This window comes from Hippopotamus amphibius, chromosome 3 (genome assembly GCF_030028045.1).
Source record: "Hippopotamus amphibius kiboko isolate mHipAmp2 chromosome 3, mHipAmp2.hap2, whole genome shotgun sequence".
Lineage (NCBI taxonomy): Eukaryota > Metazoa > Chordata > Mammalia > Artiodactyla > Hippopotamidae > Hippopotamus > Hippopotamus amphibius.
In genome coordinates this window covers 124,288,753-124,403,701 of record NC_080188.1, presented here as the reverse complement: position 1 = coordinate 124,403,701, position 114,949 = coordinate 124,288,753, and the positions used below count along the sequence as shown (strand labels likewise).

At 44.1% G+C, this 114,949-nt stretch overlaps 3 protein-coding genes across 4 annotated transcripts; 1 reads left to right on the top strand and 2 right to left on the bottom strand.

Moving 5' to 3' along the window:
- Positions 1-24,822: 24,822 nt before the first annotated feature.
- Positions 24,823-46,134, bottom strand: LOC130849603 (phospholipase A and acyltransferase 3-like). Its single transcript, XM_057728600.1, has 4 exons — positions 46,114-46,134; positions 41,893-41,995; positions 37,514-37,782; positions 24,823-25,048 (listed from the first exon to the last, which is right to left on the bottom strand). Exons 1-4 carry the CDS (start codon positions 46,120-46,122, stop codon positions 24,947-24,949), a joined length of 483 nt encoding a protein of 160 aa, XP_057584583.1. The 5' UTR covers positions 46,123-46,134; the 3' UTR covers positions 24,823-24,946.
- A 24,088-nt stretch (positions 46,135-70,222) lies between these two features.
- LGALS12 (galectin 12) lies at positions 70,223-78,905 on the bottom strand. The gene is made up of 9 exons (XM_057729101.1): positions 78,765-78,905; positions 76,992-77,080; positions 76,683-76,896; positions 75,026-75,145; positions 74,432-74,470; positions 73,826-73,852; positions 73,151-73,239; positions 70,964-71,114; positions 70,223-70,473 (listed from the first exon to the last, which is right to left on the bottom strand). The coding sequence occupies exons 1-9, from the start codon at positions 78,831-78,833 to the stop codon at positions 70,327-70,329; spliced, it is 945 nt and encodes a 314-aa protein (XP_057585084.1). The 5' UTR covers positions 78,834-78,905; the 3' UTR covers positions 70,223-70,326.
- A 9,588-nt stretch (positions 78,906-88,493) lies between these two features.
- PLAAT5 (phospholipase A and acyltransferase 5) lies at positions 88,494-106,104 on the top strand. Of its 2 annotated transcripts, none has more exons than XM_057729055.1 (6): positions 88,494-88,808; positions 89,362-89,455; positions 90,760-90,859; positions 101,028-101,136; positions 103,598-103,860; positions 105,449-106,104. In XM_057729055.1, the coding sequence occupies exons 1-6, from the start codon at positions 88,553-88,555 to the stop codon at positions 105,539-105,541; spliced, it is 915 nt and encodes a 304-aa protein (XP_057585038.1). In that variant the 5' UTR covers positions 88,494-88,552; the 3' UTR covers positions 105,542-106,104. The 2 variants fall into 2 exon arrangements, with proteins under 2 accessions (XP_057585038.1, XP_057585039.1); XM_057729056.1 differs by having other exon boundaries at positions 88,553-88,703; positions 105,449-105,541.
- The last annotated feature ends 8,845 nt before the right edge of the window (positions 106,105-114,949 follow it).

Below are 114,949 nucleotides of genomic sequence, written 5' to 3'. Positions count from 1 at the left end.
AGTGCCTGCAGATGAACAATAAAGGAAGCCCTCTCCAGGGCTGGCAGCCATGCACCAGTCAACGAGTAATAGAAAATGCCTCAGCTGAGTGCCAATAAGTGACTGGCCAGGGCTGTCCATCACTAAGGCCATTTCTCTTACACCTGTGGCCACAGGCTTCCATGCACATTTGGTGTCACTCCAGGGCTCCCAATATCCAAGCAAGGTGCTTATGCTGACTCAGATGCAGGGGGAGGTGTCACTATTGTACCCTATCTCTCCCCACACATTGGCATCTCAGACAAACAATAAAGGAAGCCCTCACTGAGGCTGACCCAGGAGCTCCAAGGCAGCCTCAGGACTAGACTCTTATGGGTGGACCACATGCAGAAGTGGGGATAAAACCAAAGTTGAACACCAGGGACAGATGGAATAAGGAAGAAGAATGGAAATCTTTCCATCAACTGTGCAAGCTGAAGAATAAATCCCTGTGACCAGCGAAGTAGACCCTGTATCTTTGGAATATCTGAGTAGACAATGAATGTTCCCACAAATAGAAAAGGTCTAGCTCTGGCAGCTGTGGACTTTGGGAGCAAGCACATGCAGGAATTGGGCCAGATCAGAGCCTAAGTGGACCCCACAGGACCCATAACATGTCCAGAGTCCAACCTAGAGGCAGAGGAGGCCTCTTGGGGAGGCAGAGGTGGCCTGTGTCTCAAGGTGTGTACAAGGACACTTACAGCTGATATCCCAAGCAAATAGATTATTATTATTTTTTGAGGTAAGTAATACAACTGTATTCAAAAACCTGGCAGACAAGGGTCTCCAAAAAACCATCTTATCTGGGTCTGGATGCTAGTTTCTTCTTTTATAGCATCAGAGAGGGAGAGGTGGGGAAATAAAGTAAAAAGGGTTGTCAGTCTTGCAAAACATTTCCTGGAATGACTAGCCTTGGGGAAAGGATATATTAATTTCACAGATGGGTAGGGTTCCCTGAGGCAGGCCATTGTGTATGATTACAGCAATGAAAAGCAAAAGTTAAAGACAAAGAAATAGATCCAACATGCAATGTGATTTAGCTCTTCCGTGTTACAATTCCGCACTGTCAATGTCCATTCCACAAGCTTGTGGAAAAGGAGGTGATAACATTCTAACTGTCCCGTCAGTCAGTGTCACCATCAGTGTCAGTGTTCCAAATGTTGAAATTTGTCTTTTGTTCCACTTTGGAATTGTCTACTTTCCACCTGCAGATTTAAAAATATTCACAACCTAAAAGTTGAGAATTACCAGAAATTTGAGGGCTTCAAGCCCAGGAGGCTGCATCTCAAGTTAAGGAATTTAGCATTTTTCTATGTATGGGAAGATGCAAGGGTCTGGGCTCACTGAAATCTTTTTTTTTTCTTTTTGATATGTACCATAGCTATCTGGGGCCTGTATCCTGTATTTTTACGTTCTGAGTTTCTTCAGGATTCTCTGGCTCACATTGGAGGGCTGCAATTGCTGATGACTGATCCTCTCCTCTTGGTCAGGAATTTGATCAATATTTGGAAGACATTTTCATGATCAAATTTTGTTCCATAGTGCTGGGAGGCTCATCCCACTTCAGATGAATATCCTTGGTGTGCCACTACAAGTGTTAATTTCTGGATTACGCCCTATTGATAATTAAAGATTCTCTGGATCCTCTGTGCAATTATGATTCAGGAGACAATTTCCCTTGCTGCTTCTTCCCATACCTAGAATCACTTCACTACAATTATTTCAGTCTATTTCCTAAAGATGTTTAGCCATAGAAGCTTTGTTGGAGGCCTGCTTACATACTGTGTGCTGTACAGACAAGAATCCTGTAAAATAGACAGGATATAAGTAATGCAGCTAGTAACATTGACAACGGCATAGTGCAGCAGGGAGACATAAAGCACTAACAATTTGGAAACAAAGAACAAATGAAAACAATGATTAGCATAATGTCAAGTCCACAGGAGAGCCAGCTGGAAACACCAAATTCTGGCATGATCAGGTAGAGAGAAAAAGATAAATGTTTCATCTCTGTTTACAAAGGCATACATTCTCAACTTGTAGGTCATAGCATAAGAGGAAAGGTTTTTTCTCAAAGACAATGATTAAAGCCAATATATGTCCCAAAGTCATAAAATTATAAATCATATTTACCAGTTTAGTTAGTCCCATTAATCCCTGTTGATCTGGATGAAATAATCAGGTTTTCTATTAGTTCTGTCATTTGTCACACAGTCCAGTGATACTACCTTAAGGCTATCAGAAACACATATTTGTTAAAAAGTATCTTTTTGTCATTCTTCTTCAAAATATTTTGTAAAAGCTTCAGGACAAAACTTAAAATAGCATGGTTAAAGATCTGAGTACAATGCAGTTAGGAGGAAACTTGGGTCAAAATTTTAGAATAACTGGTATTATGATTGATACAAATTATTGTTAATTCTATTGTTTTGATTCATTCTGTTGTTGGTTCTGGCTTTTTTGTTTTTTTTTATTTGTTTGTTTCATGGGATTTTCATGTTTTATAAGATAGTTTTTATCTTTTTTATTTTCATTTTTAACATATTTCTATTTCTAGTTGGCTTTTCTGTTGTGCTGTGTTCTTTTCCCTTATTTTTTTCTTCTTTTTCTTTAATTTTTTTATTTTTCTTTTACTTCTTGTATTTCCATTTATACTTTGCTTTTCTCTTTTTCTGTGTTTTATCCTATTTTATTTTATATTATTTTATTTTATTTTATCTTATATTTTTTTAACATTATTATCAGTCCGTTCTGCTCCCTTGCTTTAATCTTCAGCTGACACACTGCTTTGTTTTATTTATTTATTTAATTTATTTATTTGGCTGCCCTGGGTCTTTGTTGCTGTGCATGGGGCTTTCTCTAGTTGTGGTGAGTGGGGGTTAGTATTTTTTATGGTGTACGGTCTTCTCATTTTGGTGGCTTCTGTTGTTGCAGAGCATGGGCTCTTGGTGCGTAGGCTTCAGTAGTTGTGGTGCATGGGCTTAGTTGCTCCACAGCCTGTGGGATCTTCCTGGATCAGATATTGAACCTATGAACCTTGCATTGGCAGGCAGATTCTTAACCACTGCACCACCAGGGAAGTCCTGACTGCCTTGGTTTTTCTTTTTAGGTCTTGTCTTTTTCTCAATTCTAATTCTAATGGTTTGATATCATTTTGGGGTTCTTTAGTTTATCTGGTTATTCTCTTGCTCTTTGTTATTTTGGGTCCTTGTTTCTATTTTTGTTTGTTTCATTTTGTTTTCACCATTTCTCTGAGGTTTTGTTTGTCATTTTTTTCTTTACTTTTCTTTCTTCTCCTTTCTCTTTTCCATTTAAAAAATTATTTTATTTATTTATTTACTTTATTGGCTGTGTTGGGTCTTCATTGCTGCACACAGGCTTTATTTAGTTGCGGTGAGCAGGGGCTACTCTTCATTGTGGTGCGCGGGCTTCTCATTGTGGTGGCCTCTCACTGCAGAGCATGGGCTCTAGGCACTTGGGCTTCAGTAGTTGTGGCACATGGGCTCAGTAGTTGTGGCTCCCGGGTTCTAGAGCGCAGGCTCAATTGTTGTGGCACATGGGTTTAGTTCCTCGGTGGCAGGTGGTATCTTCCTGGCGCAGGGATTGAACCCATGTCCCCTGCATTGGCAGGTGGATTCTTATACACTGTGCCACCTAGGAAGTCCTCCCTTTTCCATTTTTAATATTTTAAATATTTCCATTCTTACATTGCTCTCGTTATTTTGTCTTCTTTCCTCTTTTTCTTTTTTTATTATTTATTGCTTAAAAATTTATTATTACAATTTTATCATTCTTGTCAGTATGTTTTGTTTCTTTGTATCAATCTCTAGTTGGAAATCTGGTTTGGTTTATTATTTATTTATTTATTTATTTATTTTTTAATTTATTTTGGTTTTTTGTTTTGAGTTTTTGTTGGTTTTCTTTTATTTGACTGATTTTGTTAGGAGTTCTTTTGTCTGGTTGTACTAGTGCTTTATGTTTTATTTGGTTCTGTTTTTGTTTCTCCTATGTCTACACATGTTTCCTTGTTTCAGTATTTGTTTGATTTAGCTTTTTTCCTTTAGTGTGGTGCTTGGTTAGTCTTTTTTATTCTTCTTTTGCCAGGATAAGGGACACGCATGATCTTGATTCCTCAACCAGAAGTTGGGCCTGAGGCTCTGGGGTGGGAGAATCATGTCCAACATGCTGAAACACTAGAGAATCCCTAGCCACAGAGGAACTTAATTGCTGAGAGCTCTCATGGAGGCCTCTATCAGAGTCCAAGTGCTGGTTCTGCCTGATTGCCTGCAGCTCCCAGTTCTGGATGCCTGAGACCAAACAACAAATAATACAGGAACACAAACCCACCCATTAGCACATAGACCACCTAAAGTCATAATAAGCTCACAGACACCCCAAAACACACCACTGACACAGCCCTGCTCATCAGAGGGAAAAGACTCAGCTCCACCTACCAGAATGCAGGCATGAGTTCCTCCCATCGGGAAGCCTGCTCAAGACAGTGAACCACCACACACAGGGGGCAGAGAACAGAAGCAAGAGGAACTGCAACTTGGCAGTCTAGGGAAAGGAGACCTCAAATATTGTAAGTTAGACAAAGTGAGAATACAGGGAAACATTCCTGCAGGAAAGGGAGCAAGATAAAAATGTACAAGACCAAATAAATAAAGAATAGGCAAATTGCCTGAAAAAAAAATTGAGAGTAATGATTGTAAAGACGAACAAAAGTCTCAGAAACAAAATAGAGAAAATACAAGAAACATTTAACAAGGTCTTAGAAGAACTAAATAGGAAACAAACAGTAATGAACAACACAATAACTGAAATTAAAAATATTCTGGATGCAATCAATAGCAGAATAACTGAGGGAGAAGAATGAATAAGTGAGCTAGAACATAGAATGGTGGAAATAACTGCCACAGAGCAGAACAAAGAAAAAAGAATGAAAGGATAGAAGACAGTCTCAGAGACCTCAGGAACAACATTAAGTGCATCAACGTTCAAATTATAGGCATCCAAGAAGAAGGAGAAAAAAAGAAAGAGTCTGAGAAAATATTTCAAGAGATTATAGTTGAAAACGTCCCCAAAGTGGAAAAGGAAATAGTTAATCAAGTCCAAGAAGTGCAGAGAGTCCCATACAGAATAAACCCAAGGAGAAACACACCAAGACACATAGTAATCAAACTAACAAAAATTAAACACAAGAAAAAATATTAAAAACAGCAAGAGAAAAGCAGCAAATAACATACAAGGGAAACCCCATAAAGTTATCAGCTGATCTTTCTGCAGAAACTCTGCAGGCCAGAAGGCAGTTGCAGGATATATTTAAAGTGTTGAAAAGGAAAAACCTACAGCCAAGAATACTCTACCCAGCAAGAATCACACTGAAATTCAATGGAGAAATAAAATGCTTTACAGAGAAGCAAAATTTAAGAGCATTCAGCAGCACCAAACCAGCTTTACAACAATTGGTCAAGGAACTTCTCTAGGCAGGAAACACAAGAGAAGGAAAAGACTGACAAAACAAACCCAAAACAATTAAAAAAATGGTAATAGGAACATACATATCAATAATTACCTTAAATGGAAATGGATTAAATTTTCCAATCAAAAGATGCAGACTTGCTGAATGGATACAAAAACAAGACCTATATGTATCCTGTCTACAAGAGACCCACTTTAGACCTAGGGACTCATACACAGTGAAAGTGAGGGAGTAGAAAAAGATATTCCAGGCAAATGGAAGTCAAAAGAATGCTGGAGTACCAACACTCATATCAGACAAATTAGACTTTAAAGTAAATCCTATTACAGGAGACAAGAAAGGACACTAGCTAATGATTAAGGGATCAATCCAAGAAGAGATATAACAATTGTAAATATCTGTGCACCCAACAAAGGAGCACCTCAATATATAAGGCAAATGTTAACAAGCATAAAAGGGGAAATCAACAGTAATACAATAATAGTAGAGGAGTTTAACACTCCACTCACATCAATGGACAGATCACCCAAACAGAAATTAAATAAGGAAACACAAGCTTTAAAAGACACATAAGGCAGATGGACTTAATTGGTATTTATAGGACATTCCATCCAAAAACTACAGAATAAAGAAAAATAAAAAATAAAGAAAAAACAAAACAAAAAAACCCCCAAAACTACACAGTACACTTTCTTCTCAAGTGCACATGGAACATTCTCTAGGGTAAATGTAAGAAAACTGAACTCTTATCCAGCATCTTTTCCAACCACAACACCATGAGAGTAGATATCAATTACAGGGAAAAAGTAAAAAATACAAACACATGGAAACTAACCAATACACTATTAAACAACTAAGAGATCTATCAAACAATTAGAGAAAGAAGTACAAAAAACCCCCAAAGTTGGCAGAAGGAAAGAATCCATAAAGATAAGATCAGAAATAAATGAAAAAGAAATGAAAGAAACAACAGCAAAGATCAATAAACCTAAAAGTTGGTTCTCTGAGAAGATAAACAAAATTGATGAAACTTTAGCCAGATATATCAGGAAGAAAAGGGAGAAGGTGTCTTCATTTCTTTTTATTCTTTTTTCTTCATTCTGTTCCACAGCCGTGATTTCCACCATTCTGTCTTCCAGGTCACTTATCCGTTTTTCTGCCTCAGTTATTCTGCTATTCATTCCTTCTAGTGCATTTTTTATTTCAGTTACTGTATTGCTTATCTGTTTGTTTGCTCTTTAATTCTTCTAAGTCTCTGTTAAACACTTCTTACATCTTTTCCATCTTTGCATCCAGTCTTTTTCCGAGGTCCTGGATCATCTTCACTATCATTATTCTGAATTATATTTGAGGGGGGAGGTTGCCTATTTCCACTTCATTTAGTTGTTTTTCTGGGGGTTTGTCTTGTTAATTCATCCCATACAAATCCTCTGCTCTTTCATTTTGTCTTCTGTGGCTGTGGTTTTCATTCCTCAGGCTGCACAATTATAGTTCTTCTTGCTACTGCTGTCTGCCCTCTGGTGGATGAGGTTATCTAAGAGGCTCGTGCATGCTTCCTGATGGGAGGGACTGGTGGGGGGTAGATCTGGGTGTTGCTCTGGTGGACAGAGCTCAGTAAACCTTTAGTCCACTTTGCTGATGGGTGGACCTGAGTTCCCTCCCTGTCGGTTGTTTGGCCTGAGGCGACCCAGCACTGGAAACTACAGGCTCTTTGGTGGGGCTAATGGTGGACTCCAGGAGGGCTCATGCCAATGAGTACTTCCCAGAACTTCTGCTACAAGTGTCCTTGTCCCCAGAGTGAGCCACAGCCGCTCCCTACCTCTGCAGGCGACCCTCCAAAGGGTCTAGCAGGTAGGTGTGGTTCAGTCTCCTATGGGGTCGCTGCTCCTTCCTTTGGGTCCTGGTGTACACACTACTTTGTGTGTGCCCTCCAAGAGTGGGGTCTTTCTTTCCCCCAGTCCTGTGAAAGTCCCGCAATCAAATCCTGCTGGCCTTCAAAGTCTGATTCTCTGCGGATTCCTCCTCCCGTTGCTGGACCCCCAGGTTGGGAAGTCCGAGGTGGGGCTCAGAACCATCACTGCAGTGGGTGGACTGCCATGGTGTAATTGTTCTCCAGTTTGGGAGCTGCCCACCCACCAGTTATGGGATTTGGTTTTAATGTGATTGTGCCCCTCCTACCCTCTCATTGCAGCTTCTCCTTTGTCTTTGGATGTGAGATATCTTTTTTGGTGAGTTCCAGTGTCTACCTGTCTATGATTGTTCAGCAGTGAGTTGTGATTCTGGTGCTCTTGCAAGAGGGAGTGAGCACATGTTCTCTTCTCTGCCATCTGGAACCAATGAAGGCTGGTGTTTAAATAGAAAAATGAAGAAGCCACATGGACCAGTGACCACCCTCCCATGATGATGGCCATGGTAATAACTGCAATCGAATCCTTCGAAACTGTCTTCCATAAACAAATCAGGTCAGGGGAGGGAGTGTAGGCCAAGCTACAACTTCCCCAACCAGGTTGGGGTCTTCCTGGGGTGAATCCAGCCATGGCGAGCTCCCGTCACAGAAGGCAGACACCAGACTTGCTGTCACTTGTGGGGCCGCTGCCCATTCTAGGAGTGCCAGGGACTGGAGCCCAGGGAAGTGCCCCAGGAAGTGCGCAGGGTTTGTCCAGGTGTGTGCGCATGTGAGGTGTGAAGATACTGAATGTGTAGTCAGTTGATTGTGTGTGTGTGCAGGTGGTTTTCTGATTCTGTTCGTGTGGACACATGTGCCTCGTGGGCACATTCAGGGTGTCAGAGCACCAGGTGTAACCCAGGAGAACTGGGAGTTCGCTGTTTCACCCTTTCCCTCTTTTCAGAATGACCCTGGGGACCCCAGTGTGTCCCTCATGCCCATCAGGTTCATGGCCACATGACACAGGATTCCTTTCCTCAGCTTCCTCCATATTCTCAAGACACTCATTGCTAATGCTGTGCTCTTACCACCATTCCCAGGAGGAGCCTCTCTTCCTCTACCCATAGGTAACTGCAAATCCCAGAATACATTTGGCAGGAGAAGAAGGTGTACAGATTGGTTGGGATCCTGTATCCCCTGAGGAAATTCTTGTTGGAGGGATGTCACCCTGTATTAGAGAAAAATGTTCAATGTCCCCATCAGAATATTTTTGGCTCCAATATACAAAACTAAATGTTCTGCAAAGGATCCAATTTTGTGTTCTGCATACAAGTGTCCATGAAAAGGAACCAGCCTCCTTGAAGAAACAACTGATTCCAGGGTAGGGACAGGGAAAACACAAATACGAACCTGGATTGTATTGTTATGTCGGAAAGTAATTGTTACAGGTTGCATTGTGTTCCCCCAAATTGCTATGTTGAGTCCAAACCCCTAGTACCTTACAATATAGGTATTTGGAGACAGGGTCTTTAAAGAAAGTAATTAAGTTAAAATGAGGTTACATGGATGGGTCCTGATCCAACTAATGTTCTTAAAGAAGAAGAGATTAGGACACAGACACACACAGAGGAAGACTATATAAAGACACAGGGAGTAGGTGGCCATCTACAAGCCAAGGAAGAAAGGCCTCAGAAGACACCAACCATGCTGACACCTTGATACTGGACTTCTGCCCCCCAGAATCATGAGAAAATGAAAATCTCTTCTTTAAGACACTCTGTTGCCTGCAATACTGCAAACCGCTCTTGCGGCTTCCACCCTGGACTCAGCAGGGCTACTCTCAGCACAGGAACCAGATGTAGTCTGTGAAGACCAGTGGAGTCAATCACATCACTGCTGTGCTCTCACCCTCCAGGTGTTCCCATCTAAGTCACATGAAAATTAATAGCCTGGGACTTCCCTGGTGACACAGTGGTTAAGAATGTGCCTGCCAATGCAGGGCACATGGGTTCGATCCCTGGTCTGTGAAGATCGCACATGGTGTGGAGCAACTAAGCACGTGCACCACAACTACTGAGCCTGTGGTCCTCAATTACTGAAGCCTGTGTGCCTAGAGCCCATGCTCTGCAACAAGAGAAACCACCACACTGAGAGGCCCGTGCACGGCAATGAAGAGTAGCCCCCGTGGGCCACAACTAGAAAGCAAAGCTTTCATGCAGCAATGAAGACCCAACACAGCCCTAAAATAAATAAATAAATAAATAAATAAAATAAAATAATAAAATATTTCAAAACAACAACAACAATAGTGCTTCCTGAGAGAACAACCGCTCCCTGGCTCTAGAGACCCTGACAGACATGTGCAGCCCCAGGGCCTTTGCACTGTCTGCTTCCCTGCCTAAGACACTTTATCTACACATATGTGAAGGGCTCCCTCCCTGGCTCCTTGAGTTCATTACTCAGAAGTCACCCGCTCAGGGAGGCTGTCCCCAATCACAGCTGAACATACCCTGCTCAGGGTGTATCCATGCCAGAAACTGCTCAAGTGCTGATCAAACCTGACAGCAGGGCCCCCATGGAGGACAGAGGGCAGGAGGGATGTGGCAAGAGTCATTCTCCAGATTCAGACACACACGGGGAGCAGCTGAGGGGAGGGGCACAGACTTTGGATGTAGGACCACCTGACAGCTTTAACCTGAAGATGGGCCTTAGAAACTAAAGTCCAGTGACAGGGGTTATTCCAGCAGAGCCAGCAATGACCAGAGCACCCACCCCTTAAAGAGAATGTAACTGAGATGAAGAGAGGGAGGAAATTGCCCAAAGTGACACTACCTGAAAGAGACAAGTCCTTGCAGCTTTCTTTTCCTTTATCCTTTTTCCTTTGTGAATGTGGCCACAATGCAGGAGGGAAAACAGTCAGTGGCTCACACTGGTTTTACAAGTAAAGCTCACTTGGGAACAGAGTGGACTGCCAGGCCTGGGGCCAAGGTCAGAGGAGCCAGCACACAGTGGACCCATGTATCTGGAGCTCTGCCTGGTCAAGGGAATCTGGGCCCATGGGTGATATTGAGAGAGGCCAACCCCCTCCTGAGTCCCCCAGGCGTAAGCTCTTCTGATGGTGCCTCTACCCACATCCACAAGCCTGCTGCATCCTTTTCCCATCTCCAGTGAGTCAATCTCCCCCATTTTCCCTGCCAGATCTTACAGGGAACCAGTCTGATTGTTGGAAAATGGGTTCCAGTCTCTTTGTATTCTTGGAATAAGCTGTTTGTCACCATGGATGGGAAGTAGGTGAGTGCATCCCATGTGCTGGTTGTCTGGTCAATAGCTGTGATGCACACACGCCACTGTCACTCACCTTCTCCCCGGCTCACAGCCCTGCTGTTCACTGGGCAGCAGGAGCCCCTCCAAATCCGGTGGACACACCATGAGTCCTCTGAGCCTGCCAAGGAAGCCCCTTTCTCTTTGCCCAAGATGGGTTTGGAAGAAGTGTAACCCAGTTCTGGCCAGTGAAGAGGGGAAGCAGGACAGCCAGGGGATCCTGGGGAACACTGTACTCCGGGAAAAGAAAAAAAAAGACAAGAGATAAGAAGCACCTTCCTTTAGTGCTTTTGAACCTCGCTGGGTGAAAAAGTGCATCTTGAGGCTGCTGCAGCCCTGGTGACCACGCTGGGTCTCACTGCAGACACAGCACCAACCTGGTGCAAAATCCTGGGTCCTTGGTGGCTTGGGGAGCTGCTGAACTGAATCTGAGGCATCTGCCTCTGTCTTCTTGTGACGGAGACAGTGACAGTCCAGGCTCTAAGATCTGTTTCCTGCAGCCAAATGCATCCTACAGGGGCAAAGAACTCTTTGGCCGCACATGCTCCAAGGCACCCAGCTCCTGAAGGCTTCCTCGTGAAGTGCAGCACCCCGTCTGGCCTGCCCCATGGCTTCTCACCCAATATTTCCTGGAGCTGTTACTATGGCCTAGGAGGTGCACTGGGGGGTGGCACCTCTGTGCCTCTAAATGCCCCCCTTCCTGGAGTAGGGACAGTTGTCCAGGTTTTTCTTGGGAGAGATCTTGGGTTTCTTAAGCAGAGCAAATTAATAGGACTCCCTCCTACTCTGACTGCTCCCTGGTGACTTTAAGCCCCGGTGACTCCGTGTTTTGAGGTTCGTAGTTATTGACCTTCCCAGTAAAAGCAAATCTTTAGTGTCCCTTTAAAAACGTTTAGTGCTTAATGGGTGAAGGGGAAACTGAGAGGAAGTGAGAGAGTAGCACAGACATATATATACTACCAACTGTAAAATAGTCAGTGGGAAGTTGTTGTATAACAAAGGGAGTCCAACTCGAGGATGGAAGATGCCTTAGAGGGGGCAGGGAGGGTGGGGGGGACTTGAGGGGGGGGGAGTCAAGGAAGGGAGGGAATATGGGGATATGTGTATAAAAACAGATGATTGAACCTGGTGTACCCCCCCAAAAAATAAATAAATTAAAAAAAAACAAACAAAACGTTTAGTGCTTAATAGCTTTAAAATAGTGTCAGAAGGAAAGTGAAAGCGAAATTCTCAACTTTGACATACAAGATCACGTAAGAGCAGCAGAACGCAGACTCAGCCCTGGCTTCGCAACGGCTCCAGTGAGTCCCCTGAAACGTCCCATCATTGACTCTGTGATGGGAGGGCAGCTTCCATCTGAAGAAGGCCTCAGTCTGGCTGCCAGAGCCTGTCCTGAGAAGGTTTCATAGGAAAGTGTATTTGTTGTTTAAAAGTCCCTTTTCCTGCAGGACCACCAGGTCTTTGGTTGGAGTGAGCCTCCTCTCTGCATCCGGGGCTGTGAGGGCCAGGGACCTCCGTGGGGAGGTGGTGGGTGTTTTGGGGGTCAAGGGGAAGAAGCTGAGGCAGGGGCTGAGGCGGGGGGACCCTAGACATTGGCCATGAGTGCGTCCCACCTCCTCTGCCTCAGCCACTGGGGTTTGGTGCCTTCTCCACCCCCAGGGCATTTGTTTTGCCTTATAAAGTGCACTTGCATTTCAGTATTCTGAGTCTGAAATCTCCCCTCCCAAGTAGCCCACTGTTTCTGAATGAGAGAAGGTTCAGTGGGGGGCAGGCTCCTTAGCTGGTGTGCAGCTGGAAGGGAACAAGCCAGACTCCTGCCATTCCTGAAAATCAACCAGTTCTGGGAAGAGGTGTGTCAGATTTCACAGGAAGTGTGGGGAGGAGTCATCTAGCCTTGCTGTGTCTGCTCTGTGCCTGCATCCAGCCCCATTTCCTTCCCAAGCAGAGACACAGCAGACGTTTAGCCTTTCTACAGCAACTGTTGTCAATTCCTGGCCATGGTCTTGGACATCCGGGGACATTTAGGGATGGAGTGAATAGTCCCTACCTGTTCTCCAGATGGAGACCATCTCTGGCCCTGCCCTGGCTGAGGGGACGCCTTGGGATGAGAAAGCAGAGGAGCTGGGCAGGAGTCCTGGCCTCACGGAGCCTCCAGCCCTCTCCCTGTAAATTGCTTTGCTCCTGTTCCAAGGCAGGCCCCTCACTGGACGCTGGAGATGCGGGGAGGGAGGGACGAGCACACAGGATCCTGCCTGAGGTCTAGTCCTCGCCCCTCTGGCACTGCCAGATGGGATGACACTATCTCTCCTGCTCAAACTGCCATGGCTCAGCTGCCCCTGCCTTGAGTGCTGAGAACTACCCACCTCAACTGTGAGGTCAGTGAAACGACTCTGTATGACACGATAATGGCAGATACATGTCATCATATGTGTCCAAATCCGTAGAATGTACAACACCGAGAGTGAACCATAAGGTAAACTATGGAGTTTCCGTGTTCACAATGTGTCTGTGTAGCTTCATCAGGTGTCACAGAAATGTCCCGTCTTGGCCAGGCATGTTGATAGTGGGGAAGCCTGTGCATGTCGGGTGGCTGACAGGGGACGTACGGGAAATCTCTCTATCTTCTCCCCAGTTTTGCTGTGAATGTGAACAAAAAATAAAGGTTTTTTTTTTTTTTTTTTAAATTTTTATTCCCTGCCTCAGACTATGTGTCTGCTCTCTGCTTCTTCCCCGAGAGCGCTGAGTGTGGTCTCAGAAGGGCCCAGTCCCCACGTGCTCCTGCTTCCTCAGCGACCTCTGCCACCAGGGACCCTCCTGAATGGCCACTCCATCTGGCCACCCTCCATGGTGTCACCACAGCCACTACCACTTGGCTGAGGATTAGGGACATGCTGCTCCTCTGGGCTCTACCTTTGCAAGCCTGCAAATCCTCTCAGGTCCCTTGATCCCCTCAGTACAGTGGAGACCAGGCTGAAACAATTCCCAGGACTCCCCTGGAAAGTCAGGACTATGAGAAGGTTGAAGAACAAGGGGAGTCACTTACAGTGGCTGCTTACCAAAGGGGGCCTTGCTCCGATTCCCAGGCTCAAAGGTCAGCCTCCATTTGGGGGTTCCAGAAAGTCCATGCCTAACTTGCTTCAGGGCTCCCTTTGGTTTAATGGGCCCTGCTGCTCTGTGCAGAGTCCAGGCCCAATAACTGGATGACAGAGAGAGGAGGAGGCTTTCTTGCTTGTAGTCTCAGGCTCACCTCCCCAGACCTCATGTCCTGTCCAGGATCTACTGTTCCAGCGTCATGGGCAGGGTGTGTCTAGTCTGCAGGACCGGGTCACATCCCCGTTTAGAGTCTCAAGTGTCCATGTATCTGCCCTTCGTGGCGATTCTCACAGTTACCATTGAACACTGATCCATGTGGTTATTTTACTAATATCCCACTTGCCGCTACAGCTGTGGGTACCCCAAGAGCTGGGACTGTCCAAGCTTGTTATCATCAAACCCCAGCATCACTCATGATGCCTGGCTTACTGTAGGCGCTCAATAAATAGTTGTTTATTCGTTAATACATTTATTAACAAACAGATGAAAAACAATTATTCTCTGCGATTGTGAGGAAAATTTTGATATGAAAATTTAAAAAATTGAAGCCATCATTATAAAGATTACCATCCAGTAGATGTGCGTTGCTGTGAAGCTTAAATATCTGCTGGACTGGTTCCAGCGCCCTGCCCTCTGGAGTGACTTCCATGAACTGGATTCTGCTAAAATGTGAAAAATCTATATGTGTATATAAGTAATAAAAACATACTTTATTTTTTCATAATAAGCTCATGATCTCTGGACAATCCTGGTCTCAGCACAACTTGCTTTTAGGACTTGAGAGCGTGCATATATCCCAAACTATTCCTGATTTTTAGCTCAAGGAACGTTTAAGAACACTGTGATTGGTGCTGGAGAAACAGCAATCCTGGGGACTGCGTGGTATGACTCGGGTTGCCCTTTGGACGTCATTCTGTCACTTTTGCAAGACAGCATGTCCGGCCCCTCTCTGGGAACTGTGGGAGAGCTGGCAGGTCACAGGGAAGTCCTCAACGTTGTCCCTTCTGCCTCGTGGATGCCTGGGTGTTTCCCTCTGTGTGCATCCACCAGAATCACTAGAATGTGCTATTTTTTTTTCATAGAAAGACATTTGATTGTAAATATAGCAGTGTGTACATGTCAATCCCAAACTCCCAATCTATCCCTCCTCGCCAGCCTTCCCTGCTGGTAACCATAAGTTTGTTCTCTAAGTCTGAGAATAACCAGAATATTCTGAAGGGGGTTGAGACCTGAGACAACAGGGACATGGGAGGAGGAAGGGAACTCTCAGGGCTGCCAGCCGACGGGACGCACCCCGGAGCTATCCGCCAGGGTGAGACCCTGTGCTTCCTGGGGTCAGAGGACAGGCATTCAGGGGAGCCACTTGCCAGGGGGACAGCAATGCTGAGGGCACCTGGAGATCTCGTCTGTTGCAGGGAAAGGACCATTGTCTTCACATCCAGGGCACCTGGAGAGCCGCCAACGTCATCACTGGACACTCCTATCAGTCTCCCCGCAGGTTTGGGTGGAAGGCCCCCAACCCCAGTCTACTTCAATAGCCACCCTGGGGCCTGAAATTTGCCACATTGAATTCTGTTTTCAGCATTTTGTCCCATCTGAGGTGCTGTCCCAAACAACATTTGCATTCAGTCTCTTTTAAAGCCATTGGCATTTTTGTAGAAAGTAGTCCTACCATGGCTTTCAGCTCTCTGGGAGGGCATGGACGAAATGGAGCTTGGGATGGGTAAGTTGTGGTGTGAGTGTGTGTGTGTGAGAGGGCTTGTGCAGGTGGGATCCAGGGTTGTTGGGTGGTATTGGGAGTGGCTGTGGTGGCTAGGTTCTTTGAAATAAGTGGCCAGGGTGGGAATGGGGGAGGCAGTAGGAGGTCAGGAGTGGGATGCTGAAGTGGGAGGTGTGGGAGGTCAAGAGGGTCAGCTTCCCTGGGAGATTTGGGAAGGCATGGGAGGCAGAGGGCTCTGTGCCCGCCCTCAGGAAAGATGTTGGCACCATCAGACTTCTCTCTCCACACCATTCCTCTTGCCTTTGCTCTCTGGGAGACTCTAGCCAGCATCTTTCCTTGAGATTTTCCAGAAAAGAATCATGCTCTGTTCCTATGCACATTTTCTTGCTGCTTGAAAAACAAAAGGCATAGAGGTTAGCGTTTGCCAAGAACTCCCCAGGTTCTGTCAGCTTTCTAAGCAAGAAACCACACCCCGGGGCAGTAGGCTGGCAGCATGTCTGAAAGAGGTGGCTGCTCTTACCTATCTTCCACTCTAATCAAGAGATGTTTTTCAAATGCACACACTGAATGTAGGAAATGGTTTTTCCTTGGAAAACTTAAGGACTGAAGAATCAGCATAACAGGGACTAGAAAGGATCTCTCATTGGTGAACTGAGTGCCATTCATGAGATGTGAACTGGCTAAAATATGTTAGAGCCCCTCCCCACCCTGGCAGGCGCAGAGCCTGAGGGAGAAGCCTGGAGCCGTTTCTCCAGGGCTGGCACCTGGAGCTTGATCCCTAGTGTGCCTGTGCCCGGCTCTGGATGGGGTTTCGGGTTGCCCGATGCTGTCTGGGCACCAGAATCCTGCCTTGAGTGAGCGTTTCACGTTCCTCTCCCTGATCATACTGTTATGGCTACTCTTCTGAATTGTGCCTGTTAATGTCCTGCTTGTTAAAAATTTTTACACATAAAAAGGCATCCCTTGACGATATTTTTTTTACTTTGGTAAAATCAGAATCAAACAGCATACCTTCTGCAGCTTGATGGTGTTTGCTCACGATTGGGTTCCGTGTTGATGGCTGCAGCCGTTGTTCATTCGTGTTCATGGTCTCCCCTCTGTAGAAGGCAGTACAGTTCGCTCTCCTGTCTCGTGTCAGTGACATGGGGTGTGCTCCCAGGGTGTCACTGTTACTGACATAACAGCCAGGAGCGTCCTCACACAAGCATCCTGGAGCACCTGGAGGCTCTTCCCCTAGCGGAGGCTTTCCACCCTATTCGACCAAGACCCACAGAGAGAAAGACACTTTATAATGCATCAGGATATATATACACTTGAGGTGTATGAGTAAACGTCTTACCAAAACCTTTACCAAAAAACATGATGAGATTCACTCTGACAAAGCCTATTCTCTATCGTTCTGTTTCATTGAATGATTTTTAAAATACTGACTGTGACCCACTAAATAGAAGTTATCACTCACTAAAGGGTCACAAACCAAGATTGCTGGGTTGTAGGGTATGACCTCAGTTTTATCAGAAAAAGAATGGAAAATTAAGCTTCCCACTGGCAGAATACCAGACTTGCAATTGCTCAAGATTTAAATATTTGCCAGCATGGTAGACACAGCATAGGATCTTTTAGTTCACATCTCTAGAATTACTTATGAAGTGCCCCATTTTGTCATGTGTTTATTGGACATTCGTATGGACACTTCTGTGAAAGCCCATTCATATAGGTGTCCACTTTTCTGTTGAGTTGTCTTTTCCTTATTGATTTGTGTGAGTTCTTTATATATACTGAATACTAATCCTTTGTCAGTTTTTGTGTTACAAATGTTTCTCCAAGTGTTGCCTATTTTTTCATTTACTTTATTATTCTTATTTGATGGAATCAAAATTACCTTTTTGTGCTTAAATTTTTTCTTCATCATTTTGTGCTTCTGTGCTACAGAATGGTTATAAAGATGTTCTCTTGTATTTCCTTCTAAAAATTTTGTACTTTTGCATGTGATGGTTCAATTTGAGTCAACTTGACTGGGCCAAGTTATGCTCAGGTAGCTGATAAACCATTATCTCTGAGTGTGTTTGTAAGATTGAGTCCAGATGAGATTGAGCATTTGAGTTAGTAGACTGAGTAAAGATCTGCTCTCACCAATGTGGGCGGTGTGAAATGAGAAACTGGAATCACTTATGTCAAGGGGTTTTTAAATTGAACCAGGCAGCCATTAAGGAGGTGGACCTTACACATGTCCTCCCTGGGTGGAATCTGAACTTCTGTACTGGGTGAAATCACAAATATTTGAAGGACTCTGCAAAAACACCTGAAACCTGTCAGAGAAACAGACTTTTACCTGGCTGTAGTGATAGCCTTCGCAATCCTGTGCAGCCATGACCAGCTTCTGCATCCTGCTGCAATTAAAATTCTTTACAATGCAAACTTCCCTTCTTTGCCTTTAAAAACCCCTGACTTTTACTCCCTGATAGCACACTATTTAGGTTGCTATCCAAATATGTATGCCCTGTATGACAGTTCTTTGATCCCAGATTAATGCTTTCTGCCTGATTATCGCCTCTTAGGTTTATTTAGATTGACAATGAGCACCATCCCATGTGCTGAAGGCCTGAATAGAACAAAGAAGGTGGAGGAAGTACAGTCTGTCTCTCTCCTTGAACTGGGATGTCCATCTTTTCCTGCGCTTGGACATCAGAGCTCCTGGTTCTTTGACCTTTAGACTCCAGGACTTACACCAGCACCCCACCCTCCACATTCTCAGGCCTACAGCCAGAAACTGGGACATAGACCATTGGCTTGTTTGGTTCTCAGGCCTTTGCACTTGGACTGAATTACAAACTAGGTTTCTGTTCTCTGATTGCAGATGGCAGATGGTGGGATTTCTCAGTCTCCATAACCATATGAATCAATTCCTATAATAAATCTCCTCTTGCATCTATCATCTTCTATCTATCTATGTATCTATCATCTTCTATCTATCTATGTATCTATCTATCATCTATCTATCTATCATCTCTCTATCTATCATCTATCTATCTCTATCTATGTATCTATCTATCATCTATCTATATCTATCTATCTATCATCTATCTATATCTATCTATCATCTATCTATCTATCTATCTATCTATCTATCTATCTATCATCTATCATCTATCTATCTATGTATCTATCATCTATCATTTATCTATCATCTATCTATCTATGTATCTATCTATATCTATCTATCATCTATCATTTATCTATCATCTATCTATCTATGTATCTATCTATATATCTATCTACCTAATCTCTCCATCCATCAATCTATATCCTTTTAGTTCTGTTTGTCTGGAGAACTCTAACTGATACATTGCCTTTCACATTTAAGTCTGAAATCCTCCCCAAACTGACTTTTTCTGTACAGGGCAAAGTCCATATGATTATGCAGTTGCTTGAGTACCATTTATTGGTTGAGAATCAGCAAACTATAACCCACAGGCCAGATCCAGCCCTTACCCTGTTTTCATACAGCCCAGTAGCTAAGACTGGTTTTTGCATTTTAGATAGTTGAAAAACTCAAAAGTTAATATTTCATGATCCATGAGATGTACATGAAATTTAAATCTCAGTGTATATAGATAAAATTATATTTTTATTGTTTCTTTTAGAAATACACTTTTATTAGATACACACCATGTATTACACTATAGACATGAATTGTCTACGGTGGCTTTCCTGCTATAACAGCAGAGTTGAATAGTTGCATCGCTTTGTGGTTTGCAAATATTTACTCCCTGGCCCTTCACAAAAACTCTTTGCCAACCCTGAATAGTTCATCCTTCCCCACTGATCTGCAGTGCCACCTTTATTTTAAATTAAGGTTTCATATATTTGTGAGTCTGTTTTAGAGGTTCTACTCCATTCCATTAATCAGCTTAACGATCCCTGCACCAAAAATGCACTATTTTAATTACAATAATAATTTATAATAAATCTTGATATTTGATAGTGCAAGTCTCCCTGTGTGCTGTTTCTTCTTGGTAATGAAAAAGCAAACCTTGTCTCTTTACTTTTTCCAGATCCATTTTAGAATCTGGTTGCAAATTTCAGGAAAGATCCTATTGGAATTTGGTTTGGAATTGCACTGAATCTAAAGATGAATTTTGGGAAAAAAACTGACATATTTGTGATATTGAGGTTTCCCATCCATGAATATTGTGTCTCTGTCCAATTATTAGGTTTCCTTTAATGTCCTTCAATATTTTCTCCATAGAGATCTCATTCATGTATTGCTTGAATGTTTCATAAAACTCAACTGTAAAACCATCCAGGCATGCCATTTCTTTGTGGGACAAATTATAACTACTGATTTATTTCCTTTAATGGTAATAGTGTGCTACTTAGATTTTTTTTTTTTTTTACTTATTCTTAGTTCAATTTTGATAACAAGTTTTTCTTAGAATGTATCAATTCCATCCAAATTTTCCAATTTATTGTCATCAAGTTATTTATTGATATTTTTTGTTGTTTGATATCCTTAGCATCTGTAGTTATCCCCTTTTTATTCCTAAAATGTTGACTTGTGCATTCTGTTTTATATGCTTATTTTGCTTCATGTGTTTTTGTTCATATCTTTTAACTTTCTTCCTACTATTTTTTTTCCTTCTGTTTCTTTCCACCTTTTTTTCCCAGTCTTTTTTTTTGAGGTAAATTGATATAGAACACTATATTAGTTTCGGGAGCACAACATAATGATATGATATTTGCATATATTGCAAAATGATCACCACGATAAGTCTAGTTAGCATCCGTCATCGTACATAGTTACAAAATTTTTTTCTTGTGATGAGCACTTTTAAGATCTATGTCCTAGCAACTTTCAAATATGCAATTCAGTATTATTAACTATAGTCACCCGGTTGTACCTTGCATCCCCATGACTCACTTGTCTTATACCTGGAAGTTTTTACCTTTTGATTCCCTTCACCCATTTTGCCTAACCCTAACCCCCACCTCTGGCAACCACCAACCTGTTCTCTGTATCTATAAGCATGATTTTTTTTTAACGATTCCATATATAAGATTATACAGTATTTGTATTTCTCTGTCTGACTTATTTCCCTTAGCATAATGCCTGCAAGGCACGTTGTCACAAATGGCAAGATTTCATTCTTTCTTAGCACTGAAGAATATTTCATTCTATATATATATACACCACTGTTTCTTTATCCATTTATCCATCGATGGACACTTGGTTTGTTTCCATCTTGGCTATTGTAAATGATGCTGTGACAAACATGGGGGTGCATATATCTTTTCAAGTTATGTTTTTCTTTTCTTTTGATAAATACCCAGAAGGGGGATTGCTGAATCATATAGTAGCTCTATTTTTAATTTTTTGAGGAAACTTCATGCTGCTTTCTATAGTGGCTGCACCAATTTACATTCCCACCAACAGTGGACAGGGGTTGTCTTTTCTCTACATCCTCACCAACGCTTGCTATTTCTTGTCCTTTTGATAATAGCCATGAGGTGATATCCATTGTAGGTCTGATGTGAATTTTCCTGGTGATACTGCTGTTGAACCTCTTTTCATGTGCCTGTTGGCCATCTGTATGACTTCTATCTTCTGAAATTGGATAATGAACTCATTAATTTGCTCATTTTTTTTCTTAATGTAAGAATTCATGCCACACATTTCTTTCTAGGTATCCCTTTAGCAGAATGACACAAATACTGAGCTCCAGTATTTTTGGTACCATCTAGTTCTAAATATTTTCTAGTTTCCATTATGTTTTCTTCTTTGACTCATAACTTATTTAACAATGTCTTCTAAAGTTTCTAAAAGGATAAGGTTTTTCTAGCTATCTCTTTGATATTGATTTCTAACTTAACTGCAGTATGGTTAGGAAAGATGACCTTCACATTACCAGTCTCTGGAAATTTGTTGAGACTTGCTTCAAGGCCAAGGACATGGTCAATTTTCATCAGCATTCCTTGTGTGTGGTCAAAAAGAATCTGTATTCAACAATTGTACTACATGTGTTCATTAAATCAGCTTATTGGTAAATTTTTCAAATTTTCTGTATCTTTACTAACTTTTGTGTCTCCTTGATTTATCAGTTCCTGTGAGAGGTGTATTAGGTCTCCACTATCATGGTGAATTTGTCATTTTTCTCCTTGCAAAAGGCCAAAATTTTCAATACCTATTTTAGGACTTTCATTAGATGCAAACAATTTTAGAAGTATTACATCTTTCTAGCGTGTTGAAACTTTTATCAGATTCTTTTCTGAGCATTTTTCAACACCAGCAACTAATTCTCTGATTTTCCAGACACCAACTGGGTGTTCAACAATTCAGTTCAATTTTTACACCAACTATCGGGAGTTGGCACAGACCTCACAGCTAAAATGCTCAGTCCCCTAAGACTGCCCTCCTTCAGCTTCAGATGCCTTTTACCATTCACAAGATGCAGGCCACCTGCACTTCTGTCAATGGGTTAAAAATCAGGGGTTCCCACAAATGCCTCCTAAGGTATAATGATTTGCTAGACCAGCTCACAGAATTCAGGAAGGTGCTTTAATTATGTTTACCAGTTTATCATAATGGATACAACTCAGGAACAACCAAATGGAAGAGATACACAGGGCAAGGTATGGGGGCAGAGAGATGCAAGGAGCTTCCACGCCCTCATCAGGCACCTACTCTCCAGATACTGTGACATGTTCACCACCCAGGAAGCTTGTTCAAGAGTTTTTAAAGAGCTTAATCTTCAGGTCCCCCACCCCTCACCTCCCCTTCTTAGAGATCAGGAGCCTGAAAGTTTCAACCCCCTAATTACTTCCTTTTTCTGATGACCAGCCCCATCCTAAGGCTATCTTAGTGTCCCCACCCTAAGTCATGTCATTAGGACAAACTCAGGTTGACCAAAAGGGGCTCCTTAGGAATAGCAAAAAAGGTGCCTATCACTTGGGAATTTCCAAGTGTTTTAGGAGCTCTGGCCAAGAACCAAGGACAAAGACCAAATACATTTCTTATTATGCCACATTTTTTTTCCTCTTTCTGTCTAGTAATCATTTTTGGCTTAAAGCCTATATATTCTGATATAAATATAGTTATACCAGATTTTAGTTAATTAGTATTAACTAAATAAGCAATTTTTAGTATTTGCTTAGCATACCTCCCTTTTTTTAATTAAAAATTATTATATAACTTATTGAAATAGTTTCAAAAGTCCTATTTCATTTAAATCAAATTCAAATTTCAGATATTTTAAAGATGTTTATTATGTAAATTTTTTAATGCACAGAATGTAGTACAAAGACTAGTACAGTGGCCAGCCATATACTCATTGCATAGATTAAAAAGATTGTTTTGTCATATTTGCTTTATCTGCAAATATTTTTTAATTAGGTCATGTGGTTTATATAAGGCTCATACTTCTATCACACAATAAAATTAATAATTTCTTAATATTCTTAAATACCTGGTCCATATTCAAATTTCCCCAATTATCCCAAATTGCTTTTGTACCTGTTTTTCACATTTAGCTGTTTTGTCTCCAACATGTCTTTCAGTCTCAGACACTTTATACACACCCTCAATTTTTCTCCTTCATAACATTAACTTTTAAAAGACATCAGATGAATTGTCATGTAAAATGTCCATCTTTTTAACTTCAGTCTTTGTATCCTTATATTTCAATTGTTTCTGCTGTAAATAGTATTCCCTTGATTAGTTTTCTAATCCAGTGTAATGTTTGTCTTTGACTTGGCAAGTTTAGTCCATTTATATTTATGGTCATTACATATATTTGGAATTGTTCTTCCACCTTATCTGCTTATTTTTACACATCCCACTTTTGGAATTTATGTTTCTTTATTTTTTAACTGAACTGGGTGTCTTTGCTTTGCTTTCTTGTGTTCATTTTTCCTCATTCCTTTTTTTGTACATAATTAGTTTGGAGGTTTATATTCCATGTGTCCTCATCACCTTATGCCATATGATAAAGGAGGCTTCAAGAAACCCACCCTTTAAGGTTGCCCTGGGTCCCTTGGGTTTGGGGAACTTAAAACAGGCACAACATGTTATATCAATAGAGCTGAGACAAAAAGATAAGAAACTAAACTGGGAGAAAACTATATATTGCACCAACACTGGGGCATGAATGGGCAAAAGCTTATCCTGGACAAGTTGTGGGCCAAGCAGGAGGGAGCTGGCCAGGAGACATTTATAAATCCTATCCAGGATTCTAACAGACAGATGGTCCCCAGACAACCAGGGCTGACGCCAGGGCTGATGAAGGAAACATATGCAACCAGATGGAGGAGAAGACTTGCCCTGTGGAGGGAAGGACAGTTGCCCCAGCGGGTATTTCTGAGGAACCCACAAAAGCCCCTTTCAGGAAGATGGTCACGTTGAACATCTGCCAAGCCGAGAGAGCAATAGCAGGAGACCTCAAGGGACCAATCATGAATGGTCATGCCTTCTCCCCGAAACCCTGCCCCAAGGGCTCAGCAGTACCTACATCAGGCATGGGGCCAGCCACATCCTCACCCCGTAAGGTCTGAGGCAGCCTTGTACCATGTGACCTGGCCCCACAGAGCAGAGCTGATTGGCTTTTGGGGCCACCTGACCCAGTGGCAGCCAATCAATCTGTAGGCTGAGCTACGTGTGGTGAGCTGAGCCAATCAGATTCTTTCTCGGGGGCTGGCTCTGGGATCACCTTGCAGACCTCAGGAAGGAAGCTGAACAGATGTGGGAAGAGAAGCCTTGGGAGTAGGTGTGGCATCAGAAACTTGGAGGGTTGTGATAAGCCCAAGCGGAGAGGACACGAGAGTGCTGCGAGGTGGCAGTGATAAGGCAGAGGAAAGTTGTGAGGAGCAGGGGAGGTTTACAAAATTCGCAAGAGCATATACTGCTTCCTTGTGGTTGAGGTTTGGTTTGGTTTGAACCCCACTGGACATCTACAGACTCCCGCTGCTGAGTCCTGGGGGCCAGCACGGGTCTAGTTCCAGGCCAAGGGTCCTGGGTGTCCCGTGGTTCTGGTTCTCACCCATCAGTCAGGTCTGTGTGTCTCCCTTGCTGCCCACTTGTATCCTCACCACTAGAGAACCCATTACTTGAGATGACCAGAGTTGGACTGTTTCCTGCACGAAAAGATCGCAGCCCTCAAAGAGAAAGTGAGAGGAAATCACCAAAGGGCCAGAGCACCACCTGGCATCAGCAGGAACAGAGCCCAGCCGCACCCTCAACAGACTCCACCGCAGGCAGTTCTTGCTGCCTTTCCCCCAGTGAAATCCTCACTCATTGGGCTTTATTTTATTCTGTGAAAATAAGCCTTATTATAAAACAGAATGGAAATCCACAAACCAAACCTCAAACCCTGTAGCAAAACAAGACCCCCTTAACGTATACAGTAACTGTTGACAGGACACTCCCTTCAGGTCATTGCTTTTGTTTCCTGTATCTTGAGACCATGACTCCAATGAAGCCCATGGCTGCCAGGCTCGCTCCAGTGATGCTAGCTGTTGTGATGGCATCTCTGACCTGTAAGAGGGAGGAGGGTGAATCAGACTCTATGTCAGGAATCTGAGTATAGGCTGTACATTCAAGAAGAACATCCAGCTGTGGGAGCCTCATATATCTCTTGGCCTCCTTGACAAACTGAGGAGTCAACACATATTGGCAGGGAAATGGGAAGAGGGCAGGATGGGGAAGGAAAGGGTGGATGGGATCAGCTGGCCAACAACTTCCATGGGCCCGAAGAGGAAAACTCACTTCACCTTGTGAGTATTTAAAGCACACAAATCCCCAGCGGGTGGCTGTGGAAAGGACAAGGAGATGAAGCCAGATAGTTGAAATCCTGGCTGGCCAATAGGGAGCTCTGAAAGCAAGTGTGAAGTTAAAGAGGAATTGCTACTGAATCCTCAATAAACTGTGATCTCCGTCCCAGCAAAGCCCTCACTTGCCATCATCTTCACTGTGTCCTCAGCACCCAGTCCTGTCAGGTGCTCTTTCCATGTTCTTAAATAAATGGCTCAACTATGGAGAATAGTGATGTTATGCTGTGAATTATTAAAATATCTTACTTGTATTGCTTGTCCTAGGAAAACAACTTCAGAAGTAAGTTTCAGGGTGAAAAATTGAACATGTGTCAAATTTCAATCCTTCCTGAACTCCAACTAAAAGTAACATAAGGTGTTTGTTTTAGGCATAATCTCACTAGGACCCAGAGAACACTAAACGCTAAGGCAGCTGTGTGAAAAGCTGAAGATTGATCCTAATTACAGTAAGTCTCCCACATACAAATGAGTTCCCTTGCGAGAGCACATTTGTAAATCCAACTCATTCCTAAGCCAACAAAGTTAGCTTATGGAACAAACTAACATAATTGGCTATGTAGTACTGTACTCTCACAGGTTTACAACACTTTTCACGCAAGAAATATACTAAAAAAACATAAAATAAAACATCTTTAACAGTGCAGTACTTTGAAAAGTACAGTCATACAGTACAACAGCTGGCAGACAAGGGCTGGCATTGAGTGAACAGGCAAGAAAAGTTAGTTACTGACTGGAGGAGGGAGAGGAGGTGGGAGATGGTAGAGCTGAAGGATCGTCAGCTATAGGAGATGGAGGGCAAGCTGCAATTTCATTCACACCTGACGTCGATGGAACGCATGTTCACATATTTGAACGTTGGCAACTTGAAGGTTCCTATGTAGGGGACTTACTATATACAACAGAATCCCTGAAAAAGATCATGTATTGGCAGCACCGGGTACCTCTGGAAGTGGGTGAAACAGAGAGAGAGAGCTAGGTCCCTGGATCCATCCCTAACCACAATGAAAGTCAGAAGATTTGGGCTCTGAAAACAGAAGCGCATGTGCGGGTGTGGGGAATCATACTCCCAACAAGGGACTGAGAGGCTGTAAAGATGCTAAATGGAGACTCTTGGCCCTCCCGTCCCTCTCTTTTCCCAGTACTTTACCCTCCAGACAAGAGTCTGGACACTTTTCTGGGGAATCTGACTGGCCCAAGTGGAAACAAGAAAAGATACCAATACTGAGGTTTCCCATTCTACCCAGATCTCCCTGAAGTGTGACACTTGAAGTCAACAAGCCACCGCCCCTTCCCAGCTCACTCAGGCAGCCCCCCCACCCTTAACCATGAGCACACAACCAAGATGCACCAGATGTTTGAGCAGGACCTCTAACACAGAAGACAGAGAGCAAAACACACAGAAAAAAGCAATCTGGACAAAGCGAAACCACATCTCAAAAGAAAACATCTTTTTAAAAACTGTCATTAGAGCCAATGCATCCAATAAAGAAGAATAGAGTGCTATTAAAAACACTGGAACATCGAGAGAATAAAACAATTCTTAGAAAATAAACATATGATGGAATGACAAATTCAATGGAAAGCTTAGAGATAACATTAAGGAAATTTCTCTGAAGGAACAGAAAAAAAGATGAAGCAGATGCCAAAGATGAAAATGAAGGAATAATACAGAGTGAGTGAGTCAGAAAGAGAAAAACAAATATAGTATATTTGTTTGCAAGGCATAAATAGAGACACAGATGTAGAGAACAAATATATGGACACCAAGTAGGGAAAGCAGTGAGGGTTGAGGGGGAATAAATTGGGAAATTGGGATTGCCACATATACATTACTAATAAGAAAAAAAAACCCACCAAATTGTACACTCTAAATATATGCAGTTTATTGTATGTTAACTATATCTCAATAAAAATTCTTAAAAAAAATGAAGGAATGATACAGGCAGTCCAACATCTGAATAATAAACATTCTGCAAAGAGATAATAGAGGAAACACAGAGGAGGGGAAGCAAGAGTGAAATAATTCATGAAAATTTACTAGGACCAAAGGATGTATGGTTTCAGATGGAAATGATGCTCCAAGGCCCATTTTCATGGATAAAAACAGACCTATACCCAGGCACACTGCTGTGAGATTTTAGAACACTGAGTAAAGACAAGACATTACATCGTCTAGAGCAGGGGAGGAAAGCAGGGAACAGAGGAAAGATCAGGAATCAGAATTACTTCAGATTTCACAATAGCAATGCTGGAAGCAAAGAAACCATGGAACCATGCCTCCAACATCCTAGAGTAAAGCAACTTCCAACCTAGAATTCTACACCCAGACAGACTATCAAATCAAGTGGGAGGGTAATTTGAAAAATATTTAAGACATACAGGGTCTCAAAAAATTCACCTTCCATGCATCCTCTGTCAGTGAGCTTCTGAAGAAATTTCCACAAAAGGAGAGAGTAAACCAAGAAAGAGGAATGACAAACAGAAGACGGTGCTCTGGTGCATGGGAGAATAGAGGGAAACTTTCCAGAGTAACAGTAATAGGAAATCCCAGGACAATAACTTTATATCTGGTGTAGAGTGTAGGCCAAAAAATAGCCCCCAAAGTTGTCCATGTCTTAATTTCAGAATATGTCCTAACTCCTAATACTTGTATGTATATTATGCTACATGGTGAGAGGGAATTCAGACTGCAGATGGAACTAAGGTTGCTAATCAGTTTACCTTAGAATAGGAAGATTATCCTGGATTTCCAGGTGGGCCCCATGTGATCACAAAGTTTCTGATGGAAGAGGGAAGCAGAAACGTCAGTGTCAGAGTGGCACAATGTGAGAAAGATGCAACCAGCCACTTCTAACTTGAAAGATGAAAGGGGGCCACAAGCCAAGGAATGCAGGCAGCCTCTCGAAACTGGAAGAGACTAGAAAACAGATTCTCCCTGAGAGCCTCCAGAAAAGAACACAGCCCTGCTGACACCTTGATTTTAGCCCAGGGAGACCCATTTCTGACCTCTGACCTCCACAACTATGAGACAATAAATGAGTGTTGTTTTAAGGCACTAAATTTGTGGTGGTTTGTTACAGCAGCCACAGGAAACTCACACAGTAACCAATCAGATTGGAGCCTGGCACGTCAAGGTGACTGTTGTCACCATTTTGCTGTATATCCTAAGGCAACTGCTGGGGGATGTGGTCTACCTAAATAGGAGAAAGAGCAGAGAAGTGAGAAAGCAAGAGACCGTGAAGCCAGGGAATCCAATCCCAGAGAAAGGCAAAGCAAATCCCAAGGATGACAGTAAAGGGAAGTCCTAGGGTGAAGCATGCAGTCACTCAAGGACCAACCAGCGTAGACAGCAGAACGCCATCTCCAGGATGGATGTGTCCAAGGAAAATATACTAGAATTGATAGATTACTTGATGTGATTTCAAGTGTGGAAAACTGTACTGAGAGCTAACTGGATGATATTAGAAGAATTTTCAATAGCTATATGGAAAACTAAACAAGGAAAAGAGGTAATCATCTTCAGGAAAAAAAGAACGCTATACACCCCTTCAAAAAAGGAAGGAACCTATCATAATAGACTACAACACTCAGCTGTGATTAAATTTTGCATTGAAATAAAGCAAACACTGAATATTAATTTAATAAAAATGTACACTATGAAATTACACTGAGAGAATGGGGGAAGTAGGGGAGATGATATTAATTAGTTTAATCTTCACTTACCATTATAAGATATCAAAAGAGCACATCCAAAAATTTTTTTTAGAACTTTTATTGAGATACAGTTAACATACAATAAACTGAATATATTTAGAGTGTACAATTTGGTATCCCAATCTCCCAATTCATTCCCCCCAACCCTCCCCACTTTCCCCACTTGGTGTCCATATATTTGTTCTCTACATCTGTGTCTCTATTTCCACCTTGCAAACCGGTTGATTTGTACCATTTTTCTATAGTCTGCATATATGTGTTAATATACGGTATTTGTTTTTCTCTTTCTGACTCACTTCACTCTGTATAATAGTCTCCAAGTCCATCCATGTCTCTAGAAATGTCCCAGTTTCCTTGCTTTTTACAACTGAGTAATATTCCATTGTATATATGTACCACATTTTTTTTAATCCATTCATCTGCTGATGGACATTTAGGTTGCTTCCATGTCCTAGCTGTTGTAAATAGTGCTGCAGTGAACGTTGGAGTGCATGTGTCTTTCTGAATTATGGTGTTCTCTGGGTATATGCCCAGCAGTGGGATTTCTGGGTCAAATGGCAACTCTATTTTTAGTTTTGCAAGGAACCTCCATACTGTTCTCCATAGTGGCTGTATCAATTTACATTCCCACCAACAGTGCAAGAGCGTTCCCTTTTCTCCACACCCTCCCAGCATTTACTGTTTGTAGATTTACTCTAGGAGGTGGATCAAAAAAGATCTTGCTGTTATTTACAACAAAGAGTGTTTTTCCTATGTTTTTCTCTAGCAGTTTTATAGTGTCTGGCCTTACATGTAGGTCTTTAATTCATTTGGAGTTTATTTTTGTGTATGGTGTTAGGGAGTGTTCTCATTTCATTCTTTTCCATGTAGGTGTCCAGTTTTCCCAGCACCACTTATTGAAGAGGCTGCCTTTTCTCCATTGTATATCCTTGCCTCCTTTGTCATAGATTAGTTGACCATAGATTATCTCTGGGCTTTCTATTCTGTTCCATTGATCTATATTTCTGTTTCTGTGCCAGTACCATACTGTCTTGATCACTGTAGCCTTGTAGTATAGCCTGAAGTGAGGAAGCATGATTCCACCAACTCCATCTTTCCTTCTCAAGATTGCTTTGGCTATTCAGGGTCTTTTGCATTTCCATACAAATCATAAAATTTCTTGTTCTAGTTCTGTGAAAAATGTCATTGGTTATTTGATCGGGATTGCACTGAATCTGTAAATTGCTTTGGGGAGCATAGTCATTTTCACAATGTTGATTCTTCCAATCCAAGAACATGGTATGTCCCTCCATATGTTTGTATCGTCTTTGATTTCTTTCATTAGTGTCTTATAGTTTTCTGAGCACAGGTCTTTTACCTCCTTGGTTAGGTTTATTCCTAGGTATTTTATTCTTTTTGTTGCAATGGTGAATGGGATTGTTTCCTTAATTTCTCTTTCTGATCTTTCATTGTTAGTGTATAGAAATGCAAGAGATTTCTGTGTGTTAATTTTGTATCCTGCAACTTTACCAAATCCATTGATTAGCTCAAGTAGTGTTCTGGGGGCATCGTTAGGATTTTCTGTGTATAATATCATGCCATCTGCAACCAGTGACAGTTTTACTTCTTCTTTTCCAATTTGGATTCCTTTGATTTCTTTTTCTTCTCTGATTGCTGTGGCAAGGACTTCCAAAACTATGTTGAATAGTAGTGGTGAGAGTGAATATCCTTGTCTTGTTCCTGATCATAGAGGGAATGCTTCCAGTTTTTCACCATTGAGAATGATGTTTGCTGTGGGTTTGTCATATATGGCCTTTATTATGTTGAGGTAGGTTCCCTCTATGCCCACCTTCTGGAGAGTTTTTTTATCATAAATGGATTTGTCAAAAGCTTTTTCTGCATCTGTTGAGATGATCATGTGGTTTTTATCCTTCAATTTATTAATATGGTGTATCACATTGATTAGTTTAATCTTCACTTACCATTACAAGATATCAAAAGAACACATCCAAAATTTTTGAATAAAAATAAAGTAGTCATCCGATATTGTCTAGAAATTAAGAAATAGGTCAATGCCAAAATAAATGACTAAAAGGGAGAAGAATAGTTGCCTCTTGGGATGGGTGCTGGGAGGAGTAGAGAGGGGTGTGGCGAGGAACCCTGTGTTCTGTTGTAAGTGTTTGCTGCTGGTTGTCTTTTCAAATTGTGTGCATGTATTACCTTGAACAATTAACAATTCAATTTTGAAAACTTTTGCAGAAAGAAGAACAAAAGAGAAGGAAATAGAGGCATGCCTAGTAAGCCTGGGAACCTGATACAAAATGTTATTGTGCCCACTAACTTCAAACGTCAAGACCCTGTCTGCAAAACTGGGAAGCCACGAAGATGATAATGAAACCATCCCACCATGGAGGCAAGAACTGCAGGCAGTTTTAGGAAGACAGACAATTAAGCATTCTAGTAAAGAGCCACAAGAAAATGCTGCTAATCTATTATGCAGGTAACTAGGCCTGCGCAGATGTAACAGAAGCAATTGATTACTGTTCCGAGAGCTTGGCTTTGTCCAGTGATGGGTGATTGCTTTGGGAGGGGACACACACACACACACACACACACACACACACACAGCTCAGATTCATCCTTCCTTTATTTGCAACATTCCCCTTTACCTTTGATGTCTGATCTTCAGTCTGGTTTATCTCAAGTGCCGAAAGGTGCACCCAGCATTGCTATTGGTATTTCAGATTTCAGGGGGTTGTACTTTTAACAAACTTGTAGGAAATAGATTTGGTACAGCCTTCCCCTCAGTATTCAAGTACATTTGATGTGCACAACACTATCAGACACAACTCAAGGACCTGACAGTCTGCCACTGGCTGAAACATGGTAGCCATGGACTTGAGCCCCAATAACCCTGACAGCTTCCTATTCAGTGCAGATAAAGAGCCTGTATTAGTGAGTGTCGAGGAAGAACTCTGAAGCTTGGAAACCATTCCCAGCACACAGCGTGTTGCCCTCAGTTGCCATCTGGCTGGTAGGTCAGTGTGCCCAGTGGCCCTTTCCCCATCTCCTTCCCAGCCTCTTAGCCATGGTGTCTCCACATATAGCACTTCAGCCCTTCATGGCCTATCAGGTAGAGCAGCAACCCTGAAGGACACAAAACTGAGTGGCCACAATCCAGATCAGCAATAACAGCAAGCATGTCCAGCCCTCTTCCACTTTCTAGCACATCCAGGGCCCAGCTCTGGGAGCAGCAGCCCCTGCGACAATGCAAATAAAGAACCAACTCTCCCTTCATCTTAGAGCAAGCGTTCCCAATGAAGGCACAATCGTAGTGTATTTATGTCAAACCTAATGTCCCAATTCATCCACACTGAGGGACATCTCTAAAGAATGCTAGTCAATACAATCCTACCTCAAGAAACAAGAAAAATCTCAAATAAATTTTCTAACCTTATGCCTAAAACAATTAGAGAAAGAATAACAAAAAAACCCCAAAGTGAGCAGAAGGAAAGAAATCATAAATAACAGATCAGAAATAAATGAAAAAGAAATGAAGGAAACAATAGCAAAGATCAATAAAACTAAAAGCTGGCTCTTTGAGAAGATAAACACAATTGACACGCCATTAGCCAGACTCATCAGGAAAAAAAGGGAGAAGATGCAAATCAACAGAAATAGAAATGAAAAAGAAGTAACAACTGACACTGCAGAAATACAAAAGATCATGAGAGACGACTACAAGCAACTATATGCCTATAAATTGGATAACCTGGAAGAAATGGATAAATTCTTAGACAAGTACAATCTTTCAAGACTGAACCAGGAAGAAATAGAAAATATGAAAAGACCAATCACAAGTGCTGAAATGGAGACTGTGATTAAACATCTCCTAAAGAACAAAAGCCCAGGGCCAGATGGCTTCATAGGTGAAATCTGTCAAACATTTAGAGAAGAGTTAACACCTATTCTTCTCAAACTCTTCCAAAATATATCAGAAGGAGGAACATTCCCAAACTCATTCTACGAGGCCACCATCACCCTGATACTAAAACCAGGCAAAGCTGTCATAAAAAAAGAATATTATAGGCCAATATCACTGATGAATATAGGTGCAAAAATACTAGCAAACAGAATCTAACAGCACATTAAAAAGATCATATACCATGATCAAGTGGGGCTTATCTCTGGAATGCAAAGATTCTTCAATATACACAAATTAATCAATGTGATGCATCATATTAACAAATTGTAGGATAAAAACCATACGATCATCTCAGTAGACACAGAAAAAGCTTTTGACAAAATTCAATATCCATCTATGATAAAAACTCTCCAGAAAATGGGCATAGAAGGAAATTACCTCAACATAATAAAAGCCATATATAACAAACTAACAGTCAACGTTGTTCTAAATGATGAAAAACTGTAAGCATTCCCTCTAAGAACAGAAACAAGACAAGGGTGCCCATTCTCACCACTATTATTCAACATAGTTTTGAGAGTGTTAGCCACAGCAATCAGAGAAGAAAATGAAATAAAAGGAATCTAAACTGGAAAAGAAGGGGTAAAATTGTCACTCTTTGCAGATGACGTGATATTATACAGAGAAAACCCTAAAGATTCTACCAGAAAACTGCTAGCACTAATCAATGAATTTAGTAAAGTAGCAGGATACAAAATTAATGCACAGAAATCTCTTGCATTCCTATACACTAACAATGAAAAAGCAGAAAGAGAAATTAAGGAATCTCTCCCATTTACCATTGCAACAAAGAGAATAAAATACTTAGGAATAAACTGGCCTAAGGAGGCAAAAGACCCGTACGTAGCAAAGTATAAGACACTGATGAAAGAAATCAAAGATGATACAAACAGATGGAGGGACATACCATGTTTTTGGATTGGAAGAATCAACATTGTGAAAATGACTATCTTACCCAAAGTAATATACAGATTCAGTGCAATCTCGATCAAATAACCAATGGCATTTTTCACAGAACTAGAACAGGAAATTTTACCATCTGTATGGAAATGCAAAAAGGCCCTGAATAGCCAAAGCAATCTTGAAAAGGAAAGATGGAGCTGGTGGAATCAGGCTCCCTGACTTCAAACTATACTACAAGGCTACAGTGATCAAGACAGTATGGTACTGGCACAAAAACAGAAATCTAGATCAATGGAACACAATAGAGAGCCCAGCGGTAAACCCACACACATATGGGCACCTTATCTTTGACAAAAGAGGCAAGAATATACAATGGAAAAAACACAGCCTCTTCAACAAATGGTGTTGGGAAAATTGGACAGCCTCATGTAAAAAAATGAAATTAGAACTCTTCCTAACACCATACACAAAAATAACCTCCAAATGGATTAAAGAGCTAAATGTAAGGCCAGAAAATATAAACTATTAGAGGAAAACATAGGCAGAACACTCTATGACATCCATCAAAGCAAGATCCTTTTTACCCACTTCCTAGAATAATGGAAATAAAAGCAAAAATAAACAAATGGGACCTAATGAAACTTAAAAGCTTTTGCACAGTGAAAGAAACCATAAACCAGACAAGAAGACAACCTTCAAAATGGGAGAAAATATTTGCCAATGAAGCAACTGTCAAAAGATTCACCTCCAAACTATACAAGCAGCTCATGCAGCTCAATATCAAAAAAGCAAACACTCAATCCACAAATGGACAGAAGACCTAAATAGACATTTCTCCAAAGAAGACATGCAGATGGCTAAACAAACACATGAAAAGATGCTCAACATCACTAATCATTAGAGAAACATACGTCAAAGCCACAATGAGGTATCACCTCACACTGGGCAGAATGGCCATCATCAAAAAATCTACAAACAATAAATGCTGGAGAGGGTGTGGAGAAAGCGGAACTCTCCTGCACTATTGGTGGGAATGTAAATTTGTACAGCCACTATGGAAAACAGTATGGAGCTTCCTTAAAAAACTAAAAATAGAACTACCATATGACCCAGCAATCCCACTCCTGGGCATATACCCTGAGAAAACCATAATCCAAAAAGAAACATGCACCACAATGTTAATTGCAGCACTATTTACAATAGCCAAGACATGGAAGCAACCTACATGCCCATCCACAGATGAATGGATAAAGAAGATGTGGCACATATATACAATGGAATATTACTCATCCACAAAAAGGAATTAAACTGAGTTATTTGTAGTGAGGTGGATGGACCTAGAGACGGTCATACAGAGCTACGTAAGCCAGAAAGAGAAAAACAAATACCATATGCTAACTCATATATATGGAATCTAACAAAATGGTAGTGATGAATCCAATGACAGGGCAAGAATAAAGATGCAGATGTAGAGAACGGACTTGAGGACATGGGGTGGGGGGCGGCGTGGCGAAGGAGAAGCTGGGACGAAGTGAGAGAGTAGCATTGAAATAGATACACTACCAAATGTAAAATAGCTAGTGGAAAGCTTCTCCATAACACCAGGAGATTAACTCGATGATGGTTGATGACTTAGAGGGCTGGGATAGGGAGTGTGGGAAGGAGTCACGGGAGGGAGGGGATATCGGGATATATGTACAAATACAGATGATTCACTTTGTTGTACAGCACAAACTGGCACAACAGTGTAAAGCAATATATTCCAATAAAAAGCTTTAAAAAAATGGATGCTAGTAAAGAGAGATACCAGGATGGCAGTATGCAGCAAATGTGACTCAGGATAAATGTTTGAAAGCTATTATCCTTTAGATAGATGTGCTGAGTGCCAGCATGCCCCAGATTCCTTCTGGTTGCATCACGTCTGTAATCTGACTTACAAGGTACCTCTCATGGACCTGCCTACTGACTCTCCAGAAGGAGGCTCTTATAAACTGTCAGGGAAGATGAAACTAGAGTGTGACCGAGAGATTCTGGGACTCTTCACCAAACACTGGCAGTACTGCCCAGTCCTTACCTACCTAGGTGTGTACTTGCTACTCCTCGATTTTTATATTAATCATCTTACACATTCATATATATACATATATACTTATTGTATATATGTACATATATATGTAAATATGTATATTACATATACATGATTTATATACATTTATATATATTTACATACGTATTTACTGAATAACAATAACATGGTTGATTGAAGAAGAGAAATAAGAGAATACCCATTGGAAGACATCTACTGTAGCATCACAGAGCATAGGATGAATTAACCAACATGCAGGTCAGTGCAGTAAACACAGCTGGTTAACAGCAGTTTGAGGAAGCTGGGCATGATCCTTGTAGGGGTGCTGGTGAATGCCTCCCCAGCAAGTCTCTGTGGCCCACACAGGCCAGTGGACAAAACCCTGGGTGAACCAAGAAAAAGAATAAAGATGAGGACCACTAGAACTACTTCAACTATTATGATTTATTAATTGGATTTTCTGAGATGCCACTCTGGTAAGCATAAGGGTGCTCTTAATTCATACAGTAACCCTCTGAGATCAATCTTATCACTTGTATTTCACCAAGGTCTATAGAACATGAATCAATCCCCCAAGGTCATAAAGCTGGCAAAAGGCAGAGCCCAGATCCAGCCCAGGTCTGCCTGACTCAAGGAGCCCATGCTCTTGACCACCACACTGGCCAAGGAAGAAACCAGATCTCATAAAAAAAAAAAAGTAATCAAAATCAACTACCTGATGGATCTTAAGCTTGCCCTTCACCGAAAGACAAAAAAAAATCATACCCTTTTGCATCAACGGGCATCTAAGAACTTTTCCAAACAATGTTCTCACAAAAAAAGGGAAGGACCTGGGGGATGGGCCAGAAAGGTAGGGAAAGAAGTGAGAGAAAATGGGAAGGAAGCTTGTTACCAAGAGGAAAAAGAGATTCAAATAAGACAGGGACCATGGCCAAAATCAACTAAATAAATGAACAAAACTGCATCCTGTGGGGGCATCCTGGACTGTCCCTTGGGTTACAGCACCACTGAGCACAGTGCCTCATATTGGCAGGAAAAGCTGTGTCAAACAGACCTGGGCTTCGAATCTCACCTCTGCTACTTATCAGACAAATCTTGGGAAAAGAGACAACACAGATTTGTTTGATGAAATAAATGGCCATGAACAAGTGCTCTGAGCCTCAATTTCCCCACCTGTAAAGTGGGATAATAAAACCTGCCTCTGGGGCTGTGGGAAGGGTCCATCTCAGGGTCAGATGGCCAGGAAGGGCTGGACAACCAGACTGACAGTGATGGCTGTGCTCATGCCTTCGACCATCGTCCCCTGACCGCAAAGGTCCGCGATGCCCGTCTCCTCACCCCCCTCCCCACCCCGACTGTGACGTCCCGGAGGGCAGGGTTCTGTCTCTGTTATTCTTTCTTACTTGTGCCCCTGTCTCCACCGCAGCCCAGCCCACACTGATGCCCCGGTCAGCTGAGGAAATGGTCTTGTTCCCAGGGATGGGGACACCCTGAAGACCCACCTGGTCGCTGCGGGCGACCCCGTAGCGCAGCTCATTGACGAAATGCTCGCAGTTCTTGCTGGTCAGCTTGTAGAGAACCTCTCGGCCCACCAGCTCCTCCGCCTGCTGGATGATTTTGCTGGGAGGCAACGGGTCGTACTTGCCATCGTGCTTGTTGTTTACCTGGTAATGGTCTCTCCCGGCCACGACGCACAGCAGATCCTTCTTCACCACGGCCTTATCAGTCAGGGCAGACATGACACTGGCCGCACCAGCTCCTGCTATTTCACCTATGGATTCAGGATGAGAAACAGAAGGATTGACCCTGGGCCAACCCAAGGGGCTCAGAGCAGCCTCAGCCTAGCATCCACCACATCTGCAAGGGGATGAGCAGGTGTGAAAGGGTGAGAGCTGTGTGGCTTTGGATAACATGCTTGTTGTCTCTGGGCCCTGATTTCCATATCTGAAAGGAGGAGGAGTAAAGTTCCATGATTTTTTTTGTGATTTTTTTAATCTGGAGAAGCTGGCCTTCAACACTGTGACATTCAGTGACTCTCTTGATTGTACAAATATGGGCCCTGAGCACACCCACCTCCCTGGGGAAACAGAGTGTAAACTTTTTGTGATTTTACCAAGACTACACTTCCATGACACATACAAAGCTGATTACTGCAGAAAAGGTAGATGGATTTGCAGAAGCGGATCCCATCCTTCTTGGAGCAAAGGGACCAAAATCCTAAAACTTCTCCCAGAGTTGTGACACCAGGGATGTGCAGGGGGCACACTGGCACAGCCCTGTCCAAGGCTGAGGGGATGGAAGAGGCAATAGATCTCCAGGAATGGAACTTCCTTGAAGAAAGGGATTTGGGGTCAATACAAGGACCAGGATGGTGGGGAGGGAAAGCTGATGCCAGTACAGAGATTGGGCATCCCTCCCAAGGCAGCCAGCCTACACCATGTGGGGAGGGGCAAGCTTTGGGTACGATGGCTGAAAAAGTGGGCTTGCACTATAGAGGCAGATCCCAGGGAACATCACAGAGGAGGCTCACTGTCCCTCAAAGAGCCTCTGTGGCCCTGCCCCAGTCGGGAACCCCCAGGGCTCTTCCCAGCAGGTGAAGCATCCTATTACCCTGGGCAGGACCCATCCTCCACTGTGGCACCATGTGACAGCAACAAGCAAGGCAAGAGGGTCTGATCAGGGTCCAGGTCCTGTTCTGCTAGGCTTGCCAAGAGGACTAACCCCTCTGCCCTGGGTACAGTCCTGAGATTTTAGGAAATGAGAAGAATTCAGATTTGCTAATAATAGGGCAGGAGGAGCTTGAAGGATTCAGCAAAGTAAATAAAAGATGGTTCTGCGTTTGAACCCGAGTTTGTGAAAAGGGTCAGTGTGGGGACGGGATCAGGGGAGCTCCTGAGACCCATCCACCTTCAGCTCCTAGGCAGGTGGACAGCAGGGATTCCTATATAGGAAGGGGAGTTGCAAGGATACAAGAAACTGACTAGGTAAGGTGCCTCCACCAGTGCCTGGCACAGGGTGAGTGCCCAGCATGTGTCCACTCTCATTATTGGGTGGTTCTCTAAGCTTCCTTCCAACTCAATTTCCACTGTTTTCTCAGTAGCAGGTGGTCAGTCCCCCTTGCCTCACCTAATTCACAGGATTCCTGTGAAGCTCGAGTGAGAAGATGCAGATCGAAGCCTCTTTTCCCTTTCAGGAGCATCACTCACCCAATGAAGGGTGTCACACCTGTCCACCCAGATCCCCTGTCATGCCTTTCCCTGCCTCCTTTGCAGCAGTTACACCTGCTCAGTGCAGTCAAGCAATACTGAGGCCCTACTCTGTGCCAGGCCTTGTCCAAGGTGCTGAAGACAGACATGAACCAGACAGCGCACCTGCCTCAACTAGTTTACTCTAGTGAAAGGACACTGACAAGGAACAAGTAGAAAAAGAGCTTCAGGTACTGAAAATGCTATGGAGGAGATTAAGTGAAATCACACAGGAGAGGATGACCTGGGTCGGCTGCTCTCACTCAGGGTTGGGGGAGGGAAAGCCCAGAAAAGGGCATTTGAGTTGAGACTAAAATGAGGAAGAGGAGGCAGCTGTGCTGAGAGCCAGGAAATAGCATCACAAGCAGAAAATAGAGCAAAGGCAAAGACCTCAGGAAGAAATGAGCGTGTCATGCTTGAGGCTGAAAGGAGGCCAATGTGGCTGAAGTCTAGACACAGAGGAGGAGGGAAGAGGAAGCTTCAGGAAGGTCAGACAGGCAGGCAGAGGCCGGACCATGCCAGGCTCACAGGCCACAGCACAGATTTGAAAGGTGTTCTGCCTGTGATGGAAAAGCCAGTTGAAATTTTAAGGAGAGGAGTGATATAATCAGATTTATACATTAGAATGATCATGCTGGATGCCCACTGAAGGAAGGACTGAGTCTAAGTGGACAAGAGGCAGAGAAACCAACCAGAAGCTGCAGTAGCTTCAGGTGAGAAAGGATGGTAGCTTACCACAGGGAAGAGCCATGGAGATGCTGAGAAGTGATCAGATTGGGGGTCTGTTTTGGAGATAAATTCGATAGGATTTCCTGATGGATTAGACATGGGGTAAAAAGGATCAAGGATGATGCCTAGACTTTTGGTTGAAGCAACTGGGTGGCATTGTCACTGGAGCCCTCCATTTGGGGTGGGTCAAGTTCAACATGCCAATTAGACACCCAAGTGAAGATGCCAAGCAGTCAGGAGGTTACATATGTCTGAAGCTGAGCAGGGTTAAGCCTAAAATAAGATTATGGTCTTAGGGAGACATCGACATATAGAAGGTATTAGAAGCCAGGGGACCAGATGAGGGAGGAGTAAGAATTAGGGATATAGGAGAGGAGGAGGAGCCCCCCTGCCCCGCCCTCACAGGAGACAAAGAAATAAGGGCCCGGTGGGAAAGGAAGAAAGGCAGTGCCAGGTCAAGAGCAGAGAGAGCTCACTCATGTTAAACGCTGCACTGAAGCCAAGTAAGTTGGGACCACGATATTGATTGTATTGACATAGCCTTGATAAGAGCTGCTCCAGGGTGGGGGGTGCAAATACTCCCTGGTGGAGGGAACAGAGGAGAGGATGGGAAGTGAGGAACCAGCAATGGCCATAGCAGACAAGAGATCTGCTCCATGGGAAGTTAGCTAGGGAGGATGTGAGGAGGTGAGCTTGAAGGGGTGTTTGTTTGATCAGTGGGAGCTATTCCAGTGGTTTCTAGGCTAATAGGAATGATACAGAAGGAAGGGGGCAATTAAAGGGCAAAGTGCTTGTGAAAGTAAGAAGAGGGTTCCAATACACACATATAGGGGCTGACTTTTTAAATAAGGGCAGGGGCACATTTGCATTGAAACAGAAGATAAGGCAGATTATGTGGTTGCGGATGTTGGTGATTGGGTTGACCAGGGTGGAGACAGTGACATCTATTCGGGGTTACTTCTGATTTCTCTGTAAACACAGGGTGAGGACACTCATTTTGCCTCCATTCCTAGTCAGCAAGAGACACATCCAAGAATGTCCAGAGCAGCTGCTCACAGAGCAGCCCACAGCTGGAAGCATCGATGCCCATCAGCAGAAGAATGGGTAACAGACTGAGGGGTATTCACATAACCGAAGGCACACAGCAGTGGAAAACTCAGAACAGGGATGGCCTCATGGGCCAGTGAAAAAGCCGGACCCAAAGAGCACAGGCTGTGTGATTCCTCTGCCCTGACCTTCTAGAACAGGCACAACTAACCTACAGCAGGAGAACCTAGAAGAGTGGCTGCCTCTAGGGAGGGAGAGAGGATAGGGAAGAGGCATGAGGGGGCCTCTTCAGGGAAGGGAAATGTTCTAGATCTTGTTAGGGTCATGGTCACATGGATGGATACATCTTTTTAATTCACTGACTATACACTTGACTACATTGTGCACTTTACTGTATTTAGGTTATACCTCAGTTTAAGTAAAAAGTTTGAGAAGAGGGATGGGGAATTCTCACAACAATTCTCCAAGTTAAGGATTCTTAACCGCAGGCTATAGGTGAGGAAACCAAGGGTGGAGTGTGATACTGAATTCACAGCCAAGTCTGCTGCCCAAACACCTGTGCTCTTCCCAGGAGATTTGCACTTAAGGATCGAAGGTGTTTTATACGAAGTCATAATATATAAAGCACAGGAAAAGCAGAACTGCCCTCTTGGAAGCCCAACTCAGTCTCTCTGCATGGCCCTGGGGTTCCAAGGTGCACAGTTTGAAAACTATTTCCCCACACCAAGCTGTCTTCTTGTAGCACTCAGGAAGCAATTGCCAGTTGCGGGGCACGAAAAATGTTGGGGCCACCTGTTACCCACAGCTCCCCCATCTCCCTCTGCTCCCACCCAGCACAGTGGAGCCCTGGGTGCCCTTACTTGGGGGGGCCAGGTGGATCACACATCCATCGCCAACGTAGATGGCCCAGTGACAGTACAAAGGGCGGAAAATCTCGATCAGGTCTCCAGGCTGGGGCTCTGGCTGCAAAACCAAGAAGAGGGCTGTTAGATACCAGGGCTTGGAACCAGGGGCCAGGCTCAGCTAGGAGGGGGCAGCTCAGTGGCCTCCAGCTCACAGCTTTCTAGGGCATCCTCCTGAGTCCTGCCGGCCAGTCCAATGCCAGTCCCACTTCACAAGGCTGTGTCCCACACCTGCAGAGACTACGGGCCTGCCCACCTGTCATTACAACTTGCAAAGTGCACACCTGAAGGGTTTCTTCATTAGCTGGGGTTTCTGCCTTATTGTTTCTCTTTCTAGGAATATGATTTCTTGACTTCTTACTCTGAGCCAAGCACTCTGCTCAGGGTTTTACAGGCGCAGCTCAATAAACTCACACAACCCTCCTATGAGGCCGGCACTGCTGTGAAACCCATGTTATGAGTGAAGAAATCAAGGCTCAGGGATGCAAAAGAATGTTTGCAAAGCCACACAGCCCCTGAGTGACATGGTCAGGACTCAATGCTAGGCTGCCTGATACCCAGGCCCAGTGTCCTGACCACCACACTGACCATCAGGCAAACGCTGCGGGTTAGTTGATCAGTTTCCATCTGGGGATCCTGCCAGGGGAGGTCAAATGGGGGGTGTCACACAGACACTCACTGACCTGGCTCAGGGCCTGGCAGAGAATTGGTGTCAGCCTCTGGCAGTTATGTCCCTGTGGCTGCTCTTCCCAAGGATAAGAGGGGGGATGTGTTTGTGTGTGGGGAGTGGGGTGTGTGTGTGTGTGTGTGTGTGTCTGTCTGTATGACAAGCGAAGGAAAACTCTCCTCTGTGCTGTGCTCACACCAGTACTTCTGACACTGGATGTGTGGGTTTCCCACAATAAGCAATTCAGTCCTCGGTGCACACGGACTGGGCGTCCCACAATTTAACTCAATTCTGACACGAACGGCCCAGAGTTCGCGCAGACCCCACAGGCATAGTCCTAGAAGACTGAGACCCCCACACACCTCAGACAGCAATTGCAAGTTGCAGGTTCTTACCTGTGCTCTGAACTGTAAATTGGGAGTTCCCACAGCCCCTCCTCGGGTTTAGCAGTGTGCTGGAAAAGCTCATTGAACTCAGGAAAACAGTGTACTTGCTAGATTACCAGTTTACTAGAAAACACACAAGTCAGGAGCAGCCAGAAATGCAGAGGGCGAGCTGTGGGGGGAGGGAGGCAGAGCTTCCGTGCCCCTCCGGAGACCACCTCTCTCCAGCACCTCCATGCTCTCACCTACACCCTAGTTAGGGGTTTTATGGAGGCTTCAGTGTAGACACAATTGATTAAACCATTGGCCACTGGTGATTAATGCAACCCCCAGCCCTCCGATCACCTGGTCTGTTGAAAGGGGCTTATGCTGAATGACAAAAGACATTCCTCTTGCCTCTACCACTCGGGAAATTCCTCGGGTTTTAGAGCTCTGTGGCAGGCACCTGGGACCAACACTAAAAATACATTTCTCATTATATCACAATGGGCGTGTGTGGGAGTGAGGCTGTGCTTGCGTGCACAGGGGAAGGTGGGAAGGATGCTGAAAGGCTCTTCAGAGCCCACCCTGTTAGGGGAGCACAGCAGCCCAGAGCCTTAGAAAACTCAGAGAGGTTCAACTGATTGAGTTCCCAGTATCAGACATTGTGCTAAGTGCTGCGGGTAGGGGTCACTCCAACCTGGACCAGAATCACGGGTGATGAGCTTCTCTGGTCCAAACTAACCTTAAATCTCTTTAAACACCTAGAGACAGAGCCCACCCGAGGTTGTTCCAGCCCCTCTGTCCTTTCCTGCTCACCCGACTGCTCTTAGGGGACAGACCCCTAGGGGTTTCCACACATCCCACCACCAAACTCTGTGGGCCTGACAGACATTCCGTCAAAGATTAGAGGGGAGTGTGGACTCCCCCTTGTATGGCCTCCCCGGGGATAAAAATGATGGACAACGGGAAGAGCCAATCACAACTCTACAGTGGTATGAAGTAGGGTCTATAGCAGTTCATTTCTATTCATACAAACATTAAAACTGCTAACAAGCATCCCCTATGGCAGGAAACAAAATCTTTTCACAGGAATTTTACAGATAAATCATGTTTTATTGCAGTAATCATAGTTTATCTTCCCAGAAGAAGGCACCCAGAACTTACTGAGAACCCATTTGAAAACATCAGACCATGGGGACAATTTATGAATCCCATTTGTTTTCCAGAATAAAAGAAAAAATATATATTAATTGTTTGCTGAGAGTTAGGGGAGCTCCAAGGATCCCCAAAGGAGAATTTAACTGGGTGTTTCCATGAATAGGCCAGGACATAAAGGCAAGGCAGAGACCCAGCCCTCCGGGAGGCTCCAATTACAAAAGGAGACAGTTGGGACACCAGTAATATGCTGTCAAGTAACAAGCAGGCAGTAGGTACACAGACCCGCGGAGCTCCCTGTGCCGCAGGCAGATACCAATGAAAGGAGACCTACACAGAGAAACACGCTTGCAAACTATATATATATTTACACGCACACACACACACACACACACACAGCGAAAAAATATCTACAAAGAAACTGAGATGCAGCTCGTCTTCCCCTCATTCTCACGTCGGTGTCCAACAAACAAGGCTGACCCTAAAAGTTTCTCCTGAAATTCACTGTCTCATCCATCTCTCATCCACTGACTTGGTCCAGGGCAGTCCTGTCCCTGCCTCCGTAACCCCTTCTGCCTCCTGACCGCCCCCTGCCTCCTGTCCCTGTCACTGCACATCCAGTCTCCCCAAGACCCTCTGTGACTTGCCTCCCAAGGGCACATCTGCCCATGACCTTCCTCTGACCTTAGAGCACAGGGCAGCCCTTGGGACCCTTCCTGACCTGCCCGCCTCACCCCTCTTCACCCTCCCTGCCCGCCCACCCCCCAGGCTGACTGGAGGACTTGCCCTTTCCCTGACCCATTGCTCGCTCTTGCCTCTGCTCCTCTGCACAGCTGCTTTTCTCTGACCCCACCCCCTGCCCCACACTCCCTTCCTCTTCTCCCTCATCAGACACCCTGCCTCTGAGAAGCTGGCCTGCAGGCCCCACCTGGTCAGTGGCCACCTTCCGGGTCCCCAGGCTCTAGGCACCTCCCCCTCTGTCCTGCCATGCTGGGATTCCCTGTGCCTGTCTGCACCCCCTCTGCACTTGGAGCTCCATTCAGGCAGGATCTTGTGTGCTTGTACCTCCCTCCGCACATCTCCAGCAGCCAGTGAGGGGCCTGCCTTGGAACAGGAGCAAAGCAACTGTGCAAGCAGGAGGGCTGAAGGCTCCGTGAGGCCAGGACTCCTGCCCAGCTCCTCTGCTCTCTCATCCCAAGGCGCCCCCTCAGCCAGGGCAGGGCCAGAGATGGTCTCCATCTGGAGAACATGCAGGGGCTATTTACTCCATCCCTAAATGTCCCGGATGTCTAAGACCATGGCCAGGCCACTGAAAACAGCAGCCTGTGGAAAGGCAAAACTTCAGCTGTGTCTCTACTTGGAAAGGAAATGGGGCTGGATGCAGACACAGAGCAGACAGAGCTAGGCTAGAGGAACCCCCACACTTCCTGTGAAACCTGAGACACCTCTTCCTGGAATTGGTTGATTTTCAGTAATGGCAGGAGTCTGGCTTGTTCTTTTCCAGCTGTACACCAGCTAAGGAGCCTGCCCCCCACTGAACCTTCTCTCATTCAGAAACAGTGGGCTACTTGGGAGATTCCACAGTCAGAATGCTGAAATGCAAGTGCACTTTATAAGGCAAAATGAATGCCCTGGGGGAAGGAGGAAGCACCAGACCCCAGCAGCTGAGGCAGACAAGGTGGGATGCACTCACTTCCCACATCCCAGGGTCCCCTCCTCAGCCCCTGCCCCAGCTTCTTCCCCATGCCCCCCGGAACACCCACCACTCCTCCCCACGGAGGTCCCTGCCACTCACTGCCCCAGATGCAGAGAGGAAGCTCACTCTGCCCAAAGACCTCGCGGTCCTGTAGGAAAAAGAGACTTTCAAACAACAAATACATTTTCCCATGAAACCTTCTCAAGACAGGTTCTGGCAGCCAGACTGAGGCTTTCTTAGGAGGGCAGCTGCCCTCTCACCACAGGGTCAGTGATGGGAGTTTTCAGGGGACTTACCAGAGCCATCTGGAAGCAAGGGTTGCGTCTGTGGTTCTGCTGCTGTTACACCAGCTTATGTCAAAGTTAAGAATTTTGCTTTCACTTTCCTTCTGACACTATTTAAAAGCTGTAAACACTAAACATTTTTTTTAAGGGACACTAAAGATTTGCTTTAATGGACATGTCAATGGCTATGAACCTCAAAACATGGAATTGCCAGGGCTTTAAAGTCACCAGGGAGCAGTCAAAGTAGGAGGGAGACCTTATAATCTGCTCCTGATTGAGAAATCCAAGGCCTCTTCCAACAAAAATATGGACAACTGTCCCTACTCCGGTAAGGGGGGCATTTAGAGGCACAGAGGTGCCACCCCCCAGTGCACCTCCTAGGCCACTGTAGTAACTCCAGGAAATATTGGGTCAGAAGCTATGGGGCAGGGCAGACGGGGTGCTGCACTCCACAGGGCAAGTCTTCAGGAGGTGGGTGCCTTGGAGCATGTGGGGCCCAGGAGTTCATTGCCCCTGTAAGATGCATTTGGCTGCAAGAAGCAGAACTTAACCAAAAGAGGTTTTGGCAGTCTGGACAGTCACTGTCTCTGTAACAAGAAGACAGAGGCAGGTGACTCAGATTCAGTTCAGCAGCTCCCCAAGGCCACCAAGGACCCAGACTTTTCCATCATGCTGGTGTAGTGTCTGCAGTGATACCCTGCATGGTCACCAGGGCTGCAGCAGCCTCAAGGGGCACATTTTCACTTGGCGATGTCCAAAAGCACTAAAGGAATATGCTTCTTATCACTTGTCTCTCTTTTTTTTTTTTTTTTTCCAGGAGTACAGTCTTTCCCAGAATTCCTGGGCTGTCCTGCTCCCCTATTTACTGGCCAGCACTGGGTCACACTTCCTCTTCCAAACCAATCTTGGGCAAAGAGAAAGGGGCTTCCTTGGCAGGCTCCGAGCACTCATGGTGTGTCCACTGGATCTGGAGGGGCTCCTGCTGCCTAATGAACAAAACAGCAGGGCTGTGAGCTGGGGAGAAGGTGAATGACAGTGGTGTGTGTGTGCGTCCAGGGGAGAGGTGGCTTTGACCAGACAACCAGCACATGGGATGCACTCACCTACTTCCCATCCATGGTAACAAACAGCTTATTCCAAGGCTACAAAGGGACTGGAACCAGTTCTCCAACAATCTGATAGGCTCCCTATATGATCTGGCAGGGAAAATGAGGGCAGTTGACCTGTTGGAGACTAGAAGAGGATGCAGCAGGCTTGTGGATGTGGGTAGAGACTCCATCAGAAGAGCTTATACCCGGAGGACTCAGACAGGTCACGGGCTCTCCGAGTATCACCCATGGACCCAGGTTCCCTTGACCAGACAGAGTTCCATCATCCACTGGCTCCTCTGACCTTGGCCCCAGGCCTGGCATAGCCCACTCTGTTCCCAAGTCAGCTTTAGTTGTAAAAGCAGTGAGAGTCACTGACTCTTCACCTCCTGCATTCCAGCCATGCCCCCAAAGGTAAAAGGATAAAGGGAAAGAAAGCTGTAAGACCTTGTCTCTTTCAAGTAGTGTCACTTTGGGCAATTTCCACCCCTCTCTTCATCTCAGTTATATCCTCTGTAAGGTGTGCATGCTCTGGTCATTGCTGGCTCTGCTGGCACCACCCCTGTCACTGGGCTTTAGTTTCTGAAGCCCGTCTTCAGGTTAAAGCTGTCAGGTGGTTCTGCAGCCGAGGTCTGTGCCCCTCCCCTCAGCTGCTCCCTTTGTGTGACAGAATCTGGTAAAGAAATAGTGGTCAATCATTTTACAAATTTGAGAGAAAATATAAACTCAAAATTTGCGAAGTTCAACAAATCCCAAGCAGGATATAAACGAAGAAAATCACACAAAGGCACAGCATAACCAAATTGTTGAAAAGCAGTATTAAAGAGAAAAGTCTCAGAATCAGCTAGAGAAAAAAGATATATTAAATACAGTAGAACAGTTTATTAGCGGAAACACAATAAGCCAGAAGGCAAACGTCTGTACAGTGACGAAAAATAAGATGAGAAATCAGAACATGTATCCAGCTAAAATAGTTTTCAAGAACAAAAGTGAAAGAAAAATGTATTCTGATAAATAACACTTAGGAGAATTCATGGCCAGCACTCTTGCACTACAAGAAATATACGAGGGTGAACTGGGTCATTTGTAGAGTCATGGATGGACCTAGAGACTGTCATACAGAGTGAAGTGAGTCAGAAAGAGAAAAACAAATACCGTATATTAACACATATATGTGGAATACAGAAAAATAGCACAACTCAACCCGTTTGCAAGGCAGAAATAGAGACACAGATGTAGAGAACAAACCTATGGACACCAAGTGGGAAAAGCAGGGAGGGTTGGGTGGGGGATGAAATGGGAGATTGGGATTGCCATGTATACATTACTAATAAGAAAAAAATACCAAATTGTACACTCTAAATATATGCAGTTTATAGTCTGTTGAAAAAGAAAAGAAATATACGAGGGTGAGTCAAAAATTATCTGCACTCTGGCTGTAAAACTTATTTTAATTAACTTTTAGAAAAGACAAATACTTCATTTTTCGACATAATCTCCTTGCTTTTCAATACATTTTGTCCGCCTGTCAACAAGCTTTCATATTCCCTCATTAAAAAATGTTTCAGGCAGAGCTGCGAGCCACAAATGCACGTTGTCTTCACTTCTTTATCAGAAGTGAATCCAGCTCCTTCTTGATGGTTAACATTTGTACGACCTTCCCTGAACTTCGCTATCCATTCATACACACTTCTTTGCCACAAAACACTTTCTCTATACTGTGCACAAAGTCTTCGATAAATGACAGTAGCAGGTACACCCTCAGACCACAAAAAACAGATCACTGCACGCTGCTCTTGTTTCATGCAAATCACAAGTGGGGCATCCACTTTTGCTCGCACTGCAGTTACAAATAAACTGATGTAACACATTCACACCTGCACAGCAGTGACTGGGGAGACAGTAGCCTTGAACGGAAAGCGCTGATGAAACAGTGTGGCCAACAGAAGTTTTAATATAAACAGAGTGCGGATAATTTTTGACTCACATGTGCAATTCTTTCACCTCAATCAGTTTTCACCTCATGTATTTGAAGCTCTGTTGTTTGGTACATTCAAGTTTGCGATTGCTTAATGTTCTTGGTGGATTGACTTCTGTATTATTATAAAATATTCCTCTCTGATTATCTTCTTTGCTCTGAAGTCTACTTTTTCTGATGTTATTATGGTTTCCCTGCTCTCTTCTGAGTAACGTTTGTGTGGTGGATACTTTTCTCTCCTTTTACTTTTGACCCTCACATATTGTATCAATACTTGAAGTGAGTTTCTTGTAGACAACATGCTTTTGTTTCATCCATTCTATTGATGTCTCTTTTAATTGATTTATTTAACTATTTGTAGTTTTTGTAATTGTTGATATGTTAGAGGCACAGGTCTGCCATTATACTGTTTTAAAAACTTTCTTTGTTCCCTCCTTTTTTCTTCTCTTGCTTCACTTTTCTTGCCTTTCTATGTTTTACTTAAACATTTTAGGAATTCTATTATCTACAGTGTTCTTGTAGTTTTTTTTGGTGGCTGCTCTACATATTATATTACAGTTACAACTGATGAATCTACATTGAGACATCATTATCACCCGAAGTCTACAGCTTACATTCGGGTTCACTCTTCCAAGGGACATTTGTACACAATTTTGGGTGCCTCTTTCTCTGCAGCTCCCTGTTCTCTGGTACCCTCCTTCTTGAATCCCAGAGGTGTTAAAACATCCCCTACTCTGATGTGCTTCCTGAATTTAATGAGACAGTCTATGTCTGACACTGTTTACTTGCACTGTGGTTTGGGAAATACCCTCAGGCAGAAGTCTGGGTGCATGTGAGCCTTGCCTCCATCATATCCCTTCTATCAAGGATCTTTGTTGCTGTCCAATGGCTACAAACTCTTTTGAAAATAGTTCAAAGATTCACATTTGATTTGCTTTGTTGTACTGTGGAAACTAACACAATACTATGGAACAATTACACTCCAATAGAGATGAAAAAATTTAAAAAAAAATTATTATGTAAAAGCCTCTTTTCCATGGGGGACTATGATGTTTTTGCAGAATGGGTGTCTCCTTTCTGTGAACACAGACTACCTGCCAGACACCTGGGGAAGGAGAGGCACTGTGAGTGATACGTGTGGGGATCTGGTCCTTGTTCTAGAAGCTGTGTCTGTTTGGGTCTTGAGGCTTGCTCACGCCCAGTTCACAGAGGAGCCTCGATACTGAGTCTATGGGGGAAACCTTGGGTCTCTGGGAGGTAAACTAATCCTTGCCTTGCCTCCTTCTGCTGCTGGTGAGGGTTTAGAGACTTCTCAGCACCCAAAAAACACCTCTGTCCCCACTCTTCCTTTCACAGTCTTTCCCTCCCAGTTCAAGACCATTCTTGCTTATGCTGGGCAACATGCAGCAGCCTTGATTTTCTGTGTGGTTGGAGATCTAGGCAGGGTTGGATTCAGCTCAGTGGTATGCATCTGAAAAGGACAAGCTGGGTTCATACATTTTATCCAGGAAATGGAACCATTCCAGGAAAGCGTGTTTCATAATCTTAAACAAAGGAGGTTGTCTGGCCTAGTTCCAGAAGGAGGTTTCTCCACCATTAGTGACCATCCCCTGTTTCTTCATCCAGGCCAAGTGTAGACTTCAGCTTAGCATGGCTATTGACAGTGCCCTGGCCGTGGTCATAGACATCCAGGGACATTTAGGGATGGAGTGAATAGCCCCTACATGCTCTCCAGATGGAGACCATCTCTGGCCCTGCCCTGGCTGAGGGGGCGCCTTGGGATGAGAGAGCAGAGGAGCTGGGCAGGAGTCCTGGCCTCACAGAGCCTCCAGCCCTCCTGCTTGCACAATTCCTTTGCTCCTGTTCCAAGGCAGGCCCCTCACTGGCTGCTGGAGATGTGCGGAGGGAGGTACAAGCACACAAGATCCTGCCTGAATGGAGCTCCAAGTGCAGAGGGGGTGCAGACAGGCACAGGGAATCCCAGCATGGCAGGACAGAGGGGGAGGTCCCTGGAGCCTGGGGACCCGGACGGGGCCGCTGACCAGGTGGGGCCTGCAGGCCAGCTTCTCAGAGGCAGGGTGTCTGATGAGGGAGAAGAGGAAGGGAGTGTGGGGCAGGGGGTGGGGTCAGAGAAAAGCAGCTGTGCAGAGGAGCAGAGGCAAGAGTGAGCAATGGGTCAGGGAAAGGGCAAGTCCTCCAGTCAGCCTGGGGGGTGGGCGGGCAGGGAGGGTGAAGAGGGGTGAGGCGGGCAGGTCAGGAAGGGCCCCAAGGGCTGCCCTGTGCTCTAAGGTCAGAGGAAGGTCATGGGCAGATGTGCCCTTGGGAGGCAAGTCACAGAGGGTCTTGGGGAGACTGGATGTGCAGTGACAGGGGCAGGAGGCAGGGGGCAGTCAGGGGGCTGAGGGGGTCATGGAGGCAGGGATGGGCCTGGCTGAACTGCCTGTAGGGTCACAGTAAGATCCCTTCAACTTGCATGGGTAGGACACTGGCTATGAGAGAAGGGCTTCCTGAGTCCAGGAGGGGACCTAAGAGGGAGGAGGGGTGGGGGGGTGGTGGTCAACGTGGCCATGAATACCATGAGCAAGGGGTGCTGGGCTTGAGAGTCAGTCTGCAAGGAGGGCAGGGATTCAACATGGCCCAATGTTGTCCTGGTGGGCCTGGCGCTTGGACATGTTGGAAAGATGCTGTACATACCGTGTTATGAGTACCCACGTGCAGAAACACATCCACACAACCACGTGCATATGACGGCACATCTGAGCAAACATGTACTCAGTTGACACAGTTCCTGGACCCTCCCTCCTTTTCCATGTCTTGGTGGGGGTGTGGTGGGGGTGGCAGCTGAGACAAATGCTTGCATCTTCCAAGTTTCCTGCCAGTCAATGAAGCTAAAGCATCGCCCCTTCCCCACAAAGAAGCCACTTTCTGGGGGTGGGGTGGGGCTCAGGTTCGTGTACATCTGGTTGTTTGAGGGCAGGCAGGCTGGCCAAACACTACACCTGGAGACCTGGCGGAGGTTTTTCAAAGTGGCTATGAGATGAGAATGTGGTTCATCTGGCTGCCACAAGCAGGGAAGGATTTTCTGTCTAAATAACAGCCCTTGAGTTTGAAGCATTAACGTGTGCACACTGAAATGTGTTCTTTCCTACTGAGCATCTTGAGTTCTTTGGACATTAAAGACTCCAAACCTTTATTCACTATAGTATAGAACTTGTTGTACACCAACTGAGTTGCACTTTTTGGTAAACTCTCTCACATGTCCTCAAAAGGAACTTGTTTGCAAAAGGTTCACACAGTGTCAGCCTGGCTCCACGGAGAGGGGAGGGCTTTCAGAGTGTGCAAATCCTGCTTCCAAATCCTGGCTCCACCACATCTCAGCAGAATCATCAGTGCGCTAGATACTCCACCTCCCTGAGGCTGAAGAGACACCTTCCTAAAGGAGAGATGATAGTACTGGTAACCCTTGGGGAGAGGGAAGGGATGAAATGAGATAGTGCGTCAGACACCAGCATGGGCCTTGGCACAAAGGAGGTCATTAAGGAAAGCTGCCTCCTTCAGAATAACCCAATGACTAGAGCAGGATATGCTGAATCGTTGAATCCTGTACAGAGCGAGAGAGAAAGAGAGCGTGAGGCAATGGAGCACGTGAAAGGCCAACCGGGACCTACCTGCCCTCCTCCTTTGCCACTTTCTGCACCTCACCCTGATATCTTCAGAGTCGAGAGTCTGTCCGTGATTCGCAGGTAAGTTTTCTACATCCTAAGCAACAGAGTCAACAACCCTGGACAACACAGCCCTCTGTGTGCAGACGGCATCATCAGTTCCCACCAATTCTGCAAAGAAGGCTGTTGAAGGGAGTCACTGCCTCCCTCCCTTACCCCAGTCTCCAGGAAGCACCAGTGAGTGCTTGTTGCTGATCTGCAATAGGCCCCCACGAAAGCAGGCAGGTGAGGCATCTTAAGATCAACATCAGAGGGGCCAACGTATTATGTATCACAAAACCAACAGATCACTATTTATGGAGTTCCAACTCAGTACGAGGCATTTTAAGTAGTCCCAACCCACGAATTCTATCAACCATCCCGTTGATGTCATTTCCCATACCTTGCCATGTGGGCACACAAAGTTTGCCCAAACCCATGAAATCCAAGCTCACAGAGGTGGCAGGATTTGAACCCAGGTTGGTTTTTTTTTTCCTCCCGGCTTGCATCATGTGCTTTGGGATCGATATTCACCAGGTTCCCAGTGGAGACCTGAAGAGCATGCACTGACCCAGAGACAGAGGAGCTGGTTCTGACTCTAGTAGCACCCGTGGACCAGCTGTGTGACTCCTATTTAAAAAAAAACTTTATTGGAGTATAGTTGATTTATAATGTTGTGTTAGTTTCAGGTGTACAGCAAAGTGAATCAATTACACACACATATATATATTCACTCTTTTTTTTCCAGATTCTTTTCCCATATAGGCCACTACAGAGTATTGAGTAGAGTTCCCTGTGCTTTACAGCAGGTCCTTATGAGTTACCTATTTTATATACAGTAGTGTGCAAATGGCACTGTTTTGTTCTTTTTTATGACTGAGTAATATTCCATTGTATATATGTGCCACATCTTCTTATCCATTCATCTGTTGATGGACATTTAGTTTGCTTCCATGTCCTGGCTATGGTAAATAGTGCTGCAATGAACATTGGGGTGCATGTGCCTTTTTGAATTATGGTTTTCTCTGGGTATATGCCCAGCAGTAGGATTGCAGGAGCATATGGTAGCTCTATTTTTAGTATTTTAAGGAACCTCCATACTGTTTTCCATAGTGGCTGCACCAACTTAACATTCCCACCGACAGCAGAGGAGGGTTTCCTTTTCTCTACACCCTCTCCAGCATTTATTGTTTGTAGATTTTTTGATGCTGGCCATTCTGACTGATGTGAGGTGATACCTCATTATAGTTTTGATTTGCATTTCTCTAATAATTAGTGATGTTGAGCATCTTTTCCTGTGCTTTTTGGCCATCTATATATCTTCTTTGGAGAAATGTCTATTTAGATCTTCTGCCCATTTTGGTTGGATTATTTGCTTTTCTTGATATTGAACTGCATGATGGACCAGCTGTTTGACTTTTGAGAAGTGACTTGGCAGACTGCCACGCTTCATCCCTCCATCCCATCTCTATTACACGGTTCTTACAAGAAGGGAATGTATGGGAAAGTGATGGAAAACAGTGCTGCTCAAATGTGAGCTACTGTCGTGGGTGGTTTGTTTTCCTCGCAACCCTGTGGGGTGGTCAGAGCAATGACATGTCATCCCTGTTCTATACTGGAGGCTCAGAGAGGTCATGTGATTTACCTAAGTTTCATCAGCATAGGGCCTGTCAGTCTGAGTCCAGCACGTTCTCCACTCTCCCTCCTGCTCTTGGTATGCACCAGGGTCTTGAGCTCTAATTTGGGGTGTCCCACCTTCTCTGGCATTACTACCTCATCCTTCCCTCTACACTCCCTGCATCCCCAGCAGTCACATCCCTCAGGCCTTGCTCTCAGCTGGCTGGGAACTCATGCCTACTAAGGGCTATGCTGGCCTTGGAAAGGCGACAATTTCATATGTAAGAGGGTAGTATGGAAGTTCTCAGAGTCTTCAAGGCCTGAAACTTTCATTCTCAAGGCTGGCTGCATGTCAAAATCTCCTGGTAACTCTTAGATTGTACTGAAGCACAGATTCTACTCCCAGACATTCCTATTTCATTGATCTGACATGGGTACCAGGCACTGATATGTTTTAAGAATTCCCCAGATGTCTGGAATGTGCAGTCAGGGAGCGGCTATGGGTTGAAGTAACTGAGCTTTGAAAATCTTTGTGCCTTGGTCCAGGCGCTTGGTCTGTTTGGAATGTACTTCAACTTGAGATTCACTTTTAACATGTTGTAGCTAATATTTAGGTAAAGAGAGCAAGGTTCTTTCTCTAATCATCCTATAAAATGATTGAACTAGCTTTGGGTGATTATCATCTTCTTATTGTCCATTAAGTAGTCTTTTTATTTTTTTTCAGTTGGGTTTATTAAGGTATAATTTAGATACAGTAAAATTTGCCATTTTTGTTCAGATCTTTCTTGGAATGTAATTGCTTTACAATATTGTGTTACTTTCTGCTGTACAACAAAGTGAATCAGCTATATGTATACATCTATCCCCATATCCCCTCCCTCTTTTTTTTTATTTATTTTTTTATTTTTTATTTTTTTGGGGGGTACACCAAGTTCAATCATCTGTTTTTATACACATATCCCCGTATTCCCTCCCTTCCTTGACTCCCCCCCCTCAAGTCCCCCCCACCCTCCCCGCCCCAGTCCTCTAAGGCATCTTCCATCCTCGAGTTGGGCTCCCTTTGTTATACAACAACTTCCCACTGACTATTTTACAGTTGGTAGTATATATATGTCTGTGCTACTCTCTCGCTTCGTCTCAGTTTCCCCTTCACCCCCCGCCCCCTCCCATACCTCGAGTTCTCCAGTCCATTCTCTGTATCTGCATCCTTGTTCTTGTCACTGAGTTCATCAGTACCATTTTTAGATTCCGTATATGTGAGTTAGCATACAATATTTGTCCTTCTCTTTCTGACTTACTTCACTCTGTATGACAGATTGTAGTTCTATCCACCTCATTACATATAGCTCCATCTCATCCCTTTTTATAGCTGAGTAATATTCCATTGTACATATATGCCACATCTTCTGTATCCATTCATTTGTTGATGGGCATTTAGGTTGCTTCCATGTCCTGGCTATTGTAAAGAGTGCTGCAATAAACATTATGGTACATGTTTCTTTTGGGATTATGGTTTTCTTTGGGTATATGCCCAGGAGTGGGATTACTGGATCATATGGTAGTTCTATTTGTAGTTTTTTAAGGAACCTCCAAACTGTTTTCCATAGTGGCTGTACCAACTTACAGTCCCACCAACAGTGCAGGAGAATTCCCTTTTCTCCACACCCTCTCCAACATTTGTGGTTTCCAGACTTTGTGATGATGGCCATTCTGACTGGTGTGAGGTGATACCTCATTGTGGCTTTGACTTGCATTTCTCTGATGATGAGTGATGTTGAGCATCTTTTCATGTGTTTGTTGGCCATCTGTATGTCTTCTTTGGAGAAATGTCTATTTAGGTCTTCTGCCCATTTGTGGATTGGGTTATTTGCTTTTTTGGTATTAAGCTGCATGAGCTGTTTGTATATTCTGGAGGTTAATCCTTTGTCCGTTGTTTCATAGGCAATTATTTTTTCCCATTCTGAGGGCTGCCTTTTAGTCTTGTTTATGGTTTCTTTTGCTGTGCAAAAGCTTTTAAGTTTCATGAGGTCCCATTTGTTTATTCTTGATTTTATTTGCATGATTCTAGGAGGTGGGTCAAAAAGGATGTTGCTTTGATGTATGTCATAGAATGTTCTGCCTATATTTTCCTCTAGGAGTTTTATAGTGTCTGGCCTTACATGTAGGTCTTTAATCCATTTTGAGTTTATTTTTGTATGGTGTTAGGAAGTGTTCTAATTTCATTCTTTTACATGTTGCTGTCCAGTTTTCCCAGCACGACTTATTGAGGAGGCTGTCTTTTTTCCATTGTATACTCAGGCCTCCTTTGTCAAAGATAAGGTGCCCATATGTGTTTGGTCTTACTTCTGAGTTCTCTATTCTATTCTATTGATCTTCCTTTCTATTTTTGTGCCAGTACCATACTGTCTTGATCACTATGGCCTTGTAGTATAGTTTGAAGGCAGGAAGCCTGATTCCACCAACCCCATTTTTCCTTCTCAAGATTGCTTTGGCTATTCGGGGTCTTTTGCGTTTCCATACAAATCGTAAGATTTCTTGTTCTAGTTCTGTGAAAAATGCCATTGGTAATTTGATTGGGATTGCATTGAATCTGTAAATTGCTTTGGGTAGTACAGTCATTTTCTCTATGTTGATTCTTCCAATCCAGGAACATGGTATGTCTCTCCATCTGTTTGTGTCGTCTTTGATTTCTTTCATCAATGTCTTAAAGTTTTCTGCATACAGATCTTTTGCCTCCTTAGGCAGGTTTATTCCTAGGTATTTTATTCTTTTGGTTGCAATGGTGAATGGGAGAGTTTCCTTAATTTCTCTTTCTGCTCTTCCGTTGTTAGTGTATAGGAATGCAAGAGATTTCTGTGCATTAATTTTGTATCCTGCTACTTTACTAAACTCATCAATTAGTGCTAGCAGTTTTCTGGTAGAGTCTTTAGGGTTTTCTATGTATAATATCATGTCATCTGCAAAGAGTGACAATTTTACTTCTTCTTTTCCAATTTGGATTCCTTTTATTTCTTTTTCTTCTCTGATTGCTGTGGCTGAAACTTCCAAAACTATGTTGAATAATAGTGGTGAGAGTGGACACTCTTGTCTTGTTCCTGTTCTTAGAGGGAATTCTTCCAGTTTTTCCCCATTGAGAACGATGTTGGCTTTTGGTTTTTCATATATGGCTTTGATTATGTTGAGGTAATTTCCTTCTATGCCCATTTTCTGGAGAGCTTTTATCATAAATGGATGTTGAACTTTGTCAAAAGCTTTTTCTGCATCTATTGAAATGATCATATGGTTTTTATCCTTCAATTTGTTGATATGATGTATCACGTTGATTGATTTGCGTATATTGAAGAATCCTTGCATCCCAGGGATAAACCCCACTTGATCATGGTGTATGATTTTTTTAATGTGCTGTTGGAGTCTGTTAGCTATTATCTTGTTGAGGATTTTTGCATCTATATTCATCAGTGATATTGGTCTGTAGTTTTCTTTTTTTGTGACATCTTTGCCTGATTTTGGGATCAGGGTGATGGTGGCCTCGTAGAATGAATTTGGGAGTGCTCTGCCTTCTGCAATATTTTGGAAGAGTTTGAGAAGGATAGGTGTTAACTCTTCTCGAAATGTTTGATAGAATTCGCCTGTGAATCCATCTGGTCCTGGGCTTTTGTGTGTTGGGAGATTTTTAATCACTGCCTCAATTTCCGTACTTGTGATTGGTCTGTTCATAGTTTCTGTTTCTTCCTGGTTCAGTCTTGGAAGATTGTATTTTTCTAAGAATGTATCCATTTCTTCCAGGTTATCCAATTGATTGGCATATAGTTGCTTGTAGTAGTCTCTCATGATGTTTTGTATTTCTGAGGTGTCCATTGTTACTTCTCCTTTTTCATTTCTAATTCTGTTGATGTGCATCTTCTCCCTTTTTTTCTTGATGAGTCTGGCTAATGGTTTATCAATTTTGTTAATCTTCTCAAAGAACCAGCTTTTAGTTTTATTTATTTTTCTTATGGTTTCTCTCCTTTCTTTTTCATTTATTTCTGCTCTGATCTTTATGATTTCTTTCCTTCTGCTCACTTTGGGGTTTCTTTGTTCTTCTTTCTCTAGTTGTTTTAGGTGTAAGGTTAGGTTGTTTATTCGATCATTTTCTTGTTTCTTAAGGTAGGGCTGCATTGCTATAAACTTCCCTCTTAGAACTGCTTTTGCTGCATCCCATAGGTTTTGGGTTGTTGTGTTTTTGTTGTCATTTGTTTCTAGATATTTTTTGATTTCCTCTTTGATTTCTGTAGTGATTCCTTGGTTGTTTAAGAGTGAATTGTTTAGCCTCCATGTGTTTGTATTTTTTGCAGTTTTTTTCCTGTAATTGATATCTAGTCTCATGGCGTTGTGGTCTGAGAAGATGCTTGATATGATTTCAATTTTCTTGAATTTGCTGAGGTTTGATTTGTGACCCAAGATGTGATCTATCCTGGAAAATGTTCCATGTGCACTTGAGAAGAAAGTGTAGTCTGTCGTTTTTGGATGGAATGTCCTATAAATATCAATGAAGTCAAGATGGTCTAATGTGTCATTTAGAGCTTGTGTGTCTTTATTTATTTTCTGTTTGGATGATCTGTCCATTGATGTAAGTGGGGTGTTCAAGTGTCCCAGTATTATTGTGTTACTGTCGATGTCCCCTTTTATAGCTGTTAGCATTTGCCTTATGTATTGAGGTGCTCCTGTATTGGGGGCATAGATATTTACCATTGTGATATGTTCTTCTTGGATGGATCCCTTGATCATTATGTAGTGTCCTTCCTGGTCTCTTGTAGTAGTCTTTACTTTCAAGTCTAATTTGTCTGATATGAGTATTGCTACTGCAGCTTTCTTTTGACTTCCATTTGCATGGAATCTCTTTTTCCATCCCTTTCCTTTCAGTCTATATGTATCCCTTGGTCTGAAGTGGGTTTCTTGTAGGCAGCATATAGAAGGGTCTTGTTTTTGTATCCATTCAGCCAGTCTGTGTCTTTTGGTTGGAGCATTTAATCCATTGACATTTAAGGTGATTATTGACATGTGTGTTCCAATTACCATTTTCTGAATTTGGGTTTGTATTTGTAGGTGTTTTCCTTTTCTTGTGTTTCCTACTTAGAAAGTTCCTTTAGCACTTGTTGTAAGGCTGGTTTGGTGGTGCTGAATTCTCTTAACTTTTGCTTGTCTGGAAAGCTTTTGATTTCTCCCTGAAATCTGAATGAGGTTCTTGCTGGGTAGAGTATTCTTGGCTGTAGGTTTCTCTCTTTCAGGACTTTCAGTATATCCTGCCATTCCCTTCTGGCCTGCAGAGTTTCTGTAGAAAGGTCAGCTGTTATCCTGATGGGTTTTCCCTTATATGTTGTTTGTTGCTTTTCTCTTGCTGCTTTTAATATTTTTTCTTTGTGTTTATTTGTCATTAGTTTGATTAATATGTGTCTTGGTGTATTTCTCCTTGGGTTTATTCTGTATGGGACTCTCTGTGCTTCTTGGACTTGGTGAATTATTTCCTTTCCCATGTTGGGGAAGTTTTCCACTAGAACCTCTTCAAATATTTTCTCAGACCCTTTCTTGTTTTCTTCTTCTTCTGGGATGCCTATAATTCGAGTGTTGGTATGTTTAAGGTTATCACTGAGGTCTCTGAGACTGTCTTCTATTCTTTTTATTCTTTTTTCTTTTTCCTGCTCTGTGGCATTTATTTCCCCCATTCTATCTTCCAACTCACTTATTCGTTCTTCTGCCTCAGTCATTCTGCTGGTTATAGCATCTAGAGTATTTTTAATTTCAGTTATTTTGTTATCCATTGCTGTTTGTTTTTCTGAGTTCTTATGAACTGTTTCTTGTACTTTCTTTATTTTGTTATTGAGATTTTGTATCATTTTTACTATCATTACTCTGAATTCTTTTTCAGGCATTTTTCCTATTTCCTCCTCATTTCTTTGGTCTTGTGGGTTTTTTTCCTGCTCCTTTGCCTGCATGGTGTTTCTTTGTTTCCTCATGGTTGTCCAAACTTTTGGGGTTGCTTGTCTTGGCGATAGAGGTGTTTATAGAAGACTGTCCAAGCCTCAGACTAATGTCCAAGTATTGGATTAAACGAATATTAAGTCTGGCGGCCCCGGAGGGCGGACGGCGCTCTAGCTGGTGGGGTCCCTCCTGAGTGAGGCGGCGGTGTGGCCTTGGGCAGGGTTGGGGGTTGCATTCCTCTCCCCTCTGGCTCTAGGGCAGCTCAGTGACTGGGGGCAGGGCCGCTCTGTGCCGAGTCACTGGGGGAGGGAGGGTGGGGGCTGCAGAGGGAGCACGAGGAGCGCAGTGCACCCCAGGGCCCCAGAGGAGTCTTGGAGGGGTGTCTCGGATGGGTGCCCCCACCCAGTGTGACCGCAGCCCCAGCCAAACAATACATAAATGTCCGCGTTTGGAGCAGAGAAAGGCACTGTGGGGCCAAACTCCTGGAAGGGTTTCAGCAAAGCATTTTTAAAAGGCAGGCAGAGGAGGGGGCGTGGGGGTCAACGGGTAGGTGATCAGATCCTACACAATTCTCGGATTAGTTGAAGGTCTCCCCTCCCTCTTGAGCCTCCCTCCCACCCTCCCTATCCCATCCCTCTAGGTCATCACCAAGCACTGAGTTGATCTCCCTGTGCTATGCAGCAGCTTCCCACTAGTCATCTATTTGACATTTGGTAGTGTATATACATCAGTGCTACTCTCTCACTTTGAAATTTGCCATGTTTAAGTTCAGGTCTGTGAGTTTTGGCACCATACCCAATTATGCAACTACCACCACAAGCAGGATAGAAAATATTTCATCGGTCCCCAAAGTTCCCTCACGTCCCTGTCAACTCTTCCCCACACCTAGTCTCAGGCAACCACTACTCTGATTTCTGTCCCCTGTAGTTTGCCTTTTCCAGAATATCATGTGGATGGAATCAACCATTTGGAGCCTTTTGGGTCTGGATTCTTGCACTTAACACAACGTTTAAAAAATTATTATTATTCACCCATGTTGTTGCATGAAGTCAGTAGTTTGTTACTTATTTTCACTGGGTAGTATTCAATTACATGGATGCACTACAATTTGTTTATTCACTAATTGACAGGCATTTGGATTATTTTCAGTTTTGTTTAATTAAAACTTTTTATGGGAGGGTAATAACATAGATGCAGAAATGTACACAAATGCTAAGTGTCCAGCTTGATACATCTTTTTTCTTGTTTTAGAAAATTGAAGTATACTTGATGTACCAGGTTTTTGTTTGTGTGTTTGTTTTTTTAATAAATAGAGTCACTATGAACATTCAAATATGGGTTTTGTGTGGACATATATTTTCATTTCACTTGGGTAGATGAGGAATGGGATTGCTGAGTCATATGGTGAGTGTATGTTCAAGTTGATGAGAAACTGCCAAGCCACCAACCAGTCTTTGAAATAAATCTGTATTTTGGAGACTGTTCTTAAGGTTCTTACTACTCGGCCTCTCGCTCCTGCTTCCATTGCTGTTCCTTCTTCCTGCTCCATCTCCCCCCACCCCCCACGCACACTCTGTACACCTCTTCCTCCCACTCCACCCCAGCCCCCCTCAAACACTTACCATAACACACACTGACCCTTCAACCCAGCATTCCCACCCCAGTGAAAAACAACATCTCCAGATGAAGGAAGAGGAAGAGGCTCCATTGCAGCATCTGCTCTAAAACAACTGCTAAAGGAAGTTCTTCAGAACAAAGAGACATGATACCAGAAGGAAACTTGGAACATCAGAAATGAAGGCAGAACACCATAAATCAAAACAAAACAAAACAAAAACACAAGAAAATATAACAGACCAATGGTTTCAACTGGGGAAAATTTGCCCCTGTACATTGTTTTTTTTTTTTTTTGGAGGAAGATAGAGCGTTTATTAGGCATTTTATTAACTCCAGGGACACCAAAATCTTGAACTTTCCTTACATCGTTGATAAAAATAATGACATAAAGTTCAAGAACACAACATTCTGGAGGGAAAAGGATCCTCTGCAGCCTGTTCCTCCTCAAGTCTGGTTGTGACTTTTGGCTCATGGAGACTTCTGGGTGTATCTATGCTTCACATCCCTCTATCTGGATCAGTGTGGAGAAGTTTTTCTACTGTATTGGTGTTATTGAACACTTATTTTTTCTTTTCTTCTATTTTGATCATTGCTTTCATCTATTTTTTTAAAAGCTCTTTATTGGAATATAATTGCTTTACATTGTTGCACTAGTTTTTGCTGTACAACAAAGTGAATCATCTGTATTTATACATATATCCCCATATCCCCTCCCTCCTGTGACTCCCTCCCACCCTCCCTATCCCATCCCTCTAAGTTATCGCCCATCATCAAGTTGATCTCCCTGTTTTATGCAGCAGTTTCCTACTAGCTATCTGTTTTACATTTGGTAGTGTATATATGTCAATACTACTATCTCGCTTTGTTCCAGCTTTCCCTTCGCCCCCCACCCCATGTCCTCAAGTCCTTTCTCTGCAACTGCATCTTTACTCTTGCCCTGTCACTGGGTTCATCAGTACCATTTTTTTAGATTCCATATATATGAGTTAGCATACGGTATTTGTTTTTCTCTTTCTGGCTTACTTCACTCTGTATGACAGTCTCCCTGTACATTTTTGATTGTCATGATTTGGCTCCAGGAGAGGTTGCTACTGGCATCTAGTAGGTAGAGGAGATGGATGCTGCTAAACATCTTACAAAGCACAGGGCTACTACCCACAAAGAATTATCTGGCCTCAAATGTGATGAAGTTGAGAGAACCTGAAACAGACTATTCTCCTCTTGAGTTCTTAAAACTGAATTTGTTGGTTGAAACAAAAATTATAGACATGTCTTATAGGCTTTTCAATGGATATAGGTGTATTACTTAAGATAACTTCCATACACAGAGGGAAAGGTACAGGAACATATATGGTGACAAAGTTTCTACATTCTACTCAAAGTGGTAAAATATTGATTCTAAGTACACTGTTAAAATTTAAGTATGTATCAAAAGGTACAAGCTTCCAGTTATAAAATAAATAAGTCCTGGGGATGATTACATAGCATAGCATGGTGACTATAATTAATAATACTGCTTACTGCATTATTGAGAGTTGCTAAGAGAGTAGATTTTAAAAGTTCTCATCACAAGAAAAAAATTGTAACTATGTATGGTGGTGGGTGTTAACTAGACTTATTGTTGGGATCATTTCACAATATATACATATCTTGAATAATTATGTTGTACAGCTGAAATTAATATCATGTTATATGTCAATTATATCTCAATAAATTTTTAAAAAAGTTAAGTATGTGTATTATAATCTCTAGAGACGGCACTAAAATAATTATGTAAAGAGATATAGTAAAGAAACATAATAGGTTAATAATTTTAATTTGCTAAATTTTAGAATGCTAAAAATGTTCAAATGATCCAAAAAAAGTCAGGAATGGGAAAACAGAGGACTAAAAAATAGAGTGAACAAATAGAAAACAAACAGTAAAGTGGTACACCTAAATCCAACCCTATCATGACTACTTTAAATGTAAATGGTCTAAAAAAACCAAGCAACCAACAAACAAAAATTAAGACCATGACCAAACTATATGCTATATACACAAAACTCAGTTCAGGTATAATAATATATATAGGTTAAAAGTAAAAGGATGCAAAAAGATACAACATACACACACTAAGCAAAGAAAGCTGGAATGACTACGTCAGTATCAGACAAAGCAGACTTCAGAGTAAAGGGATAACTAGGGACTTTACAAAATGACAAAAAGAATCAACTCATTAAGAAGAAAACATATGTGTTGGGAATCCCCCAGACCACCCCCAGGTTCAGTGATTCACTAGAAGGACTCGTAGGACCTATCAGTCATACTTGCAGCTAAGATTTATTGCAGTAATGGATACAAAGCAAAATCAGCAAAGGGAAAAGGCACATGGGGTGATGTCCAGAAAAAACCAAAGGAAACTTCCAAGAGTTCTCTCCAGTGGATTCACACAGGATGTGCTTAATTCCTCCATTGATGAGTTGTGACAACACACCTGAAGTTTTGTCTACCAGGGAAGTTCTTTGAGTCTCGAGAAGTTCAGGCTTTTTATAAAGGGTGTGTCATGTAGGCACCCTCTGCCTAGCATGTACCAAAATTCTAGACTCCCAGAAGGAAAATGTGTATTCAGTATAAACTGTATTTTTTATATAAGCAGTTTAGGCACAGTGAGCCACTCTTAATATTTAGGAGTGTTTTATATCAGTATAGGCAATTGTTTACCAGTTAAATTCCCAGATACTAGCCAAGAGCCAACCTTGTAAGCAGGCTTTTCTAAGAATAGCTATCTCAGGACTAATATGGTAAATATTTTTCTGCACAACATAATAATCCAAAAATTTTTTGCACAGTACATTTTTTTATTCTGCATGATTAATACGCAAAATATCCCCACTTCCCTGGAGAAACAGCATCATATCTAAAACACACTTTGATATGCACTGAACAACAGAGCTTCCAAATAAAGTAAGCAAGACAAGACAGAGCTGAAAGGAGAAGTAGATAAATATGCAGTTATAGCTGAAGACTTTAGCATTCTTCTCTGAAAATCTGATAGGACCCTGCAGACAGAAAACCAGCAATAATACAGAAGAACTGAAAAACACCATCAACAAATTGGATCTAATTGACATTTACTGAACACTCAACTCAACATCAGAGTATACATTCTTCTCAAGTGCCCACAGAACATTCACTAAAGTTTATATTCTGGATAATGAGAAAATCTTAAAAATTTTAAAATAATTGAAATTATACAAAGTACACTCTCTGACTATAATGGAATTAAACTATAACTCAGTAACAGAAAGATATCAGAATGATCAACAACACTTGGAATTAAATAACACTTCTAAATAACCCATCAGTCAAAGAGGAAGTCTCAATGGACATTAGCAAATATTTCAAAAGGAACAAAAACACAAACACAAAATATCAAACTTTGTTTGTTATAGCTAAAGTGCTGAGAAGAAATTTATTGTATTAAATGCTTATACTGGAAAATAAGTAAAATTTAAAATCAATACTCTGAGCTTTCAACTGAAGAAGTTAGAAAAAAAGAGCAAAATAAACCAAAGCAAGAAGAAAAAAGGAAATAATAATGATAGAGGAAATCTATAAAATTGGAAACAGAAAAGAGTAGAGAAAATCAACAGGGCCAAAACTGTTTTTCTTGGAAAGATCAATTAAATTGGTAAAACTCTAGTGAGACTGACAAAGAAAAAAGGGAAAAAGATTCAAATTACCAATATCAGAAATGAAAGAAGGGCTTTCATTAAAGACCCCACAGACATTAAATGATACAAAAATACTATTATGCACTCTACATACATATATACAATTATGACTAAGATTAAATCGACCAGTTTCTTAAAACCAAAACCAGCCCAAGATGAAGTAGATATATAACTTATTTCTATGTCCTATTAAAGGAATTGATTTTAATGAGAAATCTTCCAAATGGAAATATCCAGGTCTAGATAGCTTCCCTGGCAAAGTCTATGAATGATTTAAAGGAATATCCCCAGTTTTAACAAACTCTTCCAGAAAATAGAGAAGGAGACAGCACTACCCTGATACCAAAACCAGACAATGACAGTACAAGAAAGTAAAATTAGAGATCATTATCCTTCATAAACATGGATGTTAAAATCCTCAAAAATATTTTGGCAAGTCAAATCCAGCTACAGGAATACCTCAGAGATATTGTGGGTTTGGTTCCACACAGCGCCAATAAAGCAAATATTGCAATAAAGAGAATCACATGAATTTTTTGATTTTCCAGTGCACATAAAAGTTATTTTTACACTATACTGTCATCTATTAAGCACACAATAGCATTATACCTAAAAAACAACATACATGCCTTAATTAAAAAAGTATGCTATTGGAAAAATGGCACTGATAGACTTTCATGACACAGGGTTGCTGTAAACCTCCAATTTACTAAAAAAATGCAATATCTGTGATGCACAATAAAGTGAAGCACAATAAAACGAGGTATACCTATATTTTCAAAACGAATAATACACCATGGCAAAGTAGAGTTTAGCACAGAGATTCAAATCTGGTTCAATATTTGACTATCAATTATGTAACACACCATATTTATAGCTTAAAGAATAAAAAAACACATGGTCATATCATTTGATGCAGAAAAAACCTTTGACAAAATTCAACATCCATTCATAACAACTTGTAATAAATTCATAATACTAGTACTAATAATAAAAACTCTCAGTAAACTAAAAATAGAAGGATATGTCCTTAACTTGATAAGGGGCATCTACAAAAAAGTGTATAGTTAATATCATAAGGCTTTCTCCCTCATATTGGGAGCAAGACAAAGAAGTCTATTCTCACTCCTACTCAACATTGCACTAGAATTCTTAGCTAACATAATAAGGCAAGAAAAATAAATTAAAAGCCTTATAGATTGGAAAGGAAGAAGTAAAACTGTCCCTTTTCACAGACAACATGTAACAGATTTATGTAAGGGATTCTTTGTAATAGACAAAAACACATCTATATATAGAAAATCAATATTTCTATATAATTACAGTAAACAATTGCAAACAGAAGTTAAAAATATCATTTACAATAACCCTAAAAAGATTTAATACTCAGCTATAAATCTAATAACACATGCATAGGATCTATATATGGAAAACTAGAATATGCTGATGAAATAAATCAAAGACCTAAGTAAATGGTAAGACCTATTGTGCTAATGGATTAAAAGGTTCAACATAATAAAGAGGTCAATTTTTCCCAAGTTGCTTTATAAATTTAATGCAATTCCCATCAAAATCCCTGCAGGATATCTTGTAGGTATGGACAAGCTGATTCTAAAATTTATAAGAAAAGGCAAAAGATCAAGAAAAGCCAAAATAATTTTCATGAAGAATAAAATTGGAGGAATTACATTACCCATTATCAAGATTTACCATAAAGATACAGTAGTCAAGACAGTGTGGTATTGGAAAGACAGTGTGGTACTGGCAAGACAGTGTGGTATTGGCAAAGAGATGAACACATTGATTAAGGGAACAGAAGAGAGTCCAAAAATAAGCTTGCTCAAATATGGCCAACTGATATTTGACAAAGTTGCAAAAGCATTTCAACAGAGGATAGTCTTTTCAAAAACATTAATGGAATAATTGGACATCCAAATGCAAAAACCAAACCAAACCAAACCAAACCAAAAAAATCTCATAAAACTTCAACTTAAATTGCACATCATAATTAACAATTAATTTAAAATGGATCATAGATGTATATGTGAACTATAATGTATAAAAGTTTTAGAAGAAAACAATGGAGAAAATCGTTATTAGGCAAAAACTTCTTAGATATGACACCAAAAATACAATTCACAAAAGAAAAAAACCTGCTGAATTAGACTTTGTCAAAATTAAAAATTTTTGCTCTGTGAAATAAATTGCTTAGGGTATGAAAAGAGAAGCTAAGACTGGGAGAAATGACTTACAAATCACAATTTGACAAAGGACATTTATCCAGCCTACATAAAGAACTCTTAAAAGTCAGTGATAAGAAAACAAACTCAATTAAAAATGGAGAAAAGATCTGAACAGGCACTTCACCAGAGAGAATACACAGATGGAAAATTAGCTAATGGAAAGATGCTCAACATTTTCAGCCACTAGGGAAATACAAATTGAAACCACAATGAGATACCTCTACACACAAATGAGGATGGCTAACATAAAAAATACCGACAATAATGAGTACTGATGAGCTTGCAGAACAACTGAAAATCTCATAGATTGCTGGTGGGAATGCAAAATTCCCAAAGCTACTCCGAAACAACTCTGGAAAATTGTGACAGTTTCTTATAACGTTAAACAGGCATTTACCATATGATCCATCAACCCCACTAGTAGGTACTGACCCAAGAGAAAGGAAAGGTTACATTCATACAAAGACTTGTATACAAATGCTTTTAGCTGCTCTATTCATTAATTGTCAAAAGCTGAAAACCACCCAAATGTTCTCCAGTGAATCAATAGGTAAATTGTGGTACAATGGAATACTATTGCATAATAAACAGGAATGGGTCACTGATACACATAGCAACTTAGATTTATCTCCAAAGGGTAATGCTGTTTGAAAGAAACCAGTTTCAAAAGGTCAAATCCTACCTGATTCCATTTATATGACATTCTCAAAAACACAAAATATAGTAATGGAGAACAGACCAGTGGGCTGCTGTGGGTTAAGGGAGGGAGTGGAGGAGGTGTGATTACACAGGAGTGACACCAGGGAAATTTTTTGGAATGATGGAGTTGTGATATATCCTGATTGTGGTGGTGGCCTCACAAATCTACATACATGTTAAAACTCAGAATGTTATCTACCCCAAAAGTCAATTTTATTGTGCTAATTAAAAAATAAAAAAAGTAAAGATACCAATGTTCATTACGGCACTATTTACAATAGCCAGGTCATGGAAGCAACCTAAATGTTCATCAACAGATGGATGGCTAAAGAAGATGTGGTACATATATACAATGGAATATTACTCAACCATAAAAAGGAATGAAATTGGGACGTTTGTAGAGACATGGATGGACCTAGAGAATGTCATACGGAGTGAAGTAAGCCAGAAAGAGAAAAACAAATATCGTATATTAACACATATATGTGGAATCTAGTAAAACGCTAAAGATTAACCAGTTTGCAAGGCAGAAATAGAGACACAGATGTAGAGAACAAACATATGGACATCAAGGGGGGAAAGGGGGGGGCTGGGGTGGAATGAATTTGGAGATTGGGAGTGCCATATATAATTACTAATAAGGAAAAGAGTATAAAATTGTACACTTTAAATATATGCAGTTTATTGTATGTCAATTATATCTCAATAAAAGTTCTTAAAAAAAAAGTAAGGATAAACACTAGAACTATAAAATGGAATTTATAACTTCCAAATCAGCATAAGAAAAAAAAAAAGGTTGGGTGACAAAGAAGACTTCCTCAATCCAACAGCAAGTATGAAAGCTGAAAATATAAGGAAAAATAGCAATGGTAAATAGAAAACACAGAATAAGATGGTATAATATAAATAAAAACAAATATTCCAGGAATCACAGGAGCAGAACTGTGGCCAGGCATGTGGTCATCCCATGGAGGACACTTCCAGCCTCCCTTGCAGATCATGTGGCCACGTGACTGAGTACTTGCCAATGAGAAGTGAGTGTAAGTAGTGTGTGCTAATCCCAGGCCTGGGCTTGTGACATCAGGTGTCCTTGTCCACATTCTCTATTTGCCTTCTCAGTGGTTGAAACCTAGATATGGTGGCAACTGAGCTTCTGCCTTACAGGTGATGCTGATGTGTGGGGTGATGGGATGATGACTAGGATGACCCAGAAGGAGCACAGCTGCCCCACTGACCTGAACCATTTTTCTGTTTAGATGAGAAGGAAACAAATGTCTAAATGTTGAAAGCTGCTGTATTTTGGAGTATCTTTGTTAGGCTACAAAACCTGCCTCCTTGTCTAGGCCCTGAAGGAAGGCAGAGCCAAATCCCAGGCTCCTGCTGGAGGGAGCTGCAGAGTTTCCGGAGCCTTCACATTCGTGTGCCCACCTTCTGCTGTGGGGCCCAAAGCACCTGCAGACTCGGGCCTGTGGTTCCAGACGTCAGCCAGGCCTGACACCGTGGTGACAGGTGGAGATTTTAATGAGGGGAGGGGAGAGGGGCCATCCGGTGGGGCCCCGGGTATAGGCTGGCCCTCTTCTTCTCTGCCTGGGCCCTCTGGATCCCTCCTCAGTAGTGGACACAGTAGAGCTGGACGCTGCCACTGATTCGCAGCTCCCGCAGCTGCTCCAGGGCCTGCTGGCCCAGCCTGGTGGCCCCCAGGCCCTGCCCATTGAGCGCCAGCTTCAGCTCTCCCTCCTGGCACAGGAGCAGCACCTGGGAAGGGAGGGTAGGGGGCTCTGCAGGCTTCAGACCCTCCCTTGCCTGACTGATGCCCCACCCAGCAAGCCCTGATATCTCATTCTCTGTGTCCCGTCAGAGGACACAAAGACTGGACCCGTGGGACACCCAGGGGTGGAAAAGACGGGATTAGGGGCCCAGCTTGTCTTCAGCTCTTATACAAGGATCTTCCCAGGCCATGGCCTCAGGTGCATCATCTGTAGCAGGGGTTGTCGCTCTCCCTGGAGAAGTGGTCTCAACCTCAGCTGCACATTGGAGTCATTAGTGGGGGCTTTTTAATAATGCTGAGGCCAGGGCCCACCCTGATTAATTAAATTGGGGCTTTTGAGCATGGTGTCCCCAGCACAGATCTTCTCGCCCCCAGTGGCTCTGGCTTCCACACCCCCAGGATGTGCTCCCAATCTTCTGGATGGGCATGCAGTTTTGTGCCACCCCAGAGGGACCAGGCATCTTGGCTCTGACCCACCTCGAAGAATCGCTGGGGGTAGAAGAGGAAGGGGGCCAGGATCAGCTTCTTCTGGCCCCAGCGGGAAACCCAGGCCAGAGTTCTGTCAGCAAAGGAAGCCCTGAGCGTCACAGGGATGTGGGCGGCCTCATCCCACAGGCTGAGCGTGAAACTGTGGGAAGGGGCCGAAGAAGTGGTTTGTAGGCTTGCTACGTGGCAGGTGCTATGCTAAGCCTTGATGTCAATGACCCAGGGCTGACTTAACCTATAGAAACGTTCTGGCTGGTGCACGGTATTCCGTACCATTTTCAAAAATTGAGAAATTTGGACTTCCCTGGTGGTGCAGTGGTTGAGAATCCGCCTGCCAATGCAGGGGACATGGGTTCAATCCCTGGGCGGGGAGGATCCAACATGCCGCAGAGCAACTAAGCCTGTGCGCCACAACTACTGAGCGTGCACTCTAGAGCCCACACACCACAACTACTGAAGCCCACAAGCCCTACAGCCTGCATGCCACAACTACTGAGCCCACGTGCCACAACTACTGAAGCCTGAATGCCTAGAGCCCGTGCTCCGCAACAAGAGAAGCCATCATACTGAGGAGCCCACGCACTGCAACAAAGAGTAGCCCCCACTCACCACATCTAGAGAGAAAAATCCTGTGTGCAGCAACAAAAACCCAATGTAGCTGCCCCCCCCAACAAAAATTGAGAAAGTTTATATAAAGAATAGCTTTCAGCTTCTCTTTTAAAATAATCAGAAGATCTGGCATCAGAAGATCTATGGAAATCTTCTTTCCACTTCACTGCATCCCCAACCTGGTGCCTCACTATTTATGTGACCTGCCTGGCCTCTGAGGCCAGGCCCTTGAGAGAGAATTCATGGCCCTTGAAAGAGAAATAAAATCAATTGCTGTGTCACTAAAAATAACCATGTGAATTGAGCTAAGATCTGAACCTAGTCTCCTGTCTCCAAGTTTGGGGAGGAGTGGGGGTTCTTTCGTTCACTGGGAGCTTTTTCATTTTCCCTGTAGGGTGGGATTATCTGTCTCTCTCTTTCTTTCTTTTTTTTTTTTTTTCCGATGGGGGAACTCAGGACTGCAGGCTCAGAGAGGTGTAGTGACTTGCCCAAGACCACAGTTTATAAGAGGCAAAACCAGGAATCCAACCCAGTTGTGCCTGGCTTTGGAGGCCCATACTATCCAGGGCTGTGCTGCACACCTGCCCAGAAGTCACAGGCCTGATCAAGAGCATGCAAGGCAAGGGTTTAGTGAGGTCAATGACTTCAAAAACAAAAACAGAAGGGGATAGGGCAGGGAGGACATAGGGCACTCTCCTTACTCCCCTGCCCCTCCATCAGAAGAATTCTGATATCACCACATGTGTGGACCACTTGCTATGTGCCTGGCACAATTCTACGTATTTACACCATCCCTGAAGCTGGCACTATTTTTATCCCTTTTAACAGACAAGGAAACTAAGGCCCAAAAAAGAAATGTGACTGCTGTGAAGTTGCACAGATTTTGAGTGTCCTCAACACAAGTCAAATCCAGGAAATTTGGCCCAGGAAAGTCATGAAATCCAATGCAATTCCAAAAAGAAGAAAGGGAGGAGGGAAGGAAGGATGGGGGCAAGAAGGAAAGAGAAGAAGGAAAAGAAAAGAAATAAAGAAAGGAAAAGAGAAAGACACTTGTCTAACTGGCTTGGAGCCCACATGTTTGGGAAATGGAGCAGGAGCGCCCCCTGTGGGAAAAGTCAGGCAGCATCCACTTGGTTCCTGAGTCCCTCCAAGTCCCCACCTCCCAGCCCTGGCTTCCTCTTTGGGGTCACCTGGCTAAACCAGGGCACCGTGGGAGGTCACATCCTCTCTCTGGGTCTCAGCCTGTGCCTTTAAAGGACCTTTCCTGAGGCTCCATCTGGGACCTGCAGTGAGAGGCTGGTTGGCTTGATCAGATGCACAGGCAGGGAAGATGCTCCCAGAATTGGAGTTGCTGGTAACATGAAGGTGCGTGAGCCCTGGACCCAATCCCAGATCAGACTTTCACAAGCTCTGTGACCTTGGGCAGCTTACTTCTGCTCTCTGCTCTCCCTGTTTCCTCATCTGGAAGATGGGGATTTAGTAGTGGCGCTGGAGATTAAAGAGGTGATGCTTATGAAGCTTGTGCCTGGCACAGAGATGCTCCTTCCTCCCCTCCTTCTGCATACTTACTCCTTTGGCTGTGGCAATACCAGCCCCCGCACTATGATGACCTGTCCGGGCCAGAGACCCCGGGGAAGGGCACGGGAGCAGGGCACCTCCTGAAGGAACATGGGAGATGATTGACAGGGGGACTCACAAAGGGGCTCAGGGAAGGATACTGCCCCTAGGAGCTGCTTCATGGCCTGCCCTCAGGGCCCAGGGAGACCTGGGGCAGGTTAATCTCTGCCTTCAGGCCTGCAACCAACAGGAGACAGCTCTGCTCATTTATTAAACTGACTGCAGGCCTGCCTCCAGTACTCTGCTCTCCCTGGCCTCCTCCCAACTTGCCCACCCCCCACCCCCAGCTGTGAGCCGCTAATGCTGTACTCCAAACTGTAATGGCTCATTCACTGGTCTGGCTTCCCACCAACTTGTGAGCAGCTGGAGGGCTGGGAATGGCCCTAGAGCCTGGCTCTGGGCCTAGCACAGAACATCAGATAATTGTGTGTGGAATAAATGGAGAAAAGATAAAACAAAGCTGGAGCTTCAGCCTGAAGCGACTGGCCCACCCACAGCTTGCAGTTTCCTATAAAGGGGAAACCCTGATGCTGAGGCCATTTCCCACCAGGTGGGGGCACCCTCCCACCCCTGACGGAGCAGGTGAGGGACTGTCCCTTTGTCAGACTGAGGTGCAAGGTCACTCACCAGCTCAGGGCTCTTCAGCAGGAAAGGCTGTCAAGGAAAGAAAGATGGGACATGGAGACCACATGGTGTTCGCTCAACGAAAAAGAAACTCTTGATATTATTCTTAAAAACTGGGGCTAGTTGGGGTTTGCCCCTCTCAGAGATAATACGGGAAAATGATTGCAGCCGCAGTGGGGCCCTCTTGAATTCAGATGGACACCAGCTCTGGAATAGTGGGAAAGAACTGGGTGGAGGGTCTGTCGTTCACTCTCTGTGTGACTCTGGGCAAGTCCCCAGGCCTCATCTTCCCTTCTTCCCTGCAGGCCAACCCGCTACCTCTCAAGGTTGCTGAGAACTGAAAACTCCAACTAAGACAGATCTTCTGATAGGAAGACTGGGGACCTGCCCATTCTGGGAAGCCAGCCCATCCCATCCTTCCTCTCCAGATGGCTCTGGTGCTGGGAGAGGCAAATCCAGCCTCCCAGGGACTGAGGCTGTATCCATGGCAACCACACAGTGAGGAGCAGTCCAGTGAGTGGCAGATCCCACTGGGGGAGGAGGGAGAGCCAGCGGCTCAGCTGGTATGGCTGGGACCGCAAGGTCCAACCCTGCTCCCAAGAGACTTACGTGTCCAATGGGGTACTCGCTGCCGCCCTCCACAAATGGCTGTTGGGAGAGAGAAGAAGCAATAAGCCAGATTCAGGACCACACAGCCCCAGAGCTCCCGCCTGCCCTGCTGTGCCCAGGAGTGGCAGAGGCCGGCCTTAGCCTTGGTAGCTCCTCCTCTCCCCCAGGCCTTGTCAAAGCTTCTCAAACCTAGCATTTTGAACATGCTGATTCCTGGCATCAGAATCTCTGGTAGTGGGTCCCAGAAATCTGCATTTTTAATCAGCTCCTCAGCCGGGAATGATACAGCTAGTGCTATGTTTGGGCCCCAGGGCTCCACGGCTCCAAGACTCCAAGTCATTTGCCTTCTGGCCCCTGCTCCACACTGACCAGACCCCATGCCCAGGATAGGGTTCTGCTCCAGGCTCTTGGACCCCCCCCTTCTGTGGTCACCTCACCCCCACTCATGTCCAACACCTGGATGGATGCCCTCCACCTTGGCTATAATTGGTGTGACAGGGCTTATCTGGGGCAGGAGGGGGTCCTGGGCCTGTCCAGGCATCAGGGGAAGTCAGAGGCCACTGCCACCTAGGACTCACCCCCAAGGGAACTTACGTTGATGTTCAGGAATCCAACGGCTGTTACCAAGATGTCACCATATATTCCCAAGGTGTCTACACGAGACAGGGGGAGCCGGTAGCGGTAGTGGAGAAAGTGTTGTCCATTTACACTCACCTGGAGAGACAGACAGGGCCGGCTGGGCAGCAGCTGATGTTCCTGAGTCCACACTAACCTACTAGGCATCATGAGTGTGCTAACTGGAATTTTCCTCATTTAACTTCACACCGATTCAATGAGGCAGGCAAGCTTTACAGACAGGTGCCTGTGGCTTGGGGAGCTTAAGTAGCCTCCCTGGAGCTGGGGAGCTGGCAGATGGAGGCACCTTCAATGCCCCTCCTGGCCCCACATTGCCTCTCAGCTGCCCTGCCCCCCAGCCCCCCACCCCACCATCCACAGGTGAGGAGCCTCAGGAGGCAGTGCGACACCCATCCCACAGGTCCCTCTGTCCACTGCCAGCTCCCACCAGCTCCCTCTCCCCTGGAGAAGTCTCAAGATCTTTCTGGCAGGAGATCACATCAGTGGTGAAAGCCTTGAGGCCAAGTTCTCTCTCCCTGTCCCTTCCCCCTCTTCTGTGAGATGGCAAGAATGAAAGTATCCTCTTCATGGGCTGTTGTGAGGATTTAGTGAGCTGGTATTTAATGGCTTAGAACAGTTTCTGGCAAATGCAGGCGCTCTCTAGACACTCCCTGTGATGGTGGCAGCGGTGCCCTCTCCAGGGCCAGCACCATAGGGTCTGCTGAATGCCATCATGTGTTCTGGGCCATGTGGGCCCAGGGCAGCTTGGAACCGGGCTTGCAGCTCCTTGGTTCTCTGGGTACTGGACTCTGTGCCCCATCCCCCCAAATACCCCTTAACACAATGACATGGGGAATTCCGCTGCAGGAAACAGAAGCAGAAGGACACAAGTTCTTGGGACTTCCCTGGTGGCGCAGAGGTTAAGAATCCACCTGCCAGCAAGAATAAAGATGCAGATGTAGAGAACAGACTTGACAGGGGCGGGGTGGGGGTGGGGGGGCGAAGGGGAAGCCGGGATGAAGTGAGAGAATAGCATTGACATATATACACCACCAAATGTAAAATAGATAGCTAGTGGGAAGCTGCTGCATAACACAGGGAGATCAAGTCGATGATAGGTGATAACTTAGAGGGCTGGCATAGGGAAGGTGGGAAGGAGTTGCGGGAGGGAGGGGATATGGGGATATATGTATAAATACAGCTGATTCACTTTGTTGTACAGCAAAAATTGGCACAACAGTGTAAAGCAATTATATTCCAATAAAGAGCTTAAAAAAAAAAAAAAGAATCCACCTGCCAGTGCAGAGGGACATGGGTTCTAGTCCTGGTCCGGGAAGATCCCACATGCCATGCAGCAACTAAGCCTGTGGGCCACAATTACTGAGCCTGTGCTCTACAGCCTGTGAGTCACAACTACTGAAGCCCTCATGTGTGCCGCAACTTCTGAATCCACATGCTCCAACTACTGAAGAGAAGCCACTGCAATGAGAAGCCCACGCACCACAACGAAGAGTCGTCCCTGCTCGTTGCAACTAGAGAGCCCGCATGTAGCAACGAAGACCCAACACAGCCAAAAAAAAAAAAAACGAAAAAAAGGACACAAGTTCTAGACCCCCTGATGTCCCCTCTCACTCACCTTCATCTCCTCATTTCCAAAGAGAAAGAGGATGAGGAAGCTGGCTCCTCTCTGCAGGGCCAGGTGGGGCCACCGGGCCTCGGTTTGCCAGCTCCCATTGTGCAGGGTGTTGCAGATGACGTGGGGCTTGGTGGTGTGGAAGCGAGGGTTGAAGTGGATGGCAATATCTGGCCGGGGGTGCAGGCTGCAGCCGCACTGGAAGTCCACCTGGAACCTGGGGGGAGGTGAGGCTCTCAAAGGGCACCTCGAGTCAGAGACTCCCAGAGACCCCAAGAGCAGAGAGGAAGCCCCATGGAGCACTTCCCTTACCTGCGTGCATTTAGAGGGACCATTCCCTGGAGCATGACCATCTTGCCTGCTCGCAGGCCACCAAAAATTGTGGTAACATAAGGAACCACCTGAACAAGGGGAGAAAACCATCCATATGGGGTTGGAGAAGGGGCCTAGGGACCCCTGTGTCACGGGGGTAGGGAGGGAACAGGAACAAGAAAACTCAACTCTCCCACCTCAAACAGAAAATGTTCTAATGGGGAAATATTAGTTTTCTCTGAAGTGTTCTCTTCCATCTACTCCCCTTTCCTGGACCTTCACACATCAAAGCCATACTGCACGGGGGAGCCAGAGTCAGCCCCACTGCCCAGTTGGAGCACCAGCCCAGCTCCTCTCTCCAGCTCCTAGGGCACTGTCCCCAGTGAGGCTTACTGTCCTCTGGCTGCCACCCTGGCCTCCAGAAGCCAGGACTGTTTCTTGGCCAGAGCCTGGGAACTGGGAGGCAGAAGGGTGGACAAGTTGGGACCTGAGTGCAGGCCCTGATATGGATGCCTGGAGAGATAATGACCCAGCCTACCTTCCAGCTCACCTTTCCCCTGGCATTCCTAAAATACAACGCACACTTTTACTACCCCCAATGCTTTCTGGGGCTGTTTCCTCTGCTCTCCCTCCACCCTGTGAAATCTGACCTTCCAGGCTCTGATACCTTCTCCAAGCATCATCCTTTTTGGTGCTTGAATTATTCCTTCCCTCACCATGGTCTCCTCTGGCGTGGCTAGTCTGGCCCTTGGTCAGCTGGCTTAGAGGGAGCTGTGTGGCTGGCTGCTCATGCTGGAAGGCGCAAGCCCTTCAAAGCCGAAGCCCTGTCTTTCGCTTCTACAGGCTCAGTGCCTGGCCTGGCGCAGCGTGGGCTCTGAAGAGGTGTTTGCAGAATGAATGGAAACCTGCAGCAGGTACACCTTGGGCAGTATCCCAAGACTGGCCCTCATGTGGTGTTCTCCAACTCCCAGCGGCCTTCAGAAGCCTGAAATGCCTAGAAAGAGCTGAGATCCAACAGCGCTGCCTTCCAGGTGGGAGCTCGCAGCTTGCAAAGCAAGGAGCCATTGTAACCTGGGTGGCTGCTTCATTGCATCACTCAGGCACCTGGGGAGGAGTGGGAGACCCCGGCTGTCAGAGCACCGGGCTGGGCTCACCCAGGCTCAGCATGTCAGTCCCTCCCACTTCCCAGGCTTCCGGCCTGTAATTAACTGAGCCAAAGCAGTTCTCCTGGGAGGTGAGGACCAAGTAAAGAGAAAGTGATAATTAGTGCTCATTAGTGGAGGGGTGGAGTCTGCTGGGAGTTCAGCCTTCTGTAAAGCAACTGTAAGGATTCAGGGAGCCTGCAGGGCACTGAGCCAAAGGAGGGATGGAGGAAACCCTAGTCCTATCTCTGACTTGGAAGTTCTGACCTGGCTTCCAGGCTGGAGATGAGATTGCCCTTCCTAGGTGATCAAGATCCCCCCAGTGATACCACGCACTCCCCCAGACCCTCCTAGCTACTCATTGTGCAGTAGGCGACAGCACTGTGTATCCAGGCTCTACTACTTTTAAAAAGCAAGGACCCTGTGAAACCAACAGTCGTTAACACACAAGTGGGAATGAGCTGTCAGCCACTTTGCTAAGCTCAGGAGGGCCTTCCAGAGCCCAATGGCAGGGGCCAGGGAAAACAGAGCCCACGACCGAGGGCCTCTCCAGCCCCCCACCTGGGAGAAAGGGCCCAGCTGGAAGGGGGAGCTGAGACCCAGGAGGTTCCAGACCTGAGTGGCTGCTCACCGGGTGGAAGACTGGTGGCTGCAGGATGAAAGTGTCAGGAAGCGGGTCCAGTTTTTCTCCAGGTGACATGGTGGGGGGTGTGGGGCACCTCCAACTTGGGCTGCAGATCCTGATTCCAGGAGCCCTGCCCCCACTGGACTGACTCACCTGTCCCAGCCAGATCCTAAGGGCCTGGCACAGCTCTCTCAGCTGTCAGTCTCACCTGCACCCGCAGGGTCCTTCTAATGGCGCTTGGAGCAGGTTTGGGAGCGCAGCTGTCCAGCGCCCCACCCCAGCTCCAGCCCCACTGGCTGGACTGGGTGTCAGCAAAAATCCATGTCCGGGGTGGAGAAACTTGTAACTAACCCTCAGGGTCTGAAACACCGCGCCCTGTTGCAGAGTGAAGCCCGAGGCTGGCTCCTTTGGGGCCAGAGGCGGTTTGTGGTTTCCAGGGCTGCAGCCTGAGCCCTCCAGGAGGCAGAGGCGGGAGTGATGGTACACGTGGGCAGGTCCCAGGAGAAGCCCCACCCCCAGCTTCCTGGGCACCAATGAGTGGCTTCTCCTCCCCTTCCCTCCCCACGAAAGGTTTCTGTCTCTCTCCCTCATTTCCCTGCCTCTTTCCCCACTCTTCTCCCTTTGACAAGTTATATAGTCCTTTGGGCTTGATTTCAGCACTGGCTGGAAATGCCTGGGCCCAGCTGGGGTCACAAAAAAGTGGGATGGGGAGAGGTGAGAAAGGGCAGGGAGAGAGGAGACTTTTTTAGGCTCAGAAAAGGCAGTGGTGGGCAGTGGGGAGCACACAGCTGCACCAAAGGAGAACTGGGTTCTTGCTCAGCTTCTGCTCTAATGTGCTGTGTGCCCTGGGACAAGTCACTTATCCTCTCTGGGGACTCCTTTGATATTCTGTATATAGAAAGGGTGATCACACTGGTGTGTCTCCTGTCTCAAAGGGAGATCTGTGACTGGGGGTGGGTCTGGATTTCTGTGCTTTTGTTTTTTTTTTCCAAGCTCTCCTATGATCCTCTGGACTGGAATCATTCCAGTTCTGGTTTAAATAAGACTTTCCCTTTAAAAAGCAGCACAACCTCTCAACTTTATCCGGAGTTGGGAGGCCCCAGGATCTGACCACATTGTCAGGCTTGGCAGCAGGGAATTCCTGGCAGGACCAGGCTGGGCAAAGGCTCAAGGGCACGGGGTGGTGAGGGAAAAGTAAGCAGCTGCTCTGATGGATGGGCGAGTACTTGGGCGGTCCTGGGGAAAGACTTGTGTTAGCCATGCTACTCAAATGCTAGTCAAGGGCTGTGTCAGCATCGCCTGGAAGCTTGTTAAAAATGCAAAACTTTTGGGCCTCACCCCAGAACTACTGGGGTGGCAGAGCCCAGGAATCAGCATTTTAATGTACTCTCCTGGTGATTCTGATGCATGTTAATGTTTGAGAATCACGGACTTAGGTCCTAACTGGCAGGGCTTGGGTTACAGAGCCAAGGTGTTCGTTCAGATCCTGTTGTGTAGATGGAGATGGGTGGCTGAAGGTGTTTTGTGTGGGGAAATTTGATCAGAGGTGCGGTCAGGAAGAATAATCTACATACACAACCAGGGGGAGATACCAAAGGCAGAGAAACGAGTTGGGCAGGGATGGGGAGCCCTGCCACTGGGAGTCAGATCTGGGTCCTGGTCCCAGCCTGGCAACACCAGGGTGGTGCCCCTCCCCCACTCCCGTCCCAGCCTCAGTGCCTCTTCTGTGAATTGAGGCACTAGGGCCACCATAGCAAAATACCATGGACTGGGTGGCTGAAACAACGGGAGTTTATTTTCTCACAGTTCTGGAGGCTAGAAGCTCAGATCAAGATGTCAGCAGGACTGTCTTTTTCTGGGGCCTCTCTCCTTGGCTTGCTGACTTTGTGTTGTAATCTCTTCTTGTAGGGAGACTGGTCATATTGGATTAGGGCCCACCCATATGACCTCATTTTACCATAACTATCTTTTTAAAGGCCTTATCTCCAAATACAGGCACAGCCTATGTACTGGGAGTTAGGACTCAACATGATTTGGGGGTGGGGGACACAAGTCAGCCTTTATCAGAAGAGTAGTTATAGCTGTTCTCTTTCTGAAACCCCAAGGTATTGCAACAGCCAGGAGTGGGGGCTGCTGAGGGCCTGCAGTGGGGAGGCAGCAGAAGGAGGGGGGTGGTGCATTTCGTTTCTCTTTTCCGGTGATTCCAGCTTTTGACAGCTGGGGGGAGCCTGGTTGGCTTAAAGCACACATCCAGAACTTGTTGAATCTGATCTGAGGGGCTCTAGAATAAGACAGGGTCGTAGTGTCTGTTGGTCTGTCTAGGGCTGGGTATGGCGGGTAAATTCCTCTTCCTGAGCCAGAGTGAGGGGGAACTTGTGGGAGAGGTCCAGGAAAGGGCTGATGATGACCCTGACACTGGCAGGTGGGGTTCCCCTACCCCAGATTGGCATCTTCTCACCCCATCCTCCCAATTCCTTCTACCCTGCACCTTCTCCTTAGAGTACTTAACATAACTTGTCATTATACATTGAAGAATTGTCTGGGACCTCCCTGGTGGTCCAGTGGGTTAGACTCTGCGCTCCCAATGCAGGGGGCCTGGGTTCGATCCCTGGTCAGGGAACTAGATCCCGCATGCCACAACTTAAGATCCTGCACGCTGCAGTGAAGATCCTGCACACGGCAATGAAGAGCCCGTGTGCTGCAACTAAGACCTGGTGCAGCCAAATAAATAAACAAACAAACAAACAAACAAATAAATGTTAACAAAGAATTTTTTAAAAAATATTAATTTAATTTAATTTATTTTTATTCTTATTTTTTATTTTTTGGTTGCGTTGGTTCTTCATTGTGGCGCCTGGGCTTCTCTCTAATTGTGGCGTGTGGGTTTTCTCTTCTCTAGTTGAGGCGCACGGGCTCAATAGTCATGACTCACAGGCTTAGTTGCCCCGAGGCATGTGGGATCTTAGTTCCCTGACCAGGGATGGAACCCGAGTCCCCTGCATTACAGGAGGGATTCTTTGCCACTGGACCAACAGGGAAGTACCCCCCGCTTCCCCCCGCCCCCCGCAAAAAAGAATTTTTTAATGTTTGTCTCCCATTAAAGTCCCCACCTATAAGTTCCACATGGGCAGATTTATTCTTATACCCTCAGTACCAAGCAAATCCCTGACACAGAGGAAGTGCTCAAAATCTATTTAAAGACTGACTGATTGTAAGAGGTGATGGTTTATGGCTCCTGTCCTGTCTCTGCCTCCTTCTCTGTCTCTCCCCCAGCAGGTGTGGAATTGTGGCCCAAGCACAAAATAGTCCACATACTTTTCTAACTGGCTACAGATTATAACTGAAGCAATTTTATCAATATCTGTCAATTACCAATTAATAGCCTGGTAAACACAATCTTTGGTCAGGGATCTCAAGGTGCCCCACTCTTCCCCATTCTATGATCCAGCAGCCTCTTTCACAATCCCTGCTCCTGAATGGGTGTAACTCTCTGGGCCTAGGGCAGCACTTATGCATAGATAAACCTACTTTGGTCTACATCTCCACTCCTTTTTTCCATCTGATTCCCTGCCAGGTCACTAGAATCTCTCATGGATCCTCTTTCTCTTGGGACCAGTTTTGCATCATCCTGGAACAGAGGGTGGGTTAATTAGGAGAAATACCAGGCAAGAAGAATTGACAGAACTTGACAGCTGGCTGGATATGGGAGACAAGGCAAAAGGGCCCCCCAAAGTGACTCCAACATCTTGAATCAAATGATTGGGAAGATTTTGGAAAAACAGGGAAGATCTAGGTATAATCTAGAGGAGTGGCAAGCTGGCTAATTCCAGCCCAGACCATTTTGGAGGAGGTGGGGGTGCAGGAATCAGTCTGGATGGAGCCCAGACACCGGGGATGTTCAGTGTTTTTGAAGGAAAGAGGTGCTGTTGCCTGAAAGCATGTTCATATACTCTTGAGAAAACAGTTTCTGTTTCTTTTGGTGCTATTCTGCCCTGTGAGTGAGTTTTAGTGGCTGCCACAAGTTTTCATAACTGGGTGCTGTGGTCACTAAAGGGAGCAGGAATCAATCTTGCTCTCAGGGAGCTTCCAGTCTAATTAGAGAGAGAAGACATACACTTGGAGAGGAGAACCAATAGGACAAGGCCAGATGCTTTTTATTTATCTTTTTATCCCAAAGAGATAGAACCATTTGGAAAGAAATATCATAAAATGGGGAAAAGAAAAAGCATTGCCCATAACCTCAGTAGGCTAACATGACACTTCTCTTTACTTTGAGGTATATCCTACAAAATTCTTCCTTCCCCCATGGATCATAGAGTTATAACAGAATCTCAACTCAAAACCTGAAGTAGCTTGATTTTTTCCAGCCACTGCTCTTGACCACATATGTTGACTTTCTCTTCCCTGATGGGTTGAAGACCCCATAATATCCCAGGCATTGCCTATCACTTTCCAATCACTTTTGGTTACTGAAACTCAACCCTGTTTAGCACTGACCATTCATGGCTGTTGACATCACAAATAGAAAGAGAAGCAGACATATTTACTTCCTGGTGGTGGAACACATTGCCTCTCATGAAATCCTCTTGAAGAAAAAGCCATCTGATCTGAATTTGATTAAGCCTCTAGTCTTAACCACCAGCTTACAGGAACACAGGGTACAAATGATCATCCTGAACAACAGTTGAAAAATTCAGACCCTGGAAGACATTACAGGACCAATGGCCTAGTTTTTTCAATTAAACACTTAGAAGGGAAAAAAAAGGTGGATGAGAAACCTATAAGATCAGAAGTTGGCAAACTTTTCCTGTAAAGGGCCAGAGAGTAAATATTTTAGGCTTTGAAGGCCATGAAGTCTCAGATGCCACAGCAACTATGTGGCCCTGATCTTGTAGTGGGAAAGTTGCATAGATAAGATGTAAACAATGGGCATGGTTGTGTTCAAATAAAACTTTATGGACGCTGAAAGTTGAATTTCATATAATTTTCACATGACACAATTTAAAAAAAAATTTTCTAAACCATTTAACCATATATAAAACCAATCTTAGCACTTGCACCGTACAAAAATGGGCACTGGGTGGTAGTTCGTGGGTGGTTTGCTGCCTCCTGCTTTAGTTAAAAGGAAGTATGAGGCACATCAACCAATTCTAACTTATGGCTTTATTTGGATTTTGGTTCAAACGAAAAAGAGTTAACGTACAAGCAGTCAGGGAGATGTGAACACTGACTGGCTATTTGATGACGTGGAAGTGCTAAAATGTTTTAAAATGTGCTAACAGTATTGTGGTCATCTTTATTTCTCATCTTTTAGAAATATGTAGCGATATATTTACAGATGAAAGAATACGGCATCAGCCATGTGCTCCAAAATAATCTGGGTGTAGAGGAAGTGGGTGGAGGATATAGATGAACCAAGTCTGGCCATGTGCTGATAACTGGAGAAGCTGGGTGAAAGGTAAATGAGGACCCATTATTCTGTTTCCTCTACTTTTATTTGTGTGTGAACATTTCCATAATAAAAACTGAAAAAACCACAGTAAACCAAAACCAAAATCAACCAAACAAAAACCAAAAATCCAAAAACTACAACTCAATCAGTACACAGCTTCCCTCCCCACCCCCTCCTTTTATTTTGGCTACGCCGCATGACATGGCATGTGGGATCTTAGCTCCCTGACCAGGGATCGAACCTGCATCCCCAGCATTGGAAGCATGGAGCCTTAACCGCTGGACCACCAGGGCAGTCCCAGCTTTTGATCTCCTATCCTATTTGCCGGGGAGGAGATACATGGCTTAAAGGCCTGGAAGTGCAGGAGCAGTCTGCTCCTGTGTGCACCATCCCACTGCAGTACCCTGGATGAAAGGGGAGGTGGGAACTACTGCAGTTAGGGGCAGGGACAAGGAACAAAGTTGACAGATCCCAGACAAGCCATGGGGGCCATCACAGACTCCTTCTAGCTCTGGGCAGTTCTTGTTCTAGTGCTGGGGACCTTGGTAGAAATAGTGCACAGGCAACGTTCTTTTACTCCAACACTCTCTGCCATGGAGGACTCCCACAGAGAGGCACCTGCATCTCCCTCTGGGCCCTTCCAGAAGTAGGAGCCCATCCTCCCCCAGCCGTCTGCCCAGGCTGGCTGCCTGAACAGCCCTGTGGCTCTTGTTCCTCCACTTCAGCTCCTTCATGTGATACCATAGGAGCCTCTGAGGTCCTCATCTGGGCACCATGAAAGCCAGGATTTAATCACCCACACACACTCACTATAGGAACTTCAAAGGACTATATTTTAGGAAGAAGAAAGATGACCTCAGAGGGAAGGTTTGTGATGCAAGAAGGAACAGTGAGCAAATGCAGTGGCAAATGTACAGGCAAATCTGAGCAAATGTCTGTATAATATAATAATGGTAATAATAATAATGATAATAATGTGAATTTGCGGTTAAAAAAAGGGCAGAACTAAAATAGCATGGAAGGGGCAGATGGGAGAGAAAACGTTGCAAAGTCCTCACATTATTTCAGAGGGGTGTTTCGGATATTACTTTTAGACTTTGAGCATGAATGTTAAAATTTCAGGGGCAAAAAATGAAAGAATAGAGTATAAACTTCCAAATGAATAGAGAGAAAAATGTAATACATACCCAAGATCAGATCTGTATGAAGAATATTATGAAACTTCATTGAAAGACATTAAAGAAGTCCTAACAAATAGAGAGGTATATAATAGATTGGAAGACAATTTTGTAAAGACGTCAAAATTGCCAAATTGATTTATGGATTCAGTATAACGTCAATCAAAATACCAACAGAATATTTTGAGCAACTTGACAAGCTAATTTTGAAATATTTATGAAAGGGCGAAAGATCAAGAATAGTCAAGAAACTCCTGAGGAAGAATGAGGAGGGGGAATCTGAAGTTAGCCATATATTAAGATTTATCATAAAGGTATAGTAATTAAGATTGTATGATAGTAGCACAAAGACAGACACATTTGCCAGTGGAGCAAAATAGAGTCAATGATATTCCTGGTCATTCACAAAAGCCTGACACATGACAGAGGTGGCCTTGCTCATCACCTCTGTCATGAGGGGAAGGAGAAACTATCAGTAAGTGATGCTGAGATGAATGATTATTCATGTGGGAAAAAATCAAATTGGATCTCTGCCTCACACATACACAAAAATCAATTCCAGACTGACTGAATGAAAAAGACAACATTTAAAAACTTCTACAAGAAAATACAGGAGAATATTTTTCTGACTTCAGGGCAAGGAAGGACTTCATGAAAAGATACAGAATTCTTTGTTTTGACCACAAAACAAAAAATTGGTAAATTCTACTTCCTTAAAGTCCCTGATTTCTCTTCATCAAAAGACTTCATAAAGAGAGTGAAAAGACAAGCCAGGAACTGGAAGAAAATATGTGTAAACAAATACAATGGACTAAAGATGAGTATCGAGGATATATAAACAGCTCCTACAAATCAGTAAAAGGCAACTCCAAGGAAAAACGGGCAAAAGACACGAATAGTTACTTTTAAAAAGAAGAAGTCTAAATGGCCAATAAATACATATAAAGGTCTCAATCTTATTAGTGATCAGTTAAATGCATATTAAAAAACTTCAATGAAATACTATTTTACATCCACTCACCTGGAAAAATTAAGTAAGATAATACTAAGTGTTGCTGAAGATGCAAATCAACAAGAATCCTTACATTGCTGGTGGAAGTGAAATTGGTCCCACCAATTGGGAAAATGTTTCAGTGTTCTGTTGTGAAGTGGAACATTTTCATACCTTCCTAGCTATTAAATCCTATAGACTCTCTTGCATGCATACACCAGGACACAATTTGGGTTCTTTTCAATAGTTTTCTAAATCCAAATTAGAAAAAAACCTAAAAAACCAAAACTAACCAAACCAAACAAACAAACAAAAACAAGTGAGTGGTTTTATGACCAGATCCAGTAAAGTGTGGTCTATTCACATAATGGAATATTTTCCAGCAGGGGAAACAAATTACAGATCATACAGAAATGTGTATGTATTATAGAGACAACTTTAAAAGAAGCAGATTGCAGAAGATAACACAGCGTGATACAATATTTATAAGCTTCAAATAAGCAAAATGACACAACGTGTTAGGAATACAAAGAAGAGATTTTTAAAAAGTTTTGAAAAGCAAGGGCATGATAGATGGGAGACTGGTGACCTCTGGGGGCTGGGGGCTGGGGGTGGGGAGGAGGCAGGGAGATGGGATGAGGGAAGAACACTCAGGTAGGAGGAGCATCCGTGCTAGGTATGTTGTGGTTCTTACCTAGGACAGTGTATTCATGGGTGGTAATTTTATTATCATGTTTAATAACTACATGTATTCCATGTACAGTAAAACCTTGGATTTCGAGTAACTTGTTCTGTGAGTGTTCCGCAAGACGAGCAAACATTTCTACTAAATTTTAACTTGATAAATGAGCGATGTCTTGCAATATGAGGAGTACGTGATGCCGAACGTCACATGATCACAATGGAGCCAATGGAGCCGACCACCAAAGAACTGATGGATCTGAATCACGAGCAACAGCAAGAGGTTATGGAGGAGATCTCACCTGCAGAGGAGGAGGAGAAAAAGGTGGAGCAATCCCTCACTTCAAATGAGATTAGGGAGATGTGTAAAATGTGGGAAACTGCAAAATTTTGTAGAAAAGCACCACCCCAATAAGGCTATTGCAGTGCAAGCGACCAATCTGTTTAATGACAATGCAATGTCACATTTCTTCGAAATCCTCAAAAGCAGGCAAAAGCAAGTGTCATTGGATAGGTTCCTTGTTAAAGTTGCACACACAAAAAAAGATTCCATTCAGCCAATAAATGGCAGTGATTCCGTTAGTGATAGTGAAACTCGTCCTACACCATAACCCTCCTCTCTCCTCTCCCTCACACCAGCCATGAAGGTTTTAAAAGGTAAGTTCAGGTTAATTTGTTTATTTTTCTTTATATTTTGTATTTTCTTTATTATTTTGTATTATATTACAGTATTATAATCATTTTTATATGAATATTTTTGGGTTGTGGAAGGAATCATCTGTTTCCATTATTTCTTATGGGGCAATTCCCTTTGATATACAAGTGCTTTGGATTACAAGCATGTTTCCGGAATGAATTATGCTCACAAACCAAGGCTTTACTGTATTCTTTTGTATATATATTACATATTATGTATATAATTGAAATAAAAACATATAAAAGATTATCTATGGACCGATCAATCGATCTCGTCTGAATCCCCCAAGATTTTGACTCCTGAGTGTACCTCCCCAAGCCCTCCTAACCTGGCCTCAACCCCTATCTCCATATGTCGCTCCTCTCTCTGCTCCATGGACCTTCAGTTTCTCCAGCTGCATCAGATGCCACTGAGTCTTACAGAAACTCTTCTGTCACTTTCCACCCCATAGCCTCGTATGCCGCCTTTCCCTGCCCTTCCTCTCAAAGCGCCCTACGCTCCCTACCCCGCCCCACCCGGCATGTTCCTGAGCCTCCCAGCGCCCCCAGCAGCGCCGGCTGTGTTCGGGCACGTGCTCCCCGTGCCCGCGCTCCCCTGGCCCCGCGCGCTCTGGCCGCGCGCCCCCGCCGTTGGCCGCGCGCCCGCGCGCCCGCTCGGCGCCCCGCCACCCTCCCCGCGCGCAGGTCCTCACCGCGCAGCGCCCAGCGCCCTGGACCCGGGGCCGCGCCCACTGCGAACTGGCCTGGCGCGTCGCGCCCTGCGAGGCCCGGGGACCTGTGGGGCGGCAGCAGCGGGATGGGCCTGAGCCCCGCCGCCCGGGGTGAGTGCGAGAACCGCCTCCCTAGGTTCCCCGCGCCCCGCCTCAGGCCCGCCTGGAGAACCGCGAGTACACGACCGAGAGACACCCAGCCTGCTGCCCCCGGACGTTCAGCTGGGCCGCAGTCGAGTCGCCGCGGGAGTGGGGCTCCTCCCTACCGAGGCACCACGCCCGTGCCTGGAACCTTCTGGGGTCGTTCTGCAGGTCCCAGCAGGCTGTCGGACCCCCAGAAAGGTCACCGTGGTTTCTTTCAATCCTCCTTCTCGAAGATAATTTGTTCGTTGTGCAAAATGCTTGTTAACCGAAATGAGTGAATATTTAGGAATGATCTTTGGTTATTAACGTAATCGAAGCGAGTCAGGCATCCAGTGACTCTCCTGAGTATTTATCTTCCTGCTGTATTTCGGGTGGAAATAGGACAGACGTGGGTGCTGCCCGGCAGGTAGAGTTAAGAATAGCTCTAGCTCCGCAGAAGCTTCTACCATTGGGTTTAGCCCCAAGCTTTCTGCCATCAGGGACAGCGGCATTCCCGATTCTGTACCCAGAAGTTCCAAAGTCTCTCTTCCCGGGAGGAACTGAGCCCTCTCCAGAATGGTGTCACAACCGCCTTCATCCCAAAGTTTATGGAGGACCAACCAGGTGCCAGGCTCGGTTCTAGACAAGACGGGCTCCCACCTTTGCATAGCTGTCAAGTTGCTCGCTCCAACCCTCCTTTCATGAGTTTCACGCCCCATAGAAGGCAGTTGTGGTTTAAGTATTCAATAACATTTTTCCGCCTTTGAATTAGAAGAATCTGTGGCATCTCAAGCGTTGGTCCAGCTCTTGCCCAAGCAGCCACAGCAGGGGACGTTAGAACAGGGCAGAAGCAGCGTCCAGCAGGGGTAAGATTCTTTCTCTGTATGGAGGGACTTGGTCTTTGAGTGGTTGGAAGGCTTTTGAAGAACCGACTTTGATGACAGTTTTGTAAAACGAATCCTTAGCTGGCTTTCGCGTGAACCAGCCTACCGCTCACGAAGGCTGGTGTGCTGCTGGTAATAACAGCCGAGGAACAGTCTTGGGACCCAAAGGTGGGAGGCTGTCGTGTAGCAGTTTCTAGCCTCAAGGCCATTCTGCGGACCCCTGAGAACTGAATCGCTTTCCAAGAGGGCTTACCAAATTTTGCCAGCTGGTCTCGGTAACTAATGAATGATGCAACCTTCTTGACAATGTCTACAATTCACTTTCATTAAAACATGATGGTTACCTCTATTTAAAATTCTGAGAGCTGAAAGTTTGGAGACGAGCAATACCAAAAATGAGGGGTCCACCCCACCCCCGCTCCCATATACTGTACTTTTGGAGAAGAGTTAAAATTTGGGGAAGGTAAAGAAAATGCCATTTTGGGGTGGGTAATGTACTAGATATGTACATATGCTTTCTCATTTAACCTCCTTGACAACTCTGTGAGAAAAATATTAGCATCTCTATTTTATAGACAGAGGTTCAGACAGACTAGTATACTAGCTCAAGGTTGGACAGCAAGTATCAGAGCCAGGATTCAAACCCAGGTCTTTGTGGTCCCCATATATTTCATTCTACTTTTCTACCCCCAAAGCATATTCCTGCCTTCAGTTTTAGTCCTCTCCTGTAACACTTTGTTTTGAGGGACAAAATATGCTGATTTCTTTCACGTTACTTGCGGTTACACTGTTGTCAACAAGATTTCTCAGAAATATGGAGCTGGTTATTGGAAGAAACAGCTCAAGAGTTCAGGGAGCTTGCCTCTGGCCAGGAGGACTGGGAGGGGAAAGGAAAGAGCAGAGGACTGTTGCATTTCCTTATAAGTCATTATGTACAGTTACCATTTTTAAAATGCTCTGTCCAAGTATCACTTTGATAAATATTTAAAAAGAGTTGTTAGAGGAGGGAAAAGCCCCTGAAAGCTGCCCATTGCTATCATTAGCATTTTAAACAATTGTCTGAAAAGCAGAAAACAGCCATTATTTTGTATGACAGCTAATGGCATCGCAGAAACAAGCTTAGGGGTGGGAGGCGGGGGTGGTGGTGGATGGGGTCGGAATGTTTCTTAGCATCTCAAAACTGAAAGAAGATATCTTAAAATGCTAAATATGAAGTAATACAGAATTTCCAAAAATTGTGAGATAGCGCTTTTTCTATTAACTACATGATTACAAAATTCATTTAGGGAGAAGCCCCTGGAGTCCACACCCGACCAGAAGAGAGCAGAGTGGAATTCAACCCCGAAGCCTAGGAGTGCGGGCTGGTTGATAAAGCAGGAGGCGGAGGTGGGTATCGCGGGAATTCTCAGACCAGGCATATCTTTAACTTCCTGGCGACTTCTCTACATGATATTGTAGTCTATTTTATTTATACTGTGATAGGTCGAATTGCACACTGGTTTGGGATGTTGTTTATGCCTTTTAAATTTTTTAAAAATAGCTTTATGGAGTTGTTTATTGAGCTTTATTTGAGGTATAACTGACATACAATAAACTGCATGTATTCAGAATATACAGTTGGATATGTTTTGACATATCTATTCAGCCATGAAACCATCACCACGATCAAGATAACGAACATCTCCATCACTCCCAAAACTTTCTTTGTTCCCCTCTGTAAACCCCTCCCTCTTCCCATTCCCATCCCCAGGCAACAGCTGATGTGATTTCTGTCACTGTGCATTAGTTTGCATTTTCTAGAGGATGGTTTAAATGGAATCATATTGTACGTGCTCTTTTTTGTCTGTCTCCTTTTACATAATTTCACATAATTATTTCAAGTTATATCCGTGTTGTTGCAGGTTATCAATAGTTTATTCCTTTTTGTTATTGAGCAGTATTTCATTGTATGGATAGACCATTATTTATCTGTTCACCCTTTGATGGGCATTTGGGTTGTTTCCAGTGTTTCACTGTTACAAATAAAGCTGCTATGAACGTTTGTGTGCAAGTCCTTGTATAGACATATGTTTTCTCTTGGGTGAATACCTAGGAATATGGTAGGTATATGTTTAACTTACTGTCTTCCAAAGTGGTTGTGCCATTTTACATTCCCAAATTCCTCCATGTCCCCATCAGCACTTGGTATGGTCAGTCTCTTTAACTTTAGCTATCCTAAAGGGTATGTAGGTATCCCATTGCGGTTGTAATTTGCATTTCCCTAATGGCTAATGGTGTCGAACATCTTTGCATGTGTTTATTTGCTTTCTACATATTTATATATTCTTTGGTGAAGTGTCCAAATCTTTTGCCTGTTTTTTTTTTCTCTTGTTTTATCTGCTTGAGAGTTCTTAAGAAATTCTGTATACAGGTACAAAAGAAGTTTATCATCACTTGCAATATTCTTTCTCTGTGGCTTGTGTTTTCATGTTCTTAACAGTATGTTTTGAAGAACAAAAGATTTTAACTTTGATGAAGTCCAATTTATAAGGTTTCCTTTTATGAATTGTGTGTTTGGTGTTGTATCTGAGAAATCTTCACCTAAACCAAGGTCACAAAGGTTTCCTCCTCTTTCTTCTAGATATTTTAAAGTTTCAGTTTTTACGTTTAGTTGTTACATGTTACATTTACCATCTTTGATACATTTTGAGTTGATTTTTGTATATGGCATGAGGTATAGATCGAAGTTTATTTTTTTTCCTTGTGGATATCCAGTTATTCCAGTGCCATTTGTAGAAAAAACTGTCCTTTTCCCACTGGGTTGTCTTTGCACCTTGTAAAACAACAGTTATCCATTTACTAGAGGGTCCCTTTCTGGACTATTTTGTTCCATCAACCCTGTTTGTCTGTTGTAAGGCCAATGCCACACTATCTTGATTACTGTAGCTTTGTAATAACTCTTGAAGTCAAGAATGTTAGCCCTCCAGTTCTGTTCTTTTTTTTTTTTAAAGTTGTTTTGGCTATCTTAGGTTCTATAAAAAGCCTGCTGAGATTTTAATTGGAATCACATCAAATCTTTAAGAGAACTGGCATCTTAACAGTATTGCCTCTGGACTCATGACCATGGTGTTCTATTTATTTAGGTCTTATTTAATTTCTCTCAGCAGTGTTTTGTAAATTTCAGCTTCAGCTCTTGCACATCTTTTTGAAAGTATTTCATAATTTTTGATACTATTTAAATGGCATTTTAGAAAATTTAAAGTTTCAATTTTGAGAATTTAAAGTGAAAAAAATATCAATTTCTGATTATGTATTGCTAGTAATTGGATATACAATTGACTTTTGTCAGGATACTTAGAGAAGGGTACTTATCTTGTGTCCTTAACCTTATTTACTGGAGTAAGAAGTAATTAAAGTTTAACGGGATCATAAGGGTGGGGCCCTAATCTGATAGGATTAGTGCCCTTATAAGAAGGAACACCATCGAGCTCACTCTCTCTCTCTCCACACACAAAGACGTAGTCATAGTCAGGTGGGAGTGCCCTGGTGGTGTTGCAGTTAGGATTCGTGCTTTTGCTGCTGTGGCCAGGGTTCAGTCCCTGGCTGGGGAACTGAGATCTTGTAAGGCGTAGTCTTGTGAGCTTGCAGTGGGGTGGCAGCTGCCTACAAGCCAAGAGAAGAGGCCTCAGAGTGAAACCAGCTATGTCGGCACCTTGGTCTTGGACTCCCCAGCCTCCAGAACTGTGAGAAAATAAAGTTTCCTTGTTTAAGCCACCTAGTATGTGGTATTTTGTTATGGTAGCCCAAACAGACCAATACGTGTCTTCTGGTCAGAAAGGCCCTCCCTGACCCCTCTATGGGAAGGCCTGCTCCTCCTCAGGGGCTCTTGATCTCGGCCCCTCCTACTTTTTCAGGACCCTTTGCTGCTGACTAATCTCTCTTCTGCCTTCAACATCTCCCTTCCACCAGAGCCTCACCACCAGCGCTCACATGGCCATGGTCTTTCCTGTCTTGAAAATGCCCTCCCTGGACCCCTGTTTCTGTCCATTTCCCATCTGGTGCCCCTCCTCCTTCAGTCCTATCCTGAAGGACTCCTCTGCCCTCGTGGTCTCCTGTCTATAGCTCATGTCAGAAAGACCTCCACCTCCACTACAATGGGGTCCCTTTCTTATTCTACAGCCTCATCCTCTACAGCCTCATCTGAACTTCTCTCCCCACATATTCAGCCATGCTAAACCTTCCCGCCCAAGAGTCTTTTGTCCTGCCCCTGCCTGGAATGACCCTCCAGATGGTCACACAGTTTTCTTCCTCGTGCATTTATTTTCTCAGCCTAAATCTTACCTCCTTATAGAGGTCTTTCCTGCCTGTGGGGCCCAGAGTGTGTCCACAGTCATCCTCTACCACACCACCCCTTTCAGTTGGATTATAGCATTTTTTTTATGACTGGATGTTTTCCTGTTTATCTATTTATCTGTTTTCTCTCATTAGAATATAAACTCTGTCAGTGTGGGCACTGTTTCTTCCTTGTTCACTGATCCCCGTCGCCTATAATAGTACTTGGCAAATAGTACATATTTGGTAAATACTTGTTGAAGAATAAGTGAACAAGGGATTTTGGTTGCAAAATAGAAAACCAGCTTTAGCTAGTATAAGTCAAGAAGAGATTTTTTTTTTTTTAATTGGAAGGTTACTGGGGTAACTTAGAGTCAGGGAGGATGTACTCTCAGAACCTGGGCAGAGCTGGGTTCTTTAGAGACTGGAACCAGAATCTGGGGCCCTGCTGCTGTCAGGGGATCCTCTCTATCTGGCCACCTCTTCTCTTGGTTTCTCTCAGGTCAATGGCCTCATTTTCCTCTACATCAAGCAGCTTCCTCCATGCAGTTTGGGGAAGGGAGGCCCAGCTTAGCAACCCCAGAGGAAATAGAGAGCATCTCTTCCCTTGACTTATATACAAAAAAAAAAAAAAAAAAATCCTAAAAACAGGCAAACAAACCCCAGCCAACCAACCAACTACCCCCCCCCCCCCCCCCACCAAGCTCATAGATACAGAGTACAAATTGGTGGTTGCCTGAGGCGGTGGTGGGGGGTGGGCAAAATGGGTGAAGGGAGTCAAATGGCACAAATGTTCAGTTATAAAATAAATGTCATGGGGGTGTAATGTACAGCATGGCGGCTATAGTTAAGAATACTGTATTGCATATTTGAAAGTTGCTAAAAGGGTAAATCTTAAAAGTTCTCATCACAGGGCAAAACAAACTCCATAACTTTGTATGGTGATGGATGTTAACTAGACTTATTGTGGTGACCATTTTGCAATATATACAAATGTCAAATCATTATGTTGGATGCCTGAAACTAATATAAGATTGTATGTCAATTACACCTCAATAATAATAAAAAAAATTCCAAGGGAAAGATTCCAATTGGCCCACGTCGAAAGGGTGCAATGATTGGCATCTCCACTAGGATCACAGGGATGGGGAGGAAGGGAGACATAACCAAAGAGAAATGAGAAGGCTGCTCTCAGAAGAATCCAAACCATCTACCATGGCTACACTCCACACATATGGTGCTAAAGTAGTCTTAGCATTCCATCATATCACCCCATTTATTGCCTTAATAGCACTCATCACATTATACAGTCATTTTGCTTATTGAGCAAAAGAGGGCAGAGCTCTTGTCAGCCATATTCACTGCTCTATTCCCAATGCTTAAGCTGGTAGGTGCTTGATAAATATTTGTTGATTGAATATATGAAGGGAGAATTTCTGAGAGGAGAATAAAACCATCATATTCACTGCAAGGGATCAGAAAAAAATTCACCACGATAGCTTCATAACAGTGTAATTAGGAGTGAGGCACTCCATTGGGGGATATAATAATCTTTCGACATCTGTAAAATGTTCTTTTGTAAAGACCAACATCTTTGCTCGCTCGGAAGTTCTACTGAGAGTGTGTTGAACAGCCTGTAAGCGGCAGAGTTGGGATCTGAACCAGGTCTCCTAACAACAAACGCTACCTTCTTTCTATGACTTTGTAGCTGCCTACCATTCAAGCTCACATGCTCTCTTTTGTGTCATGTCAGCGTCTGAGGCTTCAGGTTTTATCTCTCAGATATCATCTGGGTTAGGGTCTGAGCTGAAAGGGAAGTTCCTAATATCTGTATCATGGTGATTTTCTTCTGCTCCTAGCTTCCCATGTCTGCTCCAGTGCCTGGTGAGTGACTAATCCAAGAGTCAGTGTGTTTGAGAAACAGTCTAGGGACTTCACATTTTTACTCCCATGAATTCAAAATAATGCTCTTACTTTGTGGTTTTGCTCCTGCCTCCCTGCCACATGCTGCAGGCAGGAACAAGTCCTCCACCCACTTCCCTGCACCACCCCTGTCAGAATTGTAAGACCTTCAGAAACTGTTATCATCCAGGGGCCTTATGAAAGACTGGTTTTTCTAAACAGGTGCCTATTTCTGGGAGAAGGGCAAGAGGTGGGTTGCCAGCCTGTGCAAAGGAAATAAATAGCAGATGGATGGAGGATTTTGAAGTGACATCTTATTCCAAAGAGGAAAAAAGCGGCAGAGAAAGCTAAATCTGGATTTGAAGATTGTAGCATCAGCTGGGACTGGAGGTCGCCCTGGAGGATACAGACTTGTTTCCTGAGGTTCATGAAATGCTGGGAACAGGGGAAAGTCAAGGAGAAAGGAAGGGTAGGACCTTGGAAAAGCTCCCAATACAACTGCAACCTTGGCTGCTATTAGGGTCACCTGGGGAGCTCTTAAAACTCTGGTTCCCAGGCATACTCCAGGTCAATCTTAATTTTGAAAAGCTCCGCAGGTGATTTCCATGTGCAACGAAGGCTGAGACCCACAGCTCAATACAATCGATTTATAGTGGGAGAAACTTCAGCAAGAGAGCAGGTAACTCTAGGTGACTGATAGGTCTGTTGTGAATCCCATTCCATTTTTCACCCCATCCAGTAGCAATATTGCAGGCGGAGAGTATTAACCAAAGAAAACTCCTTAAAATTCTAAAGTCCATCCCCTACCCCCAACTCCAAAACCTTCTGTTTCCTGTGCCACAAAGCTTGTTCAACATCCTTGATGACCAGCACGTGGATTTCTTTCAAGTTTTTCTTTTTTTTCCCTGGCTTAGACTAGCATCTCAGTGAATGGTGCTATCTTCCTACCGGCAGTTATTCCAGGAAAAACCAGCAAGGATAGGGATTCTGCTTTCCAGATGAGCAGGCTAGTTTGGGGCGCCCTCTAGTGGGGGGATCAGTTGCCATTGTATTTTCTCTTTAAGGCAGGTGGAGCTGGTTTGGTGGAACCCTGGTTCCGGTCCTAGCTCTGCCACTGACTTGCCTAGGACCTTGAACAAAGCTTCGTCTTTCTTGGCCTCCATTCCTTCCACGTAATATCGATGAGTAGATGGTCTGCTTTTTGCGCATACAAATTCATTCTGTCAAGTGCGCAGGACTTCTGGAGTGGCTAACTGAGGATCTCAGAAAATCTCCCCAAATAGCAAAAATAAAACTGGACAAAACTGTCAAAGACAACCATTTAAAGACTCTGGAACTTGACCAAAGACATATAATAAAATGATACGTGTTGAATCAAGAGTCTACTGAATCTTGGACTCTCAGAACAACGGAGATCTGTAGTCTCTTAGTAAGCCCCCACCCCCCACCTCCCCAGCTCTGTGGTGGGGAAGTTGTACCTGGGTGGGTGGGACATGCCAGGAGGACTGGCAGTGGCAGCAGAGGGAAACTTTATTTGGAGCAGAGTGTGGAAAATTCCATGCCCAGGGGCGTTGTTGTTGAAAACGATACTTATCTTAGCGACAAACATCACAGAAGGCCAAAATTGCAGCTAGCCTGAGGTTGCAATTCTGGTTGGGACAAGCGACGGACTAACAGAGCAGCTAGAAATTTAATATGGAGACCAGATAGCGAGATAGCTAAAGAGGGTCTAGAAAAGCTGCTGGTCTGGAAGGGGTGCACTAGGCTGCACACACATTTGGGAGAGACTGGAGGGGCCTGCGTGAGTCTCTAGTTCCTGGAAGAACATGAGGCCTTATGAATGCACAAAGTAACAGCTGGGACAAGAGTTTTAAACTTTAGCACCTTGAATGAATTCTCCAAACCACACCGAGCTCTATAGGCAGAGTGATGCCTTATTGGCCCAAGACGTGGCTCATCCTCTGATCAGTCACTGGCTGATCATTAAGTTATGCCAGGCTTAAAAAAAGAGCAAGAAAAAAAAAAAAAAAAAACTGAAGCAGATACACCCATGGTTGCTTGCTGTGAGAGAAACAGAATTAACCCAGGCAAGCCTCTAAACAAACAAACGAACAAACACACAAACAGCAGCAACCACCAGCCCTGGGGGGAGAATCAGAATCCAAACAACCCAAAAAGAGAAAATACGAAGAGAAAATCTTGAAAGCAATGAGAGAAAAAAGACTCACCATGTGCAAGAGAATCACAATAAAACTGATAGCTGGCTTTTCATCAGAAATGATGGAGGCCAGAAAGCAGTGGGATGGCATGTGAAAAGTGCCGAAAGAAAAAAAGCTATCAACCAGAAATCTTATGTCCAGTAAACTAGCTTTCAAAAATGAAGGTGGAGTAAAGGTAGTCTCAGATAAATGAAGACTGATAGAATATGTTGCTAGAAGACTTGCCTTGAAAGGAATAGCAAAGAAAGTTCTTCAGGCTGAAAGGAAGCCACACCAAATAGTAACTAATCCACATCAAGAAATACAAACCACCTGTAAAGGTAATTACATAGATTATTATTATAAAAGAGTATAAATGTATATTTTAGCTTTTATTCTACCTAATTTTAAGGACAATCAAATTAAACAGTAATTATAAAATTCTATTATTGGTCTTCTAACATGCAAAGATGTAATAAATATGACAATAATAGCACAAGGGAAGGAGGCCAAAGTGGAGCTTATATTGGATCAAGGGCAGGACTCCAGACAGTAACTCAAATCAACATGGAGAAAGTGACTCAATTAAAAAAAAAAAGTCCAGAAAAGGCAGAGATCATCTGACTCAATCATATAAGACCCAGTTTTATGCCACCTACAGGAGGCACACTTTAGATTCAAGGTCATAAACAGGTTGGAAATAAAAAGATATAAAATGGTGCAAGCAGAACCACAGCTGGAGTGATTATACCAATATCAGAACAAATAGACTTTAAGAGAAGTATTATTAGGAAAAAAGAGAAACAGTTTACAATGATAAAAAGTTAACTCATCAAGAAGATATAACAATTTTAAACATATACAGGTAATTCCCTGGTGGTGCAGTGGTTAAGAATCCGCCTGCCAATGCAGGGGGCATGGGTTTGAGCCCTGGTATGGGAAGATCCCACATGCCGAGGAGCAACTAAACCTGTGTGCCACAACTACTGAGCCTGTGCTCTAGAGCCCACGTGCCACAACTATTGAAGCCCGTGCACCTAGAGCCCGTGTTCTGCAACACTAGAAGCCACCACAATGAGAAGCCTGCACACTGCAATGAAGAGTAGTCCCAGCTCACTGCAACTGAAGAAAGCCTGTGCAAAGCAACGAAGACCCAACACAGCCAAAAAATAATAAAGTTCTTTAAAAACAAACAAACACATACACACCTAACAACATAACCCCCAGATTCATGAAGCAAAAGCTGATAGAATTGAAGAGAGAAATAGGCAATTCAGAAATACTAGTTGGGGGACTTAAATACTCCACTCAATGCTGGATAGAACAACTAGAAAGAAAGCCAGTGAGCAGTTAGAAGTTCTGAACAATGTTAACCAGCTTGACCTAACTGACGTTTACAGAATAGTCCACTCAACCATAGCAGAATACATATTCTCCTTAAGCAGACATGACTATTCCCCAGGATAGGCCATATTCTAGGCCATAAAGTGAGTCTCAGCAAATTTAAAGGGATTGAAATCATACAAAATATTTTTTTGTTCACATGAAATTAAATTAGAAATTAATAACCATGAAATTTGGGAAATCCGTAAATATTTGGAAATTAAAAAACATACTTTGAAATAACCCATGGGTAAAAGAAAAAATAGAGAAATTAGAAGATATTTTGAGTTGAATGAAAATGAAAACAGAACATATCAAGTTTTATGAGATTCAGTTAAAGCAGTGCTTAGAAGAAAATTTAATATAGGCCCTAAATGCCCATGTTAAAGAAGAAGGGGAAACTTCCCTGGCAGTCCAGTGGTTAAGATGGACCAATGCACGGGGTGTGGGTTTGATCCCTGGTCAGGGAGCTAGGATCCCACGTGCCTCATGGCCGAAAAAGCGAAGCATAAAAAACAGAAGCAATATTGTGACAAATTCAACAAACACTTTGAAAATGGTCCACATCAAAAAAATCTTAGAAAAAAAAGGAAGATTTCAAATCAATAATTCAAGTTCCTACCTTAATAAGCTGGAAAAAGGGAAGCAAACTAAATCCAAAGCAAGAAGAAGGAAGGAAATAATAAGTATTGGAGCAGAAATCAATGAAATAGAAAACAGAAATAGAGAAAATCCATGAAGCCATATGTTGGTTCTTTGAGAAGACAGACAAAATCGACAAAACTTTAGCTATGTTCATTGACCAAGAAAAAGAGAAAGCTCAAGTTACCAAAATCAAGAATGAAAGAAGGCGCTCACTACCAATCTTACAGAAATTAAAAGGATAATAAAGGAATACTATGAATAACTTTATGTTAACAAATTAGAACACGTACATTAAATGAACAAACTCATAGAAAGACAAATTACAAAACTGACTCAGGAATACCTAGAAAATCAGTACAGACCTATGACAAGTAAACTGAATTAGTAAATAAAAATCTTTTCACAAGGAAAAACTCAGGCCCAGAGGGCTTCACTTGAGAATTCTACTATACATTTAAAGAAGAAAAATTCTAAAAATAGAGGGGAGAATGCTTCCCAACTCATTCTGTGAGGCCAGTGTTACCTGAATACTAAAGTCAGGCAAAGAAGAGAACTACAGACTAATATCCCTTATGAATGTAGATGTAAAAGTCCTCCACAAAATAACAGCAAACTGAATTCAGCAACATATAAAAAGGATTATACATTATTACTAAATGAAATTTATCCCAAGAATGAAAGTTTGGTTTTACAATCCAGCCCAAAGCCAGAACCTGCAGGAGAGCGCCTTCCTCTTGCACTGTCTCTCCAGCGCCCTCTATTGAGAAAGCTCGCATGGTGCTTGGTTTCAAGGAGAAATGCTTACAGGAGCTCCATCACTTATCACAGGGGATGTATACATATGGAGCCGTGCATTTGGAGCTGGCGCTGTCAGCCTTGGTGGCTTTGATAATGAAGATGGTAGCTGGAGCAGGCGGGTCCCTTGGTCCTTTGTGTGGAGAGAGCTTTCTGCAGCCTGGGTTTCTGTAAAGTGATGAAAGGCAGTATCTTCAGGTTGAGCAGTAGCTCATCTCCAAACAGAGTCTCTGGGGTTCCTTGGGCATGTGAAGTCTATTTTATTTCATTTCATTTCATTTCATTTCATTTTAATTGAATTTTATTTTTTTCCATCATAGGGTAAACCAAGACCCAGGCCTGGAGACCTGATTGAGATTTTTCGGATTGGCTACGAGCACTGGGCCATCTATGTGGAAGATGATTGTGTGGTCCACCTGGCTCCCCCAAGTAGGAGTGGATACTCTATTGAAGTATTGATACTGAAGTTAGCAAAGTAAAAAGAAGGACAGCTAATTATTGTGTTCCCCAGCTGCTGTCTTACTTTAGTGATTAAACACTCGAAGCATGACTGAACTTTAACGTACTGTGTGGTAGAGTTTGGTCTCTGTCCACCAAAACCACTGAGTGTCTAGCCCTAAGGCTGATGCACATGTAAAGAGCATCCCCAAGTTCCCTGACCACCAAGATCACCCTTTCTTTTAAAATAGAAACTTGTAAGAACAGGAGCCTCCATTTTGTAATGACAGCAGTTCCATATCCTTCTTCTATTTCTGAAGATTCCTCGGGAGGAGTATAGATACTCACACATTCTGATTGTCACTTGCTTCCTCTTGTCCCCAAATGCTGCTTCTGGCTTCCTGGTCACCTTTGGCACCCCCACCTTCACCTTGTCTTCCTACTTTTCCAACCTATCCCAGGCTGCTCCACCCTCAGTGTGGACACCATTCTCCTTTCATTGCAGCATTAACACAGGGCTGAAATTAAATGGGTGACTAATTAAATGTCAGTGGAGATTTGATGGGGGCAGAAGTGGTGATAGTGGAAGATTATAGCACAGAATGTGAAACAGCTTAAAACTGGACATCTAGACCCACAGGGCACATCGTGGCCTCAGGAGATGGGAGAAGGGGAGGTGGGGGTTCCTCTGTGTAATCTTTGATGCCTATGGGATTTTGCCTCCTGGGCAAGTACTGTCTGTTCAAGATTAGATTACAGAAGGGTGCTGGTACCAAATGCCCGTGGCCACACCTTGTTCACGGCTCTCATCCCTGCATCCTGTCCCCCTGCGCTGGCCCAGCCTCTCAGCTGGCTGAGATCTTCGCACGGAACAGAGTCCCTCTCCCCTTGCTCTGCTTCCCGGCCCCCTCCACTCACACCCTTCCCACTTCCTGTATGGATGCCGACGTGAAGAACGAAAAATTGCTTCACGTTGCGTTCATCTCCATCTCTCCTTTCCAGACCAAGTCCAGGAGCCTTCCTCTCGTATAACCAAAGAGTTGTACAAGTTAGCAGTTAATGTCCCCACCCTCCCCATCAGATCTTCCTCTAAAAATGAATTCTGCCATCTTTGTTCCTGAGAGCCAAATGCCCACTGTCAGCTTTTGTAAAATCAGCAGCTAGTCTTCAAATACTTTAAATATTTAGGAAAGGAATGTCGACTTAAAAAAAAAAAAGCACAACGTGAGAGTTGCGAGTTAAGTTTTCTTTGGGGCAAAATGAGGACTGCAGCCCAGGAGACAGCATTTCAGATAGCTCTGAGAAACTGCTCCAGAGAGGTAGGGGGGAAGGTCAGTATATATGTTGATTTTGGTGAAGGGGGAGTACATGCAATCGCACACATATTTTTTTTTGCAGGAGGTCTCTGCTAGTCATGAGGAGTAGTCATCACCATGAAGGATTGTAGTGTTTTTCTAGATTTGAGGAGATACAAGAACTGGGCTCATGAAATCGGCTCCTGAAAATATCTAACTATTTGAAGACCTGTTCTGCCAGTTTTTCCCAGAGCACAGAGTGCCTCATTTCAGCTCTCCACCCTGAACTCCTTTCAAGGGGGTGTTGAAAATCAGCAACTGCAGGAGCACGTGATTTAATCCTTACAGAGGTAGATGGCGAGTGCCAAGTGTAGCTGGCAGGAACAAGGGACACTTCTTGCTCTTAGACAACTTATGTAAGGGGAGGGTTCCCACGTTTGCATATCCATATCGTTGTAGCAGAAAAACAGTCCTGGTATTAAAGTAGCACCCACCTGGCCTTGGGCAGGTTCCAGACCTTCTCTGAGGCTTTCTTTCCTCTAAGGACTGAATATGATAATATAGCAGCTTTCAAATGTGTCTTTTTTTGAAGCCGTGGAACCCTAATTTCAAACAAACTCTCAGTGAGAATCCTAGTACTTGAGAGAAAGGCAGAGTGGCTCTGGGTGGAAGCTGGTTGGAGTGGGTCTGCGTGGCCTCACCTGCACCCCTGCAGTGGCGGCAGAGGGGGGGCCTCTCGTGGAACCACATGACAGCCCCTGACCGAGGAGCTGCCTCTTACATGTAAGGGTGATTGTCACACGTTTGTGAAGATGACTGAAGTCTGGTTAGGAAAGCCAGACTCCAGTCCTAGGGCTTGCTCAGGTCAGTACATGGAATGGAGTCCGGGGCCACATGGAAAGGTACTTCTAGAGCTTGATGAGAAAGAGATGGGGGGGAGTTGAAAGTGGGGGGTGCAGAAAGCGGGGCGGAAGGCTTCTTGGGGAAGCTGGCCCTCTGCAGTTCATTTGGTCCAACTCCTCATCCTCTGCTGTGCCTTTTAGTGACAGTGAAACAGGGGTCGCAAGAGAAGCCGCTGACCCAGCGCCTGGAGTGAGGCGGTGCTCAGCCCCGCTGCCCCTTGCAGCTTCCAGCTTTGTCTTGTCTTTGGCCCCTAGGTGAGGAATTTGAGGTCGGCAGCATCACTTCCATCTTCAGCAGCCGGGCCGTGGTGAAATACAGTCGTCTGGAGGACGTGCTGCACGGCTGCTCCTGGAAGGTCAACAACAAGCTGGATGGGACGTACCTGCCGCTGCCCGTGGACAAGATCATCCAGCGGACGAAAAAGATGGTCAACAAGATAGTGCAGTACAACCTGATCGAGGGGAACTGCGAGCACTTTGTCAACGACCTGAGATACGGCGTGCCCAGGAGCCAGCAGGTGTGGCGCCCGGCCCCCGACTCCCCTCTCCCGACTCCCCCCTCCCACCCCCGGCTCTGACGCGGGATCTCGGGGTTTGAGGCCGCATCAGGAGTCCAAACAGTGTTTTCATATTACTTGCTGTGCTCCTGGGGCCTTACCGTTGCTACAGGACGGCTCAGGAGGTGTTTTCACCTCTACTGACCCACGGAGGAGTAGAGGGGCCACGGGGCTGCATAGTGAGAGCGCCGGCTGGAGTCCCGGCTCCGCCACTTAAACCAGCTGTGGTCTCCTCGGTCAAATCATCTTATTTCTGAGACCGGTCTCTTCTTTTACTAAATGGGGGTAAACTGAGGTAGATACTCAGTGCTGAAGCTGCAGGGCTGGCCCACAGACGTGTTTTATTTGGATGACCAGGATTTTTTTTTTTTTTTTTTGATTTGAATGACTTGCCAACGTTTAAGAATATAGAGATTTTATATAAAAAGATCTGGATTCCCAGCCTCTTTTGAATAATCAATTGATCAGGCCACTGTGCTCTCCTTCCAGCTTGCTGATACTCTGTGGGCCCAGTAGGGGCTCCCCCTTTATATGGGATGTGTCCCCTACCAGCGCCACCCACATTACCTGCCTGGCCTGTGGGCATTTGGGTTTGCCATCCCCTCCCCCCCCAATATGGTGATAAAATAAATGTGGTACAATACACATGAAAAAGCTTTGGAAGCCTAAATTCCTGTGAGAATTTGAGCTGCTCTTGTTACTATTCGGGCCTTACTAAACCCCCATGAGCTGAGAGGAGGAAGTGTTTATTGTTGCCTTTTTAACAGATTAAAAAAATCAAAGAGTAAAAGCGGAATGTAATTTTTCTGTTTTCTTTCCTATATTTCTTATGTTCTCTTAACCGATAGGCCTTGAATCCCAACGCTGGTCTCTCTACTGTTGCTCTCCTGTCTCTCAGTGACGGTTAGCAAGCCTCCCACCCACCTGCTCCCCACTCCACTGTCTGCATCTTCCCCCTTCCTACTCTGCCTCCTCTCCCAGCCTGCATTCTATTCTCGTGAGACCTTGCTCTGGTGCTCAGAGCTTGGTGGGCTCTGGTGTGAGGGACCTCCCGTATCATGAACATTTGTGCATGGAAAGAAGACCCCAGGGAGCAAGGGGGTTATAGGAGGTCCTGCTAAGGGGCCTGGGCTTGGCGTTCATGAGACCCAAGCCCAGATCTGTGTGGATACTGTTCACTGTGTGACTTTGTCCAAATGAGTTACCCTCCCCAGCTCCCAGAGTCCCTGTATATAGAATAAGGGACTCAGTGCCTGTACTCCTCTGAGCCCTATGTTAGAGGCAGGCCCTGGGCTGAAGGACTCTGAGAGAGAAAGGGGACTAGGAGCCCTGGATGCCTCTTGGGGGAAAGGGCTCGCGCCTGCCTCCGATGTCCGTCTCGGGCCATCCTTGCTTCTCCAGCTCTCTCGCAGCTCTAGGATCTTTGGGAATATAGCTTAGCTTCCCCTTAGGCAGGTGAGTTCCTGAAGGGGTGCGGTGAGGCAGGGGTGGGGCAGGGTGAGAGCCTGGGAGCCTCACCAAGGATCCTATGAACTGGTCTCCTTTGCAGGTAGAGCATGTGCTGATGGAGGGAGCGAAGGCTGCAGGGGCGGTGCTTTCAGCAGTGGTGGACAGCATAAGGCCCAAACCAGTGACAGCCTGAAGGCGCTAAAAACCCCAGGCAGAGGAAGAGCTACTGATGTCGGCGAAGAGAACGGGCCTCCTTCCCTCCCCTGCCTTCCTCTCTCCATGGCCCTGTGTAAGAAAATTGTGAGCTTCTGGAAGAATCTAGAATGTACCCAATTTCCCCTCCAGAAATACATCCAATATATGTGCTCATGGACCCCTGGACTCTCAGGGCAGGAAGAACCTAATATGTGTCATGCATCAATTAGGCGCCAGGCACTGTGCTAGGCATTTCACATACTTCATTTTAGTCTCTTTGTAGGAAGGGGCCTTACTTAGGGCCTTACTTACTTCTTGGGCTGAACCTAGTCTGTGATGCATGAAACATCCTGGAAATCTCTGCTGAACGTGTCCAGGAATGAAGTACTCTTTTCAGGAGTTCTTTCTGTTGCCCTTTCAGGCCCACAGTGTGGTGCAGGGGCAGAGGCCTTTTAGGAAACCTGTAATCGCTGCTCAGGATCGACTGTGCCCTCATCCAGGAGCACCTTTCCCAAGAAATATTTTCTTTTAAAAATTACACAACCAGCTTTATTCTTTGTTTTAAACATTTATTTTTTATTGAAGTAAAGGTGAATTATGATGTTATGTTAATTACTGCTGTACAGCAAAGTGACTCTGTTATACATATATATATATACATTCTTTTTCGTGTGCTTTTCCATGATGGTTTATCACAGGATATTGAATATAGTTCCCTTTGCTATACAGTAGGACCTTGTTGTTTATCCATAGGTTTATTCTTTACTGTCTAAAAAAATCTCCCAACTTGAAGTTTAATCCATGAGACCATTTATCTTGCTTTTCTGCTTCATAAGCACCAGGAAATTAGAAATTTCTGCCTTCGCTGACTTCAGAGGAATACAGAAGATAATTTAGCCAATGGACTTTGGTGTGAATGAAGGAGAGAAAGGGAGTACCCACTGTTGGAGGGGAGATCCCAAGGGAAAGTCATCTGAATTCAAATGTTTCTGAGATGTTAAACACTGGCCTCTTGTTTGTGTTCTATTTCATTTTATTTTATTTTATTTTATTTTATTTTATTTTATTTTATTTTATTTTATTTTATTTTATTTTTAGTGTTTATTCCTTTTTGCTTTGGCGGAGGATGGATAGGTGAGAGCAGTGGTGGCATTGGTTTGTTTGGTGTGTCACAGGGAACAGAGAACACAAACATGTTGTGTTCCTTAACTGTAGGGAGGGAGGCCCAGTCTAGGTGACACATGGCCCAGTAGGTGCTACGCACAACCCGGATGTATTGCTTAATGATGAAAAGACGGACTCCGGGAAACCTTGAACAGCCTCTGCAGAGGTTATTGTGACAGCAAAGGGATCTGGTTTCGCTGGCCAGGAGTGGGAGATAAGGAGGAGAAAATATACCAGTCAGGCGTGCCAGCTGACACGAGGGGAATGAACCCCAGAGCTGGGGCAGCAAGCCAGACGCTGAGGGGAGAAAGGGACAGAGGAGACCCCCTAGTGACACTGGGAGCAGATAAGCTGCTTCCCAGTTTCCAGTTTTATGTTTCTGTCTTATGTTTATAATCCCCTTTTGTTATCTGCAAGCCTCCTACTTGCTGTGTTTGGGGGATAAAGGAAGGAGCCAGTGTTCATGGTTTGTAGCACCCAAGAGGGCTGCAGCTGTGGAGAGAAGAGCCCCAGGGACCCCCAGAGGGAGTCCATTGGAAGCAAGCAGACCAGGGATTCCATTTGGGGGTCCTCTGGAATCTTCTGGGACAGAACTGGATTTCCCTCAGTCAGGTGGGAGGGAGCTTGTTCAAAAAAGTAAAGATTTTAAAGGGAAGGATGACTCTTGATTCTCTTGATGACTGGGATTCTTTTTTTTTTTTTTTTTGATAGATAAGAATCAGATTTATTTAGAGAGAAACACACTCCACAGAGTGTGGGCCGTCTGGGAAGGCAAGAGGCGAGAGGCCTCGAAATATGGCGTGGTTAGTTTTTATGGGCTGGGTCATTTCACAGGCTAATGAGTGGGAGGGTTATTCCAACTATTTTGAGGAAGGGGCAGAGATTTCCAGGAGTTGGACCACCGCCCACTTTTCGGGACTTTATGGTTAGCCTCAGAACTGGACGACCAAGATTCTTACATCACACACAGTCAAGTGCAACACAAGGGGAGGGGGTGTTGGATACACGGCAGGCTGATGCTAAGAGACCATTCTGACCGCACACTATTCCTCCTGAAACTTCTTTTTATCACTTTAGCAGAACAATATGTGGTCACACAAACTCGAGGAAGGCTCTCCGAGCCACTCAAAATTCTGTTCTCTGGAAGCATCTGTTCCCAGTGCTCTTGAGGTCGACCAGCCCATCATCAGCTGGTCACACTCTGTAATGAGAAAGCAATTATTTGCGGACCCCATGATATTTCTTAGTGCAGAGAAAGTGGTGTGTCTTTTGTGTGTGTGTGTGTTTGATTATGGTGGGTATTAAAAAATATATACTCCATTTGCTGGGTTAAATATAAAAAGACTAACTTTCTTCTGTGTGTTTTCAGAAAGATTGCTTAAAGTTAAACGTCAAAGTTAAAGCATATGTGAGTTTGTAGCAACGTGGGGAGGGGTGCCTTGTAAATGAGTCACTTTGGGTTCTTCCACTTCTATCTCAAAAGAAGGGCATTTGAAAAAAAAATCGATTGAGGCCGCAGGTTCCTGGCCTTCCCATCTTAATGCAGGATGGCTCTCCTGACCTTTGCTCGATCCTGTGAGCCTTGCCCAGGGTGGCGGGGAGACGTCCTGAGTGGGGAAAACAAGGGCAGCCTGGCTTCAGTGGATTTTCCAGAGCAGTGGCTTCTGCCCTTTGCGTGAGCAGCAGAACCCTCCCTTCAGACGTAATATCCTTGAGCTGCTGGATGAGTGAAATGGGGAAAAATGGAGCAGCTCTGGGTGGGGCAGGACCCAGAACTTCACTCAGGCAGCCTGGGGGGCGTGTGCTAGACTGGAAACCCTGGCGGGTAGGCTCTGCCAACAGTTGATGGGAGTAAAGTAATAATAACAAGGACAGCAGTGACATACATGGAGCATTCATGCTGTTCTGGGCGCTTTTTTTTTTTTTTAATTTATAGTGAATTTTATTAAAAAAATTTTTTTAAATTTAATTTTTATTTTATATTGGGGTATGTTGATTTACAATGTTGTGTCAGTTTCAGAGGTACAGCAAAGTGGTTTAGTTATACAAATATGTGTATCTATTCTTTTTCAGATCCTTTTCCCATGTAGGTCATTACAGAGTATTGAGTAGAGTTCCCTGTGCTATACAGTAGGTCCTTGTTGATTATTTTATATATAGTGGTGTGTATATGTTAACTGCAGCCTCCTAGTTTATCCCTGCGCTGTTTGAAAGGCTTTTGGATGGCCTTCGGTCACCCCATGGCTCTATGGGTTCATTACCTCCATTACAGACTCTGTGGCCCCTGTGAACAAGTGGCACCAGCTCACCCAGCTTTACCCAGTGCTCTAACTGGGTAAATGTTTATAGCAGTCATGTCTCCACTTGGCAATATGAGGGCTTTAAGATCAAGAGCTGTTTTGTAATGAACCCAGAGAAAAATACAGGAGGAGGGTACTTACGGCCCGAAGATGCATAATGAAAAGGGCAATGTGGGCAGGGACAAAGGGCTCATCCTCCACGGGGCTCACAGCGGAGGCAGAATCAGCTGCATATTATCCTAATATCAGGCCTCGGCTGTTGGGTGAGTAGCAGTAGATTTTCATGAGTAGGATAAACTTTTGAGCTGATCTATGCTACCTTTGGGACAGAAAGTCCCTGCAGGATACAGACACTGTATTGTGATTACCCAAATGCAGTATCTCTCACACCTGAAGCAACAAGGTGTGTCCTCTGTACCGGGAGGTGGTGAAGAGAAAACTCAATCCCAGGAGAAACTAGGAATCCATGGAACGTCAGAACCTCTTAGGCGGGAATCAGCCTTCCAGGATTGACACTGAACAGAGCCACCCACCTGTGGCTGCGGCAGAGCTTGCCTGGACGCTGAAACCCATCAGGAGGGTGGCTGTGGTGTCTCAGGGAGCCCAGTCTGGCGTGCTGTAGCAGGAGCAGGCTTCAGCGCCATCTCGGCTCAGGCGGGTAAAGCAAGACATTTCAGTATGTCTCACTCACAAGCAGACGCTGAGGGTTCTGTTCTTGCATATGTCTGTGCCCTGTGGGTGGCTGTCCAGGGCAGCCCTGGGACGTCACAGGGCAATAGGAAAACAGTGCTTTAATAACTGCCAACAGGTCATTGATGCAACGGTCTTTTAGGGGCTCACACTCGGGACTTCTACTCCACAAGGCCAGGCTCCAGAAGGGTGGGGCAGGAGAGCCTCGCTGAGCCTTGTCTGTTTAAGAGCATTACCCAGACCCCAAGCACGAGGACCCAGCCAGATATAGAATATTAAGAAAAGGGTGGAAAGAAACATATTTGGCATGGGTGATCTGTCATCCTCCAAATACAGGGAAATAACCTGTTAGAGACGTCTTGAAGTCTTACCTCTCTGAATATTCCCTGAGTCACAGGTAGACCTGCGTTAGGACTCTCTTAGTTTCAAGGGACAGAACACTCAACGAAATCGCTTAAGCAAAGTGAGGAACTTACTGGTTTTAGTGACTGTCAAATTCTGGAAGAAAAAAGAGTACAGCTGGATTCAGGCCTTCATGACATCAGCTTCAAAATAACGTGATGGGCCGTCCTCCAGAACTGTGTGATTATCGTGGGTTAGGAAGTGAAGGAGTTGGGTGGGCAGAAACAGCAGATGACCGCAGTACACCTTAGGATCTTAGATCCTTGCTCTTCCTCTCCCAGGAGGACCCTAGACATGCTCTAACGCACAGAAGCTGATTGTTCTGTCCAGACTCATGGCTGGGATTCCTTAGAGAAGCTTTATATGTAGTGAGATACACGGGTAGCACTTGTTAACAGATGTCCCCTCTTAGGTTATTCCATAGGAAATGTGTGTTTTGGGGTATACAGTTTTTGTGGTTTTAGTTCAATTCAGCATCGTAGAGAATCCACGGCTGCAGCTCAGGCTCTGTGGAAAACAGGCTCTGAGGCGGAGTTTCATGGACAGGAAGTTTACTGGGGGAAAGTGAAGGAAGCAGGCTGGGGCAGAGGGAGAAGCGGAACTGTGATGTGGTCCCAGCAGAGGCCCAAGCCAGCCTAAAGGGAGCTTTGGAGCTGGGATGGCCATAGAGGGTGAACCTGTATTGAGGCAAGAGGGCCAGTCCTTTTCACCTCTCCATTTATTAGTGCGTGGCTGCGGGCTGGCAAGAACAAGGGGGTGACCCTCCAAGAGAGGGACCCGGTTGGGATCTTTCAGTCACCACCACCCCTAGCAGCTGGGGGAATTTGCCCCTCAGTTCTAAAGATGGGGGAACTGGGCAGCACACACTTTTTTTTTTACCACACCTACCGTTTTCTGGGCACTTGTGTCAGTTTCTGGAGATTCAATGATAGAGACTCCTTGAGAAATTTGGCCTCTGGAAGAGACACCCACAGGAGAGAAAACCATAGGATTTCCTGCCCTCCACATTTGCTGTGATTGTGATCCTGTTGGCAAACGTGAAATAGATTTCCATTTTAAGGGGGGTTTGGATTTTACTCTCCAATGTAAAAGTTGCAGATGGGACTTTCTTTACAGCCAGATACCTAGGTTGTACAAAAATGTAACTTAGGAAAATAATATAACTTCGTCTGCCTGATGGCAGACGGCATGGGTAAACAGTCATTTCATGTTTAAACTGAGCCATTTCAGAATATTTTCTTCTCATTGTTTTGCACAAAGATGGTACCTAAGTGACACGGGAGGAGGCTGGAGTCCAGTCTTCCACTCCCTCCTGTCCTATGCTTGCATCTGCCCCAGTTGAACTTGTCCTGTCAGTCTGTGACTGTCCCTCTACCCAGCGTCTTGGTGGGGGAAACTGCAGGTCTGTTCATTTCCCAAGGGTGAAGTTCATACCACTTTCCACTAAGATGCACCCTCCTCAAGACTCAGAAACTCCTTCAAGCCATCAGCCCCTAACCCCCTTTGTTGAAAATTGAAATATAGTTGATGTGCATATTGTGCTAGTTTCAGGTATACTACATAGTGATCTGACACTTGTGTACATTGTGAACTGATCACCAAGGTGTTTGGAAACCATCTGTCCCCATACCAAGTTATTGTATTATAATGTTATGGACCACACTCCTTAATGCCGTATACTGCATCCTTGCGGCTTATTTATTTTATAACTGGAGGTTTGTACCTCTTAATCTGCTTCACTTACTTCAAGCCATCAGTTCTTAGCTTTAGTGTTCTCTTGGCCTGTTGGAGGCCTTGAGAGGCTTGGGTCTGTCATCACGCCCTTCCTTGGCATTTACTCTGCTTCTTCCTTACTTTGTGGCAGGGGAGCATCCAGACTAGAATGCAGGGGACTTCCCTGGCGGTCCAGTGGTTAGGACTTGGCACTTTCACTGCCATGGCCCCAGGGTTCAATCCCTGGTTGGGGGACTAAGATCCCACAAGCCAAGTGGTATGGCCAAAAAAAGGAAAATTTCCGGACTAGAATGCAATCAGCTGACAAAGCTTCCTATGGGAGTGGGGCACAGATTCCTTCTGCTCTCATTTCCCTAATTTTAGGGGGACAGAACCTAGCGTATATGTCACCTGGAATGGGTCATATTTTAAGCCCTTTATCCTCTATGTCAAAATTATTTTCAGTAATAGTCATGAAACAAAACAAGTAATAATAATAGCCAGAATAAATGTACACTGAAAAAAAATTTAAAACTTCTTATACATAACCATGCAACAAAAACAACAGAATAAACTAAAACAAATATTGCAAAGCACAAGTATTTACTCAAAAGCTTTTATTCGACCTTACAGCTTGAACTTTATTTCTTTACTTACAGCCTTATATAATACATAATATTTTATGTAAATAACTGTTCAGCAAATTAAAAAAAAGGGAAATGTTACCACAAGGTACAATCTTGGTAACTATTAAATTGTACCACTGATATAACATTTTGTTTCCTTAATTTTTCTCTTTAGTTTTAAACAAATTAATCACTTTAAAACTGTAAAATTCAATGTAAAAATATTATTCAAATTCAGTAAAATATTTCATATATAAAATGAAATGTTCATTCACCAAAAAAAATTTACATCTCACAGTTTTCTTATTTTACTGTTTAAAATTTTAAACACAGATAAAACTCTAAATCGTTATGTAAAATGACATAGTTGAAGTCATTCAAGTTCAGGTTCTTTATTTTTCCAGTGACTATGCTTTCATTGTTTACTTTGAATCCTCTATTTAAAGACAGGAATATGTTGTACCACAGGGACTGCAGATATAATAGTGTCCAAAGTGAGCTGGTATGATTCTGAATCCTCATGAACTTGTTCTTGAAATGAATGTGTGTAGCTGGGCCCATAGATACCTGAAACCTACTGTACAACTGGGAGTTCTCCAAATCAATGTCCATGTAGGATACAATACTTACTAAAGTGATAAGTAACAAAATGTGCTAATTTGAAGTCTACACATATATTATTAAAACTTGGGACTTTCTAGGTGGCACAGTGGTTAAGAGTTCGCCTGCCAATGCTCCAGGAAGATCCCACATGCCATGGAGCAACTAAGCCCGTGCGCCACAACTATTAAGCTGGCTGTCTAGAGCCCATGAACCACAACTATTGAGCCCATGTGCCACAACTACTGAAGCCCAAGTGCCTAGAGTCCGTGCTCCACAACAAGAGAAGCCACCGCAGCGAGGAGCCCGTGCATCACAATGAAGTGTAGCCCCTGCTCGCCGCAACTAGAGAAAGCCTGTGTGCAGCAACGAAGACCCAATGAGGCCAATACATACATACATACCTACATCAATTTATATAAAAATAAAATAACACTTCACAGTAATCACATCAATTATTTAGAACTTAGACCAACAAAATATTTTTTTTTTGGTTGAGTAGGAGGAGTTTGTCATTTACACTAAAGTTGCCGATGCTTGGTGATAATAAAACAGAGACTGACTTTGGGTTGTTTTATTATTGTTTCCAGATTCTCTAAATAAATGCACCTCCTTACACCCTCTATTTGTTATTGAGAGGGTGAGTTCATTGTCTCCATTGTGGATGGTGGGGCGTGTGCTCTTGACCAAAGTTCTTTATCAGCTCCTACTCTCTCTCTCTCTCTGAGTCTTAAAAAACCCCCTAATCTCTTGCTTCCTCTCAGACACTCCTTCTCCAGCTCAGAAGATCTTTGGCTAGTTTTGGATTGAGGGAATGACATGGAGGACAGGACCACTAAATACAATGACTTCCTAAATGTTTCTTACACTTGGACAAAGATTTTTGAACCCAAAGTTAAAAAGTGGCTCACTTCACCTTGAGTTTCCCTCTGTCAAGGATGACTTGCTTCTAGGTTTAATAATTCATTTCTAGCTCATTGACCTGAAAAGAAAGGCCTTAGGTAGGTTGATCATAAAAGTGAAACTGGGACACTTTTGGTAGTAGAAGGGGACACTGAATAATTATGCCAAGATAACAGGTGTAAGCTGAGCAAACCAGGATGAAGGATCACCCTAGTGCAGAAGTGAAGAAGTGAAATGGAGAGGGGTGTGTGTGTGTGTGTGTGTGTGTGTGTATTTGGGGCTGGAGAAAACATAAGACATATTGGTTATTACTTAAAAATATTATCTTGTTTCATGTGAAAATACAATATATACTCGTAGCACTGCTAAATACCCCAGGCCTTTAAGATATATTTTTGATGACATAATTCTAGCATTCCATATATTATTTTAAATTATGTTCTTTCCCTTTGCACTAAATAGAGAGTCTTCTGGCTTAAGCCAAAGTATCATCTAATGTAACCAAAAAAGGTTTCTAATTTTTAAGAATGCCAGATATTTTTTTTCTTTTCCTCAGCAATCATTTTCTGACACCCTGTGTTTCTATTTTACTAAAAAAAAGGGTGCTTTCATTTTTACATTTTCCAGTTATTTTGTAAAATTATTTGCTGCATTCCCAGCATTGCTCAGGAAAGTCATTAACTATTCTTTAATAAATCAGTCCCTGATGTAACTCAACCTGGACTTCACTCCCAGGATTTGCCCCTGTGCAAAGCAACTGGATTCCAAATTCCAACCCTTGTCATTCAGAGCATTTGTTCCTGTGGCCTTCAACTTGGGACCATACCTTAATTTACACTTGAAATCACATTGTTTTCTTTGCCTTTGGCTTCTGTTGGGGCTTTAGGTTCTGCTGCTCTAGAGAGTGACTGCTCATGCTTTTGAGGTGCTTTGAAGATCTATCCAAGAAAGCTTAGGGCGTATGAATGGTCTATATTTTAAGGCAGACCCCCCCCCCCAATACATTCC

What these genes read in the sequence shown, in the direction of transcription:
- LOC130849603 (XM_057728600.1), bottom strand. An exon ending in GATCCACCTGGCCCCCCCAA is followed by an intron (nt 37,783 to 41,892) that starts GTAAGGGCACCC and finishes CTGAATCCATAG; the next exon opens with GTGAAATAGCAGGAGCTGGT. An exon ending in GGGTCGCCCGCAGCGACCAG is followed by an intron (nt 25,049 to 37,513) that starts GTGGGTCTTCAG and finishes TCCCTCTTACAG; the next exon opens with GTCAGAGATGCCATCACAAC.
- LGALS12 (XM_057729101.1), bottom strand. Translation starts at nt 78,833, where the DNA reads ATGTCACCTGGAGAAAAACTGGACCCGCTTCCTGACACTTTCATCCTG. An exon ending in TTGGATTCCTGAACATCAAC is followed by an intron (nt 74,471 to 75,025) that starts GTAAGTTCCCTT and finishes CTCTCCCAACAG; the next exon opens with CCATTTGTGGAGGGCGGCAG. An exon ending in GCGAGTACCCCATTGGACAC is followed by an intron (nt 73,853 to 74,431) that starts GTAAGTCTCTTG and finishes TTTCCTTGACAG; the next exon opens with CCTTTCCTGCTGAAGAGCCC.
- PLAAT5 (XM_057729055.1), top strand. Translation starts at nt 88,553, where the DNA reads ATGGGCCTGAGCCCCGCCGCCCGGGGTGAGTGCGAGAACCGCCTCCCT. An exon ending in GCTGTCGGACCCCCAGAAAG is followed by an intron (nt 88,809 to 89,361) that starts GTCACCGTGGTT and finishes CCTTTGAATTAG; the next exon opens with AAGAATCTGTGGCATCTCAA. An exon ending in GGTCCACCTGGCTCCCCCAA is followed by an intron (nt 101,137 to 103,597) that starts GTAGGAGTGGAT and finishes TTTGGCCCCTAG; the next exon opens with GTGAGGAATTTGAGGTCGGC.